Source organism: Artibeus jamaicensis, unplaced genomic scaffold (genome assembly GCF_021234435.1).
Source record: "Artibeus jamaicensis isolate MK-2021 breed Jamaican fruit bat unplaced genomic scaffold, CSHL_Jam_final scaffold_11, whole genome shotgun sequence".
Taxonomy (NCBI): Eukaryota; Metazoa; Chordata; class Mammalia; order Chiroptera; family Phyllostomidae; genus Artibeus; species Artibeus jamaicensis.
In genome coordinates, this window is record NW_026522027.1 from 1,118,016 (window position 1) to 1,262,194 (window position 144,179).

Below are 144,179 nucleotides of genomic sequence, written 5' to 3' on the forward strand. Positions count from 1 at the left end.
CAACAGGAAGATGAACATTCCAACTAATGGGACCAGGATTTTGAGATAAATAATCTTTGGTTCTTAACACTGGCAAGAAGCTTTCAAAAAGCCTTCTGTATGTTTCAAAAGAACAGATAAAGGATCAACAATTATCAGATTACGATTGCATTTTAAATGGAGTAGAATAAAAAGTAAATGTCAGTGGCCTAGATTCAGAAAGAACCTGTGTAAGGGCTCCTGAGTCTGAGGGAATATTAGCCCACTGGAGCATAACAAAAATGCTTTCGTTACGTTGGAGGGACTCACAACTAAACCTCTTTCAGCCAAGTCTAAGTTTGCATCTCCATCAGTTCCTGAATTTTATAAAGAGATGTCAGTTCTGAGCAATGTCAGTTTTGCGCAGGGGCAAAACAGCTGAGAGTCCTTAAACAGAGCCAAGATTTCCTCTCCCAAGAGGCTATGCATTAATACCTCTATGCAGTCACTTTTTCTCATCGTTCAAATGTCATGTCCGATGAAGAGGAATGTTCTTGATCCTTCAACAGGGCTTCTGTAATTTGCTTTGTCCTGATTTAATACTCAAGTGAAGAGGAACTGACATTCACCACACAGTTTGTTTTGATGCAGGTTTTTCTATAGAACATAGAATGAGAGTTTAAAAGTCTCTTGCAGTTAGGAAGCTTAACCCTTTCGCCTCACTTAGAGTGAAGTGACTATTACATTACCTCATATAGAAGCAATGTTGGCTTGGACCTTAGTATTGAGGTTTTATCTACACATTGGAAACAGTTCAGGTGTGCTGCTGGGTTTATATTCCTCTGAGCAAGAGAGGCATCACCAATAATGCCAAGATTTTAGAGCCAAGCATAGAAAAAATAAAGTTGACCTTTACCCTGAAAGGAAAAAGAAAGAGTCTGAGAGGATTAGGTTGACAGTTTTGGAAAATGAAGACCTTGGTTGTGCACATGATACATTAGAGGTGCCCTAATAATGACTAAAATAGATACCCCAAATGGCTTAGCTCATTTTATGTTTAACCTGTTTGAAAAAACACAGGTAACTCAGATGCCGAACATATCTCTGTAAACAAATTAAATGTGACAGTTCTGGAAGATGGAAGCGGTTTTGTGAGATGTGTTCTGTGCCTCTCCCAGCTCTGGGCCAAGTTGCTGTTGGGTCCTCGACTGTGGCTACAGAGGCTGCAGAGGGGCTGTGCCTTGAGATCAGTGCAGTGTGTCCATTTTGTGGGAAGTAGCAGCATGTTTCATTTGTGAGGCAAATTTGCAGTCGGGTTTTGAATATCATTCTGGAGGCTCGAACTTCAATGTGCTTCCAAATATATGAGTAAAATAAATTAATTTAAATAAGCAATGCTATACTAAAAAATGCCAACCATGTATAAACTGGTGTTTATACTGGTTTACAAACTGAGGGTTATGATTTTTAAGTTCTATGCTTCTTATATTTAAAAAAACTAACCCCAAAACATGTCAATTTCTGTCTAATGGCATTTGCACAAAAAGCCACAATGATTAGTTTTCTCAGACAAAACTTAATCACTGTGTAATGCCCAAAGGGGTCATTTTTAATGTGATCACCTGCAACCTAAAGGACATTTTAATTCCCACTGTAGCTGGAACATGAAGTTATTATTCTCAGTCTGATATTCATAGTGTGAGCAAAGCCAGTTCCTCTGCCCCTCCTTTCTTGTATCTGCAACACCTCCGGACTCTACTGTGATAAGCCCTATGTCTCTATCTGTGCTGTTCAACATGATAACAGGAAGGTTCTGGCTTCCCTGTCTGGGCCACGCTCAAGATGTCTGCCCCAAACAAACATGGCTCCCCAAATAGAACCAAGCTATCTGTCAATGACATTCTTTGAGGTTCTGTATTTTTATTAACATTAGTGTGGTTGCAACTTTGCCCACAAGTGCCCCTGTCCCCCATGGATGAAAATAACACTACCATGACATGATTTCTTGGGGAGGAGAAGTGGACAATCTCTCAGAGGAGAAGGGCCAAGAGCCCCTTCCTCAATGGCTTTTATTGGGTTGTAATACACAGGAATACAGGTAGTAATGATCAAACAGTAGATTAACATTTCAAAGAAATCTGAGGGCTTAGTCTGAGTTAGTTTCTGTCAGGAAAGGTAGTTGCAGAAACTTTGGGAGACATACTCATTTCCTACTCGGAACCTTAACATATGAATGAAAGCAATCTTATCTAAGTAGGCTTCACAAGACTTTTAGAAATTCTTTCTTATGCCAGATCACCCTGGATCCTGCTCTAGCCTGGCAAGGGGCTGGACCGCCTCCCCCATCACAGGTTTTCAGGCTTAAGTGGATTAGAGCCAGGAAGCACTTCTCCAAGAGGACATGGGGACTCAGGCTATGTCAGAATAGCTGGGGGGCAAGGGTCCGTGGCTCCCTCTTTGTTGCAGCCTCCCAAGTCCTTCCATGATGACCTCCCAAGTGATGGAGTCTGGCTTAGGTTGCCCCTCCTCTGAGGAGTGGTAAACATCTTTAAGTATCTGACAATGCACTGGGGACAGGAGAGGAAGCAGAGGCAGCATTTTCTACCAGAGACAAGCTTTGTCTTTTTGTGGCTGGCATTCCAGATGTTGCTCAGTCAGCCTTAGCCATGGGGGGTAGTTACAACTCCTGAAAGCAGGCAGAGCATTTCCCAACAATTTAGAAATTATCTAATTTAAGGTCTTCTCTCCTGGAAATGAGGACTCATCTGCTTTTATTGTGATCACCAACACACACACACACACACACACACACACACACACACATTCTTACCACTGTTTCTCTGATATTTTTCTAAAGAGGAATATTTAGTGTAAACTATTATATCTGTTTAATGATAAACTGGTGTATCTGTTTTAATGAGAAACTATTGTATCTGTTTAATGATATCAATATTGAAGGCAATACTATTGCCTTCAGAAACTATTGTAACTGTCATTTTTTAAGGATTTAAAACTCTGAAGTACATCAGAGATGGAGAACCATCCTTCTGTGAGCTATAGATGTGGGGGAAGTGTGGACCTGCTCATTAGACACTAGTAATGGAAATAATGGTGTGAAAAAGCCAAAAGCTCTTCCACTTACCTTAAAGCTCCTCCATGTTCTCTTGTGTTGGTATTGCTCTCTGGCAGTCATGTTACAAATCACATACCCCAGTAGGATACAACAATTTTTTTTTCAAACGGGGGTCAGCCCAAGAAACAGGACCAGAAAAAGAAGTACCAAATGAAAATCCAGGGCTCTGTGTTCGAAATCATTAAGAATTCTATGGCCACAAAAGCAGAGATTAAACCTACCTCAGGCTATTCTGAGTGACTTCATAGATTGCAAGCCCATGAAGCTGGCCATTTGTAGCAATAGAAATGGATGTGTTCAACCACCAAGTTAAGGTCCACCTCAAACTCATCATAAAAAGCCTACAGAGCTACAATTAATGTCATCCTTAATGGTGAAAACTAGAGGCCTTCCTGATAAAGATGTGCTAAATGACAAGTTTTTTTAAATTGTTTAGACATGTGCTCTGAAAGATAAAATTACACACATGCTGATGTTGATGCTCTAAGACGGTGACATCAGTGATGACAGTGACACCAGTGACAGCATCAACTCTAGTGGTCAGAAGTTTAAGCAAAGCTTGGTCTGTGAGGACACCTACTTCTGTGACCATTCAGGGATCTGCTACATATATGAGACTTTCATGGCTCCAGTAGTCTGGAACATGCTGTACTTACCCCTCCAGAGTAACCAACAAGTGGCTGTGCTTAATGACTCCAGCACTGTGACCTGTCAAATGGCTTTTATGTGTTGAATCACACACAGTCCACTCTGACTAGAAGAAAAGGATCTAGTCACTTTCAGTTAATCCTGGCCCACAATCCTACCCCTCACATGCTCACTCCATCAGCCACCTCCTTGGTTGTCTCCAGGCACCTAGTAAGACTTTGTCCTTCACACACAAACTTCCTGGGGCCTGGCTATCTTGTTAATTTAGCTGAGTGAGGTCTTGAGGTACAAGGGTGAAATGTGGCTTTTCACAGCTCTCCCAGGCCATGTAATAACTGCATCCCCAGAACACACTTTGAAAACCAGCTGCACACTTCTCTACTGGGTCAGAAGTAGAATGAACACTTCAGCCTTCCGATTTGATGTCATTACAAAGGCTGCTCTGTATTCTCCACTTAAATTAGCCTCCTGTCACAACCCCTTTTGTAGTCTGACTTCCCCTCCACTTTCCAGACCCCAACCCACAAAATCCCTTCATACATATTCTGGATTTAGTGTATCCTCTTCCTACAACATTTTATTGCTCTGCAGACAACTAGCACTCCACAGAATGCTCATTTTCATGCCTTCTTTTCCCATATTAGTGACCTCTGTCCCACATTTTCTATAAACCTCTACATCCAATGTTTCATCTCGTCCCACTGTCACAGAACTAATCTGAGTCTTCAAGACATATCGTCTCTCCCAACACTGTGTCTCACCCCTCATGCCCATCCAACTCTGAATAAAAGAAACCCTCACTTCACACCATCAGCTCCATGGCTCTTTCCTCTGCAGTCATGTCGGCCCTTCATTCACTTTTTAGCCTTATCCTAACACAACCTGAATCCCTCCTTTATTGCACAATATGCCCTCGAGAACCTATATAATGCTTAACCTTAAACATCTTAAGGTTTACCATTCTCATCCTGACTGTATACATAACCCATCCTTCAACACCCACCCCTATGAATTCCTCTTCTTATCAACAATACCTCTTTTTATTGATACCAACTCTGCTTGTCTTCAATTATTAGAGCTAAATAATCCAAAGTCCACAATATGCAGGAACAAAAATAACCAGAGAAAAGTTATAGTTAACCATACCAGGGTTTCATTCCAAACACTCTAAGGACAGGCATGTGGAATTGTAAAAATGAAAAAGAATCAAAACATTAATGTCTAGCCTTAGCTCCCCATCATGGAAGGTGCAAAATAGGGTCCTTTGTTTATAGGTCTGCACATGGCTGATGTGACAAAGATCAGCTTATTTACTACACTTGTTTAGTTCCACAATAGAATATCTCACATATTTGAGAATTTATTGACAAAAAGCAACTCTTCTAAAAACTTCTACTTCATCCAGAAGTTCATTGTAAAAGTTCAAAAGATGTATTTAGAGTTTAATAAAATAGAGGATGAAGGCCAGGCATATTCCACATCCAGGATGCGGGCACACTTTCAAAAAATCTAACACTGGACCACTAAAGATAAACACAATATCACATTATCTAGATGGCTTAGTAGAACTCACATGCTCCAAAGGTTGGAAGCAAGTGCATCCTCATGTCAATTCACTACGTCTATGACATCAGTGATGACAGTGCCCCCAGTGATAAAGTAAGCTCTAGTGATGAGCAATTTCAGCAAAGCATAAGTTGTGGGGACATCCACATATGTGACCATTCAGGGATCTGCCACCTCTATGAGGCTTTTATGGCTCCAATAGTCTGGGCCATGCTGGTCATATCCTCCAGACTGAAGAACAAGTTGCTGTACTTGTACCTTTATCTCATGAATGATAGGAGGATAAGAAGTATTTTGTGAAGCCTCTGATGAGAACTACTTAGACAATTACATGCTGATGTCCTCAGTTTGCAGCAACACCATGCTGTTGACAAAACTGGAACCGTAGTTGCAGTCTTGCTCTATGCCTCAGAAAACATGGAGAGTCTGAATGGGGGTTGTAATGTGACCAGGTGGCTAGAAGTACACATCATGACCTGGGTGCTATCACCCCCACCAAAATAAGGTCAGGTAAGGAGACCGGCATCCATCACAGCTGGGAGTGACACAACCTGAGTTAGACAAGGACAGGTGGCTGAGATGGTTGGCATCAACCAAACCAGAACAGTGACCTGTTACATAGCTCTTACCTGTGGGGTTACAGAAAGCTCACTTTGAGGTGTCAGCAAAGAAATAAAAGACTCCACCTACCCCAACTTTATTTCACCTTAACCCACAGTCTCTCATACACACACTCTGTCAATCACTCCTTTACCTCTCACCAGATTTCAAGTCATATCTTCTCATTGACAAAAAAGTTGCCTAAACGTGGCTAACTTGTCGACTCAGCTGATGCACACTTTGTACAGGAATTGAATTTGACATCTTACAGCACTCCCAGGCCCTATGGAATCTGTTTCACCAAACCACACTTTGAGAGCCAGCTTCACACATTTCTTCTGTGTCAGAACTGGAAACTGAGCACTCTGGCACTTAATTGGGTTTTTACCCCCATACTGTCCATTATGCTTTACCTTCCATAGGTTTCATCTCAACCTTTTTTCTAGTTTGACTACTCTTCACTCCAACTTTCTTCCTGACATAAATCTCTAAACTAACTCAGCTCATCTTCTACATTTGTGGTGTTTCAATCTTGCACTTTCTCTTCACTGTCAAGACTCGAAACTCAAATCCTGAACACTTTCTTATGCACAGAGAACACATTTTTTGATGTGAGCAACAACAACCCCAAAAGATTTGAACTGCACTCATAGTGGGAACATTAAATTATTATTCTGTGTCTTATATTTGTGCTGTGAGCAATGCCAGTCCCTGGCTCCCTTTGTTGGACATTCTTTCTGGTGCTTGAGACAACACTGCACTTGGCCATAAAACTCACTGGGTTTCTGTGTGTGCTGTTTGAGAGTGATCACAGGAAGGTTCTGGCTTCTCTCAGCCACACTAAGGATATCTGCTCCCAAAAATGGCAGAACCCCCAGTGTAACTGAAGTTATCTCTGAACAACAGGTTTTGAGGTTGCTTACTTAAGCTTACTCAAGTATTGTAGACATACTTAACTCAAGGTTTTCCCTCTTAGAAGATGAAGACTCAGTTGCTTTCTTTCATAGTAATTAACGTATACACACACCTATTTCCATTTTGTTTCTTCAGTATTTTGTAAACACCAAAATGTAGTGTAGATCTTGTGTAAATGTAATGCTATTCATACATGTACCAAATAACTTTGTGAGTTCCTTAAACTGGAATCTCTGATGTACATCATAGATGGAGAATCCTCCTTTTATGAGCAAGGGATGTGTGGGAAATTTGTCCTGCTCATTAGACAAAATTAATGGTTTAAAAAAGAGTAGAAAAAGCCAGAAAACTATCTTTATCCTTTCACGGCTTCTCCAAGATGCCTAGTGTTGGTGCCACCCTCTGGTGGTCCCATTACAAATTTTATGTCCCAATAGTTCAGAAAAATTTTTAACCTAGCATCACTTCTAGGGGAAGAACCAGGAAAAGTAAGTATCAAGTAACAATGCATGTCTCTATTCAAAAAAATTTTTTTAATTTTATTTAGTTATTTTTCAAGTACAGTTTTTTGTCTATTTCTCCCATCCCAGCCTCCCCTGCCCCTTGCTCCCCACCTCCCTCCCATTTCCACCCCCCTTAGTTCTCGTCCCTGTGTCCTTCCTATTTGTTCCTCCAAATCCCTCCCCCTTTTTTCCCCTTAACTTCCCTTCCCTCTCCCCTCTGGTCACTGTCCCCTTGTTCTCTATTTCAGTGTCTTTTTTTCCCTGCTTGCTTGTTTGTTTTGTTGTTTAGCTTCCTGTTAAAGGTGAGATCATATGGTATTTGTCTTTCAGCACCTGGCCTATTTCACTCAGCATAATGCTGTCCAGTTCCATCCATGTTGTTGCAAAAGGTAGTAGCTCCTTCTTTATCGCTGCTGCATAGAATTCCATTCTGTATATGTACCACTATTTCTTGATCCATTCATTTACCGATGGGCACCTAGATTGCTTCCAACTCTTGGCTATTGTAAATTGTGCTGCTATGAACATTGTGGTGCATAGGTTCTTTGAAATTGATGTTTTAGGATTCTTAGGATATAATCCTAGCAGTGGAATTGCTGGGTCAAAAGGCAGGTCGACTTTTATTTTTCTGAGAAAATTCCATACTGTTTTCCATAATGGTTGTACCAGTCTGCAATCCCACCAACAGTGAACAAAGGACCCCTTTTCCCCACAACCTCTCCAACATTTGTTGTTTGTTGCTTTCTTTATGATAGCCATCCTGACTGGTGTAAAGTGGTATCTCATTGTGGTTTTAATATGCATCTCTCTGATAGCTAACAATATTGAGCATCTCTTCATGTATCTCTGGATGTCCTCCTTGGAGAAGTGTCTGTTCAAGTCCTTTTCCCATTTTTTAATTGGGTTAGATGTCTTCTTAGAGTGTGGTCATGTAAGTTCTTTGTATATTTTGGAGATTATACCTTTGTCTGAGGTATCATTGGCAAATATGTTTTCCCATACAATTGGTTGTCTTTTTAATTTAATCCTGTTTTCTTTAGCCCCTCAGAAGCTTTTTCTTTTGCTGAGATCCCATTTGTTTAATCTTTCCTTTATATTCCTTGCTCTAGGGGACATATCAGTAAAGAAGTTGCTGCGTGAAATATCTGAGATTTTCTTGCCAATGTTCTTCTCTAGGACTTTAATGGTGTCACAGATTATATTTAAGTCTTTTATCCATCTTGAATTTATTTTGGTGTATGGTGTAAGTCTGTGCTCAAGTTTCATTTTTTTGCACGTAGCTGTCCAGTTCTCCCAGCACCATTTTTTGAAGAGGCTATCTTTATTCCATTTGATGTTACTGCTCCCTTTGTTAAATATTAATTGACTGTAGAGGGTTGGGCTGATTTCTGGGCTCTCTGTTTGTTCCATTGCTCTGTCTGCTTGTTTTTTATGCCAGTACCAGGCTCTTTTGATTACAGTGGCCTTGTAATACAGTTTGATATGAGGTACTGTGATCCCTCCTACTTTGTTCTTCTTTCTCAAAAGTGCAGCTGCTATTCGGGGTCGCTTATGGTTCCATATAAATTTTTGAAGTGTTTGTTCTATGTCTGTGAAATATTCCATTGGTACTTCTATTCAAAAATTTTTAAGAATTTCAAGAATGTGAAAGCAGAGCATGAAACCTACAATGTATTCTTCCAACTTATTGCTCAGATTTTGAGCCCATGGAGCTGGTCCTCCCTAGTAGGGCAAGTGTATGTGTTCATTCCCCAAGTGAGAATCTCAAGTCATAAATACCTACACACCCGAAGTTAATGTTGTATTTAATGCTGAGCAGCAGAGATGTTCCCACTAGAGACTAGCAAAAGTCAGGTTTTCTAAATGCCTTAGAAGACACGGGCGCTCTGAAGGGTGGAAGTGGGTGACTGCCAATGTTGATGCTCTCAGACAATGACATCAGCGATGACAGTGGCACCAACAACAGAATCCACTACTCCCATTCCTGCCAGATCAAATGTCTTCCTTCAGTGGCCACAGATAGAAGGCAGAGATTTATCCCGGTGTCCCTGTGACATATGCTGCCTGCCCCTTAAAAGCCTGCTGTGTGGTAGCTGTACACTGGTCCTTCTGCAACTATTAGATGCACATGCACCAGATGCCCTCTTGGCTGTAAGGGGAGCTAAGGAGTGTGCAGCTGCACATGGTAGGCTGTGTGGAAAACCGCTTCCCAGGTGATCCTCTGCATCTCTTCTCATTCATGTTCGCTATAAAACATTGTTCATCAAAACTCTCAATATGGAAATCTAGCTGAAGAAGGATTTTTCAGAGCCCTGCCACAGCTGACATCAAGAGGTGCTCATGTTAGTACCTCTTGATGAATCTTCCCTTGATCAGGGGATCTTGTGTATAAAGGCAGTTCTTGTGTTGTGAAAGCATTTAGTGAAACTAATACTTAATGTGAGATTATTGTTTCTTTTGTCATGAGTTTTTTAAATACAATGTCAGGTAAAAATGTAGTAAGTTTTTTATAAGGATGTGCTCCCCACACCCATGAGGAGCTCTTCGAGAGAACAGGGCCACCACCCAGCAAAGCTATGCTTTTCTCAGCAGCCTTGTGTGGGACGCAGTTACCAAGAATGTCTCCAGGCTTAGGAAGGAAATGAACTAGAAATGAGGGTGAGCAGAGAGCTGGGAATCCAACCCTGATTCCAGGTACATCAGCTGGAAATAACAAGACCACTAGGCTCCCCCCCACCACATGTGAAACATGAGCAGCGACATCTGAGTACTTGAGGCTGTGTTGGCTCCTCCAAGTGTGAATGGTATATTTTTTTAAAAAAAGAACTACTGAGACACAGAAAATTAAACTTTTCTTCATATTTCATATTTCATGCTTGTTTTTTATGTGCCTTCTTTTTTTAAGTTCTACATTTTTTCATACATTCCAGACACTGTGCTAAGCTCCTATAAACCCATTGATCTTACTCTTTCAAATACCCCTAACAATTTTTACACTAATATTTACACTTTTGGATGAGGGCTAATTGGATAAAGGACCACACACACAGCAAGTGAGGGGGATGGGGAAACAAAAAATTAGGTGTTCTAGTCTGAGTCCATAAACCCCATAGTTTCCAAAGTTACTGATTTACAGTATGCCTATTTCTCTTGAGTAGATCCTAACTTCCTGAGGGGCAGAGACTCAGTGTCATTTGGGTTTGAATCCCTGGCATGTGGTAAACCAGATGTGATAAGTAAGTTTCAACCTGGCAAACGTAATAAAATTTGAACCCTGAAGAAGAAAAAATCAGTTCTGGCTATGGGAGCAGCATGAGCTAGAGCCTGACATTGGAGTTAGATGTGGTTCTTGGGGTTGGGGAGGTGGGCAGAGAAAAGGACATCCTGGGAGTGGGGCAGCCAATGATTGTAGGGCTGGGGAGGGCATACCCTGAGTTCACTAGGGGTACACCCAGACTCTCTGCACCCTGGGCAGGAACATGTGAGTGTTATCCAGTAGCCATTGGGGACCGGGACATTGATGCCAATAGAGGTGAGACATTAAAAAAGAGAAACTCTTGGGTAATAAAATAGTCACAGGAATGCACTGTACAGCATGGCATGTACAGGCAGTAATACTTGTCAATAATGTGTGCTGAAGCAGGTTTCGACCCTAGACAAGTCAGAAGAACAGTTCATAAGTCTTATCAATGTCTCACAATTACACTGTACACCTAAAACTAATAGAATATTGAATTCCAGTGCAATTTAAATGTTTTTAGAACAATAAGTTCAGCCTCAGTGAAACAACAGGGAAACCAATCTTAGCCCAGCACTTGATTCGCTCTGGTTTTCTTTTGAACTGAGGCTCAGTTATGCCCTGAGTAACATGTCGTTCAAGAGGATCAGGAAGCTTTTCTTGCTTATCTAATTTCACAGAGTGGAGCTTCAATGACAGAATTTGAGGACATCTGCCAGAACACAAAGTGTGTGCCCTCTGAACTGCAGCATGTTGCCTCTACTGGCAGTTAAAGGCCAGGTTTTGGGATCAAAATAAATTTTGGCTAATCCCTGGAGAAATGTAATGTGGCAAAAAAAAAAGAGAAAGTAGCTTTCCATTTAAAAAATAGCCAGCTACAATAATTGAGTTACTAGTAGACCAAGTGCCCAACTACCAGAGATGGGTGGAAGAGATAGGGAGATTGTGGGAGAGATGGTTGATGCTGGTGAGGTTGCTCTTTGCCTGTCTGTAGGTTTTTCTTATTCAGGGAGATCAGCAATGATCCATAGGCTCTAGCCTGCAGGTAATTCTTCTTCCCCTGCTGGACACACAGAAAAATGGGCAGAATGGCCATGTTCATCTTAGGTATTTCTTTGTTTGGTTTTGTTCTTTCCATTCAACTTGTACTTTAGACGATATTTAATTTGTATCATCAATTTTAATATAATTATTGACTTGTACTTGAATATCATAATCTTAACTTATTGAAAGTATGCAATGTATACAGTGTTTTCAGATGCATGCACTGGAGAAGTTGTACTATAAAAATAAAGACCATATTCTTTACTGTTAGTCTCTCATGCCCTCTTGTAATCTCTTTTTTCTTCTCCTCTTCACCTTCTTTTTTTAGTGTTAAGGAAATTTTTATCAGCTGTTTTTTACCTAAAATTTCTCTTTCATTTTCTGTATTTTTCAAATTTTTATTATAATGTGTTGTGGACCACTCTGCTTGGTCCCAGGACAGAAACTCTCTATCCCCTGTGGCTAAGGATGAGTCAGTGACCTCTAGAATGTGAACCTCCAGGAGACACAGCTTGTCTTTGGTAGCAAATGCTGCCTCTGTTTCCTCCCTGCACTCACAGCATGGTCAAGAAGTCCTTGATGAGGACCCCTCCAAGGAGGGGCAACTAGGCCGACACAATCACTTGGGAGGCATGGAAGGACGGGGGGGGGGCTGTGCACCAGCAGCAATGGACTCTCCCTCCCCGGCTATGACAGCCCTAGTCCCCTTGTCCCCTAGGAGAAGCAGCTTCTTGGCCTCCTAATCCCTAAATACCTGATGGGAGGGGGTACAGCTTCTTGCCTTGCTAGAAGTGGGTCCTGGGAAAAATCTGGCATCACAAAAACTTCCTGATAAACCTGTGAAATCTGCTCTGATGAGAGTGCTTTCATTCATATGTTAAGAGTTCAAGCAGGAAATCCTAAAACTCTGTTCCTGACTGAATCGACATCAGGCTAAAAAGCCTTCAGATTTCTTGAGATGTTATCTACTGTTTGATTCTTGCCACCCTGTATTCCTGTGTATTGCAACTCAATAAACATCTTTGGAGGGAAGGGGCTCAATGTCTTTTTCCCCTGAGAAACTGGCCCACAGCTCAATGCCTTTTCCTCTGGGAAACTTTGGCCACCTCTTTTCCCCCAAGAAGATCACATCATGTCTCAGTCATGTTTACTCATCCAGGGCACACAGGGGGATTTGTGAGGAAAGTAGCTCCCACAATAATGTATATAAATTTCGGCTGATGTTGGCACCTTGATGCAACAAAATTATTTTAACATAGCCCTGACCCTTTACTCTCTAGTTATATTTCACTCCAAGTGTACATTAATTTTATCTATTCAACCCTTTATGGAGATTTGTGTTGTTTCCCATTTAGGGCTATTAAATTAAACCTGTCATGAACGTGATTGTAGAACAGTTGTTAATAAAAAGAATCAGTGCTTGCAAAACCATGAATAGCAAAAGGAATAGGAATTAGGAAGCTGACACTTGAAGTCTAGTCTTAAGGTTTCACTGCCAGATCCCCACCCAGAGGTAAACAAATTGCTTCTTCACATAAAGATGTATTGGCCACATCTTTATGTGAAGTCTGTCCATCAGTCACCACAGTAGCAGAAATAATGGTTTTTCTCCCTTCCAACTTCTAAATTATAAACCAGTGTACCTCAGAGGCTGAATTTAATTCACATCTGAATTCTTAATCACTGGAAGTAGAAGGGAGCTTGTGTTTAAAATTTCAGTTCCTCTAATATGAAATAAAAGATTAAAAAGGACTAAGCATTTATATCTAGTGCCAATAGAAAATACACAGAATGTCTGAGTCTACTTGCAGGCTGCACAATTCTGTGAGTGACCCCACACAAAAAGCCTCAACTCTTTCATGTGATATCAGAGAAAAATGCTTGATCTTCTTGCTTGGACTTTAGAAAAGAGCAACTAAATCATTTAAAATGATCTGAGGGATCAGGGTGATAAGAATGTCTTGTATTGTGATGAGGCAACGCTTGGCAAGCCTCTGGAGAGTTGTAGTTAGATTAGGTCACCAGAAAGACTCACATTCTACCAAAAGCTTGGGATTTTCCACTGTCACCATAAGAGAAGTTTCAACCTTAAGAGTGTTTTTATGAGTCTACTTGATCCAAACAGGATGATGGTTGTGGGGAAGAAAAATTTCAATGGATTGAGAAAATGTTCTGAAGAATGGCAATTATTGTCATATCCAGGGGCCTAAGGGGTTACACAAAATCATTGGCAATAGATTAAGGAGTTGGGAGAAAGCAAAATGAAGAAATCTCTGTGATTGGGTAAAAAGTTGAACAAATGGACACACATATTTGTTAAGTTGGTTGGTACAGGAAAGGTAGCAGGTAAGAATTAAAACAATTACAATAGTAATGAGAAGGTGTGTGGTCTCTGCTATGGTGCAGGGAAAGGTCTGAGAAAAATAAAATTACACTGACATTTTAAAAGTAAGTTATGGGAGAGGAAAAAGACAATAAACACCCTCGGTTAAAGTACAGGGTAGGAGACTGTTTTCCATGGTGTGGGCACAGCTCCCACTGGGAGATGCACAGGACCCATGCCCAAAGATAGGTTCTCCTAGGGGAGATCAGGCCTGCTATGTATCTAGGCTGCTTTGAGTCTTGCTTTTGCTAAAAATTTCCTCACCTTGATTTGTGGCAAACATTTACTGCAAAGTAACTTCCTAAAAAGCATGCTTAACCTTCCAAGGACCAGTGTAACCAGTTCAACCACTCTTGCCTTTTAATTTGCAAATACCCTTTTTCTGTGATGTGATTACCAGCGTCCTCTCCTTAGTTTTCTGTAAAAGAAATTTTACCCTTCTGTAAAAGGTAACCACCTAAAGCCAACCTGTGCATAGTAAATGAGGACCATAATGTAATATGGGGAGAAACCCAACAAAGGCGTGTCATGGTGGAATCCATAGCTTTTTTCCCATTGAGAGAAAAGCCATGCCTGCCCTTTTCCTCCACAAGACTCAGTAGTCCATGTGAATGTTTCATTTCATCTATAATGACACAGACACTGAGGGCCAATGTCCCCATTAGTAAAGACTGAACTTTGTCAGGAAAGATATCAGCCTAGGACATGACCACCCACCATGACTCACTTTGGCTAAAAATTTTAAGTTCATGGTCACCTCACATCTCTGAGTTAAGTCCCACCATGTAGTCCTCCTCTGAGCTTGCAGGTTTAGTATGTGGCCCCCACACATACTAAACACTGATCTTTTCCACACTGATCTTTTTGGTTACAAATCAACCTAAAGAAAACATTGGTGACCAATCTTTCGGTTAGATAACATTGTCTCAAATGCTAGGAAGGGATTCTTAGGAAGTCTGAGTAGTAGCGTTTGTCTTGCTGAAGGATAAACCATTGGTGATGCAGCAAGACCTTCACCTTGGATGGAAGTCAAAACTAAATGTTCTCAAAAGACAAAAAGCAGGTAAAGCGAGGCAGTAAGCCTCACAGGCCTTTATTAGAAAAACACTCTGGATAATTTCAAACCTACAAGCTTTCATTATCTGTCTAATTTCTCTGTATTTTGCATCTTGTATTACACTGATTTACAGTTTAATGGCATACTATGCACCAATCCAGTTTTAATCATCTGACCATTAGATGGAGTCTTATTTACTATGACCCACCTGCTATTCATTATTCATTATTTAATCTTAGTCTGAGCTTTGCCAGTTGTATACTTGGGAACTATAACCTTAAGGTTTATTTGGGTACCAGGCTGTAAGAACAGAATGCTGTAAATTCCACTACCACCTAAATTTGCACAGGTGAGGGGGACAGTAAGGGTTTCATAAGAAAGTGTCCTGTATAAGAAAGACAGATACCATATGATTCCCCCCCTCATGTAGAGTCTAATGAACAAACAGAAGTAACAAACCAAATGGACACAAACTCATGGATGTAGAACAGATGACAGGCAGTTGGGTGGGCGACAGTGAGGTTAGGGGATGGAGATATTGAGCAAAAGGAAAAGGTTAACAGAGATTGGCAACAGGGTGGTGATTGCTGGGGTTGGGGGGTATGAGGGGACTAATTAGTAATGAAAAATATAATAAAGTTTGAATAAAAAATAGCAGCCATCCCTTTTTGTTTTTGTCTGAGTTTTCACGTCATTGTTAACCTGGTTTCCCTGTACTCTTAACATGTACGTTCACATGGAAGATTTTGAAAAATAGCTCAAATAAATTCTAGCATTTTACTCTAAAACAGGGAGGTCCAGAATTCTAAGTGAAACTCCCACAAGCTCATTTGTTAGGATTCCAGGAGTTGGTGAGGAACAGTGGGTTCCCTGCTGGTACTTACCAAGGGAGATCCCTGCATGGGCTTCTCTGAAATCTTGCCACACTGTGCCAAGTAAATGTCAAAGTAAGAAACGTTTAAACATGTAGAGAAATTTTAGGAGTTAATGTAAAACAGTAAACAATATCTCAACAAATTGAAAAAAACTCCAGAGAATGGTAGTTTTCCACCTTATTTTATACATTACAATCAAAGGGAAAAAAACATAGGGGTTACAGAAACTTATTGGTGATGCATTCGAGAGTTGGGATAAGAAAAAGAAGTGAAATCTGGGACAGGACAAAAATTACAACAAATAGACACAAGTCTTACATTTGGGTACAAAATAGTAGCAGATGATTAATATGATAAGAATAACAATGAAAAAAGTCTTTTTGTCTCTGCTCTGATGCAGTAAGAGCACTGAAGGAAAGATATAATTCTGACAATTTAGAGTTATATTATCAGAGATGCAAGACACCAGAGAAAATGAAGATTGACATTTTTGAATAACAGAACCCAAACTAAAACATGACTACCTGACTTCAATTCACTTTAAGTTACTGAGTTTTTATTTCAGATCACTCTGTGAGGTTACTTTAGGTCTCTGGGTTCATAAGGTTCACCATACAGGTCTCCACTGAGGTTATCAGGGTTAGTGTGTGTCAATTCTTTTATCCACATATCCCAATCCTCCAAAACCTTTGAAACACAGAGGGCCTAGAAATAATTTAAAATTGGCCAGTTATTTAATTAAACATACCAACATAAGGATTGTTCCCCACCCCCCCAAAAACATACTCTCAACATAAAGATCAGAAGGGGTGGAATACAGGAAAGATATGGAGGTTCCATTACTATCACTGGGTGTCTAGCCCAGTGTGTCTCTCCCATGCAGCTGTTTCCCAATAAAAAGATCAGAATCAACACCCTAAAAGGCACATCTGAGGTGGCAACTCTGCTTCCCTTCACAGTAGAGACACAGCTCTTAACTCTGGCTTAACAAGTCTCAGTGAAAGCTCAGTTCTAGCACACCTAGTTGTTTAATTAAAGTCTCTGAGTCTCTAAATTATTACCAAACAAGATAAAATACTGAAACACTGTTTTGTCAGTCTACGAGTATCAACTTTTGGCTCATTAGTGGAGAGAAAATTTAAAAGGTAAATTTGAATCTTCTAGGAAAAATATTCTCTGCTGTGTTCACAGCTTTCCTTTTGTGAGGATTTTAATTCCTGGAAAGAAATTCAACACGTGTGTCATCATCTTATCCACAGTTTTCAGGAAGACCCAGGAGTCCTGTGACCCAAAGTCATGTCTCAGATTAGTGTTTATGCTATCATTGATTACTGCTTAAACGATTTTTAGTTGTTGTTTTTATATGTTCCCTGATTTTAATTAACATTTGCTGAGTGTGTTGCTGCCTGAAAGACTCCAGTCCCGTTTTCATTGATGAGAAATTGGGACCAGGAAGTCTCCCAGAGCAGTGCCTGCTCAGTTTCAATATCATTCAAGTACTTTTATGTTCAACATAATTCGGTTCCAAAAATACCTACAGCACAAAGGCTCAATAAAGGTCCCAATGTGACTTCCAACAACAAATAGGTTTATAAGGGCCCCTGCACTCATGCTGACTTGGTGGCATTGCTGTATTTTCTAGTCAATAAGAAATGTTGTGTATGAGTGTCCAGGACACATTTTGATTCTTCATTACTTGTTCGTTTGTAGATTCTGTAAATGTATAATAGACTATAAGCTTACCAGGCACTGTCTGAGGCAATGGGAGCATGATAGTGGTTGAAAGAGACAAACTGGATATGATCGCTGATGTCCAAGTATTTATTAGATAGTGAATATTTAAAAGGCACTTCTGGATGCCTTCAGATTTGTAATTCAAAGCAAATAATTGACCTGAATGCACTCCTATAGAATTTTTGTTAATCTCTTTGTATTTTTGCCACTCTTCACTTTTTCGTACACCTCACCTCAAATTCTTCAGAAAATTCTTTGACTCAGTGCTCAAAACTAATCCAGAAACTGATACTTTTTCTTCACACTGCTCCAACTATCCTCACCTGTTACCTTGATGATTATACTCGTCTTTTCACTGAACTCCCTATTTGCAAGCCAGCAGCCTCACAAATCCTGGCTAATGAGGAGGCTAATAAATAGTAATACCATCCCTCCCACATTCTAAATTGTTTTTCAGATGGGCTAATCATCAAATCAACAGAGGCCAATTAGCAGAAGGAAATACAGTTTTTAATATGTAATCATGGAGAATTCACATACCATAAAAATTTCCATGATGATGAGGCAACACTAGGCCATAAAATATTTTGGACAAAGAGAAAAAAGGACATAGAGAAAAAGAGTCTTATATTTCAGAAGATAGAATGAGCACTTTTTATGTAATTGAGAAGGGAAGATCCTACATGGCAAGGTAATTTTTTTCTGGGCAATTCAGAATCAGTGGGACACATGAGGGACCTAACCAACAGGTACTACCTGAAGCAGTTTATTTATCATATGTAATGAATTAGGCTAAAATGAACATCCTGATTTTTCTCCTGAAGCACATTTTCTATCTGGATCTCTTGAGTGGAATGTGGAGAGGGTCAACAGTTTTTTTTTCCCCTGAGTTTGTTTCTTAATAAACAGCTTAAAATCAATATTCTAAAACCAAAATTTCAAGGCAGCAAAATATAGGTTTCCTTCAGTGACCACAAGTTAAACACATCTCTTTTTTTTCTTTCAACCTTCCAGTGGCACCCCACCTTACTCCGAGTAAAGCCAAGGTTCTGGCTCATGGCTTCTTCATTTCTGACTTCATCTGTTCTCATCTTCTGACCTCTCTGCTCCAATAAGTTCACATCCTCTTTGTTTGTAACTGGAAACAACACCAGTGTTTGGGCTGCCTGTTACTACCAAACCCAGTAAGACATGACAGTGATTCACTCCTTTATAGGCACTTTATTCAGATGGCCAGTGATCTGAGAAGATGGTGGGTCCATGTCCTAACAAACCATCTTCTCTTCTCTTTCCTGGCCAGAATTTTTGTGAGGTAGGGGTGAGTGGATAAACAAGGTGTGGTGAAGGCTTTGAAATTCAGGTAGGATTAGATGAGCTAAACTTCAACATTCCCATTCTGGGCAGATAGTTGTTTCCAGGGGAGGGTGGTTGTCTGCTCCCACTGCAACAAAAGAGCCTTATGTCCCCAGGCCATAATCTTCTTTCAGTGCCCCAAGAAGGCCCACTTTTTCCAAGGAGCCAGAATGGGCCTTTTCTGTAGTTTCTGAAACAAAAGCTTTAACATACTCATTATTAGTTAGACTTATATATTTTTTCCTTAAGATAAAATTTTCCAAGTCGTGAGTCCCCTATCATACTTAGCCAACATATTAGAAATCACACAAGTATGCCTTACTTTATTCTAACTTAGTATCATACATTATTTTTGTCACTGTTGTTTGGATTATTGTGTGAGTCCTCTACTGACATAACAGGTCTATGAGGACTGAGATTTTGTCTACTGTTTTCTAACGATTAGAACAGTGTCAGGGTGATGCTGAGCAGAGGGCCAATGTCCTTTGATAAATAAACGAAAAATATTATAATGGTTAAAAGGGTAAAATATGGAGCATTATGACCTGACACCAATGGAATTCTCACCTATAAGAAGAACCAGTTAAAACTTTTTCAAAGGGAAGCATCTGAAAGAGTTTGAGCCGAAGCAAACATAGAGCTCATGAGGGACAGGAATGGGAGGTCCAGGCAAAGTACACAACATGTACAAATGACAGGAAGCAGGGACATTTAGTGAAGTAATGAATTTTACTGACTATTTTGGTGGTTCAGAGAGTTAATACAATTGAGGTACCCTGTACATAGTCAGTGCTGAAAATGGTCATTATTGTTATTATTGCATTCCTCTGTGTACCTAGTTCAGGTCTATCCATGTGAAAATAGCAGTAATAGGAAAACAATACATTATCCTCCTGACCACACAGCAATTCATGACATTAAGCATTGACCACAGATTGACTGATGTATAAGTGACAAGGAATAAACTGCATACACGTAAAGTTTACAGTCTGATGAGTGTTGACATGCCTACACTCTCCAAATGTATCAATTTCACCCAAAAGTTTTCCACATGCCTTTGATATCCCTTCCTCAATTCCCCAAGCAACCCCCAGAGTTTGCAAGCAATTATACATTTTCTTTCTTTCTCAATAGATGAGTTTGCCCTTTCTGAAGTTTTATATAAATAAAATCATGTAGCATGTATTATAATTTATCTGGCTTCTTTAATTCACCATGATTATTTTATGAGGTAAAATTTTCACAATAAATTTAATCATTTCAAAGTGAGCAATTCAGCATCATTAGTGTAGTCACATGTTATGTAGCCATCATGTCTACCCTGTACTGAAATATTTCAATCACATACAATGCTGTGCCAACTGAAAGATTGCTCCCTATTACCTCATACCCTAATTAGAGGAAAGCACCAACCTAAATTCTGTCTTTGTCCCCTCATCTTTCTCTATCCCAACACTGTGTCTCATGACCGCTTCCAGCTTGTACATTGGGTGCTCCCACTTGTTCCAATATCATAAAACTAATCTAAGTTTTCAAACCATTATCCTTTTTTTTTCAACTCTGTCTTACACTCATGCTCAAACTAGTCTTAGAGAATGGCACCCTTACTTCACTGCAGGAGCTCCAGCGGCCCCTCCCTCAAAAGGCAGGTCAGACCCTCACTCATATGGTTCAGCTTCATCCTGAGCCTCCAAAATAAACCTCCCCACATGGGACAATCAGGGCCCCTTGAATTATACAAAACCTAACATCCTCTCACCTCCCATAGTACACAATTTCTCATGTGACTCAGGGCAGACTCTATTCCTCCATGAATTCCCTCTGTGTTCACCTCTGCTTACACACAATCCACCTTGAGACAGGTCCCCAAGGATCTCAGTACAACACATCAGAGGCCACAGAAAGCAGAAAATGAATAGAACCAGAGCAGAGATTTATTTCCCATTTCCTAATTCTGGCTGTGAGATCTTTAAGGACAGGCATGTGGAAATTACCAAAAGAACAAAGAAAACAAAGAATGAGGACAGTGATGTCTGCAATGAGCTGCACGTCAAAGAGGGCTTGAGAGAGGCTCATTCAGTACATTCCTGTGGGTGGCTGACATCATAGAGACCTGCATCTTTACTACAGTTGTTGAGGTTAAATGACAGAATATCTTTTATAATCTCTGTGATCTTGTTTCTTGATGATGCAGGGGAAATGTATGTGGAATGAGTACACTATTGAAGGTCAATGTGCTGTCGAAATGGGCCCTTTCATGCTGCTGTGTCTTCCAGGATTCTGAGCAAAGGCTGCTTTGAGCCAACCTGGGGACCCAGGATGGTCTGGGAAGTCAGGTCATCTCCTGCTGTGAATATCAAGTAAAAGAGAGGCAAGACTATTGGAAACTTTTTTTTAAATTAGCAAAATAAGAAAAAATTAGAATATTAAAAAATATGTGAAGGATAGAGACTTTGTAGAAGACCACATAATTTCTACTTACAGGAAGATTGTGTTAAAGTAAAACATACATTGAATAAGTTTAAAAAGAAAAGAAAGACTTTATTAAAGACCATGAAATAGCACAGGAAAGAAGAACCCAACTCACCTGAGACAAAGGCTAGAGAGATTTTAGAAGAGAAGGGACCATGGGAAGGCGTGTTTTCTAATTGAGTTTACACAAAAGCAAAACAAACTTTTGTTAAAATTCTGATTGGGAAGTACTTTTATGTTTTGGCTGTAAAGGTCCCCGACAGAGGTATGCCTCAACTGAACAGCAGGAAGATGAACATTCCAACTAATGGGACCAGGATTTTGAGATAAATAATCTTTGGTTCTTACCACTGGCAAGAAGCTTTCACAAGGCTTTCTGTATGTTTCAAAAGAACAGATAAAGGATCAGCAATTATCAGATTACAATTGCATTTTAAATGGAGTAGAATAAAAATAAATGTCAGTGGCCTAGATTCAGAAAGAACCCGTGTAAGGGTTCCTGACTCTGAGAAAATATTAGCCCACTGGAGCATAACAAAAATGCTTTCTTTACAGTGGAGGAACTCACAACTAAACCTCTTTCAGCCAAGTCTAAGTTTGCATCTCCATCAGTTCCTGAATTTTATAAAGAGGTGTCAGTTCTGAGCAATGTAGGCACAGGGGCAAAACAGCTGAGAGTCCTTGAACGGACCCAAGATTTCCTCCCCCAAGAGGCTATGCATTAATACCTCTATGCAGTCACCTTTTCTCATCGTTCAAATGTCATGTCCAATGAAGAGGAATGTTCTTGATCCTTCAACAGGGCTTCTGCAATTTGCTTTGTCCTGATTTGATACTGAAGTGAAGAGCGACTGACATTCACCACACAGTTTGTTCTGATGCAGGTTTTTCTATAAAACATAGAATGAGAATTTAAAAGTGTCTTGCAATTAGGAGGCTTAACCCTTTCACCTCACTTAGAGTGCAGTGACTATTACATGACCTCATATAGAAGCAATGTTGTCTTGGACCTTAGTGTTGAGGTATTATCTACATATTGGAAACTGTTCATGTGTGCTGCTGGGTTTATATTCCTCTGAGCAAGAGAGGCATCACCAATAATGCCAAGATTTTAGAGCCAAGCATAGAAAAAATAAAGTTGACCTTTACCCTGAAAGGAAAAAGAGTCTGAGAGGATTAGGTTGACAATTTTGGACAATGAAGACCTTGGTTGTACACATGATATATTAGAGGTGCCCTAATAATGACTAAAATAGATACTCCAAATGGCTTAATTCATTTGATATTTAACCTGTTTGAAAACACACAGATAACTTAGATGCTGAACATATCTCTGTAAACAAATTAAATGCGACAGTTCTGGAAGATGGAAGTGGTTTTGTGAGATGTGTTCTGTGCCTCTCCCAGCTCTCAGGGCCAAGTTGCTGTTGGGTCCTCGACTGTGGCTACAGAGGCTGCAGAGGGGCTGTGCCTTGAAATGAGTGTAGTGTGTCCATTTTGTGGGAAGTAGCAGCATGTTTCATTTGTGAGGCAAATCTGCAGTCCAGTTTTGAATATCATTCTAGAGGCTCGAACTTCAATGTGCTTCCAAATATATGAGTAAAATAAATTAATTTAAATAAGCAATGCTATACTAAAAAATGCCAACCATATATAAACTGGTGTTTATACTGGTTTACAAACTGAGGGTTATGATTTTTAAGTTCTATGCTTCTTATATTTAAAAAAACTAACCCCAAAACATGTCAATTTCTGTCTAATGGCATTTGCACAAAAAGCCACAATGATTAGTTTTCTCAGACAAAACTTAATCACTGTGTAATGCCCAAAGGGGTCATTTTTAATGTGATCACCTGCAACCTAAAGGACATTTTAATTCCCACTGTAGCTGGAACATGAAGTTATTATTCTCAGTCTGATATTCATAGTGTGAGCAAAGCCAGTTCCTCTGCCCCTCCTTTCTTGTATCTGCAACACCTCCGGACTCTACTGTGATAAGCCCTATGTCTCTATCTGTGCTGTTCAACATGATAACAGGAAGGTTCTGGCTTCCCTGTCTGGGCCACGCTCAAGATGTCTGCCCCAAACAAACATGGCTCCCCAAATAGAACCAAAGCTATCTGTCAATAACATTCTTTGAGGTTCCGTATTTTTATTAACATTATTGTGGGTGCAACTTTGCCCACAAGTGCCCCTGTCCCCCATGGATGAAAATAACACTACCATGACATGATTTCTTGGGGAGGAGAAGTGGACAATCTCTCAGAGGAGAAGGGCCAAGAGCCCCTTCCTCAATGGCTTTTATTGGGTTGTAATACACAGGAATACAGGCAGTAATGATCAAACAGTAGATAACATTTCAAAGAAATCTGAGGGCTTAGTCTGAGTTAGTGTCTGTCAGGAAAGGTAGTTGCAGAAACTTTGGGAGACATACTCATTTCCTACTCGGAACCTTAACATATGAATGAAAGCAATCTTACCTAAGAAGGCTTCACAAGACTTTTAGAAATTCTTTCTTATGCCAGATCACCCTGGATCCTGCTCTAGCCTGGCAAGGGGCTGGACCGCCTCCCCCCATCACAGGTTTTCAGGCTTAAGTGGATTAGAGCCAGGAAGCACTTCTCCAAGAGGACATGGGGACTCAGGCTATGTCAGAATAGCTGGGGGACAAGGGTCCGTGGCTCCCTCTTTGTTGCAGCCTCCCAAGTCCTTCCATGATGACCTCCCAAGTGATGGAGTCTGGCTTAGGTTGCCCCTCCTCTGAGGAGTGGTAAACATCTTTAAGTATCTGACAATGCACTGGGGACAGGAGAGGAAGCAGAGGCAGCATTTTCTACCAGAGACAAGCTTTGTCTTTTTGTGGCTGGCATTCCAGATGTTGCTCAGTCAGCCTTAGCCATGGGGGGTAGTTACAACTCCTGAAAGCAGGCAGAGCATTTCCCAACAATTTAGAAATTATCTAATTTAAGGTCTTCTCTCCTGGAAATGAGGACTCATCTGCTTTTATTGTGATCACCAACACACACACACACACACATTCTTACCACTGTTTCTCTGATATTTTTCTAAAGAGGAATATTTAGTGTAAACTATTATATCTGTTTAATGATAAACTGGTGTATCTGTTTTAATGAGAAACTATTGTATCTGTTTAATGATATCAATATTGAAGGCAATACTATTGCCTTCAGAAACTATTGTAACTGTCATTTTTTAAGGATTTAAAACTCTGAAGTACATCAGAGATGGAGAACCATCCTTCTGTGAGCTATAGATGTGGGGGGAAGTGTGGACCTGCTCATTAGACACTAGTAATGGAAATAATGGTGTGAAAAAGCCAAAAGCTCTTCCACTTACCTTAAAGCTCCTCCATGTTCTCTTGTGTTGGTATTGCTCTCTGGCAGTCATGTTACAAATCACATACCCCAGTAGGATACAACAATTTTTTTTTTCAAACGGGGGTCAGCCCAAGAAACAGGACCAGAAAAAGAAGTACCAAATGAAAATCCAGGGCTCTGTGTTCGAAATCATTAAGAATTCTATGGCCACAAAAGCAGAGATTAAACCTACCTCAGGCTATTCTGAGTGACTTCATAGATTGCAAGCCCATGAAGCTGGCCATTTGTAGCAATAGAAATGGATGTGTTCAACCACCAAGTTAAGGTCCACCTCAAACTCATCATAAAAAGCCTACAGAGCTACAATTAATGTCATCCTTAATGGTGAAAACTAGAGGCCTTCCTGATAAAGATGTGCTAAATGACAAGTTTTTTTTAAATTGTTTAGACATGTGCTCTGAAAGATAAAATTACACACATGCTGATGTTGATGCTCTAAGACGGTGACATCAGTGATGACAGTGACACCAGTGACAGCATCAACTCTAGTGGTCAGAAGTTTAAGCAAAGTTTGGTCTGTGAGGACACCTACTTCTGTGACCATTCAGGAATCTGCTACATATATGAGACTTTCATGGCTCCAGTAGTCTGGAACATGCTGTACTTACCCTCCAGAGTAACCAACAAGTGGCTGTGCTTAATGACTCCAGCACTGTGACCTGTCAAATGGCTTTTATGTGTTGAATCACACACAGTCCACTCTGACTAGAAGAAAAGGATCTAGTCACTTTCAGTTAATCCTGGCCCACAATCCTACCCCTCACAGGCACACTCCATCAGCCACCTCCTTGGTTGTCTCCAGGCACCTAGTAAGACTTTGTCCTTCACACACAAACTTCCTGGGGCCTGGCTATCTTGTTAATTTAGCTGAGTGAGGTCTTGAGGTACAAGGGTGAAATGTGGCTTTTCACAGCTCTCCCAGGCCATGTAATAACTGCATCCCCAGAACACACTTTGAAAACCAGCTGCACACTTCTCTACTGGGTCAGAAGTAGAATGAACACTTCAGCCTTCCGATTTGATGTCATTACAAAGGCTGCTCTGTATTCCCCACTTAAATTAGCCTCCTTTCACAACCCCTTTTGTAGTCTGACTTCCCCTCCACTTTCCAGACCCCAACCCACAAAATCCCTTCATACATATTCTGGATTTAGTGTATCCTCTTCCTACAACATTTTATTGCTCTGCAGACAACTAGCACTCCACAGAATGCTCATTTTCATGCCTTCTTTTCCCATATTAGTGACCTCTGTCCCACATTTTCTATAAACCTCTACATCCAATGTTTCATCTCGTCCCACTGTCACAGAACTAATCTGAGTCTTCAAGACATTATCCTCTCTCCCAACACTGTGTCTCACCCCTCATGCCCATCCAACTCTGAATAAAAGAAACCCTCACTTCACACCATCAGCTCCATGGCTCTTTCCTCTGCAGTCATGTCGGCCCTTCATTCACTTTTTAGCCTTATCCTAACACAACCTGAATCCCTCCTTTATTGCACAATATGCCCTCGAGAACCTATATAATGCTTAACCTTAAACATCTTAAGGTTTACCATTCTCATCCTGACTGTATACATAACCCATCCTTCAACACCCACCCCTATGAATTCCTCTTCTTATCAACAATACCTCTTTTTATTGATACCAACTCTGCTTGTCTTCAATTATTAGAGCTAAATAATCCAAAGTCCACAATATGCAGGAACAAAATTAACCAGAGAAAAGTTATAGTTAACCATACCAGGGTTTCATTCCAAACACTCTAAGGACAGGCATGTGGAATTGTAAAAATGAAAAAGAATCAAAACATTAATGTCTAGCCTTAGCTCCCCATCATGGAAGGTGCAATATAGGGTCCTTTGTTTATAGGTCTGCCCATGGCTGATGTGACAAAGATCAGCTTATTTACTACACTTGTTTAGTTCCACAATAGAATATCTCACATATTTGAGAATTTATTGACAAAAAGCAACTCTTCTAAAAACTTCTACTTCATCCAGAAGTTCATTGTAAAAGTTCAAAAGATGTATTTAGAGTTTAATAAAATAGAGGATGAAGGCCAGGCATATTCCACATCCAGGATGCGGGCACACTTTCAAAAAATCTAACACTGGACCACTAAAGATAAACACAATATCACATTATCTAGATGGCTTAGTAGAACTCACATGCTCCAAAGGTTGGAAGCAAGTGCATCCTCATGTCAATTCACTACGTCTATGACATCAGTGATGACAGTGCCCCCAGTGATAAAGTCAGCTCTAGTGATGAGCAATTTCAGCAAAGCATAAGTTGTGGGGACATCCACATATGTGACCATTCAGGGATCTGCCACCTCTATGAGGCTTTTATGGCTCCAATAGTCTGGGCCATGCTGGTCATATCCTCCAGACTGAAGAACAAGTTGCTGTACTTGTACCTTTATCTCATGAATGATAGGAGGATAAGAAGTATTTTGTGAAGCCTCTGATGAGAACTACTTAGAAAATTACATGCTGATGTCCTCAGTTTGCAGCAACACCATGCTGTTGACAAAACTGGAACCATAGTTGCAGTCTTGCTCTATGCCTCAGAAAACATGGAGAGTCTGAATGGGGGTTGTAATGTGACCAGGTGGCTAGAAGTACACATCATGACCTGGGTGCTATCACCCCCACCAAAATAAGGTCAGGTAAGGAGACCGGCATCCATCACAGCTGGGAGTGACACAACCTGAGTTAGACAAGGACAGATGGCTGAGATGGTTGGCATCAACCAAACCAGAACAGTGACCTGTTACATAGCTCTTACCTGTGGGGTTACAGAAAGCTCACTTTGAGGTGTCAGCAAAGAAATAAAAGACTCCACCTACCCCAACTTTATTCCACCTTAACCCACAGTCTCTCATACACACACTCTGTCAATCACTGCTTTACCTCTCACCAGATTTCAAGTCATATCTTCTCATTGACAAAAAAGTTGCCTAAACATGGCTAACTTGTTGACTCAGCTGATGCACACTTTGTACAGGAATTGAATTTGACATCTTACAGCACTCCCAGGCCCTATGGAATCTGTTTCACCAAACCACACTTTGAGAGCCAGCTTCACACATTTCTTCTGTGTCAGAACTGGAAACTGAGCACTCTGGCACTTAATTGGGTTTTTACCCCCATACTGTCCATTATGCTTTACCTTCCATAGGTTTCATCTCAACCTTTTTTCTAGTTTGACTACTCTTCACTCCAACTTTCTTCCTGACATAAATCTCTAAACTAACTCAGCTCATCTTCTACATTTGTGGTGTTTCAATCTTGCACTTTGTCTTCACTGTCAAGACTCCAAACTCAAATCCTGAACACTTTCTTATGCACAGAGAACACATTTTTTGATGTGAGCAACAACAACCCCAAAAGATTTGAACTGCACTCATAGTGGGAACATTAAATTATTATTCTGTGTCTTATATTTGTGCTGTGAGCAATGCCAGTCCCTGGCTCCCTTTGTTGGACATTCTTTCTGGTGCTTGAGACAACACTGCACTTGGCCATAGAACTCACTGGGTTTCTGTGTGTGCTGTTTGAGAGTGATCACAGGAAGGTTCTGGCTTCTCTCAGCCACACTAAGGATATCTGCTCCCAAAAATGGCAGAACCCCCAGTGTAACTGAAGTTATCTCTGAACAACAGGTTTTGAGGTTACTTACTTAAGCTTACTCAAGTATTGTAGACATACTTAACTCAAGGTTTTCCCTCTTAGAAGATGAAGACTCAGTTGCTTTCTTTCATAGTCATTAACGTATACACACACCTATTTCCATTTTGTTTCTTCAGTATTTTGTAAACACCAAAATGTAGTGTAGATCTTGTGTAAATGTAATGCTATTCATACATGTACCAAATAACTTTGTGAGTTCCTTAAACTGGAATCTCTGATGTACATCATAGATGGAGAATCCTCCTTTTATGAGCAAGGGATGTGTGGGAAATTTGTCCTGCTCATTAGACAAAATTAATGGTTTAAAAAAGAGTAGAAAAAGCCACAAAACTATCTTTATCCTTTCACGGCTTCTCCAAGATGCCTAGTGTTGTTGCCACCCTCTGGTGGTCCCATTACAAATTTTATGTCCCAATAGTTCAAAAAAATTTTTAACCTAGCATCACTTCTAGGGGAAGAACCAGGAAAAGTAAGTATCAAGTAACAATGCATGTCTCTATTCAAAAAATTTTTTAAATTTTATTTAGTTATTTTTCAAGTACAGTTTTTTGTCTATTTCTCCCATCCCAGCCTCCCCTGCCCCTTGCTCCCCACCTCCCTCCCATTTCCACCCCCCTTAGTTCTCGTCCCTGTGTCCTTCCTATTTGTTCCTCCAAATCCCTCCCCCTTTTTTCCCCTTAACTTCCCTTCCCTCTCCCCTCTGGTCACTGTCCCCTTGTTCTCTATTTCAGTGTCTTTTTTTCCCTGCTTGCTTGTTTGTTTTGTTGTTTAGCTTCCTGTTAAAGGTGAGATCATATGGTATTTGTCTTTCAGCACCTGGCCTATATCACTCAGCATAATGCTGTCCAGTTCCATCCATGTTGTTGCAAAAGGTAGTAGCTCCTTCTTTATCGCTGCTGCATAGAATTCCATTCTGTATATGTACCACTATTTCTTGATCCATTCATTTACCGATGGGCACCTAGATTGCTTCCAACTCTTGGCTATTGTAAATTGTGCTGCTATGAACATTGTGGTGCATAGGTTCTTTGAAATTGATGTTTTAGGATTCTTAGGATATAATCCTAGCAGTGGAATTGCTGGGTCAAAAGGCAGGTCGACTTTTATTTTTCTGAGAAAATTCCATACTGTTTTCCATAATGGTTGTACCAGTCTGCAATCCCACCAACAGTGAACAAAGGACCCCTTTTCCCCACAACCTCTCCAACATTTGTTGTTTGTTGCTTTGTTTATGACAGCCATCCTGACTGGTGTAAAGTGGTATCTCATTGTGGTTTTAATATGCATCTCTCTGATAGCTAACATTATTGAGCATCTCTTCATGTATCTCTGGATTTCCTCCTTGGAGAAGTGTCTGTTCAAGTCCTTTTCCCATTTTTTAATTGGGTTAGATGTCTTCTTAGAGTGTGGTCATGTAAGTTCTTTGTATATTTTGGAGATTATACCTTTGTCTGAGGTATCATTGGCAAATATGTTTTCCCATACAATTGGTTGTCTTTTTAATTTAATACTGTTTTCTTTACCCCCCCCAGAAGCTTTTTCTTTTGATGAGATCCCATTTGTTTATTCTTTCCTTTATATTACTTGCTCTAGGGGAAATATCAGTAAAAAAAAGTTGCTGCGTGAAATATCTGAGATTTTCTTGCCAATGTTCTTCTCTAGGACTTTAATGGTGTCACAGATTATATTTAAGTCTTTTATCCATCTTGAATTTATTTTGGTGTATGGTGTAAGTCTGTGCTCAAGTTTCATTTTTTTTGCACGTAGCTGTCCAGTTCTCCCAGCACCATTTTTTGAAGAGGCTATCTTTATTCCATTTGATGTTACTGCTCCCTTTGTTAAATATTAATTGACTGTAGAGGGTTGGGCTGATTTCTGGGCTCTCTGTTTGTTCCATTGCTCTGTCTGCTTGTTTTTATGCCAGTACCAGGCTCTTTTGATTACAGTGGCCTTGTAATACAGTTTGATATGAGGTACTGTGATCCCTCCTACTTTGTTCTTCTTTCTCAAAAGTGCAGCTGCTATTCGGGGTCGCTTATGGTTCCATATAAATTTTTGAAGTGTTTGTTCTATGTCTGTGAAATATTCCATTGGTACTTCTATTCAAAAATTTTTAAGAATTTCAAGAATGTGAAAGCAGAGCATGAAACCTACAATGTATTCTTCCAACTTATTGCTCAGATTTTGAGCCCATGGAGCTGGTCCTCCCTAGTAGGGCAAGTGTATGTGTTCATTCCCCAAGTGACTTCCATGAGAATCTCAAGTCATAAATACCTACACACCCAAAGTTAATGTTGTATTTAATGCTGAGCTACAGAGATGTTCCCACTAGAGACTAGCAAAAGTCAGGTTTTCTAAATGCCTTAGAAGACACGGGCGCTCTGAAGGGTGGAAGTGGGTGACTGCCAATGTTGATGCTCTCAGACAATGACATCAGCGATGACAGTGGCACCAACAACAGAATCCACTACTCCCATTCCTGCCAGATCAAATGTCTTCCTTCAGTGGCCACAGATAGAAGGCAGAGATTTATCCCGGTGTCCCTGTGACATATGCTGCCTGCCCCTTAAAAGCCTGCTGTGTGGTAGCTGTACACTGGTCCTTCTGCAACTATTAGATGCACATGCACCAGATGCCCTCTTGGCTGTAAGGGAGCTAAGGAGTGTGCAGCTGCACATGGTAGGCTGTGTGGAAAACCGCTTCCCAGGTGATCCTCTGCATCTCTTCTCATTCATGTTCGCTATAAAACATTGTTCATCAAAACTCTCAATATGGAAATCTAGCTGAAGAAGGGATTTTTCAGAGCCCTGCCACAGCTGACATCAAGAGGTGCTCATGTTAGTACCTCTTGATGAATCTTCCCTTGATCAGGGGATCTTGTGTATAAAGGCAGTTCTTGTGTTGTGAAAGCATTTAGTGAAACTAATACTTAATGTGAGATTATTGTTTCTTTTCTCATGAGTTTTTTAAATAAAATGTCAGGTAAAAATGTAGTAAGTTTTTTATAAGGACGTGCTCCCCACACCCATGTGGAGCTCTTCGAGAGAACAGGGCCACCACCCAGCAAAGCTATGCTTTTCTCAGCAGCCTTGTGTGGGACGCAGTTACCAAGAATGTCTCCAGGCTTAGGAAGGAAATGAACTAGAAATGAGGGTGAGCAGAGAGCTGGGAATCAACCCTGATTCCAGGTACATCAGCTGGAAATAACAAGACCACTAGGCTCCCCCACCACATGTGAAACATGAGCAGCTGACATCTGAGTACTTGAGGCTGTGTTGGCTCCTCCAAGTGTGAATGGTATATTTTTTTAAAAAAAGAACTACTGAGACACAGAAAATTAAACTTTTCTTCATATTTCATATTTCATGCTTGTTTTTTATGTGCCTTCTTTTTTTTAAGTTCCTACATTTTTTCATACATTCCAGACACTGTGCTAAGCTCCTATAAACTTGATCTTACTCTTTCAAATACCCCTAACAATTTTTACTACTAATATTTACACTTTTGGATGAGGGCTAATTGGATAAAGGACCACACACACAGCAAGTGAGGGGGATGGGGAAACAAAAAATTAGCTGTGTTCTAGTCTGAGTCCATAAACCCCATAGTTTCCAAAGTTACTGATTTACAGTATGCCTATTTCTCTTGAGTAGATCCTAACTTCCTGAGGGGCAGAGACTCAGTGTCATTTGGGTTTGAATCCCTGGCATGTGGTAAACCAGATGTGATAAGTAAGTTTCAACCTGGCAAACGTAAAATTTGAACCCTGAAGAAGAAAAAATCAGTTCTGGCTATGGGAGCAGCATGAGCTAGAGCCTGACATTGGAGTTAGATGTGGTTCTTGGGGTTGGGGAGGTGGGCAGAGAAAAGGACATCTAGGAGTGGGGCAGCCAATGATTGTAGGGCTGGGGAGGGCATACCTGAGTTCACTAGGGGTACACCCAGACTCTCTGCACTCCTGGGCAGGACATGTGAGTGTTATCCAGTAGCCATTGGGGACCGGGACATTGATGCCAATAGAGGTGAGACATTAAAAAGAGAAACTCTTGGGTAATAAAATAGTCACAGGAATGCACTGTACAGCATGGCATGTACAGGCAGTAATACTTCAATAACTGTGTGTGCTGGCAGGTTTGACCCTAGACAAGTCAGAAGAACAGTTCATAAGTCTTATCAATGTCTCACAATTACACTGTACACCTAAAACTAATAGAATATTGAATTCCAGTGCAATTTTAAATGTTTTTAGAACAATAAGCTTCAGCCTCAGTGAACAACAGGGAAACCAATCTTAGCCCAGCACTTGATTCGCTCTTGGTTTTCTTTTGAACTGAGGCCCCTCAGTTACAGTGCCCTGAGTAACATGTCAGTTCAAGAGGATCAGGAAGCTTTTCTTGCTTATCTAATTTCACAGAGTGGAGCTTCAATGACAGAATTTGAGGACATCTGCCAGAACACAAAGTGTGTGTTCTCTGAACTGCAGCATGTTGCCTCTACTGGTGCAGTTAAAGGCCAGGTTTTGGGATCAAAATAAATTTTGGCTAATCCCTGGAGAAATGTAATGTGGCAAAAAAAAAAAAAAAGAGAAGTAGCTTTCCATTTAAAAAAATAGCCAGCTACAATAATTGAGTTACTAGTAGACCAAGTGCCCAACTACCAGAGATGGGTTGAAACCAACATCATGTGAGCACATCAGTGGTTCTGATGTGAGTAGTGCACCCAGGTGAACAAGGTGAGCAAGCTCAACTCAGAAGTTCTTTCTCTGGGTGGTGGCAGGAGGGAGACCCATTCCTAACAGGATTTTAAAAAGACTTCTCAGCATATTCAATGCCTTCTTAAAGAAAACCAGGATATAATCACAGCCTGTACTGCCTAATTCTAAACCAACCAAGAGATAAATGGGAGAAGAAAGATTTTCTCCAAGATTTTATTTATTCATTTTTAGAGAGAGAGGGGAAGGGAGAGAGAAAGAGGAGAGACACATTGATATGTGGTTGCCCCTCAAACACCCACTACTAGGAACCTGGAATGTGCCCTGGGTGGGAATGAAACCAGACGCCCTTTGATTCATAGGCCAGCACGAAATCCACTGAGTCACACCAGCCAGGGCACAAAGATTTTTAATAAGAGTGGCTCAGACATTCACTCACCTAAGGGGCAGCCCATCTTCCAGCTCTGTAAAAAAATTATTACCATAGGCAAATACAAATCTTAAGACTGTCCTCTAAATAGTAATAAAACTTTTAGCTATATAAATGAATAAACTCAATTTATTCCAATGGATTTAAAGTAATCCTTTTGGCACTTTTGCACCTGTGTCATGGCTAAAATTTATTTATTTAATTATGTATTTTTAAAAAGAAGTGATTATGGTTTATTTAGTGAAATAATTTCTACAACAGACTATAGCTTAAAAGCTGTTATGTGTATGATTTGAAGAGAATTATGCACAGTAAATAAGACTCCTCTTAAATCTTTATTTCAAAGATTTTGCCCATCTGTCCACTTATCAATAAAAACAAGAAATATTTTTCTATAAAAAAAGCAGACCAATTATAATTTTAACCAAGAGCTGAGACGTATGGTTTTTCTCAAACAAATCTTAACCAGTGTCTAAGGACCAGAGAGGACATATTTCTTTTTGAGTGAACACCTAAACCCTTAAGTACATTTTGACTTCTACTTAATTTGAAACATTAACTCATTTTGTGTTTGATACTTACACTGTGAACAGAGCCAGTTTCCAACTACCTCATGTTAAATGTTTTTTCTTGGATTTCTGACAACACTGGACATTGCTGTGGTAATCCCTGTATCTCAGTGTGTGCTGTTCAAAGTGATCACAGGAAGGCTCTCTCTTCTCTGGGCCACGCTGAGAACATCTGTGCCAAACTAAGAAATCACTCTGGGGAGAACTGAAGTCTCCTCTACATTATATTTTTGAGGGTGCCCACTAATTTTTCCTTCTTTTTTTAAATGTAGTTTATTGATTATTATTTACAGTTGTCCCATTTTCCTCCCTTTTTTCCTCTCCACTCTGCACACATTACCCCCTGTTGTTCAAGTCCATGGGTCAAACATATAAGTTCTTTGGCTTCTACATTTCCTATACTGTTCTTAAACTATCCTTGTCTATTTCATACCTACCATTTATGCTAAGTATTCTCTGTACCTTTTCCCCCTCCATTCCCCTTCCAGTTCTCTGTTGATAACCCTCCATGCAATCTCCATTACTGTGATATTGTTCCTGTTCTACTTGTTTGCTTAGTTTGCTTTTGTTTTTTTTGTTTGTTTGTTTGATTGTTTCTTCAGGTTCAGCTATTAATAACTGTGAGTTTGTTTTTATTTTACTGTTCATATTATTTATCTTCTCTTTCTTTTTAAGTCCCTTTAACATTTGACATAATATGGGCTGGGTGGTGATGAACTTCTTTAACTTGACCTATCTGGGAAGCACTTGATCTGCCCTTCCATTCTAAATAATAGCTTTGCTGGATAGAGTAATCTTGCTTGTAGGTTCTTGCCTTTCATGACTTGGAATACTTTTTACCAGCCCCTTCTTGCCTGTAAGGTCTCTTTTGAGAAATCATCTGACAGTCTGATGGGAAGTCCTTTGTAGGTAACTGTCTTCTTATCTCTTGCTACTTCTAGGATTCTATCCCTATTTCTAATGTTGGGAAATGTAATTATGATATGCCTTGGTGTGTTCCTCACTGGGTCCAACTTCTTTAGGACTCTCTGATCTTCCTGGACTTTCTGAAAGTCTATTTCCTTTGCCAGATTAGGGAAGTTCTCCTTCATTATTTGTTCAGGTAATTGTTCAGTTTCTTGCTTTTCCTTTTCTCCTTCTGGCACCCCTATGATTCAGGAAAATGTTCTGGAGGTCCCTAAGCCTCTCCTCATATTTTTGAATTCCTGTTTTTTTATTCTGTTCTGGTTGAATGTTTCTTTCTTCCTTCTGCTCCAAAGCATTGATTTGAGTCCCATTTATCTTGCTGTCACTGTTGGTTCCCTGTATATTTTGCTTTATTTCACTTTACGTAGCCTTTATTTGTTCCTTCATTTTGTCATTGAGCTCAATGAGTTCTGTGAGCATACTGATTACCAGTTTTTTGAACTGTGCACCTGATAGGTTGGGCATCTCTTTGTCGATTAGTTTTTGTTGTTGTTGTTTTCTGGACCTCTGATTTGTTCTTTCATTTCGGCCATTTTTTCTTATGATAACCCTGTTACTTATAAGCGGTAGAGCCTTTGATGTTCACCAGGAAGATTCATCTAACCTGGCTGCCTCCTGACAGTGTACATGGGGGAGGAGTCTAAGAGAGAACAATGCTGCTTGCTTCACTCTCTGCCAGTTTTCAGCCACTTCTGCTGCTACCCACAATGAAATTGGGCCCTTGTGGTGCTGATTCCCAGGTCAGTGGGATTGTATATGAACATACACGAGGACCCTGTGGGTCTCAACAGCAAACTCTCCTGTGAGGCTGGCAGTTTCTCCTCCTGCTGCCTCAAGCCTCACAGGTGTTTTCGGACAGAGGCTTTGAGACTTTATTTCCCCATTCTGGAGCCCTGGGTTGCGAGGTTTATCTTGTTCCCTAGTCGTTCCTCATGGCTTATCTGTGCACTAATTTGGGGCCACCCAGTCTGCAAGCTGCTGCCTCAATGGGTTCACCAGCTGCCCCTTCTTCTCAGATCCTCCAGCTACTGCCTTGTCCTGAGTCCTCTCAAACTGTTGCCCATCTCCACCCCCTAACTGGTCTGCATGAAACTTTCCACTTTAACTCCTTGTTCGTAGGGCTTCCTTACAGTTTGATTTTTCAGTCAGTTCTGGTTGTTTTTTGTTGTCCTTTTTATTGTACGAGGAGTCACAGTGTGCTGCCTATGCCTTCGTCTTGGTCAGAAACCCCCCCTAATTTTTCACTGTCATTCATTATGTATACAAAACCCTCCTTCTTGAAAGATGAGGATTCAGGTGCTTTTCTTTCCATCACACACACACACACACACACACACACACACACACATGCGCGCACACACAGATGTTCACACTTACATACCAAACCTCTCTTCTTATCTTTTCACTATTTTTTAAAAGAATTATATTTAGTGTAAACTTTATTGTGTCTGTTTAATTCTATTCATTTTGAGCCACTAACAGAGTTTTCGTTAAATTTAAATCTTGAAGTACATCAGACATGAAGGACTTAAGGGCCTTATAGAGGTGAGGGTGAAATAGTTCTGTTCATTCAACACTTCCAGTGACAAAAATAGTGTAGATAAAACCCAAAACTCCCCCAATCCCTTCATAGCCCCTCCTGTTTAGTTTGCATTTGTGCTGCCATCTGGCGATCACATTTCAAATGGCAGCTATAGGGCCAAATGTTCATACCTATAGGGCCAAACTGCTTTTTCTTACCTGAGGTCATGCCTAGGAGATAACCAGAAAAAGTAAGTGTCAAGTAAAAGCAGGGCTCCTCATTGAAAAGTCAGTATGATTTTCAGGATGGTGAATGCAGAGTACTAAACCTAGCAGCAGCTCTTAGTGACTGCACAGAGTATGGGCACATGAAGCTAAACCTCCCCAGCAGGGCAAATGCTCATCCTCCAAGTCAATTTTGCACCAAGCTCAAGTCACAAAATTCATACAGACTTACAGCTAATGCCATTCTTAATGGGTTGAACTATAGGATTTCTTGCTGGAAATGATCAAAAGGGCAAATTTTCTAAATGCCTCAGTAGAAACATGGGCTCTGAAGGGTGGAAGTGCTTGTCTACTAATGTTGATACTTTTCAGACAATGACATTAGTGATACCAGTGACACCAGGGAAAAGATAAGCTGCAAAGATGGGTAGTTTATGCAAAGCATCACGTCCACATCAGTGATCATTCAGGAATCTGCCACACAGTGTGGGCTATGCTGGACATACCCTCCTGAGTAAAAGACATGTTGTTGTGTTTCTATCTCCATTCAGTTAATGTTAGAAAAATGAAAGGTGCTTTGTGAACCCTCTGGTTTGACCTAATGAGAGAATGAGATTCAGAATTCTAGGCTTCAGGGCAAGGCTATGCTTTCTAAAGCAATACTGCAATAGCTCCTGACTGGCTTTTAACTCCCACAGGAGTAATATTATCTAAATATGGGCTGCAATGTGACAAGGTGGCCAGATCTCCTCAGATTTGGGTTCTATTGTATGCACGGATGTTAAGGTCAAGTAGGAAGAATGGCATCCATCACAGGCAGAAGTGATAGATCTGTATCTGGATTAAACAAGGGCAGGTGGCCCAGACCTTTAGCACCTACTGCTTCAGGGAGGGACCTGCCAATTAGCTTTCACCATGGAATCACAGAAAGTTTACTGTCACTTTCAAGAAAGAAGTCAACATCTCAACTCCGAGTTCATTCTGGCCCTCAATGCTCCCTCCCAACTGCACACATCATTTTGCCACTTTTTCCCCTCTCTTCAGGCACCTAGTCAACCTACTAACACACAAATATCCTAAAACATGGTTAACTTGTTCACTCAGCTGAGGCATCTTTCATAATATGGCACTGAGTTTTAGTTACTCTCGTTCTCCAAGGCCATGTGAAGACGGTGGTTCTCAAAGCACACTTTGAGAGCCTGCTGCATAGGTTTCCACTGGGTTGAATAGAAACTGGATACCATTGACCTTCAATCTTTTCCTCATCCTCAAGATGGCCCTGTGTTCCCCACCTATGCCAGGTTTCATTGCAATCCCTCTGCTAGTCTGACTACCACACCCTTCAAATCCCTCCTTGATTCAAGTTTCTGTACTCATGGTGTTCCCAATTATACAAACATTCATCACTCCTCAGAATCCTAGTCCCAAACAGGAAGCTCATCCCATCTCTCTTTTGACTCTTATTCCATGTCTCCTGTTTCATGACATTTGTTGCCTAGTACAGAAGCTTTTTTCTCTTACACTAATCTTAGTAGACAAATCTGAGTCTTCAAAACCTTACCCTTTTTGCCAACCCCGTGTCTCTCCCCACATACCCATTCTTGTCTGGGAGAATGGCTCCTCTCTCTTAACCACAAGAGCTCCAGTGGCCCCTCCTTTGTCACTTAGGTCAGCCCATTACTTATATGCCTCAGACCCATTCTTAGCTTCCTTAACAAAACCCTCCTCCATCACCTTCTTATGTCTTCTTTAATCCATAAAATTCCTAATATTTAAAACACATATGCTTTGTACTTTCCCATCAGGGCTCTGAGCAGACCCTATTTCTTTTTGACTCCCCTGTATGCACACCTCTGCCTACCCACAGTCCACCTCTGACCAGAGGATTCTGTCAAATGTCTCAGAGGACCCAGGTAGGATTATAAAGTAGACCAGAAAAGAGGTATTTCCCATTTATCAAGTTCTGATTGTAGACACTAAAGGTAGAGGTGTGGACTTTGTACACATAACAGAGAAATCAAAGAAAAAGACACTGATTTGTGCCCTGAGTTCCAGGTCACAGGAGACACAAAATAGAGTCTCCCAGTGCAGGCCTGTGAGGGCTGATGTCACAGGGACACGCTTGTTTACTAGACTTTCTAGGGCTCATGACAGAATAGTTTTCAAACATCTGTATGCTATTTCTTGAATGTGAGTGAAAATGTATGTACAATGCAAACACTGCTGATGAGTAGGCCACTTCAGAGGTGCAGAGGTTCTCATCTGCCTTTTCTATCAGATTCTAAGATAAAGGCCACTTCAACAAAAACACATCTTAAGAGAAATCTGAGAAGTCAGGTAGTCTTTGACTGTGGACACCAATACAGAAGAAAGGGAGGACAATTGGAAACAGTTACTTGGAAAATTGCAGCCAGAGTTTTTAAAATTGAAAGATTTGGAAACAAGGAAATGATGGGCACTGTAAGAGAGATGAAAAGATCTGCTAATTACAAGTAGGTGATGTCAGAGGGAAAGATGCATCACAGAAGTTTAAAGGGGCAAGAGAGACTTTATTGAAGACCATGTGTTAGTATAGTGAGGCAGAATGCAACACCCTTGAAAGACAAGGCTGAGAATATTTTAAGAACAAGAGAAAGACTCAAAGTCACCTCTGTTTGCTTTTTGCCTTAACAAGAAAGAAATGTAAAGTAGAGCATTTCATGAAATCTTCTCAGTATGTCTTTCTACCACATGCTGTTAAAGGTCCTTACACAAGTGTGGCATTTGCCCTCCCAGAGAGATGAGACACAGACAACAGGAGGATTAAATGTAAAGTCATGGGCACATGTCCTTGTGACAGATACACTGTGAGTCATAACGCTGGCAAGGAGATTTTAAGGAAACTCAATGTGCAATTCCAATGGGCAATAAAGGGATCTATAGTCACAAATTGCAATTCTATTTCTGAAGAAAATGATCTAAAAGTATGGAGGGAAGAGTCATGCAGTCAAGAAGAAACTGTGTAAAGGTCAGAGACTCTGAGGAACATGAAGGCCTCTGGATCATAACAAAACTGCTTTCTGGACAGTGGAGGGAAAGGCAACTATATCTCTTTCAGCCAAGACCCAGTTTTCATCTCCATCAGCTATTGCAATTTATGAAGAGATGCAAGTAACCAGCTATTTATAAACAGGTGCAAAAAAACTGAGGGCCCCTGAACAGAGCCAGAATATGATCTCCCAGAAGGCTGTGCTTTGGGAGATTTCCACTAAGACATTATTCTTAGTGGAAATATTCTTAGTCAAAAATATGAAGTATTTTCATATTTTTCTCTACAGTAACATTCCTTCTCATCAAACGTTATTCCTAAGGAAGAAATGTGTACTTGATCCAACCAATTAGCTGGAGTCACATGGTTTGACTTGGTTAGTAACCTAAGTGCAGAGGAACTGACTTTTACCCCTTGGTTTGCTCTGATGAAGATTTTTTCTTATAAAACATATGATGGGAGTTTTGTGCACTTGAGGTGAAAAAGCTTGTTCCTCACACTACACCTACAGTCTCTCTAGCTTTGAGTCTTGTACTCTTCTCCAGAAGGTACTAAAGGACCAAGAGATCAAACTTAGCTTCATAAACTATGGGTTCATTCCTAATTCCATGGGCATTCGTCTGAACTAGGAAATTTAAGCTAAAGTTCTGGCTTTATACCAAAGTCTCCAATTACATCTTATTAGCAAAAAGAACTGAAATGTACTAAACTTATTCAAATAGTTCTGCTTCTTGTTGTGTTTTTTCATTGTTGCTCAAGCACAGTTGTCTGCTTCCCCCAAAAAAAACTTCCCCCCCGCACCACCCCAGCCATCCCCACCTCCCTCTGCTCATCCTGTGCCCTCTTGGATTTGTCCATGTGTCCTTTATAATTCTTCCTGAAAGCCCTGTTCTCTTCCTCTCATTATCCCCTCCTGACTTCATTCTTGTTACTGTCAGTTTGATTTTAATTTAAATGTCTTTGTTTATATTTTGCTTGCTTGTTTCTTTTGTTGATTAGGTGCCACTTGAAGGTTAGATCATATAGTATGTCTTTTACTGCCTGGCTTATTTCACTTAGCATAATGTTCTCCAGTTCCATCCATGCTGTTGCAAAGGTAGGAGCTCCATCTTTCTTTCTGCTTCATAGTATTCCATTGTATAAACATACCATGTTTTTTTTACCCATTCACAAATAGAGTTATTGTCATATAAATAACAGTACTGGACACTTGAGAAATCTTTTAAAATATTTCTAAGAGAAAGTTAGGATCAGTGTTGCTTCCCACATGGGTGTCCTCTTTTTCATTCCCATTGTCTGCAACTGTGACCAGGTGCCTCTTCCTGTTTACATGGAGAAGTGACAGAGCTCATATTCTGTGAGTTGATCACCTGCTCCCATTGCTTATCATAGGACCACTGCTTATTCTCTGAGGGACACAAAGTTAACTTCACTGTGGACATGGGACAAATGAGACCAAACCAAGGCAGGTGTGGGTTTGAAATGTGACCTTAAACCAACAACAATGACAATATCAGCTTACATTTTTTCATCCTTATTGCCTTAATGTAAACCTCTTAATAACTATTCATCTGCAGAGACATATAGTATAATAATGCAAATAAATTTAATTTAGAGTTCAATTACACAGATGAAGAAATGAGGGTCCCTAATATAGCACATGCAGTTGAAGGGACTGACTTTCAACCCACATGAGAGGGTTTGATGCTTTGCACTTATACTCTCCTGCATCTTCTCTCTTGACTGGGTTTATGGTGATTCTTCTGCCATCTGCAGTCAGCTTTGTTCTGTCTGTGAACTTTATATACCTGTCATTGAACAGCCACTGGACAATGGGTGCGTTTGTGTAGCAGGTCAATACAACATCATCTTCATTCTCTCTGAGTTCATAGCTGCTAACTAGGAGGACAGGCACTTTCAGAGGCTCTGCAGAGAAACAGAGAATGTGAATCTTTGAGAATATGCTTGAGACATGGAGCCATGCTGTTTCCTCAGAGATCTCCACTACTCACAATCCACAGGGAGCTAAGTAAATGTCACTGGAGTATGGTCCTGACATTTGCAGAAAAAAATTGTCTAAGCTCAGGTGACATTATGTAAAGTGAAAGCTTCACCTCCTCTCTGAGCCCATATTACCTCAGGGGGATTCTATACCTACTCCCTCACTCCTCTCTGTAGTAGCAGCACATAAATCCCCTTCCCAGTGCATATGGCTCATAACCTCATTATCAGGTACAATGTTTCTCTCATGAGCTTTATTGATCCTTTCCTAGAACTTTTTTTTAACTTCACAAAACATCAGGATTCACTCCTTATGTGAACATTCATATACTTAGGAGAAGGCAAGCTTACCACCTTTGTCCATCTCTGGGGCCAAGGGAAGTATACAGCAAGTGTAAAAGCATTCAGCTTTTCTTTAAAAAATTATTAGGCAGCAAGGATGACACAATCCAGTTTTCATGTCTATACACCTTTAGGATTTCTATCTAAAAAATTCTCACTCTGAACACGATTTTATTTCCTTGACAGCTGAATCAATATCATGGTATAATGAATCTCTAGAGAGAAGTAGTTAAGGTTTTAACAAAGGACATTGACTTAGAAATAAAAGAAAACTATTCATATAATGAACACCATACATAAAAGCCCAGAGCTAACTCAATATTCTCCATACTACTTGACCTTGTGGTAGACCAGAAGGCTATCCTCGAAGCTGCAAAGACATCTACAACCCAGCTGAAGTGTGTTTCTATGGAGCATCATTTCCCAATACATGCTAGAGACTGGGGTTTGAATGAAACAACAGAAAAGCCAGAAGCAAGGGAGCTAACAATGGCAATGCAATCATGTGCTCTGACCGTTCAAGTCATACTCTCTCCCCGGAGAGCAGATGGGGACTTGTGCAAATGCAAAATCAGTGTCATATAGCAAGCGTGGAGCATAGACTTGCTGAAATTCTGGACCTTGGGGCAATTTGTGTTAGGTGGCTATGAGATAGAAATGTAGGAAAACCTTAAAATTATTCTGCGTGTGAAAATGATAATTCATACCCCAGGGCCTAAGACTAATGGCAAGAAACACTATTTTCTGAGAAAAAATAAACTAGATGATAGCTATAGTTCCTGGAGGCACAGAAAATCTGTACCTCAGGGCCAGAATTTAAAGGACTTTGTATCCAGGTTCCAGGCTCAGAAGAGATTTTGAATCATTCACTCACTCACTTACTCATTCCTCTCTAATTTCTTCCTAATTCATCAACAGTAACTCGGTGTTAGTTACTTATGTGTCCCTGAGCTGGTTTCAGAGGTAAAGTGGGGAGTGAGAAGACAAAGTTCTTTCATTTACATCTGCCAGGAGAGACTGCACCAAAAAAAAAAAAAACACAAATAAGTGATGTCATATTCAGTGTGGGGAGGTGTAAATAAGCCCTGTGAGGGGGATTCCTGGGTAATCTGTAATCTATACAGTGATTCTGATTGTTACTGCAGGTAGTTTGGTTCTAGAGTAAAAATACACTATGTCTCCATTTTGTCACTCCACAGACCAAATTGTATGCCAATGAGCTGAGGACATTTAATACAAAAAAAGTTTCTGAACCAGTTTCTTTGGTTTAGAATCCAAAAACCCTCTTCTATGGTCCTTAAGGTAGAGAAATTAAGTCTATGGATACAGACAGACCAAGAATTACTCTGATCACCTGCTCATATTCTGTGTGACTCTGCTGTAGTGACTGTATCTCCCTGTTTCTCAGTTTGTTCTCAGTGAAGAAGGTTGTCACTGTGTTAACTATAAAATACTGTCAGTATCTGACCTACATCTTGAAAAAGAAGAGCTGCTCAAAGGAAGCATCTTTTATTGATCAACTCCCAGTTCTCTTATTGGTCTGGGCCGATCCCTGGTAAATGAGGACCTTCCAGGGGCATCTTTTATTCTCAGTTTTTTCCTGGATATGCTGACCTTTTTCTCAACCTTCTTAAGTCTGTCAGGACAGTCAACTATATCCACAGACATTGTCTAACTATGCTCTCCACACACAGACTCAGGTGATACCAAACTCCATTTCTGCCAAGATGTGACTCTTGGGCCTGAGCCAGGATTGGTGACAGGCTCAGGAGCCTTGTGACTCAGGCAACCATTAAAGCATTACACACTCAGCCCCTTTCAGGATGCCAAACTCAACCTGGCACAGGCTGCCTTGTATTTCTGGAGTCAAGTAACCTGGCACAGGGCTCTGGGGAGAAGTTTCTGAGCTGAGCTCTGTATGAATATCAGGAGGTTTCTCAGAAGATCATGCTCTGACCTACTATAGCAGGATCAGCCTCAGGTCAAGTTCATAGGAACATTCTCAGGGGCCTGATCTGATATTGGTCTCCCTCTGCTGAGTTACTCTCATCAGACTGACTCTTCTGTCTGCAGTGACTGTCTGCAGGGCTTCAAGTTGGGAAAAGAACTGAGGTCTTAAGAAGTTTGTCTACACTTTCTGTATCCTGCATTAAATGTCAAAACTGAACCTGAAACAAAATGCAGAGTGGAATGGAGGTAGTGTTCAGGGCTGTCAGCCCTGTGTGTGAAGTAGGGGGCACCCCACCCAACCCCCAGTCATCGGAGAGCAATCACTCACCATATACATCAAGTTGCCCAAATCCTATTTCTGTTTCTGAATCTGGAAAGTGGGCCACTATGGTGTACATTCCTGCGTCCATCATGGTGACCTGCTTCAACAGCAAGGATCCATCTTCAGTTATTATCTGCCGTTTGTTATTTTGAGGACCACTTAAATAGAAACTTGATGTCGGAATAAAAAATGCGATTACATTATTCCTATCCACACCTTCCCCCTTGTACCAAACAAAAGCTACAGCCTCCTGAGGCTTACTGGAGATATGCAGAACTACATCCTCCCCTTTGGCACTAAAGGTCGACACAATATTGAGTTGTTCTGTGGTGGGCAGGCTCCAGATGGTTAAGAGTAAGCCTAGAAAAAAAGAAACAAATGGATCAATATTTTTATTTATGTATTAGTACCTGAATCCTCAGGATGTCTATTCACCTCTCAGCTTTTGTCTAGAGGTATGTGTTGCCTATGGTCAAGTTCAACAGCATGGCCCCTATTACTTCAACACCTCTGAAACTGTTATTTTTTCTGATTTAAACACTACTCTTCAGGTGTTTTGCTTGGCAACCTCATCACTGTTCTTAGATCCCTTCTAAAATTCAGGGGCAGCTTTCAAAAGACATGTTTGCTGACTACCTTCTCTAAAGATTCTCTACCTTCACTTTCTGACCTGTCCTGCTCTATTTTTCATGCCTCTTGTGGGTACCCGACTTCACATCTACATCTTTCCATGTCTCTTTATCCTTCATAGAACTTGGATTTTCTGAGAGCAGGCTGCTCTGATCTAGTACCTCCAGTGACTGCAACAGCCTGGAAATACATGTGGTTGAATGAATGAGTTTTCCCAGAGTCCCAAGGTAAATCATGGGGTGTATTTGCCTATTTTTGAAGTTTTTAATAAAAACAATGCCTAGAACCCCTGGTTAATTTTTTCCTTCTGGCTCCTGACATTAATAATTATTATTAGTATTAGTATTTATAATTCAATACTTAATGATGAATAACCAGAAATAAAAAAGCAATTGAGGGTATTCTGTATGTCATCATTTCTCGATTACAAGATTTTCCTCTTGTAGAGCCCTCTTCCCCATCCTACTATGCTCCTTTCTCCTTCACCATCCGGTCCAAACAGAAGCCTTCCCATCTCTCTCAGATAAATGGTCTCTTCAGCAGATCCCACCAAGTCTCAGTGTCAAATCCTTCATCTACCCCAAGGAATTGTCTCCGACTTACCGGCCAACATGAGCCCTTGCCAGTGGGCAAGTCCTCTGTGGGTAGATACTGAAAGGGACCCCATGTTTTATGTCCTCTGCTCTGTAGCTGCCTCTTAGAGAGAAGCTTGAGGTTTGTTGAGGCTCAAAGGCAACTCTGACAAGAATGGTACAAACTGCGCTGTGTCCTACCTGTGGGCTAGCTTTATTCTGGGACAAGTTAACACTTCTTGTCATGTGGGATGGGGGCAGGGAATATGCACATGACCATCGCACTCCCTGTTCTAGTTTTTGCCACCCTTGGCCTTTCTAAACAGTACTGCCACTTCTATAATTTGGTTCCCTGGGAAACCATGAGGCCCCTCAACACCACATCAAAACACATGCAAACACAGGCATGCATGCATGCATAAAGACACATGCACATACACCCAATTTCATACCATATTTAGAAAAGCACAAGCTTGTGGTTTCTGCAGTCAAGGATTTCTCCACAGCTTCCTGTCAGGTAGCCAGTAGTCTTTCTCACACAGCCTCCCCGCCTCTCACATTTGAGTGTTCCTTCAGAGCAGTAGTTCTTGAGCTAAGTCAGAGAAACCTGTCACAAGGAAGCAATTTCTGCTGTGTATCAGATCACCTGTGTAACATTCTAACATTGCAAAGCCCAGGGGACATCTTAAAAATTCAGTTTAAACAGCTGTCTAGCTAAGACAGGTGCCTATTCAGAATGAGAAACCTTCTTGTGAAAGTAGAAGCAACTCTTCTGCTCTCTTCTGCACAGGGGAAGAGTCCAAATTCTGTTAAATTGCAGATTCTGACTGGGTGCAGTGGGCCAGAGACCATGTATCTGACAGGCTCTAAGGGGGAGGTTGATCTCAATAGCCTGTGGTGCTCACTTGGAATCCCGAGGCTGATTGGGGCACAGGTGTCTCACTAATTCCAGCATCTGCCTCTGTTGTGTCTTTAGCTTGCATCTGTCATCACCAGACACAGAGCCCCAGATATCATCAAAAAAGGGGATTATTTTTTTATGACACAGAAACCCAGCTCGGCCCCAGGTCTTCCCCGTGTTCTCAAAAGCTCTCTGGTTTTAATTTTTCCCACAGGAAGGTAACAAAAATAACACTCCTGATGAGAAGTAGTCAAGCTTGGTGATAATTGAAGAGAGGACCCTTCTATCTCACGTTGTCACCAGACTGTCTCCTGCATCCAGAGGTAAAAACTCAACCAGAATTCTCAGTAGGACATGCAGCTTTAGGTGTAAAGTGGGAGATGTCCTGTGTGTTCAAGGAAGAAGGGACTGTGGTAAAAGGTTGGATTCCTCTGGGTTGCCTGGTTTTCAAGAAACAGTTTCAGGTAGAGCATTCCTGTCCAAGTCTTGTTTTTTTTTTTTTTTTGGATGTGTTCGTCCACTACTCACTGTTGGGAAAACCTCTGAGTTATCCCTGGGAAGATACCTTGCGGTCACCAGACTTGCCTATGGATAATATTAGGCACGGAGTAGAGAACAACACAGAAACCCCTGAGAGAAGAGGTGCTCCTAGGCTCTGTCAAGGTAAAAAACACTCAAGACTTGCACAGCAATGTAATGAGTTTATCTAAGCCAAAGTGACCCCATATGCCCCGCAGAAAGGACTCAAATGCTTTAAACAAAAGCAGTTTTTCAGCTCATTTCATACATTATTATCAAAGTAGAAAATGATAAACTTTGGAAAAATCCAAGAGGAGGTGAAAGAAAACATAGCAGAGAAATCTCCAGAATTGGGGGAAAAAAGCAAAATGGAAAAACATCTATTTTATATGCTCAGTAGAGGATAATTAGCATCTACAGGACACAGACAAGTTGCACAGGGGACCAAGTAACATAAAGGATGCTGTGGTCTCACACACTTGTTCCAGACTCTGTGACGTGAATGCTTCAGCCAAGAAAATCATTTGATGTGTCCAAGTTTTGTTACCCAATATGCACAAAAGTAGGTCAGTGTTCACTTAAATTAAAGACTGAACTTTTTAAGGAAGATATAGCCTGGGTTGTGACAACCTGTCAAGTTAAAAATTTCTGACCAGAATATTTTGTGAGGATCATCAGGCCTGCCATGTGGCCCCCTGAGCTTCTCAGGGTTACTTCCAGCCCGTTTTTGTTAACAGTCTACAAGAAGCATGTGAGACAGAGCAGCCAGGAGAGAGGACTGGATAAAGGCCTGTGAAAACAATGGATGAAATCAGACTACTTTTTAATCTTGGTCAAAGCCCAGTTCTTGTATCTATTTCCTGTGTGTCTCAATTTTTCTGCATAGAGGACAGAATTAGACCTGCGGCCAATGTCAAATGCTACACAAGGTTGCTGACCAGTACAGCGTAAACCCAGTGAAAAGGCAGACATTGTCCAGAATATTATGAGTACAGTGTCAGGAGAACTGTCCTATCAGGGGCATGTGCTGAGTCAGACAGCACTTGCTGCTTTCAAGTATCAAAATGAAGAGCCTAGTGAAGGTTCTCCTGAGGTTGTTGGAAGAGGGAGCTAGCATGCAGGGTTCATTCAAAATATATCCTGTGTGTCTGCCATAACTACATTAGGATGTTGCATACAAGTCATTTCTGTGTCCCTGTCTGCCACAGGGCACAAGGGCAGGAGTATCTTCACCTGAATGAATACTCGACTGGAGGTCGTGAGTTCTTTTGTTAGGAGAAGAGAGATTCTTGTAGAACCTGCAGCCCCTCTGAAATGGAAACAGCCAGATTCTGGGGTCTTCTCTCCCATTCTTCACAGGAAGTTTCCCTTGTTCCCCAGGGCATCATGACCTACACAGATGACTTTAGAAAAAAAAAAAAAAGGCAGGTGTCCCCAGATCAGGAATTGTGGGAATGATAAGTCATCCCAGATTCCTGTAAGGTCAGAGTGTGCTCTTTCCATTCCTGGGAGTAACTATATCAGGGGTTGAGGATTCAGAGTTTCTGTGTGGTCAGCTATCTGTGAGAACAAAAAAAGCACAGGTCTTGGGTGATAAGACATAACCTAGAAGGTGGAACTGTGAAGGGCTGTGACTCTAGAAGAATGAAATTCAGCCCAACCCCCACTGTTAGGAGGTTCCTTTTATTCTTCCTGAATGTATGAGAAATGAAAGCCTGACTGTAGGATGTCCCAAAGGTCATGGTGGCTTCCTGTCATGCTGACACAAAAGCCTTTTTATCTATAAGAGATGTAATTTCACTGCAATTGTCACACAAACTGCAAGGCTTCTACTGGGCAGTGTCCCTTATTCATTTAAAGCCTGTTTACAGAGCTTCTGTCATGTGTCAGGCTCTTGGCCGAGCCCTGGAAACTCCAAACAAGTGTGGGCCCTCTGCTCATTGACTTTACCTTGTAACAGACACAGGCTGTCAGGTAAATCATGGCCCAAGAACTTAATCATAACCTAGTGAAAGATCTCAAAAGAAAACTTCTGGTTCCTCCAGAGTATGTATTGAGTCTCAGCTGGTCTGGGGAACATGAAGAGCACTTCTGAGAAAGGAACCTCTTGGCTGAAACCTGGAGAGTTAGTGGACATTTACTCCATAAAAAGAGATGGTGTTAAAAACAAAATTTTGGAGGACTTCCGCCAAGATGGAGGCATAGATGGATGTACCTTGCCTTCTCACACAACCAAGTTTAGAGATAACTAAATATTAGCAACAGAAAACACAGCCAAAACACGGAAAATTGAACTTTTCGGAAGTCCGTTAACAACAAATTCTTCAGCCTGACCAGTAAGGGGCAAAACCAGTGGCTGGTGAGGGGTTGCACAGGAGGACTCTGTCAGAGGGACTCAGGCACGGAATCCAGACACGCGGAATCCAGGCACAGGGTTGGACCTAGTGAGCGACCAAGCGAGCCACCAGGCGAGAGACCGCGGAGGAGACAGCTGGGAAGCGGTGCTGCGTGTTGACTGTGGTCGCCCATTTGTGCGCGAGCGGACAGGCGAGGGAGTGGGTGGTTGGACTGGGGCCCAGCGGGTCCCCACAGCAAGCGGCAGTAGAGGGCCACCATTTCCCCGCTCTGACCACGCCCCCACATACAGCGTCACCACCCAGCGACCTGGGAGTCTAAGGCACCGCTTCTCACACTTAAAGGGCCAGAACAGACCAAAAATGTCACAAGATCTAAAACCCCACAGCCCATAGATCTAAGTGATGAAGAAATAGCAAAACTCTCAGACGCACAGTTTAAAACACTGGTCATCCGGATCCTCACAGAACTGGTTGATTATAGCCACAAATTACACAAATATATGAAGGCAAAACTAATTGAAATGAATGGAATTACACAGGACACCAATAGCAATGAAGAGGAAACTGGGACTCAAATCAATGGAGTGGACCAGAAGAAAGCAAATAATGGCCAAACAGAAAAGAGTCAGGAAGCAAGAATTCAAAGAAATGAGGAGAGTCTTAGGAACCTCCAGGACATCTTTAAATGCTCCAACATCCGAATTATAGGGGTACCAGAAGGGGGAAAGGCACAGCCACCAGTGGAAAACTTATTTGAACAAATAATAAAGGAGAATTTCCCCAATCTGGCAAAGGAAATAGACTTCCAGGAAATCCAGGAAGCTCAGAGAGTCCCAAAGAAGTTGGACCCAAGAAGGAACACACCAAGGCACATCATCATTACATTAGCCAAGATTAAAATGAAGGAGAGAATCCTAGAAGCAGCAAGAGATAAGGGGACAGTCACCTACAAATGAGTCCCCATCAGACTGTCAGCAGATTTCTCAAAAGAGACCTTACAGGCAAGAAGGGGCTGGAAAGAGGTATTCCAAGTCATGAAATCCAAAGACCTACAACCAAGATTGCTCTATCCAGCAAAACTTTCATTTAGAATGGAAAGACAGATAAGGTGCTTCTCAGATAAGATCAAATTCAAGGAGTTCATCATCACCAAGCCCTTATTATATGAAATGTTAAAGGGACTTTTCGAAGAAAAAGAAGTTAAAGAAACATGAACAGTGAAAGGACAGCAAACTCACAGTTATTAACAACCACACCTAAAACGAAAGCAAACTAAAAGGACAGCTAGAGCAGGAGTAGAAACATAGAAATGAAGATCTCAAGGAGGGTTAGCAACAGGGGAGTGGGAGGAGGAGAAGGGGGGAGAAGGTACAGAAAAAAAGTAGCATAGACAGTAGATAGAAAATAGATGGGGGGGCAAGAATAGTATGGGAAATATAGAATCTAAAGGACTTGAGACACATGGTCATAAACTAAAGGGAGGGTAATGGTGGGGATGGGGGTGTAGGGTGGAGGGGAATGAAGGGGGGAATAGAACAACTGTAACAGCATAATCAATTAAAAAAATTTTAAAAAAACCGAAATTTCCTCAGAAGACTGATTTTTGTAGGGGTGATGCTTGGCTGGATGGAAGAGTAGACAGTCCATTGTGGGATCCTGAAGAGTTAAAAAGACTGTGGAATGAGTGCTGCTGTTGTGGTTGGTCCGCTGCTGCACCATGGGTGCGGCTGAGGTGGAGTCAGTGGTGCCCCAGAAAGGCTCTATCTGCAGAGTAATTCTGCTACCTCCTGTGAACAAGTAGAAACATGGGAAAGAAAATGTCACGTTACAGTTGGATATCTTTTCTTTTTTGATTTTTAGTTTTAAACTTTGTATTCAACTTATACTTTACCATTTTCTAAATGTATATATAATTTTCATATAGTTGTTGAATTGTAGTTGAATGTAATGAGCTTAATATGTTGAATGTATGCAATTTAGAAAATGTTTTCAGATGCATTCACTAGAGAAGTTGTACAGTGAAAATAAAGACCATGTCCCTTACTGTTAAAGTCTTCTCATCCCCTCAAGTAATCTTCTTTTTCTTCACCTTTTCTTTTTCTTTTCTTGTGTTAAGGGAATTCTTTTCAGTTTTTTTTCTTATAAATTCATTGGCATTTTTCTTATAAATTTATTGAATTTTCAAAATTTATATTTTAAATTCTTTAACTTGAGGCTAAATTTGGATATATTGACATAGATCTTTCTTTTTATTCTCTAGTTTTTGGGAACCACTCCACCTAGTTTCAGGAATTGTAACTGCCTCCCATGGCTAAGAATGAGTGAGTGACCTCTGAGTTGCAAGCCACAAAGGAGACAAAGCTTGTCTCTGATAGCAAACACTGCCTCAGCTTCCTCCCCCTGCCCCCAAAAGCACTGTTGATGTTGATGATGGGTAGGACACCTTACACAGAAAGGGGCAAACTCGGCCAGACTCCATCACTTGGAAGGCTATCATGGAAGGACTTGGGGGCTGCGACAAAGAGGAGGCAATGGACCCTTAGCCCCCAGCTATGTGACATAGCCTGAGTCCCTATGTTCTCTGGGAGAAGCACTTTCTGGCTCTAATGCACTTAAGCCCGAAAACCTGTGTGGGGAGGCAGTGCAACTTCTTGCCCTGCTAGAGCAGTATCCAGGGAGAAATGTGGCATAAGAAAGAATTCCTAAGAATCCTGTGAAACCTGCTTTTCCAGAAGTGCTTCCATTCATATATTAAGGGTCCGAGCAGGAAATGAGTATGTCTCCCAAAATTTCTGCAAACCCACTTTCCTGACAGACACTGTCTCAGACTAAACCCTCAGATTTCTTTGAAATGTTATCCACTATTTTATCCTTGCCTCCCTGTATTCCTGTGTATTACAACCCAATAAAAGCCCCTGAAGAAGGGGACTCCTGTCCTTTTTCCTCTGAGAAACTGGCCACCTCTCCTCCCCAAGCAGATCATGTCTTGGTAGTGTTTACTTTCATCCATGGCAGACCGGGTGACTTCCGGGTAAAAGCCGCCCCCACACTAGTTACATCTTATTTCAGGAATTCATTAATTTTGTTTATGTATTGACCCTTTATGGACATTAGTGTTTTTCCCAATTTGCGGATCTTACAAGTAAACCTGCCTTGAACACTTGTGCAGAAAAGTTTTTTAACTCAGAGAATCATCACTTGTAAAACCACTGAGTAGCTATAGAAATAGAAGTTAGGGAGTCACCCCTGGAGTCTGGTTTCAAAGTCAAACTGCCACAGCCCCACCCACAGATACAGAAAGATGTGCTTCTTCACACGAAGCTCTGTCTGCTACCCGTGCCCCCATCAGTCAAGACAACAGCAGAAGTAATGGTTTCATCTCAGTTCCAGCATCTAAATCATGATCCACTGCACCTCAGAAACTGCATTTAATTCACATCTGGATTCTCAATCACTAGCAATAGGGGGAAGTTTGTGTTTAACTTTTCAATCCCTCTGATATTAGGGGAAGGCCCCACAGAAAAAGAAGCCAAATTCCCACTGATAATACAGAGCATGTCTGAGTCCACCTGCAGGCTGGGTGACTCTGGGTGACTGACCCTACCTGCAGAAGTCTCAGATTTCTCATGTAATTTCATGAAAATATGTTTGGTGTTCTTTCTTGGATTTTAGAAAAGAGCAGCTCTTTTGAAATTTTCTAAGGGATGAGGGTGATAAGAGTGTCTTTTTTTGTGATGACGCATCTCTTGGCAGACCTCTGGTTAGTTGCAGAGTGAGGCCAGGTCACCAGAAAAAACAAGTTATTATCAGAAGCTTGGAATTTTCAGCTGACAATGTAATGTTTCAACCTGACAGGAATTTTTAAGACTCTACTTGGGCCAAAGATGATGATAATTGTGGGAAGTAAAACCACAATGGACTGAGAGACTGTTTAGAAACATGGCAGTGTTGCCCCTTATTTTATACAGGAAAGTAAAAGTTGGGGGCCTAGGGGGGTTCAAGAAATCCATGGAGAAGCTAGAGGGCATGGTGTGCAGAAATCTCTGAGACTAAATAAAAAATAAAACAAATAGACACAATTGTCATGAAGGTTGGCACAGAAAAGATAGCAGTGAACAATAAACACAATAACCATAGTAATGAGAAGGTATGTGGTCTCTGCTATGGTGCAGTGAGGGGTCTGGGAAAAAAAGGAAATTACCCTGAAATATTAAAGGTATATTAGGGTAGGTGCTAAAATAAAAATAAATGAAACCCTCTATTTTAAGGTGAAGAGTGACTTTTGTCAGGAAAAATACTGGCCCACGACATGACCAATCCCCAATACTCAGTTTTGGTTAAAATTTTAATTTCAGGCCATCCTATGTAGTTACTTCATGTCTCTGAGTGTCTGAGTCTAACCACACAGGCCTTCCCAGAGCTTATCAGGTTTACTATGTGGTCATTTTTTTGTCTACACTGCCCCTTTTTGTTATAAATCAACCTAAAAGATACAGTGGTGGCCCATCTTATGGTTAGATAAAATTGTCTCAAGTGCTAGGAAGGAATTCTTAAGACATCTTAGGGGCAGCGTTTGTCTTGCTGGATGACAAACCATTGGTGAACAAGTGGGCAAGAACTTCACCTTAGATGGAAGTCAAAGCTGATGTTCTCAAAAGAGAAAAGGAGGTAAATGGGAGTACTCACTCCCACAAGCTTTTATTAGAAAAATTTTCTGGGTCATTTCTAACCTATAATCTATCATGATCTAAGTTGTGCTGTCTCATTTCTTTGTGTTCTGCATCTTATGTTTCATTTACTTATAGTTTAGGGTAGACTATGCACCAATCCAGTTTTACCCATCTGACCATGGGATGGGGTCACATTAACTATGGCTCACCTATTATTCATCATAAAGTATCTATTGTTACTGTGATTTTTGCTCATTGTACACTTGGAAGCTGTCACCTTAAAGTTTATTTGGGGACCAGGCTGTAAAAATACAATGCTGTAAAGTACAACTACCATCTAAAAGTTCCATGGGTAAGGACAGTAGGAGTTTTATAAGTACATTTACTCTGCTTCAGCAGCAGGCATGGAGGGTTGTATTTTATAGCCACTTCAGCCTCTTTTGGAATAATACAGTTTGCAGTCCCTTTTAAGTTAGGGTATGAGGATATTCATTTAATTAGGTTCTAGTATGTATTCATAACATTCCTTTCTCAATATTTTAGTTCCAGTAATATTGTCCAACTTTCTTTGATCTTAGCTATTTTTTGTCACTCAGAATTAACCAACTTAGCAGAACGAATGACTTACTTAAAATTTTATAAATTTATTTTTAGAGAGAATGGAAAGGAGACAAAGAGGGAAACATCAAAGTGTGTTTGTCTCTTATCCACCCCCAGGGTATGTGCCCTAACTGGGAATCTATTGGCGACACTTTGGTTTGGAGGCTCCAAACAATCCACTGAGTCACACCAGTCAGGGATAGACACCTGACTTTTAAACTTTCTTAAAACACACACACATCACTTTTCCTTCTTTTGCAATAGCATTTCTTCAAAATTTCATGATGTTACCAGAATGGGGGCCCTACGAAGAACAGGATTGCCAAATGCTAACCATTAATGCATGGATTCTTGACTTTGTACAAGAATTTCACAAAAAGCAGCCCAGGTAATTTTGAGGGTATATTTATTTTAGCAGGGGAGAGAAGAGAATATAAATAAATCAATAAGCAAATAAATAAAAGAAGAAAGAGGGCCATTCCAGACAAAAATAAAATCTCTCAGAGGGTAAAGTATGTAGTGAAGGAAATGTGGAAAGAGGAGGAATGATGTGCTGGCATTTATTAGCTACAGAAGACATTTTAGTTCATAGAGAGTGCCTAATTTTTTATTATAATTTGAAGAGAGGATTTCTCTGTGCTACTCCTAGAAGTTTCTATTTTCAAAAAAGATATGTTTGCCATTTATTCAGTTAAATTTTTGCACTGTCTTCTTAAAAATGTTGCATCCAACTGTATGGGAAAACATATTTGCCAATGATACCTCAGACAAAGGTTTAATCTCCAAAATATACAAACAACTTACACGACTCCACTCTAGGAAGACATCGAACCCAATTAAAAAATGGAAAAATGACTTGAACAGACACTTCTCCAAAGAGGACATACAGAATATCCAGAGACACATGAAGAAATGCTCAATACCATTAGCTGTCAGAGAGATGCAAATTAAAACCACAATGAGATACCACTTTACACCAGTCAGGATGGCTATCATAAACAAAGCAACAAACAACAAATGTTGGAGAGGTTGTGGGGAAACCGGGTCCTTAGTTCACTTAGTTCACTGGAGAGGTGGGATTACAGACTGGTACAACCATTATGGAAAACAGTATGGAATTTTCTCAGAAAAATAAAAGTCGACCTGCCTTTTGACCCAGCAATTCCACTGCTAGGATTATATCCTAAGAATCCTAAAACATCAATTTCAAAGAACCTATGCACCACAATGTTCATAGCAGCACAATTTACAATAGCCAAGAGTTGGAAGCAACCTAGGTGCCCATCAATAAATGAATGGACCAAAAAATTGTGGTACATATACACAATGGAATTCTATGCAGCAGAGAGAAAGAAGGAGCTACTACCCTTTGCAACAACATGGATGGAACTGGAAAGCATTATGCTGAGTGAAATAGGCCAGGCATTGAAGGACAAGTACCATATGATCTCACCTTTGACAGGAAGCTAAAGAATAAAACAAACAAGCAAACAGAATAAAAACAAAGGCACTGAAATAGAGAACAAGTGGGCAGTGACCAGAGGGGAGAGGGAAGGGAATTTAAGGGGAAAAATGGGGAGGGATTTTGAGGAACAAGTATGAAAGACACAGGGATGAGGACTGGGGGGGGGGGATGGGAGGGAGGTGGGGAGATGGGGCGGGGGGTGCTGGGATGGGAGAAATAGACAAAAAATGTACTTGAAAAATAAAATAAATTTTTTTAAAAAATAAAATAAAATAAAATAAAAATGTTGCATCCAGAAATTAGTCGGCTAAAGAGTTCTATGTTGGCCATAATAAATTCATACCTTCTATATTAAAACCTTTCCATTTCTGAAAGTATTTGTAAGTAAAGGCTTCTCACTTATTGTCTAGCTGCCAAAATAGTAAAAAGGGGGAGGGATTTGGAGGAACAAATAGGAAGGACACAGGGACCAGAACTAAGGGGGGTGGAAATGGGAGGGTGGTGGGGAGCGCGAGGCAGGGGGCTGGGATGGGAGTGAAAAACAGAAAACTGTACTTGAACAACAATTACATAAATAAATTAATAAAATAAAAAATAAAATTAATAAAAAATAGTAATGAGGGGGCTGGGATTGAGAGCTTTTATCCTTAAAATCGTTATTTTTTACATGGACTTTACTCTTCTTCGTATATTTGCAGAGTGTGTGTAAATTTCTAGGGATGTTTCATGGTAGCTTTAAGTTGGCTTCCTATGGGTTGAGTTTTAAGGTGTTGTAACTTCTTGAGTTGCACCAAACTATCATGTGTCTCAGATTTTCTGACAGGTACTAGGCAAGCAACCTTTATGTGAGCATCCTTTCACTCATCAATTATTTCATTACAGTTGAGTTGGAATTCTCTATGAGGTCCTGCACATTTTGAGAAATTTTCTCAGACACCTGCACAGAGATTCTTAGTCACCTAAGAACACCAGAGACTGGACCTTCAGGGAGAAAGTGCCTTTCATCTTCAGAGCTAAGTCCAGTATTTCATTTTAAAACCATAAAAGACACCATCATTCGAGTTGCCTGTCACTATCAAACGCAATAAGCAATGAAAGCAACTGAATCTTTATGGGCACTTTATTTAGATAGCCAGCAATCTGAGAAGATGGCGAGTTCATGACCTAACATACCATCTTGTCTTCTCTTTTTAGGACAGAATTTTTATAATGGTCAACAAACAAAATAGGGTGAGAGCTTTAAGATTCAGAGAGGATTGGGTGAAAGCAGCTGCAACATTCCTAGCCTGGGCAGTTAGCTGTTCCCAGGGGATTGTGGTCAATCTGTCTGTCCCTGGAACAAAAAGGCCTGGATGCCTCCACTCGTCCCCAGACAGAAATCTTTAGCAGTGACCCAGGAGGTCAGCTGTTTTCTCAGGGGCAAGGACAGGTCTTATCTGTATAGTTTCTGAAACAATAGTTTTAACATATACATTATTTTCTTGGCTTATATCTTTTTACTTTAAATTAAAATTTGCCAACTTTTTAGTCCCCTGTGACTATGATATTATCCACAGCTGCTCAGGAAGAACTAGTCCTGTGACCCTGACTCATATCTCAGTTTAGTCTTTATGCTATCACTACTGATCACTGAATAAGATCTTGCAATAAACTACTAATATGTAAATTGTAAAATCTGGTGAATGTTGACATGTGCATACTCCATGTGAATCCCTTCCATGCAAAAGTTTCTCACATGCCTTTGTAATCTCTCCCTCTTCTCCCCACCCAACCCCAAGAGTTTGCACTCAATTATACATTTTCTTTCTTTCTCCATAGATAAGTTTGCATTTTTTAGTATATATTTATATTCATGTATGTAGTATGTTCTCTTTAATCTGGGTTCTTTAGTTCAGCATCATTCTTTTATGAGTAAAATTTACACAATAAATTTAATCATTTAAAAGTGAACAATTCAGTGTCATTTACTGTAGTCACAATGTTGTATAGCCATCTTGTCTACCCATTAATGATTTTAATCACATAAAACACTGTACCCAGTGAGACATTTCTCCCCATTACCCTATATCCTAACTCACAGAAATTATCAACCTTAATTCTGTCTTTGCCCCCTCTTCATTTTCTGTCCCATACACCCCCTTTCATAATCCTTGACAGCTTAAACATCTACTGGTCCTACTTCTCCCAATCTCAGAAATCTAATCTGAGTTTTCAAAACATTATTATTTTCCCCAACTCTGTGTCTTACACTCATGCTCATCCTAGTCTGGGAAAATGGCACCCTCACTTCTCTGCAGGAGCCCCAGTGTCTCTGCTTCAACAGATAGGTCAGACCCTCACTCATATAATTCAGCATCCTCCTGAGCCTCCAAAACAAACCCTCCTGGATGGTACCTTTAGGGCCTCTTGTAAGCTGAAAATGCCTAGCACTCTAATTCATTCCAGACTTCACAATCTTTCATGTGTCTCTGGGCAGAATCCATTCTTTCATGACTTTGATCTGTCTTCACCTCTGTTTACACACAATTCATTTCTGGACAGGTCTCCTAGGATCTCTCAAATATACCAGAGGCAGCTAGGAACAAGAAAAAGAATAGAACCAGAACATGCCTGTGGGTGGCTGATGTAACAAAGACCTGCATGTTCACTAGAGTTGTTGAGGTTGATGGCAGAATATCTGTTAAAATCTCTGTGATCTTGTTTCTTGAAGGTGCAGAAAAATGTATGTGGAATGAGAACACTGTTGATGGTAAGGCAGTTGTGGAATTGTGCCCTTTCACGATGGCACGTCTTCATGGATTCTGAACCAAGTCTGCATTAAGGCAACCTGGGGCCCCACAAGGATCTGGGAAGTCAGGTCATCTCATGCTCTGAGCATCAAGTAGAAGAGAGGGGAATGATGCAAACCTTTTTTATTTCAAAATAAGAAAAATTGCAAGATTATAATATGTCAAAGATCAACACTTCAAATAAAATGACATGATTAACTACTTACTAGGAAGTTATATTAAGTAAAACATGAGTGAAACAAGTTTAAAAATAAAAGTAAGACTGTATTAAAGGCCATGCATTAAGGCACTGAGACAGAACTCAAAACCCCTGATTAAAAATCTGGAGACATTTTAGAACAGAAGGATTCACAGGCATCTTTGTTTGCTAATTGGCTTTATAACAAAGATAAACAAAACTCTGAACACAATCCTAACCAGAGGTCCTTGTTTTTTGTCTGAAAAAGCCCCCAAACAAGGCAGTTTTTACTCTTCCTCAGAGATGGGACAGAGGTACAACAGGAAAATTAAAATTCATAGTAATGGGTCCAGGCATTAGAGACAAATATTCTTTGCTGCTTAACACTGGCAAAAACTGTTCAGATAAACTTGTATATAATTCAAAAAACCATATAATGAATCAGTAATTTCAAATTACAATCACATTTCTAAAGGAATTATCTAAAATAGAGATGTCATTAGACTATAGTCAGAAAAAACCTGTCTGAAGGTTTTTGACTCTGGAAAATTTAAGGACTCTATGTCATACCAAAAAAATCTCTTCTTCACAGTGGAGGAACCACAACAAAATCCCTTTCCATGAAGACCCACGCAGTTTACATCTTTATCAGTTCCTTCAATAATGGAGGGAAAATAGGGAAGTATTTTCAGGAACAAATATAAAGGACACATGGATAAAATCTAAGAAGAAGCATAGGATCCAAGGTGGAAAGTGAAGATGGCTGAAGTGTGGGAGAATAGTGCGGGGGGAGGGGAGGAATGGAGAAATTGTATTTGAAGGACAATAAAAATATGAAAAAAAGAGATATCAGTTCCTAAAAATGTAGGCACAAGTACAAACTTGCTGAGTGTCCTTGAAATGAGCCAGGATTGCATCTCCCAGGAGGCTTTGCTTTTATATCTCTCTGCTCTCACCTTCCATGGTTTACTTGGCTCAAATATCAAATAAAACTAATAAGGGTATTTTATATCCTACGACATGCTTGCTGTAATTTACTTTGTCCTGATTAGTAACTGAACTGAACAGAAACACACCCACCACACAGTTTATTCTGATGTACTTTATAAACATAAAGTTTAATCTGTCTGGTCCTACTCCTTGTTTTCTTTACCATATGTGATGTTACATGACCCCTGTGGACTTGTATATCAGGTGCTCCCATTAGTTCCAGTGTCAGGAAACAAATCTGAGTGTTCAAAACATTATCCTTCATCCCCTCCCTGTGTTTACCCTCATGCCCATCCTAATGTGAATGAATGGTACTCCACTTCACCCAACAAGCTCCAGTTGCCCCTCATGGAACAAGTAGGTCAGCTACTCACTCATATAATTCAGCTTCATTCTGCATCTCCAAACAAACCCTCCTGCATGATACCTTAAGTCCCTTTGAAACATACAATGCCTAACACCCTCACACCTCTCAGTCCTCACAATTTCTCACCTGACACTGGGCAGACCCCATTTCTCCATGACTTTGCTATGCATTCACCTCTGCTTACACACAATCTACCTCTGGACAGGTCCCCAAGATTCTCAGTCCAACACACTAGACAGGGAGCAGAAAATGAATAGAACCAGAGAAGATGTTTATTTCTGATTTCCTAGTTCTGTATGCAGACTCTTTAGATACAGGAATTCCACATGAAATTTGTAAAAACAAAAAAGAAAACAAGGAATGAGGAGAGTGATGTCTTCTCTGAACTCCAGGTCAAATCAGGCTTCAAAGAGTCTTATTCAGTGCAAGCCTGTTGGTGGCTAAAGTAACAGAGACCTGCGTATTTCCTAGGTATTTAAGTTTTATGATAGGATGTCTTTTTTTAATAATCTCTCTGATTTTGTTTCTTCAAGATACAGTGACAATGTATATGGAATGATTATACTGTTGACAGTTAAGGTGTTGCCAAATGTCCCTTCTTACAGGTAGAGATTTGTGGAATCTAAGCCACACTTCTTTTGAGGTCACCTGTGGAATGAAGAGGAATCCTCTATTTGTGTTCCTTTACCTATCCCTCTCCCTTCTTAACCTCACTCCCCCCTCCCCACTCCCCTGTGGTCATCATCATTTTCTACTTTAATTATAAAACTCTAGATTTTCCCCTTATTCATTTGTTTTGTTGATCTCCCTCATTCATACATTACACTTGGAGGTGAGATCATATGGTATTTGTCTTTCAGCACCTGGCTTATCTTACTTAGCATAATGTTCTCCAGCTTCATTCATGCTGTTACCAATGGTAGGATTTCCTTTTGCTGCTGTCTAGTATTTCATTGCTTAAATGTACCATGGATTTTTGATACACTCACTTATTGACGGGCACTTAGGCTGCTTCCAGCACTTGGCTATTGTCAATTACACTGCTACGAACATTGGGGTGCATAGGTTCTTTGGAATTGGTGATTCAGGATTCTTAGGGTCTAGTCCCAGCAGTGGGATTACTAAATTGCAAGGTAGTTAGTTCTGTTTTCACATTTCTGAATAAATTTCATACTGTTTTCTACAGTGACCACACTAGTTTGTATTCCCACCTATATTCTATTAGGGTACTCTTTTCTCCACCACCTCGCCAGCATTTGTTGTTTGTTGATGTATTAATGATGGGCATCCTGACTGGTGTGCAGTGGTATCTCATTTTTGTGTTTTTTAAACTTTTAAATTGCTGTTCAGTACGTTTCTTTCCATTTCTCCCCACCACTTTGTCCACCCTAGCAATCCACACTCTCCCCCTCCCTTGATCCTATGCCCCTTTGGTTTTGTCGATTTATCCTTTCTAGATATTCCTGAAAATGTTTCACACTGTTTCCTCCCAGTATGCCCTCCCATCTCCTCTTTGGTTAGTGTCAGTTTGCTCTTAATTTCAATATCTCTCTAATGTCTTGTCATGCTGAGCCTCCTCTTATGTCTCTGGTCCCTTTATATGTTTTTTTTTTTTTTGGAGAAGTGTCTGTTCAGATCCTTTGCCCATTTTCTAATTGGATTGCTTTTCTTTTTAGTGTGGAGTTGTGTTAGTTCTTTATATATTTTGGAGATTAAGTCCTTGTCTGAGATATCATTGGCAAAAACATTTTCCCACACACTTTGTTCCCTTTCAATTTTGTCGTTTTCTTTAGGAATGCAAAAGCTCTATAGTTTGATATAGCCCCATTTGTTCATTTTTTTTTCCTTTCAATCCCTTGCCATAGGGGATGTATCAATGAAACTATAGCTGGCTAGTATATGTGAAATTTTCATGCCTAGATTTTCCTCTAGGACTTTAATAATGTCATGACTTACATTTAAGACTTTTATCTATCTTGACTTTATTTTGGTGTATGCTGTAATTTGGTGGTCTAGTTTCATTTTTTTCCCTGCATGTACTTATTCAGATCTCCCAACATCATTTACTGAAGAGGTTATTTTTATTCCTTGTTATGTTCCTGCTTCCTGGGTCAAATATTAATTCAGCATGTAGGCACAGATTTACTTCTGGCCTTTCTATTCTGTTCCCCTACTCATTGTGTCTATTCTTATGCCAGTACCAGACTGTTTTGATTACAATGGCCTTGTAATATAGTTAAATATCAGGCATTACGATTTCTCCTTCTTTATTTATTTTTATTTTTGAGCTCATAATTGCTGAAGCCATTCAGAGCTGTTTATAGTTCCATGTAAATTTTTGAAATGTTTGTTCTATATCTGTGAATTATATCATTGGTGTTTTCATATAAATTCCATTGAATCTTTTGATCACCTTGGGTAGTATAAACATTTTAATGATGATAATTCTTGCAGTCCATGACCAAGGTATATGATTCCAGTTATTGGTGTCTTCCTTAATTCCTTTCTTCAGTGTTGTATAGATCTCTGAGTACAGGGTTTTACTTCTGTGGTCAAATTTATTCCTTAGTATTTTTTTTTTTGCTATAGTAAATAAAATATTTTTTCTAATTTCTATTTCTGATATTTCATTGTTGGTGTACAAAAAATGCCTTTGATTTCTGAATGTTGACTTTTCATCCTGATATTTTGACAAATTCATTTATTAGATCCAGCAGTTTACTGGTAGAGTTCATAGGGTTTCTATGTGCACTATCATGTCATCTGCAAACCTGGACAGATTTACTTCCTCTTTTCTAATTTGGATCCTTTTTTCCTTCTTTTTGTATGAACACCATGGCTAGAATTCCAACACTACGTTGGATAGAAATTGTTAAAACATACAGCCTTGTCCCTGATCTTAGTGGAAAAGCTTTTGTCCATCATATTTTTCTATGATCCCCTGTATATCTATGTTGGTTATAATTTCACCCGTTTCATTTTTTGGCTTTATTTATTTGGATCATATATCCTTTTTTGCTGATGAACCTTGAAGGACACCATTCTGTGTGGCATGGGCCCAGCTTTCAATGGAAAAAAAGGTCTGATGCACAGGACCCAAGCTCATGGATAGGTTCTCCCATGGGGAATCAGGCCTGCAATGCACCTAGGCTGTTTTGAGACTTCCTTTTAAATCCCCTTCCTGCTAAAATCCCCTCACCCTGAATTGCAATAGCAAACATTTACTGCACAGTAACTTCCTAAAATCCATACTAAACCTTCCAATAATAGTGTAACTAGTTCAACCACTTTTCCCTTTTCATTTGCAAATATCCCTCTTCTGTGATATGATTACCAGCATCCTCTCCTTTGTTTTCTGTAAAAGGTAACCACCTAAAGCAAATCTGTCCATAGTTAATGAATACCTTCCTGTAATTTGCCCAGAAAGACAATAAAAGCTCATGGAATCAAAAGGCAAGGCTTAGGGACTTCCGCTAAAATGGAGGCATAGGTGAAGATGCTGTGCTTTCTCACACAACCAAGTTTAGAGATAATAAAATCTTAGCAACAGAAAACACAGCCAGAACACAGAAAATTGAACTTTTTGGAAGTCTGATAACAATGAATGCTTCAGCCTGACTGGTAAGAGGGGCAAAACCAGCAGCTGGCAGAGCGGGGTTGCACAGAAAAACTGGGTAAGAGGGACTCAGACTCACAGATTCCAGGCTTGGGGTTGCAAAAGGTGGACCCAGCGAGTGACCCAGTGAGCCACCGGTGGATCCAGCGAGGGCGCCGGGCAGCAGGTCAACTGTGGTGGCGCATTCCTGTGCAGATAGACCAGTGAGGGAGTGGGCAGTGAGATGGGACCAAGCAGGTCCCAGCCACCTGAGGCAGCAGAGAGGGCTGCCATTTCCCTGCTCTGATCCCGCCCCCACATACAGCATCACAACCCAGCGACCCTGCCCAGCTCCTCATACTTAATGGACATGAACAAACCAAAAATGGCTCCAGAAGATCTCAAAGCCCCAGAGCCTGTAACTCTAAGCGACCAAGAAGTAGCCAAACATTCAGATGCACAGTTCAAAACACTGTTGATCAAGATGCTCACAGAACTGGTTGATTTTAGTCACAAATTAGAGGAACATATGAAGGCTAAACTAATGGAAATGAAGGGAATTGCACACGAAACCAATAGCAATGAAAAGGAAACTGAGATTAAAATGAACTAAGTGAACCAGAAGGAAGAAAAAAATGACCACACAGGAAAATATGAAGAAACAAGAATTCAAAAAAATGAGGAGAGAATTAGGAACCTCCAGGACATCTTTAAATGCTCCAACATCCAAATTAAAGGGGTATCAGAAGGAAGAAAGGAACAGCCACTAGTGGAAAACTTATTTGAACAAATAATAAAGAAGAATTGCCCCAATCTGGCAAAGGAAATAGACTTCCAGGAAATCCAGGAAGCTGAGAGAGTCCCAAAGAATTTGGACCCAAGAAGAAAAACACCAAGGCACATCATAATTGCATTATCCAAGATTAAAATGAAGGAGAGAATCCTAGAAGCATCAAGAGATAAGGGGACATTCACCTACAAAGGAGTTCCCATCAGACTGTCAGAGGATTTCTTAAAAGAGACTTTCCAGGTAAGAAGGGGCTGGAAAGAAGTATTCCAAGTCATGAAATCCAAAGACCTACAACCAAGATTGTTCTATCCAGCAAAATTTTGATTTAGAATGGAAGGACAGATAAAGTGCTTCTCAGATAAGATCAAATTCAAGGAGTTCATCATCACCAAGCCCTTATTATATGAAATGTTAAAGGGACTTATCGAAGAAAAAGAAGATAAAAGAGATGAACAGTGAAAGGACAACATACTCACAGTTATTAACAATGACATCGAAAACAAAAGCAAACTAAAAGGACAGCTAGATCAAGAGCAGAACCATAGAAATGAAGATCTCATGCAGGGTTAGCAACAGGGGAGTGGGAGGAGAGGGGGGAGAAGGTAGAGAAAATAAGTAGCATAGACGGAGGGCAAGAATAGTATGGGAAATATAGAATGCAAGGAACTTGAGACGCATGGTCATAAACTAAAGGGGGGGAATGCTAGGGGCAAGGGGGTGCAGGGTGGAGGGGAATGAAGGGTGATAGAACAACTGTAATGGCATAATCAATAAAATAAAAATTTTTTAAAAAGGCAAGGCTTTTGCTCCCCTTGAGAGAGCAGCCGCTTGCCATTTTTCTCTACATGATTAGGTTGTCTGTGTGAATTTCTTTTGTTTCAGCTACAACACTGTGGACCCCAGGAACTGGGGTCTGTGACAGATCCTGGTTAAAGTCTTGTTGAAATTGCTTGTCTTTTGAAAGAATCAGCTCCTGGATTTATTGATGCTTTGCATTGGTCTTTTAGTTTCTATGTCATTTCATTTTGCCCTGATCTTGATTATTTCCTTTCTTCTACTTGCTTTGGGACAAGATGGGAGTTTTAACACCCACTCAATGTTAGGAAGCTTCACCATAATACCACACCTGTATTCACCCTAGTTTTCCATGGTTCTCTATTCTCATTGGTTGTTGGACTACCAGAGACTCTGATTTTCTGGCAGTTCTTGTTATTTTTTGCTTTAAGATTGCTTGTCACCTTTCTTATGGTTGTGTGAGCAGACAATGTGAATCTATCTACAAGTCTTTTTTGGCCAGAAGCCCAAAAGGAAGCTTTTTAATCAAAAAAAATGAAAGCATTATTTTTTAATTAAAAAAAATGAAAGCATCATTCTGTCAGTGGCTAAAAGCATCACTGACAGAAGGAGCACCTGCTCTTCCATCTCCTTTTTAAAATTTACTTAATTATTTTTCAAGTACAGTTTTCTGTTTTTTACTCCCATCCCAGCCCCCCCACGCTCCCTCCCTCCCTCCCATTACCACCCCCCTTAGATGTAGTCCATGTTTCCTTTATACTAGTTTGCATCTCTTTTAAAACTATTTTGCCCTCGAAAATCTAAACTTTAAAATTTTTCTCTAAATATTAATGGAAAATTTAGTATCATGAATTAATGAATTCAACTTATTACAACAATTATATTAATGTGTTTTTTGCATTTTTATACCTGTGTCATGGCAGAATTTATTTATTATTATTTATTTATTTATTTAATAAAATATATTATTATCGTTTATTTAATAAAGTGTCTTCTGCATCAGGCTGTAGTTTAAAAGCAGTTACATTTATGTGATTTGAGAAGAATGATGTACAATCAATAAGACTTCCCTGAAATCTTTCTTTCATGGACTTTCCCTGTCTTTCTGCTTAGCAATACAAGACAGTTCTCAGTTTACACAAACAGCATCCTTAAAACTGCGAACACGGAAAATTAGTATATAAAGAGTGCCAGGCATTTACTAAATAAGTCACAGGCCAACAAGTTCAATTGTGCAGCTGTGAAATATATTGTGAAAGAGGTTTTAAAAGACTGGGTAATCTGCTGTGTTTCCAACGTGTCTTCTACTATCTGAAGAGAGTATTTGGTTTTCTTCTTACCTGAAGAATGATAAGCTCTGATTATATGACTAGCTGCCCAATTAGCATATTTTCTGTTATTCTATTGGTTTTTGCACTGGCTTTTGAATTAGAAGCAATATGGCTTGCCCATATGTGAAGTCCAATGAACCACAAAACTCTCAGCTTATTGTGGTTCAATTTCAATGTTTGTGCAAAAAAACGTTCTTAAAAGCTCAATGTTTCCACGTCCACTTGGGTGTGTTTAACCTCATTACACTGCTAACAGTATTAGTGGCTGTGCCCAAAAGTCATCATAATCTTCTCCGAACAAAAGGTTGCTTTAAGAGAGTCACATTCAGTTGATATAAAGCCCTGCAAGTTCATGCCAGGTTTCTTGTTCTCCAATAAATTGTCCCAGAATTATTCAGTTCCAGACTGGTCTCCAATCTTTTTCCCTGAGCACTTTAAATATCAATTTAAGGTCTTTCTTTTTCAGCCATGTTCATTTGATTTTCATGAACAATTTCATTCTACAACTGTACAGTTTCATCTTATATTTTCATGGCCTCAAACTCATGCCACTTGGTTAGTTGACTCTGGGACTGCCAGAGAACTCTATTCTCAACTCCAGCTGACAAAATAAGGCCAAGTCATTCAGCCAAAGATTGGGTCTATAATCATCACTTATTCATATGTGATCCAAACATATTTGCAAGCTTAGTAGCATATTCCTGAATTGATTTCTTGATGGGTTTCACAATTTGCTCAGTATTTCATAATATTTCTTTTCTCTATATTTTAACTTTTTATGATTTTTTTTCGTGAGGTACTGGATAACCCTGGGACCTTGCCAGTATTCTCAGAAATACTGATTAGTTTTAAAATTAAATGATCATGCCATTGGTTGTGTCTCTGTGTATTGATGTGTCTGTGTCCATGTCTTCTGAAAATAATTAAAAGTGGTTTATAATAATTCCTCAAGTTAATTAGCTTACACAAATTAAAATAAAACATAAACTAACACAATTTTAGTTTATTAATGACCAATGTTTTTCATAAATAAAATAAATTTATTTTTCCTAAATCTATTAATAACATAGCTAAAGAATGAGTCAAAAACATAATATTGATGTGTACACATACCACTGAAATAATTTCATGTTTCTAATGACACTAAATGTGGCTTCCATAGAATAGACTTTATTGTTCACACAGTAAAAAAATATCAAATGAGTCTTTAAGAAGAACTGTTGTGAACAATGTGTGCATATGTTGTTCAAAAAAACTAAATATGTATAAAAATGAATTGATTGCCTTTCTTCATACTAATTAATGGAAATATCCTTATACATTGAAAATATTTGTAATTCAGAAATAACTTCTTCAACAAACTATTTACATAGCATCCAAATGCAGTAGATAAAACAATAACTAAGAACATAAGAATTAAAGAAATATCTTTAAACCCAAAGCATACTATTCTTCATTTCTGTGGAGTGGTCTTTGTGATATCTTGCCCAGGGTCTATTCTCTGGGCCCTAGAGGACAGCTAGGGTGGTTGAAGAAAAACCACCAAACGAAGTGGATATGGAAAGAGCATCTCCCTTGCAATAGAATAGCTAGCTGCCCAGGCACTAGAGTCTGGATTGATATTGAAGTAGGGGATAAGGACAAGTGAAAGTGAATTTCAAAGGCTAAAATTATAAAATTAAGAGTCTGAGTGGCTTTGCCAACCACTTGCCATGATAAGATAAACTCCAGGGAGGTCAAGTCCACACTGTGAATGGTTTGAGGGGACAATGCCTCACTTGAGGGAGGGACATGTAAAGAAATCAGAGTAGAAATGAGAGTGTAGTGGGCAAAGCAGTTGAATGACTAAATCCAAGAGAGACTTCCCAAAGCTTTCCTGATGTGGACAAGTGCTCTAAAGAGGAATCAGTTGGGATTCAGTAGAGAGAGTGGGTGGATTGAGGGGGTTTACTTTATTATGTAAGATGGTCAGGAAAACCTCCATGTTTTTGTGACATTTGAGTGAGACCTAGAAAGGAGCAAATGGGGTTTATGGAGGACTTGGCTGGTGACACCTGATTTGGCCTGATTAGTTACCTAAATGCAGAGGAACTGACTTTCACCACATATTTGTCTCTGATGAAGGTTTTCTTTTTTCCTAAATAAAACATACAATGAAAGTTTTAACAGTCACCTAAGGTTAGAAAGCTTCACCCTGAGAAATTCTCTCTAGCTCTGAGTGGTGTCCTCTTTTCTGACAGATACCACAGACCAAGGAGGTCAAACTGGATATTACTGGTGTGAAGTAATATCACTTAAGAAATGTATTACTAGTCAAACATAGCTTCATAAAGCATGAGGACATTTTAAATTTTATGGTAATTTATCTGAACTAAAAAACATAAGCTAAAGTGTTTATTTTATTTCAAAAGCTTACAATTAGATATTACTAACAAAAGGAACAAAGTGTATTGGAGTGACGGAAATAATTTTATGGACATATACATAAGAATTCTCAAGGCTTTAAAAATCTTTTGAAAGAAAGAGAAAGACTCAAATCAGTGTTGCTACTCATACCAGTGTCCTCTTGTCCATTCCCAATGCAAACAATAGTGTCCTGGTACCCTCCACAAATTTACATGAAGAAGGACAGAGCACAAATCTGTGAGCTCATCACCTGTTCCCACTGGTTATCACAGGACCACTGCTGGCTCTCTGTGGACATGGTACAAATGAGACCAACCAGAGATGACAGTTGTCTGAAATATGACCATAATTCAACAATAATTACAATGTGTGGTCACATTTTTAGTGTTTATTGATGCACTGCAAATCTTTTAAGAAATAGTCATCTTCAAAAAATCTATTATAATGCTGCAAAACTTTTTATTTAGAATTTAATAACATATGGCAAGAAAGGAGGGTCACTCAAATTTCACATCCAACATAACAGGCCAACTCTCAGTAGACTCCATGGGGTTGGAAACTTCACACCAGTAATATCCAGCATCTTCCCTCTTCACAGGGCTTATGGTGAGGCTTCGATGATCTTCAGATACCTTCATGCGCTCATTGAGCTTCAGATCCATGCCCTTGAACAACCAATGGATGAAGAGTGCATTTGTGTTGCAGGTCAAGACGGCAGTATCCTCATTCTCTCTGACTGTGGTGTTACTGGCTACCAGAGAGACCACTAGTTTAGGCTCTGTAGAGAAACAGAGATTGTCACTGTTTAAAAATAAGCTTAATACATGGACCCATGCTACTTACTCAGATCTTAGCAACTCACAAGCCACAGTGAGCTATGCAACAGCCACCAGAGTATGTTCGCAACATTTACAGAAGGACAGTTGTCTAAGTTCAGGTGAAATTATGTAAGGAGAGATCTGCAGCTAGTCTCTGGTCACATGTAACCCCAGTACGATTCCATTGATATTTCCTCAGTCATCTGTGTTAGCAATTCCCAAAACCCCTTCCCAGCTTATACACCCAATACCCTCAGAATCAGATAGAATTTTTTCACTCATGAGCTTTTATTGATCTTTCCCTAGGACTTCTTCCCCCCACCCCAAGAAACATCAGGTCCCATTTCTTAGTTAAATTTATATCCATGTTGTGGAAGGCAGGCTTATCACTTTGTCCATCTCTTGAGCCAAGGAAGTTTACAGTAAGTGAAAAAGTATTTAGCTTTTGTGAAGTAATTTATAAGGTAGTAAACACTGCTCAATGGAGAAAAGTCACTCTTTTTAACAAATGGGTTGCACAGCAATATCTGCAAAAAGAAGACAAGTGACATGGGTCATTGTCTGACACCACACACAAAAATTCAAAGAGATCAAATTTTAAAGTTTACACCTAAAACTATAAAATGCTTAGACAAAAGGATAGGGAGAAGCATTATGACATCGATTTGGCAATGATTTTTATCAATATGACAGTAAGAACAAAGGTAAAAAAATAGACAACTTGGAATTTGTCAAAATGAAAAATTTGTTCTTCATCAAAACGACAAGTCGAAAGGTGACCTATGAAATGTGAGAAAATACTTGGCAAATCATATGGCAAATAAAAGGTTAATATCTAGAATATGCAAAAAGTCTTCTACAACTCAACAGTCACCATAAAACCACATACAAACTGACTTAGAAATGAACAAAACACTTCAATAGACATTTCTCCAGAGAATATATTCAAGAGGCCAAAAGTCACAGAAAAAATGCTCAACACCACCATTATTTACAAAAATGAAAGTCAAAACCCTCCAAGTTGACTTAGTTGCTTGTGATGTTGGGTGTGGTTAACTTTGCTCTGCAGGTAAGAAAGTAAAACTTGTCCTGTGTAGTACCTTTCCTTTCTCCAAAAGCTTTTTCAAACAGAGTTGGCTCCTCTCACATCTCAGTCAACTTGAGTCTTTGAAAAAACCCAAAAGGTCTGTGCATCACTAGAAAATGCTTGGGAATCTGGGTGCTCAGAGAACATATGGCCTCTAGCTCTGTGTGTAGTGGAACCTACAGACTTTCCCAGGTGTCATTTAAGTATCAGTGTTAGGTTATGAAAAGACAAGACTTTGCATCAGTTGCACCCTTGTAATTCTGATTCTTCATGGACCCTGACTGCCTGGTTGAAAATAAGTGTTTCCTTGCAGCTGTACAGACTTCTATCACCCAGCTGAAATGTGTTTCTATGAGGCACCATTTCCCAGGACATCCCAGAGGCAGGGGTTTGTGCAGAAATAACATACCACCCAGGAGCAAGCTGGTGGTAAGTTGACTGCTTAGGCCTCTGGGCCAAAATGTATGTCAAATCTTTCAAGGTGAGTGTGACCCAAATGATTCAGAATAGGCCACCTGAGCAAGAGAACTATGCAGTAACCCTGATTGTTACTTCAGGTAATTTGGTTCTAAAGAAAAAATACATTATTTTTCTTTTTCTCTTTTTTGTCCACTACACAGAACAAAGTGTACTCCTATTAGCTGATGATACCTAACACAAAAGAATCCACACCACTTCGTGGAGAGAGAATCTCCTGGGCTGATCCCTGGTGAATGAGGACCTTCCAGGAGCATCGTTTTTCTGTTTCTTTCTGGGGATGCTGACCTTTTCTTGAACCTTCCTAAGTCACACAGGACAATCAGGAATATCCAAGAACATCATCTAATGGTGCACTCCACACCCAGACAAAGATGATACTGAGTTCTAATTTTGCCAAGATATGGCTCTTGATCCTACGCCCTAGCTGGTGACAAGCACCAGAGCCTTGTGACTTAGGAAATGGTTAAAACATTACACACCCAGCCTTTCCCAGGAAGCTAAACCTGAGCTAACACAGGCACACGATTCCCCACAGTCAATATTTCTTGGACAGTATTCTGGAGAGTAGTTTCTGAACTGAGCTTGGGAAGAATTTCTGGAGGCCTCTCAGACCATGCTCTGACCTAGTACATCAAGGTCATTCTCAGGGTCAAGTTCTTAGGCAGGTGCTCAGGATGCTTAACTGAGACAAATCCCACTTTTCTGAGTTACTTCCATCTTAGACATACTCTTGTCTGCTTTAACTATCTGCAGGGCTTGAATTTGGGAAGGAAACTGAAATCTTAGGAAGTTTGTCTATACTCTGGGTATCCCTGCATTGAATGTCAAATCCCAAACTGAAACAAAATGCAGAGGGGGGGATGCAGGCAGGATTATCAGTCCTGTGTGTGAAGCAGAAGTCACCCCATCCAATACCAAGAGGTCAGAGAGCAATCACTCACCGTATACAGTAAGCCTTCCAAATCCTATTTCTTTTCTTTGATTTGTAAGGTGGACTACTATAGTGTACATTCCTGCATCAGCTTTGGTGACCCTCTTTATCAGCAAGGACCAATCTCGTTTTACTACCACTCGTCCAAATGCAGGACCTAATATAATCGTTCCTTCCTTTTCTGAAAGAAATGCTATTATATTCTTTTTGTTCGCGCCTTCACCCTTGTACCACACGAGGCCTGAATGATTAGGAGGCTTATTGTGGACACGTAGAAGCACATCCTTCCCTTCAGCAGCATAGGTAGACAGAATAGCAAGTTGAGCTGTAGTGGGCTGGCACCAGAAGTTGAAGAGTGAGACTAGAAAATAAGAAAAAAAATCTATGTTTGTATGCAAGTGTTGTGAAGAAAAGACGAGACCCTGAATCCTGAGCAGGTCTCTTTATCTCTCAGCCTTTGGGTGTGTGTGTGTGTGTGTGTGTGTGTGTGTGTGTGTGTGTGTTCCATGGTCAAGGTCAACAGCATGACCCCCATTACTTGAGCACCTCTGAAACTGTTATCTTATCTCTTTCAGACACTTGTTTCCAGGTGTCTTCCTGTTTTCCCCCTCACTGTGCTCAGACTCCTTCCGACACTCAGGGGCATTTTTGAAAACACCTTTCCTGACTTATTTCTCTAAAGGTGTTCTGTCTTCACTTTTTGATCAGAGTCTGCTCTGCCTTTTTTCATGGATTTTCTGGGTACCTGACATCATATCTAGATTCTTCATTTTCCCTCTCTTCTCCATAGAACATGGGGCCAATGAAAGCAGGACCACATTGGATCTTGTACCTTCAGTAAATTCAACAGGCTGCAAGTACTTGGAATTGAGTAAATAAGCAATTCAAGCTTCTACCTTCTGGGGTATATTGGACCATTTCTGAGGTTGGTGGTAAAGAAGATATCTAGCACCCCTGGATAAGTTTTTTCTAGTGTTTCATGATATAAATCAGTATTATTATTAACAGTTTTCATAATTCAATACGCAATGATGAATAATAGAAAATAATTAGCAATTGAGATTTTTCTGCCTCCCACCACTTCCAGATTATGAGATTTTCCTCTTGCTCAGCCCTTTTCCTCATCCTACTCTGCTCCTTTATCTTTCACCTTCATTTCCAAAAAGAAGCCTTCCTTTTTTTCTAGAGTACTGGCCTCTTCAGAAGATTATAGCTAGTCTCTGTGTCAGATCCTTAGTATATCCCAAGGAATTGTCTCCTACTTACCGGCCACCAGGAGCCCTTGCCAGTGGACATGTCCTTTGTGGGTAGAGACTGGCAGAGACCCCATGGTGTCTGCTGTCTCCTCTGTGACTATGTCTTTGAGAGAAGCTTGAGGTTCAGTGAGGCTCACAGACACCTTTGTCCAGAATGGTACAACCTTCTGTGTGTCCTAACTGTGAGCTGAGCTTTATTCTGGGGCGTGTTTACTATGCTTGTCATATGAGCTGGGGGCAGAGTCTGTGCAGAGGACACTCCCACTCCATGCCTTCATTCTGCCACCCTTGTACCTTGTAACCAATACTGCCCTTCTATAACTTGGTTCCCTGGAAACTCCTAAGGTCTCTCAACATCACACAGATGTACACATGCATATAAACACTCACAATTATTCACTCTCATGCTGAGTTTGGAAAAGCAGAAGCCAGGGTTGTCAGGATTTGGGGCATTTTCCACAGTTCCCTGTAAGGTGCATATTGGCCTTTTCCACAGTTTCTTTCTATCACATTTAACTTTTCCCTTCAAAGTAGCAGTTCTAGAGCTAAGACAGAGAAACATCGCCATGGTTGGTGTAGCTCAGTGGATTCAGCAGGGGCTGTGAACCAAAGGGTTACCAGTTAAATTCCCAGTCAGGGCACATGCCTGGGCAGCAGGCAACATCCCCAGTGGGGGCCACATGAGAGGCAACAACACACTGATGTTTTCCTCTTCTTCCCTCTTTCTTTCTCTCTCTCTGAAAATAAATAAATAAAATATTTATTAAAAAAAACTATCATAGACATTGTCACCACTGAAACCTTTACTAGGCATCAGACCACCTGTGAAACTTTGGAAACATCACAATGCCCAAGTGACACCTTAAACACACAGCTTCAGCAGCTGTCCCACTAATTTGAGTGCCCATGCAAAATGGAATCTTTTGACATAAAGACAGGACCACTTCTCCTGCTCCGCTATGCACAGGGGAAGACTCCAGATTTTATTAAACTGCAGATTCTGAAATGACAGGGATGCAGTGGATCAGAGATGCTACATCTAACAAGCTCTCAAGAGAGGTTGCTCTTACTGACATGTAGGGTGTGCTTGCACTGGCAAGGCTTATAGGGGCCCATTTATCCCTGAGAGGATGAGCCACTTATGCCCCCATTAGCCTTTGGTGACTTGGTCTTGGATCTGTTCTCACCTCAGAAACATACCCAGATGTCATCAAAACTGAGGCTTATGTCTACTTGTAACACATAAACCCAGCTGGAATCCAGTCTTCTTCATGTTCTCGAATGCTCTGTTTAGGTTTTGGTTTCTCCCAGCAGGAAGGTCACAGACATGAATTTGAGAATGAGAAGAGGTCAAGCATGGAGATAATGGTATAGGAGGCCTGCCTTCTATCTCAGGCTGTCAGCAGACTGGATTTTGCTTCCAGGGAGAAAGACTCAAGAGTAGATTTCTCAGCAGGATGTGCAGTTTGGGATGTGAAGTGGGGGAAGTCCTGAGTGTCCCAGGAAGAAAAGACTGTGGTGAAAAGTCAGGTGCCTCTGTGCTTACTGTTCCTCACAGAGCAATTTCAAATAGATCGTTCCTCTCCACGTCCATTTGTTTGACCTGTCCTTGTGCTGCTGCTGACTGTTGGGACAATCTTTGATTTCTGCCTGAGAGGCTTTCTGGTGGCCAACTCACCTTGCCATGGATGATGCTATTGATAGGGTACAGAGCAACACAGAAACCTCTGAGGGACAAGGTGCTCCCTGTCCGTGTCAAAGTCAGAAACATCCCAAACTTGAAGCAATGTACTGAATTTATCTGAGCAAAACTGACCTCATATGCCTGGGAGAAAGGACTCAAGTTCTTTGAAGAAAGGCAGTTTTGCGGATTATTTTGTACATGATAATCAACGTACAAAGTGAAAATGCTGCCTAGAATCCATTAGGAGGTGTGAAATAACATAGCAGGGAAATCTCCATAAATAAAAAAAATAACACAAAAGGGAGAAACATGTATTTTACATTGATGAGTACAAGATAATGAACTTTTACAAGACACAGATGAGGTACAGAAGACCAGATAACATTAACGGTCTGTGGTCTCATACACTTAGTCCAGACCCTAGGCCTTCAAATTGTCCAGCAAAGGAAATCACTCAAATATGTCAAAGTTACTCTATCCAAGATGTAACCCCATCACACCCCACCCAAAAAAAAAGATCAGAGCTCACTCAAGCTAAAGACTGACATTTCCTAAGAAAATATAGGCCTGGGATGTAACAACCTGCCATCATGTGCCCAGCTAGAAATTTCTGATCAGACTATCCTGTGAGCTTGTCAGACCTTCCATGAGGCCCTCTGCACTTGTCAGGGTTGCTGCACAGCTCCTTGTTATTAACAGTCTCTAGATATAGCTGGTAGGACAGAGCAGTAAAGAGGGAAGGCCCAAGAAAAGCCTGTTGAAACAGGGGTTGAAAATTCGCCTCTTCCATCTTCTTAGCCAGGTTCCAGTGTCCATTTCCTGTGTGACTCAATGTTTCCCCCCCTAGAGGACAGAAGTAGAACTCCAGACAGTGTCAGGGGATTTACAGGGACGCTGATCAGTGCAGGGTGAGCCCAGTGAAAAGGCAGGCATTATTGCGAGTACTCTGGGTCAGGAGAACTATCCCACCAGGAGAATGTGCTGTTTCACACAGAGCTCTCTGTTTTCAAATGTTAAACAGAAGGGTCTGGTGAAGGTTCTGCTGTGGCTTAGAGAAGATGCTGACCTGGAGGTTTGATCCCCAAAGTGTCCTGTGTATCCTCCATCACTACATTGAGATTTTGCATATGAGTCATTTCTGTGTCCCTGTCTTCCCACAGTGGCTAGGAGCTGGAGCATCTCCATGCGCATACTCAACCAGGGCCCTGTGTTTTGTTTTGTTTTGTTTTTTTATTAGGAGATCAGAGGTTTTATTAGAAACCTCATGACCTCTGAGATGAAAGCCACCACAGATTCTGGCTTCTTCTGCCCCATTCAGCACAGGAAGTTTCCCTTGTTCTCCAGGATATTATGGACTAGAGACATGTTTTCAGAGACAACAGGCAGGTGTTCCACAAATTAAGAATTCTGAGAATGAAGTCTTCCCTGATTCCTATAAGATAGGGTGTGCTCTTTCCTCTCCTGGTAGGGGTTTGCTCTTTCAACTTTTCCAGGGTCTGCTCTTTCAACTCTATCAGATGTTGAGGATCTTGAGTTTCTGTCAGGTCAGGTTTCTGTGAGAACAGGAAAAACAGGCCCTGGGTGGTGAGACATAACCCACAAAGTGGGCCTGTGGAAGACTGTAATTTTGGAGGAATAATATACATACCAGCCTGTCACTATTAGGAGGATTCTTTCATTCTTTCTGACTGTATGAGAAGTAAAAGCCTGACCTGAGGTTGTCCCCAAGGAGGCGGTGGCCTCCTCTCAAGCTGACACCAAGTATTTCAGTTTTTCAGAATATAATGTGACTACAAGTGTCACACACAGTGACAGGCATACATTGTACAGTTTCCCTTAATGATGTAATGAGTGTTTACAGGGCATCTGACAAGTTTCAGGCTCTTCACTGGACCCTGGAAACTCCAAAGAGAATAAGACATATGTGGGCCCTGTGCTCATTGACTTTACCTTGTAACAGTAACCAGCTCTCATATAAATCATGGCTCTAAAGAATTATCCATAAACAAGTGAAGGGTCATAAAGGGAAACTTCTGGAGCATTAACAAATGTACTTGAGTTTTAGCTGGTCTGAGGATCACAGAAAGCACTCTGAGAAAGGACTCTTAGATAAGACCTGGAGAGTTAGTGGCCATTTTCTCCTTGATAAACAAAGTGTATTTAAAAATAGTTGCCTGCACAGGACTGATCTTTGGTGGGCTCACCCTTGCCTGGATGGTAGAGTAGACACAGTCTATGTGGAAAGGTGGAAGAGATAGGGAGATTGTGGAATGATTGATGCTAGTGAGGTTTCTCCTTGCCTGTCTGTGGGTGCTGCTGATTCAGGGAGATCAGCAATGCTCCATAAGGCTCCAGCCTGCAGAGTAATTCTTCTTCCCCTGCTGGACACACAGAAAAATGGGCAAGAATGGCCATGTTCATCTTAGGTATTTCTTTGTTTGGTTTTGTTCTTTCCATTCAACTTGTACTTTAGGCGATATTTAATTTATGTATCACCAATTTTAATATAATTATTGACTTCTACTTGAATATTATAATCTTAACTTATTGAAAGTATGCAATGTATACAGTGTTTTCAGATGCATGCACTGGAGAAGTTGTACTATGAAAATAAAGACCATATTCCTTACTGTTAGTCTCTCATGCCCTCTTGTAGTCTCTTTTCTTCTTCTCCTCTTCACCTTCTTTTTTAGTGTTAAAGAAATTTTCATCAACTGTTTTTTATTATAAATTTTCTTGCATTTTCTGTATTTTTCAAATTTTTATTATAATGTGTTGTGGACCACTCTGCTTGGTCCCAGGAATTGAAACTCTCTATCCCCTGTGGCTAAGGATGAGTCAGTGACCTCTAGAATGTGAACCTCAGGAGACAAAGCTTGTCTTTGGTAGCAAATGCTGCCTCTGTTTCCTCCCTGCACTCACAGCATGGTCAGAAGTCCTTGATGAGTAAGACCCCTCCAAGGAGGGGCAACTTAGGCCAGACACAATCACTTGGGAGGCCAGCATGGAAGGACTGGGGGGGGGGCTGCAACAAAGAGCAATGGACTCTCCCTCCCCGGCTATGACAAAGCCCTAGTCCCCTTGTCCCCTAGGAGAAGCGCTTCTTGGCTCTAATCCCCTTAAGCCTGAATACCTGATGGGGAGGGGTGCAGCTTCTTGCCTTGCTAGAATGGGTCCTGGGGAAAAATCTGGCATCACAAAGACTTCCTGATAAACCTGTGAAATCTGCTCTGATGAGAGTGCTTTCATTCATATGTTAAGAGTTCAAGCAGGAAATCCTAAAACTTTGTTTCTGACAGACTCTGACTCAGGCTAAGCCCTCAGATTTCTTTGAGATGTTATCTACTATTTGATCCTTGCCACCCTTTCCTGAGTATTACAACCCAATAAAAATCTTTGGAGGAAGGGGCTCAAGTCTTTTTCCCCTGAGAAACCGGCCACTGCTCAAGGCATTTTTCCTCTGGGAAACTGGCCACCTCTTTTCCCCAAGAAGATCACATCATGTCTCAGTCCTGTTTACTCTCATCCAGGGCACACAGGGGGACTTGTGAGAAAAGCCACTCCCACAATAATGTATATAAATTTCAGCTGATGTTGGCACCTTGATGCAACAAAATTATTTTAACATAGCCCTTACTCTTTATTCTCTAGTTATATTTCACTCCAAGGACACATTAATTTTATCTATTCAACCCTTTATGGAGATTTGTGTTGTTTCCCATTTAGGGCTATTAAATTAAATCTGTCATGAACATGATTGTAGAACAGTTGTTAATAAAAAGAATCAGTGCTTGTAAAACCATGAATAGCAAAAGGAACAGAAGTTAGGAAGCTGACACTTGAAGTCTAGTCTCTAGGTTTCACTGCCACAGCTCCACCCAGAGGTAAACAAACTGCTTCTTCACATAAAGCTGTGTTGGCCACAGCCTGCCCATCAGTCACCACAGTAGCAGAAATAATGGTCCTTCTCCCTTCCAACTTCTAAATTATGAACCAGTGTACCTCAGAGGCTGAATTTAATTCACATCTGGATTCTTTTTTTTAATAGTTGCAGCTATTTTTTAAATATGTTATTTATTTATCTTCGGAAGGAGAGAGGGAGAGAAACATCAATGTATGGTTGCCTTTTGTACGTCCCCTGCTGGGAACTGGCCTGCAGGGAACTGGTCTGCAACCCAGGCATGTGCCCTGACTGGGAATCGAACCGCGATTGTCTGGTTCGCACATCTGGATTCTTAATCATTGAAAGTAGAAGGGAGCTCGTGTTTAAAATTTCAGTTCCTCTAATATAAAAGAAAAGATTAAAAAAGATGGAGCATTTATGCCTAGTGCCAATAGAAAATACACAGAATGTCTGAGTCTACGTGCAGGCTGCACAATTCTGTGAGTGACCCCACACAAAAAGCCTCAACTCTTTCATGTTATATCAGAGAAAAATGCTTGATCTTCTTGCTTGGACTTTAGAAAAGAGCAACTAAATCATTTAAAATGATCTGAGGGATCGGGGTGATAAGAATGTCTTGTATTGTGATGAGGCAACGCTTGGCAAGCCTCTGGAGAGTTGTAGTTAGATTAGGTCACCAGAAAGACTCACATTCTACCAAAAGCTTGGGATTTTCCACTGTCACCATAAGAGAAGTTTCAACCTTAAGCGTGTTTTTATGAGTCTACTTGATCCAAACAGGATGATGGTTGTGAGGAAGAAAAATTTCAATGGATTGAGAAAATGTTCTGAAGAACGGCAATTATTGTCATATCCAGGGGCCTAAGGGGTTACACAAAATCCATTGGCAATAGATTAAGGAGTTGGGAGAAAGCAAAATGAAGAAATCTCTGTGATTGGGTAAAAAGTTGAACAAATGGACACACATATTTGTTAAGTTGGTTGGTACAGGAAAGGTAGCAGGTAAGAATTAAAACAATTACAATAGTAATGAGAAGTTGTGTGGTCTCTGCTATGGTGCAGGGAGGGGTCTGAGAAAAATAAAATTACACTGACATTTTAAAAGTAAGTTATGGGAGAGTAAAAAGACAATAACCACCCTCGGTTAAAGTACAGTGTAGGAGACTGTTTCCCATGGTGTGGGCACAGCTCCCACTGGGAGATGCACAGGACCCATGCCCAAAGACAGGTTCTCCTAGGGTGGATCAGGCCTGCTATGTACCTAGGCTGCTTTGAGTCTTGCTTTTTGCTAAAAATTTCCTCACCTTGATTTGTGGCAAACATTTACTGCAAAGTAACTTCCTAGAAAGCATGCTTAACCTTCCAAGGACCAGTGTAACCAGTTCAACCACTCTTGCCTTTTAATTTGCAAATACCCTTTTTCTGTGATGTGATTACCAGCATCCTCTCCTTAGTTTTCTGTAAAAGAAATTTTACCTTTCTGTAAAAGGTAACCACCTAAAGCCAACCTGTGCATAGTAAATGAGGACCATAATGTAATATGGGGAGAAACCCAACAAAGGCATGTCATGGTGGAAGCCACAGCTTTTTCTCCCATTGAAAGAAAAGCCATGCCAGCCCTTTTCCTCCACAAGACTCAGTAGTCCATGTGAATGTTTCATTTCATCTATAATGACACAGACACTGAGGGCCAATGTCCCCATTAGTAAAGACTGAACTTTGTCAGGAAAGATATCAGCCTAGGACATGACCACCCACCATGACTCACTTTGGCTACAAATTTTAAGTTCATGGTCACCTCACATCTCTGAGTTAAGTCCCACCATGTAGTCCTCCTCTGAGCTTGTGAGGTTTAGTATGTGGCCCCCACACATACTAAACACTGATCTTTTCCACACTGATCTTTTTGGTTACAAATCAACCTAAAGAAAACATTGGCGACCAATCTTTCGGTTAGATAACATTGTCTCAAGTGCTAGGAAGGGATTCTTAGGAAGTCTGAGTAGTAGTGTTTGTCTTGCTGAAGGATAAACCATGAGTGATGCAGCAAGACCTTCACCTTGGATGGAAGTCAAAACTAAATGTTCTCAAAAGAAAAAAGCAGGTAAAAGTGAGGCAGTCGGCCTCACAGGCCTTTATTAGAAAAACACTCTGGATAATTTCAAACCTACAAGCTTTCATTATCTGTCTAATTTCTCTGTATTTTGCATCTTGTATTACATTTATTTACAGTTTAATGGCATACTATGCAACAATCCAGTTTTAATCATCTGACCATTAGATGGAGTCTTATTTACTATTACCCACCTGCTATTCATTATTCATTATTTAATCTTAGTCTGAGCTTTGCCAGTTGTATACTTGGAAACTATAACCTTAAGGCTTATTTGGGTACCAGGCTGTAAGAACAGAATGCTGTAAATTCCACTACCACCTAAATTTGCACAGGTTAGGGGGACAGTAAGGGTTTCATAAGAAAGTGTCCTATATAAGAAAGACAGATACCATATGACTCCCTCCTCATGTGGAATCTAATGAACAAACAGAAGTAACAAACCAAACAGACACAAACTCATGGATGGAGAACAGATGACAGGCAGTTGGGTGGGTGACAGTGAGGTTAGGGGATGGAGATATTGAGCAAAAGGAAAAGGTTAACAGAGATTGGCAATAGGGTGGTGATTGCTAGGGTTGGGGGGTATGAGGGGACTAATTGGTAATGAAAAAATATAATAAAGTTTGAATAAAAAACAGCAGCCATCCCTTTTTGTTTTTGTCTGAGTTTTCACGTCATTGTTAACCTGGTTTCCCTGAACTCTTAACATGTACGTTCACATGGAAGATTTTGAAAAATAGCTCAAATAAATTCTAGCATTTTACTTTAAAACAGGGAGGTTCAGAATTCTAAGAAAAACTCCCACAAGCTCATTTGTTAGGATTCCAGGAGTTGGTGAGGAACAGTGTGTTCCCTGCTGGTACTTACCAAGGAGATCCCTGCATGGGCTTCTCTGAAATCTTGCCACACTGTGCCAAGTAAATGTCAAAGTAAGAAACGTTTAAACATGTAGAGAAATTTTAGGAGTTAATGTAAAACAGTAAACAATATCTCAACAAATTGAAAAAAACTCCAGAGAATGGTAGTTTTCCACCTTATTTTATACATTACAATCAAAGGGGAAAAAACATAGGGGTTACAGAAACTTATTGGTGATGCATTCGAGAGTTGGGATAAGAAAAAGAAGTGAAATCTGGGACAGGACAAAAATTACAACAAATAGACACAAGTCTTACATTTGGGTACAAAATAGTAGCAGATGATTAATATGATAAGAATAACAATGAAAAAAGTCTTTTTGTCTCTGCCCTGATGCAGTAAGAGCACAGAAGGAAAGATATAATTCTGGCAATTTAGAGTTATATTATCAGAGATGCAAGACACCAGAGAAAATGAAGATTGACATTTTTGAATAACAGAACCCAGGCTAAAACATGACTACCTGACTTGAATTCACTTTAAGTTACTGAGTTTTTATTTCAGATCACTCTGTGAGGTTACTTTAGGTCTCTGGGTTCATAAGGTTCACCATACAGGTCTCCACTGAGGTTATCAGGGTTAGTGTGTGTCAATTCTTTTATCCACATATCCCAATCCTCCAAAACCTTTGAAACACAGAGGGCCTAGAAATAATTTAAAATCGGCCAGTTGTTTAATTAAACATACCAACATAAGGATTGCCCCCCACCCCCCAAAAAACGTACTCTCAACATAAAGATCAGAAGGGGTGGAATACAGGAAAGATATGGAGGTTCCATTACTATCACTGGGTGTCTAGCCCAGTGTGTCTCTCCCATGCAGCTGTTTCCCAATAAAAAGATCAGAATCAACACCCTAAAAGGCACATCTGAGGTGGCAACTCTGCTTCCCTTCACAGTAGAGACACAGCTCTTAACGCTGGCTTAACAAGTCTCACTGAAAGCTCAGTTCTAGCACACCTAGCTGTTTAATTAAAGTCTCTGAGTCTCTAAATTATTACCAAACAAGATAAAATACTGAAACACTGTTTTGTCAGTCTACGTGTATCAACTTTTGGCTCATTAGTGGAGAGAAAATTTAAAAGATAAATTTGAATCTTCTAGGAAAAATATTCTCTGCTGTGTTCACAGCTTTCCTTTTGTGAGGATTTAAATTCCTGGAGAGAAATTCAACACATGTGTCATCATCTTATCCACAGTTTTCAGGAAGACCCAGGAGTCCTGTGACCCAAAGTCATGTCTCAGATTAGTGTTTATGCTATCATTGATTACTGCTTAAACGATTTTTAGTTGTTGTTTTTATATGTTCCCTGATTTTAATTAACATTTGCTGAGTGTGTTGCTGCCTGAAAGACTCCAGTCCCGTTTTCACTGATGAGAAATTGGGACCAGGAAGTCTCCCAGAGCAGTGCCTGCTCAGTTTCAATATCATTCAAGTACTTTTATGTTCAACATAATTCGGTTCCAAAAATACCTACAGCACAAAGGCTCAATAAAGGTCCCGATGTGACTTCCAACAACAAATAGGTTTATAAGGGCCCCTGCACTCATGGTGACTTGGTGGCATTGCTGTATTTTCTAGTCAATAAGAAATGTTGTGTATGAGTGTCCAGGACACATTTTGATTCTTCATTACTTGTTCGTTTGTAGATTCTGTAAATGTATAATAGACTATAAGCTTACCAGGCACTGTCTGAGGCAATGGGAGCATGATAGTGGTTGAAAGAGACAAACTGGATATGATCGCTGATGTCCAAGTATTTATTAGATAATGAATATTTAAAAGGCACTTCTGGATGCCTTCAGATTTGTAATTCAAAGCAAATAATTGACCTGAATGCACTCCTATAGAATTTTTGTTAATCTCTTTGTATTTTTGCCACTCTTCACTTTTTCTTACACCTCACCTCAAATTCTTCAGAAAATTCTTTGACTCAGTGTTCAAAACTAGTCCAGAAACTGACACTTTTTCTTCACACTGCTCCAACTATCCTCACCTGTTACCTTGATGATTATACTCGTCTTTTCACTGAACTCCCTATTTGCAAGCCAGCAGCCTCACAAATGCTGGCTAATGAGGAGGCTAATAAATAGTAATACCGTCCCTCCCACCTTCGAAATTGTTTTTCAGATGGGCTAATCATCAAATTAACAGAGGCCAATTAGCAGAAGGAAATACAGTTTTTAATATGTAATCATGGGGAATTCACATACCATAAAAATTTCCATGATGATGAGGCAACACTAGGCCATAAAATATTTTGGACAAAGAGAAAAAAGGACAAAGAGAAAAAGAGTCTTATATTTCAGAAGATAGAATGAGCACTTTTTATGTAATTGAGAAGGGAAGATCCTACATGGCAAGGTAATTTTTTTTCTGGGCAACTCAGAATCAGTGGGACACATGAGGGACCTAACCAACAGGTACTACCTGAAGCAGTTTATTTATCATATGTAATGAATTAGGCTAAAATGAACATCCTGATTTTTCTCCTGAAGCACATTTTCTATCTGGATCTCTTGAGTGGAATGTGGAGAGGGTCAACAGTTTTTATCCCCTGAGTTTGTTTCTTAATAAACAGCTTAAAATCAATATTCTAAAACCAAAATTTCAAGGCAGCAAAATATTGGTTTCCTTCAGTGACCACAAGTTAAACACATCTCTTTTTTTTTCTTTCAACCTTCCAGTGGCACCCCACCTTACTCCGAGTAAAGCCAAGGTTCTGGCTCATGGCTTCTTCATTTCTGACTTCATCTGTTCTCATCTTCTGACCTCTCTGCTCCAATAAGTTCACATCCTCTTTGTTTGTAACTGGAAACAACACCAGTGTTTGGGCTGCCTGTTACTACCAAACCCAGTAAGACATGACAGTGATTCACTCCTTTATAGGCACTTTATTCAGATGGCCAGTGATCTGAGAAGATGGTGGGTCCATGTCCTAACAAACCATCTTCTCTTCTCTTTCCTGGCCAGAATTTTTGTGAGGTAGGGGTGAGTGGATAAACAAGGTGTGGTGAAGGCTTTGAAATTCAGGTAGGATTAGATGAGCTAAACTTCAACATTCCCATTCTGGGCAGATAGTTGTTTCCAGGGGAGGGTGGTTGTCTGCTCCCCCTGCAACAAAAGAGCCTTATGTCCCCAGGCCATAATCTTCTTTCAGTGCCCCAAGAAGGCCCACTTCTTCCCAGGAGCCAGAATGGGCCTTTTCTGTAGGTTCTGAAACAAAAGCTTTAACATACTCATTACTAGTTAGACTTATATATTTTTTCCTTAAGATAAAATTTTCCAAGTCGTGAGTCCCCTATCATACTTAGCCAACATATTAGAAATCACCCAAGTGTGCCTTACTTTATTCCAACATAGTATCATACATTATTGTTGTCACTGTTGTTTGGATTATTGTGTGAGTCCTCTACTGACATAACAGGTCTATGAGGACTGAGATTTTGTCTACTGTTTTCTAATGATTAGAACAGTGTCAGGGTGATGCTGAGCAGAGGGCCAATGTCCTTTGATAAATAAGTGAAAAAAAGAAAAATATTATAATGGTTAAAAGGGTAAAATATGGAGCATTATGACCTGACACCAATGGAATTCTCACCTATAAGAAGAACCAGTTAAAACTTTTTCAAAGGGAAACATCTGAAAGACTTTGAGCCCAAGCAAACATAGAGCTCATGAGGGACAGGAATGGGAGGTCCAGGCAAAGTACACAACATGTACAAATGACAGGAAGTAGGGAAATTTAGTGAAGTAATTAATTTTACTGACTATTTTGGTGGTTCAGAGAGTTAATACAATTGAGGTACCCTGTACATAGTCAGTGCTGAAAATGGTCATTATTGTTATTATTGCATTCCTCTGTGTACCTAGTTCAGGTCTATCCATGTGAAAATAGCAGTAATAGGAAAACAATACATTATCCTCCTGACCACACAGCAATTCCTGACATTAAGCATTGACCACAGATTGACTGATGTATAAGTGACAAGGAATAAACTGCATACACATAAAGTTTACAGTCTGATGAGTGTTGACATGCCTACACTCTCCAAATGTATCAATTTCACCCAAAAGTTTTCCACATGCCTTTGATATCCCTCCCTCAATTCCCCAAGCAACCCCCAGAGTTTACAGGCAATTATACATTTTCTTTCTTTCTCAATAGATGAGTTTGCCTTTTCTGAAATTTTATATAAATAAAATCATGTAGCATGTATTATAATTTATCTGGCTTCTTCAATTCACCATAATTATTTTATGAGGTAAAATTTTCACAATAAATTTAATCACTACAAAGTGAGCAATTCAGCATAATTAGTGTAGTCACATGTTATGTAGCCATCATGTCTACCCTGTACTGAAATATTTCAATCACATACAATGTTGTACCCATTGAAAGATTGCTCCCCATTACCTCATACCCTAATTAGAGGAAAGTACCAACCTAAATTCTGTCTTTGCCCCCTCATCATTCTCTGTCCCAACACTGTGTCTCATGACCCCTGCCAGCTTGTACATTGGGTGCTCCCACTTGTTCCAATGTCATGAAGCTAATCTGAGTTCTCAAACCATTATCCTTTTTTTTCAACTCTGTCTTACACTCATGCTAAACTAGTCTGAGAGAATGGCACCCTCACTTCACTGCAGGAACTCCAGTGGCTCCTCCCTGAAAGGGCAGGTCAGACCCTCACTCATATGGTTCAACTTCATCCTGAGCCTCCAAAATAAACCTCCCCCCATGGGACCATCAGGGCCCCTTGAATTATACAAAACCTATCATCCTCTCACCTCCCATAGTACACAATTTCTCATGTGACTCAGGGCAGACTCTATTCCTTCATGACTTCCCTCTGTGCTCACCACTGCTTACACACAATCCACCTCGGGACAGGTGCCCAAGGATCTCAGTCCAACACACCAGAGGTCACAGAGAGAAGAAAATGAATAGAACCAGAGCAGAGATTTATTTCCCATTTCCTAATTCTGGCTGTGAGATCTTTAAGGACAGGCATATGGAAATTACCAAAAGAACAAAGAAAACAAAGAATGAGGACAGTGATGTCTGCAATGAGCTGCATGTCAAAGAGGGCTTGAGAGAGGCTCATTCAGTACATTCCTGTGGGTGGCTGACATCATAGAGACCTGCATCTTTACTACAGTTGTTGAGGTTAAATGACAGAATATCTTTTATAATCTCTGTGATCTTGTTTCTTGATGATGCAGGGGAAATGTATGTGGAATGAGTACACTATTGAAGGTCAATGTGCTGTCGAAATGGGCCCTTTCATGCTGCTGTGTCTTCCAGGATTCTGAGCAAAGGTTGCTTTGAGCCAACCTGGAGACCCAGGATGGTCTGGGAAGTCAGGTCATCTCCTGCTGTGAATATCAAGTAAAAGAGAGGCAAGACTATTGGAAACTTTTTTTAAATTAGCAAAATAAGAAAAAATTAGAATATTAAAAAATATGTGAAGGATAGAGACTTTGTAGAAGACCACATAATTTCTACTTACAGGAAGATTGTGTTAAAGTAAAACATACATTGAATAATTTTAAAAAGAAAAGAAAGACTTTATTAAAGACCATGAAACAGCACAGGAAAGAAGAACCCAACTCACCTGAGACAAAGGCTAGAGAGATTTTAGAAGAGAAGGGACCATGGGAAGGTGTGTTTTCTAATTGAGTTTACACAAAAGCAAAACAAACTTTTGTTAAAATTCTGATTGGGAAGTCCTTTTATGTTTTGGCTGTAAAGGTCCCCGACAGAGGTATGCCTCAACTGAACAACAGGAAGATGAACATTCCAACTAATGGGACCAGGATATTGAGATAAATAATCTTTGGTTCTTAACACTGGCAAGAATCTTTCAAAGGCTTTCTGTATGTTTCAAAAGAACAGATAAAGGATCAGCAATTATCAGATTACAATTGCATTTTAAATGGAGTAGAATAAAAAATAAATGTCAGTGGCCTAGATTCAAAAAGAACCCTTGTAAGGGTTCCTGACTCTGAGGGAATATTAGCCCACTGGAGCATAACAAAATGCTTTCTTTACAATGGAGGAACTCACAACTAAACCTCTTTCAGCCAAGTCTAAGTTTGCATCTCCATCAGTTCCTGAATTTTATAAAGAGGTGTCAGTTCTGAGCAATGTAGGCACAGGGGCAAAACAGCTGAGAGTCCTTGAACGGACCCAAGATTTCCTCCCCCAAGAGGCTATGCATTAATACCTCTATGCAGTCACCTTTTCTCATCGTTCAAATGTCATGTCCAATGAAGAGCAATGTTCTTGATCCTTCAACAGGGCTTCTGCAATTTGCTTTGTCCTGATTTGATACTGAAGTGAAGAGCGACTGACATTCACCACACAGTTTGTTCTGATGCAGGTTTTTCTATAGAACATAGAATGAGAATTTAAAAGTCTCTTGCAATTAGGAAGCTTAACCCTTTCACCTCACTTAGAGTGAAGTGACTATTACATGACCTCATATAGAAGCAATGTTGTCTTGGACCTTAGTGTTGAGGTTTTATCTACATATTGGAAACTGTTCAGGTGTGCTGCTGGGTTTATATTCCTCTGAGCAAGAGAGGCATCACCAATAATGCCAAGATTTTAGAGCCAAGCATAGAAAAAATAAAGTTGACCTTTACCCTGAAAGGAAAAAGAAAGAGTCTGAGAGGATTAGGTTGACAATTTTGGACAATGAAGACCTTGGTTGTACACATGATATATTAGAGGTGCCCTAATAATGACTAAAATAGATACTCCAAATGGCTTAATTCATTTGACGTTTAACCTGTTTGAAAACACACAGATAACTTAGATGCTGAACGTATCTCTGTAAACAAATTAAATGCGACAGTTCTGGAAGATGGAAGTGGTTTTGTGAGATGTGTTCTGTGCCTCTCCCAGCTCTCAGGGCCAAGTTGCTGTATGGTCCTCGACTGTGGCTACAGAGGCTGCAGAGGGGCTGTGCCTTGAGATCAGTGTAGTGTGTGCATTTTGTGGGAAGTAGCAGCATGTTTCATTTGTGAGGCAAATCTACAGTCCAGTTTTGAAAATCATTCTGGAGGCTCGAACTTCAATGTGCTTCCAAATATATGAGTAAAATAATTTAAATAAGCAATGCTGTACTAAAAAATGCCAACCATGTATAAAATGGTGTTTATACTGGTTTACAAACTGAGGGTTATGATTTTTAAGTTCTATGCTTCTTATATTTAAAAAAATAACCCTAAAACATGTCAATTTCTGTCTAATGGCATTTACACAAAAAGCCACAATGATTAGTTTTTCTCAGACAAAACTTAATCACTGTGTAATGCCCAAAGGGGTCATTTTTAATGTGATCACCTGCAACCTAAAGGACATGTTAATTCCCACTGTAGCTGGAACATGAAGTTACTATTCTCAGTCTGATATTCATAGTGTGAGCAAAGCCAGTTCCTCTGCCTCTCCTTTCTTGTATCTGCAACACCTCCGGACTCTACTGTGATAAGCCCTATGTCTCTATCTGTGCTGTTCAACATGATAACAGGAAGGTTCTGGCTTCCCTGTCTGGGCCACGCTCAAGATGTCTGCCCCAAACAAACATGGCTCCCCAAATAGAACCAAAGCTATCTGTCAATAACATTCTTTGAGGTTCCTTATTTTTATTAACATTAGTGTGGGTGCAACTTTGCCCACAAGTTCCCCTGTCCCCCATGGATGAAAATAACACTACCATGACATGATTTCTTGGGGAGGAGAGGTGGACAATCTCTCAGAGGAGAAGGGCCAAGAGCCCCTTCCTCAATGGCTTTTATTAGGTTGTAATACACAGGAATACAGGCAGTATTGATCAAACAGTAGATAACATTTCAAAGAAATCTGAGGGCTTAGTCTGAGTAAGTGTCTGTCAGGAAAGGTAGTTGCAGAAACTTTGGGAGACATACTCATTTCCTACTTGGAACTTTAACATATGAATGAAAGCAATCTTACCTAAGAAGGCTTCACAAGACTTTTAGAAATTCTTTCTTATGCCAGATCACCCTGGATCCTGCTCTAGCCTGGCAAGGGGCTGCACCACCTCCCCATCACAGATTTTCAGGCTTAAGTGGATTAGAGCCAGGAAGCACTTCTCCAAGAGGACATGGGGACTCAGGCTATGTCAGAATAGCTGGGGGGCAATGGTCCATCACTCCTTTGTTGCAGCCATCCAAGTCCTTCCATGATGACCTCCCAAGTGATCAGGTCTGGCTTAGGTTGACCCTCTTCTGAGGAGTGGTAACCATCTTTAAGTATCTGATAATGCACTGGGGACAGGAGAGGAAGCAGAGGAAGCATTTTCTACCAGAGACAAGCTTTGTCTTTTTGTGGCTTGCATTCCAGATGTTGCTCAGTCAGCCTTAGCCATGGGGGGTAGTTACAACTCCTGAAAGCAGGCAAGCATTTCCCAACAATTTAGAAATTATCTAATTTAAGGTCTTCTCTCCTGGAAATGAGGACTCATCTGCTTTTTTGTGATCACCAACACACACACACACACACACACACACACACACACACACACACACATTCCTACCACTGTCTTTCTCTGATATTTTTCTAAAGAGGAATATTTAGTGTAAACTATTGTATCTGTTTAATGATATTGATATTGAAGCCAACTAACTGTCATTTTTTTAAGAATTTAAGACTCTGAAGTACATCAGAGATGGAGAACCGTCCTTCTGTGAGCTATAGATGTGGGGGAAGTGTGGACCTGCTCATTAGGCACTAGTAATGGAAACAATGGAGTGAAAAATCCAAAAGCTCCTCCATTTACCTTAAAGCTCCTCCATGTTCTCTTGTGTTGGTATTTCTCTCTAGCAGTGATGTTACAAATCACATACCCATACCCCAGTAGGATACAACAATTTTTTTTTCAAACTGGGGTCAGTCCAAGAAACAGTACCAGAAAAAGAAGTACCAAATGAAAATCCAGGGCTCTGTGTTCAAAATCATTAAGAATTCTATGACCACAAAAGTAGAGATTAAACCTACCACAGGCTATTCTGAGTGACTTCATAGATTGCAAGCCCATAAAACTGGCCATTTGTAGCAATAGAAATGGATGTGTTCAACCACCAAGTTAAGGTCCACCTCAAACTCATCATAAAAAGCCTACAGAGCTACAATTAATGTCATCCTTAATGGTGAAAACTAGAGGCCTTCCTGATAAAGATGTGCTAAATGACAAGTTTTTTAAAATTGTTTAGACATGTGCTCTGAAGGATAAAATTACTGATATATTGCTCTAAGACGGTGACATCAGTGATGACAGTGACACCAGTGACAGGATCAACTCTAGTGATCAGAAGTTTAGGCAAAGCTTGGTCTGTGAGGACAACTACTTCTGTGACCATTCAGGGACATGCTACATATATGAGACTTCCATGGCTCCAGTAGTCTGGAACATGCTGTACTTACCCTCATGAGTAACCAACAAGTGGCTGTGCTTGACCACTCCAGCACTGTGACCTGTCAAGTGGCTTTTCTGTGTTGAATCACACACAGTCCACTCTAACTAGAAGAAAAAGGATCTAGTCACTTTCAGTTAATCCTGGCCCACAATCCTACCCCTCACATGCTCACTCCATCAGCCACCTCCTTGGTTGTCTCCAGGCACCTAGTAAGACTTTGTCCTTCACACACAAACTTCCTGGGGCCTGGCTATCTTGTTAATTCAGCTGATTGAGGTCTTGAGGTACAAGGGTGAAATGTGGCTTTTCACAGCTCTCCCAGGCCATGTAATAACTGCATCCCCAGAACACACTTTGAAAACCAGCTGCACACTTCTCTACTGGGTCAGAAGTAGAATGAACACTTCAGCCTTCCGATTTGATGTCATTACAAAGGCTGCTCTGTATTCCCCACTTAAATTAGCCTCCTTTCACAACCCCTTTTGTAGTCTGACTTCCCCTCCACTTTCCAGACCCCAACCCACAAAATCCCTTCATACATATTTTGGATTTAGTGTTTCCTCTTCCTACAACATTTTATTGCTCTGCAGACAACTAGCACTCCACAGAATGCTCATTTTCATGCCTTCTTTTCCCATATTAGTGACCCTTGTCCCAGATTTTCTATAAACCTCTACATCCAATGTCCCACTGTCACAGAACTAATCTGAGTCTTCAAGACATTATCCTCTCTCCCAACACTGTGTCTCACCCCTCATGCCCATCCAAATCTGAATAAAAGAAACCCTCACTTCACACCATTAGCTCCATGGCTCTTTCCTCTGCAGTCCTGTCAGCCCTTCATTCACTTTTTAGCCTTATCCTAAGACAACCTGAAGCCCTCCTTTATTGCACAATATGCCCTCAAGAACCTATATAATGCTTAACCTTAAACATCTCAGTGTTTACCATTCTCATCCTGACTGTATACATACCCATCCTTCAACACCCACTCCTATGAATACCTCTTCTTATCAACAATATCTCTTTTTATGGATACAAATTCTGCTTGAGTCTTCAATTATTAGAGCAAAATAATCCAGAGGCCACAATAGGTAGGAACAAAAATAACCAGAGAAAAATTATAGTTAACCTTACCAGGGTTTCATTCCAAACACTCTAAGGACAGGTATGTGGAATTGTAAAAATGAAAAAGAATCAAAACATTAATGTCTAGCCTTAGTTCCCCATCATGGAGGGTGCAAAATAGGGTTCTTTGTTTATAGGTCTGCACATGGCTGATGCGACAGAAATCAGCTTATTTACTACACTTGTTTAGTTCCACAGTAGAATATCTCACATATTTGAGAATTTATTGACAAAAATTAAGTCTTCTAAAAACTTCTACTTTATCCCGAAGTTCATTGTAAAAGTTCAAAAGATGTATTTAGAGTTTAATAAAATAGAGGATGAAGGCCAGGCATATTCCACATCCAGGATGAGGGACACACTTTCAAAAAATCTAACACTGGACCACTAAAGATAAACACAATGTCACAATATAGAGATGGCTTAGTAGAACTCACATGCTCCAAAGGTTGGAAGCAAGTGCATCCTCATGTCAATTCACTATGTCTATGACATCAGTGATGACAGTGCCACCAGTGATAAAGTCAGCTCTAGTGATGAGCAATTTCTCTAAAGCATAAGTTTTGGGGACATACACATCTGTGACTGACCATTTGGGGATCTGCCTCCTCTATGAGGCTTTTATGGCTCCAATAGTCTGGACCATGCTGGTCATATCCCCCTGACTGAAGAACAAGTTGCTGTACTTGTACCTTTATCTCATGAATGATAAGAGGATAAAAAGTATTTTGTGTAGCCTCTGGTGAAAATTACTTAGACAATTATATTTTGATGTCCTCATTTTGCAGCAAGACCAGGCCTTTTGTAAAAATGGAACCACAGTTGCAGACTGGCTCTATTCATCAGGAAACATGGAGAGTCTGAATGGGGGCTGTCACATGACCAAGTGGCAAGAACTATGCATTATGAACTGGGTGCGATTACACTCACCAACATAAGGTCAGGTTTGGAGAGCAGCATCCTTCACCGCTGGGAATGAAAAATCATGGGTTAGACAAGGACAAGTGGCTGAGAATATTGGCATTAACTAGTCCAGTACAGTGACCTCTTACAGAGCCCTTACCTGTGGAATCACAGAAAGCTCACTTTGAGGAGTCAGTAAAGAAATAAAAGATTCCACTCACTCCACGTTCATTGGAGACCTGAACCCCCAGTCTCTCATACACACACTCTTTTAGTCACTCCCTTACCTGTTACCAGATTTCTAGTCATATTTACTCATTGAGACAAAAATTCCCCAAATGTGACTAACTTGTTGACTCAGTTGATGCACATCTTTACAGCAATTCAATTTTACATTTTAAAGCACTCCCAGGCCCAAGGAAATCTGTTACCACAGGATGTACCAGACCCTGGCCAGCAGAGTCAGCCTGTTGTGGCTGAAGACAGGAATCAATGCACAGGCGACAACAATCCTGTGTGGAAAATGGAACAGGCATGACTACTCTCTCAAGGGGAGAGTGCCTATGGTGCCTCAGCCACTCCCTCAAGACAGGAGTGCTCCGACCCTTGCCCAGACAGGCTTTTATTATTTTCCTAGGGTCTTACATCAAATAAAGATTAATTATCTATCACACAGAATATTATTGTCTACATTCTAGGTACAATCAAGAAAATAAAAATAACATGCAGAGGGGGGTGGCAATGAGCTGATTAGCTCTGTCCTTGGGAGAGCTCACACAGGCTTTGGAAATTACCTTGAAGATAGACAATATACATCTGTTGCTTTAGACCAGAGTGAGGGAGTTTTACCAAGAGCAAGCTATAACAATCTGTAATCATTTTATTGGCCTGATTCCCATGGGAAAATTCGGTTTGAAGATCTGGCTCCTGCCCACCACTTTGCATCTGTAGGTTTTCCATACAGAGCTGAGTCACATTTGTGAGGCCAAGACAAACCGGTCCCCTACAATCCCGCCTCCTTTTTTTTGTTTGTTTGTTTGTTAAGGCCGTTGTTGTGATACAGCCTATAAGACTTGCTACTTGCTGGTCTCTTTTGCCACTCTGGGCAAATAATTTGTAAATGCATCATGATATACAAAACATTATTAAAATCAGTAAACAACTAGCTGCCCCAGTGACCCACAATCTTAGGTCGAGTCCATCAAACCAGTGTTTTGGGTTTAATGAACCAAGATTATCACTAAGGGTTTGAATAATCTCCTGTTTAGTTAAGCATTGAATGTCCTGCAACTGCTTGTGTAACCCAAGTTGCAATTTATTGATTTGTCCCTTTAAATTAGTAGAAAAAGCTCCTCTTAGGTGATGTTGAATATCACTCCAGGAGTATTGGCTGGAGTTCCATTGTAGTGGGGTGACACACAGTTTGGAGAAACCAGGATCACAGGTCAGCTGCTGACGGATCACTAGTGCATCCTGGCGTTCACTGATCCAGTTGTGTGCTGATTCAATTGCAGAAAGTTGAGTCAGGATTTCTTGATCAATCTGGGCCTGTTGAAGAATTTCTAAGGTGGAATTGGTTAAGAGAATATCAACAGTATGAGCAGTTTGAACTGACCCAGTGAGAGCAGCAGTTGCCATGGCCATAGTAGCTGTGACAACTATAGCAGAAACAATAAATGCAAAGTACCAACAAACTGTCGGACTCTTTACGAGGCCAGTGCATTGTTAAGTGCTATTATGGCATGGGGATCTTCCCATTCTCTGGCTACACCAACTGCCATCCATATCTGAGTTTGTCTTCTAAATATATAAACTGTAGTGAGATTTAACTGAGTAATATGAAGATTAATAAGACAGCTGGCATATATGGAACCTGCAGGAACAGGCAAAAAATAAATTTTCGCTGATTCGTTATAAAAGACTCGAGCTGTCCCTGAAGTTGCCTAAAACAAGTAAGGGTGAGAGATACAAACTGTGACCCAGTCTTGTTTTAGAGGGTCAATTTGATAAAAACATCCTTGGATACCTTTAGGGTCATATACAATTCTTATATACAGATGCATTCTAGTAACAAAAGGCAAGCCCATTTTTCATGAGTTGTAATGCCAAGGGCTAGTGTGGTTGGGAGAAACAATTCTGATTATAAGTGCCCCATTACCAGGAACCTCCCACCACATATTAGTTTATGGAATTTCAGGCAGAGCCAAAACTATTGTTTTGTCAGACTTAGCCAGTACTTTCCAATTAGCTCCACAGTTCTCCACTACAGAAGGGCTTCTGGGGAGAAAAGCAATAGTAGCATTCAGTCCTCCACACAAAAACCAAGAGACTGAGTTTCTGCGGCTCTTGTCTAAAGTACAAGGAGGAATTGGAGAGGGATTGAGTATGATAAATCCTCTCCTGGGAATGCAGGCCAATTATAGTTACTATGGAAAACTGATAGTAACTACTGTATTGCTCTTTGCTTGCAGCATAAAGTCACTCCTATAAAGAAAAACACAAAGTGTCAATAAGAACGGAAAAAATAAATTAGTAAATACTTAGCAACATAAACTGCCTTTTTTGGCACCAAAATCCAGTGCTTGTTTTCTTCTAGTTGGCCACTCTCAGCTGAGCCACCTGATCTCAGCCAGCTGATCAGTTTTCATCTCCAGGTAATGGAGATTGATGTCTTTTGTGTTATAAAGCTTCAGCCTTTTAGCTGGAAGCCAGACAGGACCTTTAGGGATGGAAACACATGCATACCCACTTCCCCATGTTAAGAGATCTACAGGACTCTGCCAAGAACTATCTCCCAGCATATTTCTGTATAAAACTTGAGGATAAGATGACTTTGGTTCTTTCTTCTGAAAATGTTTCTCAATTGAAGTACAGAGTGATCCATCACAGTTTAGAAAATTATAATTGTAGGGCACCGGTTTGTCTTGGCAAACAGATGCTACTCATTACTCTCCCTTTGGAAAATTCAAATACATGCACATTTCTATTGATACTTACTCTGGCACCCAGGAACAGGGACTCAAAGGGCTTGATATCTCAAGCCAGAGGGAGGAAATGCCTCTTATCTTCAGTGTCTGATATACTCATAAACAACCCTGTTAATTAGCTCTGAGTTCTCAAAGCAATCTTCAGAGTCTGGTTGAAACCAAAACACTCATTTACTATCTGCTTTTCTGTTTACAAGCAGGTGGAAGGAAAAGGCAGAATCAAAAGGGCTGCAAAAAGCAGCTTTTAAAGAAAGAATACATGGAGGTGCCTGTAAAAAAAAAAAAAGCTAATTGAAAGGGAAGTTCATTGCTCTCTCCCCCAAGCCTAAAACCTGATTGGGGATTGTGCCGAAGGGATGGGCTTGTGAGTGTTTTTTACAGTGTATCTTTCTCATTGCATGGGCTTTTGCTTGCAGATGGCAGAAAACCTAGTGTTCTTTCCTGGCCCACATCCAACTCATACCTGTCACAAGTGTCTTTGTTGCAGAGAGCACCCTTGAGGCTCTTAAATGCTGGACCTGCGCCCATGGGGTGTGGCAATTGCCAGAGAGAGAGAGCAAGGTTTCTGCTTACAAAAGAAAGTGTGGTCGCAGAGAGAGTGACCTTGGAAAAAATACCCTTTTTTCCCTAAAATACAATACACCCTACACCCTCCGAAGAGCACTCGGGGTCCTCGCCCCTTACCTGGGCTGTTGCACGCGTTCCACCAAGTTGGTGTGTTGACCACAACTGGATAGCCTTGGCTGATAGCTTTGGAGTCCCTGTTAGGGCACCAAATGTAGCAGACCCTGGCCAGCAGAGTTCACCTGTTGTGGCTGAAGATGAGAATCAATGCACAGGTGACAACAATTCTGTGTGGAAAAAGGGAACAGATACAACTACTCTCTCAAGGGGAGAGTACCTATGGGTGCCTCGGCCACTCCCTCAAAAGGGGAGTGCCTGGACCCTTGCCTAGACAGGCTTTTATTATTTTCCTGGGGTCTTACATCAAAGAAAGATTAATTATCTATCACATAGAATATTATTGTCTACATTCTAGGTACAATCAAAGAAATGAAAATAACATGCGGAGAGGAGTGGCAATGAGCTGATTAGCTCTCTCTTTGGGAGAGCTCACACAGGCTTTGGAAGTTACCTTGAAGATAGACAATACACATTTGTTGCTTTAGACCAGGGTGATGGAGTTTTAGCAAGAGCAAGCCATAATGGTCCATATGCATTTTTTAAAATTTTTTATTGATTATGCTGTTACAGTTGTTCTATTCCCCCTTTCATTCCCCTCCACCCTACCCCCCCCATCCCAACCATTACCCCCCCTTTAGTTTACGACCATGTGTCTCAAGTCCTTTAGATTCTATATTTCCCATATTATTCTTGGCCCCCCCTTCTATTTTCTATCTACTGTCTATGCTACTTATTTTCTGTACCTTCTCCCCCCTTCCCCTCCTCCCACTACCCAGTTGCTAACCCTCCTTGAGATCTTCATTTCTATGTTTCCACTCCTGATCTAGCTGTCCTTTTAGTTTGCTTTTGTTTTAGGTGTGGTTGTTAATAACTGTGAGTTTGCTGTTCTTTCACTGTTCATGTCTCTTTAACTTCTTTTTCTTCGATAAGTCCCTTTAACATTTCATATAATAAGGGCTTGGTGATGATGAACTCCTTGAATTTGATCTTATCTGAGAAGCATTTTATCTGTCCTTCCATTCTAAATGAAAGTTTTGCTGTATAGAACAATCTTGGTTGTAGGTCTTTGGATTTCATGACTTGGAATACCTCTTTCCAGCCCCTTCTTGCCTATAAGGTCTCTTTTGAAAAATCCACTGACAGTCTGATGGGGACTCATTTGTAGGTGACTGTCCCCTTAGCTCTTGCAGCTTCTAGGATTCTCTCTTTCATTTTCATCTTGGCTAATGTAATGATGATATGCCTTGGTGTGTTCCTTCTTGGGTCCAAATTCTTTGGGACTCTCTGAGCTTCCTGGATTTCCTGGAAGTGTATTTCCTTTGCCAGATTGGGGAAATTCTCCTTTCTTATTTGTTCAAATAAGTTTTCCACTGGTGGCTGTGCCTTTCCCCCTTCTGGTACCCCTATAATTCAGATGTTGGAGCGTTTAAAGATGTCCTGGATGTTCCTAAGACTCTCCTCATTTCTTTGAATTCTTGCTTCTTGACTCTTTTCTGTTTGGCCATTATTTGCTTTCTTCTGGTCCACTCCATTGATTTGAGTCCCAGGTTCCTTTTCATTGCTATTGGTGTCCTGTGCAACTCCATTCATTTCAATTAGTTTCACCTTCATATATTTGTGTAATTTGTCGGTATAATCAACCAGTTCTGTGAGGATCCTGATGACCAGTGTTTTAAACTGTGCATCTGAGAGTTTTGCTATTTCTTCATCACTTAGATCTATGGGCTCTGGGGCTTTGAGATCTTCTTGTGACATTTTTGGTCTGTTCTGGCCCTTTAAGTAGGAGAAGCTGCGCCTTGGACTCCCAGGTCGCTAGGTTGTGACGCTATATGTGGGGGCGTGGTCAGAGCGGGGAAATGGGGGCCCCCTCTGCTGTTTCTCACAGCTGGGTGAGGATCAGCGCCTTAGGTGGTTCACCTGGGCCGGGCCACTCAGAGTGGCTGGGTTATGACGCTGTATGTGGAGGTGGGGTCAGAGCCGGGAAATGGCGGCGCCCTCCACTGCCGCTTGCCGCGGGGACCCACCAGGCCCCGGTCCAACAGCCCACTCCCTCGCCTGTCCACCTGCGGACAAATGCACAACCACAGTCAACACGCAGCACCTCTCCCCCGCTGTCTCCCCTGTGGTCGTTCGCCTGGTCGCTTGCTCGGTCGTTCAACCTAAAGGATACATTGGTGACCCATCTTATGGGTCAGTGTGTTAGATAATAATGTCTCAAGTGCTAGGAAGGGATTAAGGGAAGTCTTAGGGGCAGCTTTTGTCTTGGTGAATGAGAAACCATTCGTGATGCAGCAAAACCTTAACCTTTGATGGAAGTCAAAGCCAAATGTTCTCAAAAGAGAAAAGGAGATAAATGGGAATAATCAGTACCACGGGCTTTTATTAGAAAAAACTTTCTGAGTCATTTCTAAAGTATAATTTGTCATGATATAAGTGGTGCTGTCTCATTTCCCTGTGCTTTACAACTTGTATGACATGTACTTACAGTTTGAGGGCAGACTCTGCACCGATCTAGTTTTACCCATGTTACCATGGTATGGGTCATATTTACTATGGCCCACCTATTATTATGAATTATTCATTATTACTCTGATTTCTGCTAGTTGTACACTTGGAAGCTGTCACCTTAGAGTTTATTTGGGCATCAGCCCAAAGATAATTGGGCTGTAACTGTAAGATAATTAACAGTCCCTACTGAGTTATGGTATGAGGATATTCACATAATTAGGTTCTAGCATTTATTCATAAAATTCCCTTCTTGATATTTTTATTCCAGTAATATTCTACAACTTCCTTTGATCTTAGTTATTTTCCTGTCACTCAGAATTAACCAATTTAGCACAACAAATGAATTACATTTTTTTAAGATACTATAAATTTATTTTTAGAACGAAAGCAGAAGAGACAAAAAGAGAAACATTAAAGTGTGTTTGTCTCTCATGAACCCCCTACGGGGCATGTGCCCTAACTGGGAATTGAACTGGCGACCCTTTGGTTTACAGGCTCCGCTCAATCTACTGAGCCACACCAGCCAGGGATAAACACCTGACTTTTAAACTCTCTTAAAACACAAACACCCACGACATTTCCTCCTTTTGCAATAGTGTTTCTTTAAAATTTCAAGATGTTTCCAGAATGGGTGCCCTGCCCAGGGTAGGATTGCTTAAGGTTAACCATTAATGCATGGATTCTTAACTTTGTGCAGGAAGAATTTCACAAAAGAAGCCCAGGTGGTTTTGAAGGTATAATTCTTTAAGCAAGGGACAGTGACACAGAATGGGCCTAGAATAAAAAGAGAATCAGAAAAGAGACTGGGTGGGGCTGCTTTGATTTTCTTAAAACGTTATGGGAAACATGTGAGACTGGGAGGGACTGCTCTCAGCTTATTGCAGAGTCACAGAAAAGGGCCCACGTGGAAAGGTTTAGAGGGTTTGCTTGGGACAAGCTGCTGCTGCCATGCCCCCCATATTGACAAGTTTGGTGGGAACCCCTCAGAGATGACAAGAAAGGAAATTTACCCTCCACTAAATAAAGAAAAGCAATTCACTAGTTGTGCTTCAAGGAGTTTGCAGACAACCCTGGCTGGTTAGCTCAGTGAACTGAGCATGGACCTGTAAATTGACAAGTCACTAGTTTGATTCCTAGTGAGAGCACATGCCTGGGTTGTGAGCCATGTCCCCTGTTGATGGTGTGCAAGAGGCAACCTATCAATCTTTTTCCTCATTCATCGATGTTTCTCTCTCTCATTCTATCTCCATTCACTCTCTTAAAAAATGAATAAATAAAATCTTTTAAAAATGAAAACAAGAGTACACACAGTGTAATCTGTGTTGAGTTTTATTGCTTTCAAAAAGTGAAAATTTGAGGTGAGGTCTAAGGGAAGATCTCAAGATAATATTTATCAGTGTTTTCAGGTGTGCCCTTTCAGGGTGTGGTCTCCACTAGTTGGTCAGTACCAGGTCAGAAGGTCTAAATTGCATGAGCAGCTATATGTCAGAAGAGGAAAGGCCACCCTGAAAGCAAGGTCCAGTGCATTTCATTTATTGCTATGAACCTGGGTCTTTTCACCTGGGTAAACTTTTGTACCCAGATATAAATTGCTCAACCACTTTGTTCAGCCACCTTTCTTAATTTCCCCATTTCACTTGCAAAGGAATATTTCTAGCTTCTTGCTAACCTGCCTCAAAAGAAAAACAAAAAAGAGTATTTTCGGTAAAACAAAAGTTATCACATACACATTTAAAAATTAACAGTTGTGCTATATAAACACTTTTTGAGAAAAGCCTGATGAGCAGCTATAATTATTATTATGACTAATTTTAGCAGACAGGTAAATACATTCAAGCTTATAACGTTCTACTTCAATTTGTAGTTATAAAGCATTTGTTAATGTCTTGCAGTAGCCATCTCTCTCTGATACCAGCAACTTCTCATTCCTGTAATATGTTTGATTGAGATAAGTAGAGGCAAGCATTAGAGACAGGAACAGGTGTTCTTTGACTCTTGGGCCCCTAATAAGTTTATTTCCAGCGATGGTGGGGAGTGTCTTTAACTGATGTCTCTCCTCCATCAGACAAAATTTATCATTGTTTGAATTAATCATCACAGGTGCCTAGCAGTGCACCTGTGAAATGGATAGCACTAATGTACCAGGCATTATAAGTTGATTAATAAATTTTGATAATAATGCAGAATGTCTCATTTTAGTAAGGTTGATCTATGTGTCCTTCTGTTTAGATGTATAGGGTGACCAGTGACTATTGAATGAGGAGAGGAGCTATGTGTTTATTAAGAGGAGTCAATTTTAGGTTAAAAGGCTTTTTGGCAATTGGGTTTGAAATATTCTAAATTTTTTTAGATAAGTTTTAATTACACATTTGGTACCTTTCAACAATCCAGAAAATTATGGTGATAGACACAGTGAGAATATTATAAACAGGCCATATAATACAAGTGCATTACATTATTTGCCCACTGAAATTAAAACCAGAGAAGACACTGGCATTCAGGTTTCCTGTCACTACCAAACCCAATAAGCAATGACAGCAACAGAAACAAAAGCTTTAATGTATATTTCCCTTGCTGGGATTATAACTTTTGCCTTAAACTATAATTTTCCAACTCTTGAGCCCCTATGATTCCCCACTGTTAGTATTAAACAGTTTTATTTCTAGGAGATCAGGTTCATATGGAAGTATTCATTTTCTTGTTGAGCATGTAACTTGGCATTGAACTGTCTGGTGGAGGGTCTAGAGAAACACATGATTGCAGACCTACATAAGGAGGCACGTTGTATGCAACAACAAGCTATGATACTGAAGAAAATGACAAGTATAAAAAACAATAAATGCCTCTTGAAGACCAGGTATCCTAGGTATTCAGGAGGTTAGTTTAGAGAAGCCAATACAACAGAATCCCTCTCTCTGTTTTATATTGGACACCACATCATTTATTTGCTTTACTTTATGCTCTGTGAGCTATGAAATATCAGTTAGGGTAAAAGAGCAGAGTCCTCTAAATTCTTCACATTCATGATTATGCCTTAAAAGAAGGTAGCCTATAGCTGCATGATTTCCCAGTACTGCTTCTCTGACTGTTCCTAGTTCTTAACTAATGGCACTAATGGCTCATGAGGTGGTATTCAAAGGTTTTGCCATAGTGCAAGCTAATGTGCTTATTTCTTCATTCAAATAGGTTACCATAGCTGGCATTACAAATAGAGTTAAAGACACATATTCAGCAGGACTAAAAAGGTGTAAGTCACTGATATGATCGGATATAAAGAAGAGATCCCATCAAACCCGGGGCAAGTGGGGCTTCTGAGGCATAAACACTGTCAGTTTTCTGAGATGGCATGGTCCCCCAGAACTCTTTGCTGGAACATAAGAATAGACAGTCATTCCACATATCGGAAACCATCCTGTGGGCAATAAGCCAACATGAGCACAAGAATAAGATACATCAGTGGTGGTGGTGTAGTTCATCTTCACACATGCTGAGAGCACAAGACAGTTTTAGTGTAGTTGACAAAAGTTGCACACACTCTAGCTAAAGTACATTAGTGACCTTTATGGAAAACATTTCCCTGTTCTTTATAGTTACCCCTGTTCCACGATTATAAATATCAAAGTAAGTCATATTATTTTTGATATGCTCAAACACAGTATAATTTCTAAGGTTTTCCAAAGCAGTACAGACATCCGTAAGACATTAAGTGAAAGTTTGTTAAACATAAGTTCCTCCTGCAAAGCAAAAGTCAGAAATATTCAGAACAATTTTTTGCTAAATATACCCAAATACTTTCAACTTGTTTGAAAGGAATAAGTTGTCTGTAAAAAGGGGTTAAACAAGAGATAATGAAGAGAACATAAGTCATTGTTTCTTAAAGGTGACTTTCAGATCTTCCTCCAGTGCTTTCTTTATTCTGGTGTGATGAGTCCAAGGTTTTATTTCCATCAGCTTCATCATGCTGGGGGTGGTGAGGAGTATGTCTCAAGGTCCAGTCCACTTTCCTCCTAGTTTTCTTCTGTAGAAGTTGTCACCCAAATCTTGAGTAGCACCTTGTCTGTGGCTGAAAGGAATGCAGCAAACCTGTGGGAGAGAAATCTCTAATACAATCAAGGTCATTCATCACAGCTAAGGTCTGGCTTAAATGTTGTCCGTTTTCTTTACCTTATGTTTTTTATCTATATGCATATGCCCCACACCAATTGTGACCTGAAATGGAAACCTGGACACAATTTCATAGGGACACAACTAAATCCCATTTCAAGAAGCCACCCTTATCCTGAGCAGGACAAAAGGCAAAAATTTATTCCAATGAAAATTAGTTTCTTGACAGAGCTTGGCTATATTTTTCTTCAAGGTGTGATTCATCTTCTCTGCTTCCCAGAAGCCTGAGGTGTCCATGCCCTGTGGAATCTACACTTGATTCCTAAAATTTACTAACCTCCTGTGTAATTTCTGAAACAAAAGCACGCCCATTATCACTCTGGATGCTGCAGGAAGGCCAAATTGAGGGATTATTTTCTTCAGTTCAGCTTTCACTGCCTCCAAGAATTTCTCCATTCTAGTAGGATATGCTTCTACCCATCCTGAAAAAGGTCTCAACAAAGGCCAATAAATATTTCCACTCTCAGACCCATGGCATCTGAGTAAAGTTAGTTGCCAGTCCTCAAGCAAACACTTTCCTTAGTATTGCTTTCTTTCTCTCCTTTGATGGGGACCTGTCTTTGGGTTGTTCTTCCAGCACATGACACATCTAGCAATTACTTTTCTTATGGCTCTAGAAATTCCAGGACCTGTGAGCCACAGTTTGAAGTAGGGGGTTAATGAGTCTCTTCCCCTGTGTGGCATCATGCAAATGTTTCATGACTGGCTCTACTAAATGTTCAGGAAAACAGTATAGCTCCTTTCTTACTCTCTATATCTACTATCAGATCCTTCTTCATCAAAACCTTAGCTATGACCAACATGTGCAGTCAAATATTCAGGGTCAAATTGTGACAAGTCCAGAACAGGTACCAGGGGCATTATAAACATTCCTTTAGCAGCCTCTTTTGTTGCCCATTCAGCCAGATCGCTTCTTCTAGCCACTTTAGTGTCTTCTCCCTGATGCCCCAGGCAGTGCATAACTGTCACCTGTAAAGGTACCTGAACAGCCTCTAATAATTTTAAAATTTCTGCTAATTTTCTAATCTCCTTTTTATTGGAGGTTAATAGTCCTCTATCCTTCCAGATTGATCCATGTACATGCAAAATCAAGAAAGCATACCTTGAATCAGTGTTCACATCCAGTCTCTTTCTTACAACAATCCCAGTGCCCTCATCAGTGTGATCAGTTCAGCTTTCTCAGCAGAGGTTCCCAGCACCAAGGCCTTGCCCTCCACTACTCCTTCAAGAGTCGCAACTGCATATCCAGCCTTTCTGCTTCCTTTGCCCATAGAACTGCTTCCATCTGTATAGAGAGTCCAGTCTGCTTCTTCTAGAGGATGGTCCCATACATCAGTTCTGCTAGAATACACTTCATCACTTATCCCAGCACAGTCATGGATTAGCACAGCTGAGTCAGACTCTGGGAGAAGAGAGGCAGAGTTTAACTTACTTATAGTTTTGAGGGAGAATTGAGATTGTCGGGAAGAATGTCTTGGTACCCGCCCATTCTTCCAGCAGTGAGCCACATATTTCCCTTTTGCTCCAGCAGGCTCAACACTGGCTGGGACACATAACTGGTATAGACTGTCCCAAGGAAAATATTTTTCCATTTCCTGAAAGAGCTTGGAGGTGGCTGCCACTCCTGAGCAGGCTGACCACCCATGGTCAGTGTGGTCTAATTTCCTTGAATAGTATGTGATGGGCTGCAAATGTCACTAAGCATTTGGGTGAGGAATCCTAGGACAACACCCTGTCTCTCACCACATATTATTGAAAGGTCTTCAGTAGGTTTGGAAGCCCCAAGGCCTGTGCAGAAGTCAGGTGAGCCTTCAGGGACTCAAAACTTGATTTCACTCCTTTGTCCACCACTCTAAATGGCTGAATCTTGGTCCTTTCAGAGCTTCATACAGTGCTTTAGCAATGAGCCCAAAGATTAGAACCCAAATGCAGCAGTCACTTGCCATCCCCAAGAATCTCCTTAACTGTTTCCTGGTGTTGAAAGGGGTTCTCTGTGGAATTTATTGCATGGCCTGCACCATAATCAGACTTCTGCTCAGGGATGCCTTTCCTCATTCCCTCAAGGAGGCATCTCTTATACTGCTCTAAGAAAGGAAGGGCATCCTCATTAGGGTCCCAGTTGGGTACAATCAGAGGTATTACCCAGGGAGGGCCCAGAGTCCCATCTGAATTTTTATGTGCAACCTCCGAGCCTCTTCATTTGCCTTATCAAACATTAGCCTCTGCTCATTCCACTGTAAGCAAAGCATTTTTTAAAATTAATTTTATTTAGTTATTTTTCAAGTACAGTTTTTTGTCTATTTTTCCCTTCCCAGCCTCCCCCGCCCCTTGCTCCCCACCTCCCTCTCATTTCCACCCCCCTTAGTTCTCGTCCCTGTGTCCTTCCTATTTGTTCCTCCAAATCCCTCCCCCTTTTTCCCGTTAACTTCCCTTCCTTCTCCCCTCTGGTCACTATCCCCTTGTTCTCTATTTCAGTGTCTTTGTTTTTTTTTTCTTCTGCTTAAGCAAAGCATTTAATAAGGCTCATATGTCTGCCCAATTGGGATGATGGGTGACAAAACCGGTGCAACCAAATCAGTTGTTTTAGCAGGATCATGTCTATAACAAGGGTTTGAGCTTTTCCAGTTTGACAGATCTGATGTAGAAAACAGAGTATGTGCCCAGTAATATCCAGCAGGCTGGCCTTCTGGCCCTACTCCCACTGGAAGTCTCTAAAAAGGATATTGCCCTGCCCCAGTAGGGGCTTTTCCTCCACCAAATTTATTTCCTTGACTGATTTGAGATGGTGATGCCAGTTCAGTTGCACTTTCTTTAGTTCCATCATTGGAGTAGATCCCCTGGGGTTGTGGAAATTCTGACCAGCTTGTAGAGGTTGTAATATCTACATCTTCCTGGTCCCTCTCCCAAATCTAAGCTTCTATCTTTCACATGAAAATTTCTTCTCTGAATGATTAACTAATTTTCTTTGAATTCTGCCTCTTTATTATGTAAACTAAAAAAAAAACCTTCTAGGTAAGGTGTCTTGTCCCACTTCCCTGATATTTGAAAAAACAACTCTAGTTACAATATAACACAGTAACTTAAAGACCCACTCAGTGACCAGCACTCTCCTGAGTCTAAATTATACAGGACAGGAGCAGAACAGTATTACAATAAAACCACATATGTTCTGGATATATGCTCATAAGTCAGCGATTTAGCCAGAACTCACCCCAAAGTGCTATACCAGATGGAGCCCCAAACAGAGGGTATCCAAACCAAACTGGACTCCAACTTTTCAGATCGAGCTCTGCAAACCTAAGTCGTGATCCGAGATTTTAACTTGATTGAGGGTTAAAAACACAAAGGTTCAAGCAAATATGATAAAAGACAAAAAGTTCAGGCAGTGAGGGGGAGAATTCCCAAGTGAAATCACATGGCAGCTGCTTGGGATTCTATGAATCCAAACTCCCAAGGCCTCCCAACCTAGGCAGTCCAGGGAATCTATGGGACTCCCTGCCAAATACTCAGACTTACCAGAGAGTGCCAAAGTCTGTCCTGGAACAAAGTCACCAAAATATGTAACTAGACAAGACACAGGCATTCATGCTGCCTGTCACTACCAAACCCGATAAGCAATGACAGCAATTGAATCTTTATGGGCACTTTACTCAGATGGGCAGTGATCTGAGAAGATGGTGGGTTCATAACTTAACACACTATCTTGTCTTCTCTTTCTAGGCCAGACATTTTATAATAAGGAATAGGGGAATAAACAAGGTGCAGTGAGACACCTGAGATTCAGGGAGGATTAGGTGAAAGCAGCTGCAACATCCATGTGGTGGGCAGTTAGCTACTCCCAGTAGAGGGTGGTCATCTGTCACTCCCTGGAACACAAAGGCCCAGATGCCTGCACTAGTCCCCAGCTGGTAATCTTTAATAGTGCCCCAGGATGTGGGCTGTTTTCCCAGGAGCCAGGATGGGTCTTATCTATCTCTATTTTCTGAAACAAAAGCTTTAACATATACATTACTTGCTAGGCTTACAACTTTTTACCTTAAACTAAATTTTTTCAACTCTGCATTCCCCTTATTACTATGATATTATCCACAGCTGTTCAGGAAGAATTAGTCCTGTGACCCTGACTCATGACCCTGACTCAGTTTAGTCTTTATGCTATCAGTACTTATTACTGAATAAGATCTTTTGTTCTGTTTCAGTATCATTCAAGCACTTTTATGTATAATTTAATTAAGTTCCTAAATTGCCTACAGCAGGAATGCTCCAGAGAGGTCCGGATGTGATTACAACAACACTGGGCTTACGAGGACCTCTGCAGTCATGGTAACTTTGTGGAATTGCTGTATTCCACAGCACTTAGGGACCAGCACTTAGTCAGTCAATATGAAATATTATGTATGACTGTTCAGGAGACATTTTGATTGTTCATTACTTGTTAATTTGTAGATTTTATAAATGTGTAATAAATTCATACCTAAACTGACTGAATGAGGTATTGAGCTACAGGTGCCCCCAAATGGAAATGTTTCCTACAAACCTGGCTTGGTGGACACAAAACTGACCAAACATGAGTGAGAAGCAGAAAGAACCAGGAGAGGGTGGAGGCTCTGTGAGAGATAGTGAAACCAGAAAAAACAGCTTTCATGTGGCCTGTCAGTTGCTGAACCCAATCAACAGAGACAGGGATTGAATCTCTATGGGCCCTTTATTCAGATGGCCTATGATCTGAGAGGAAAGTGGGCTCATAACCTAACATACCCTCTTACATTTCTTTCAGAGCCAGCCTTTTTATAACAGACAACAAAGTGCAATTAGAGATTTTGAAATTCAGGGAAAATTAAATTTAAAAAATCTGCACTATTCCTGCCCAGGGCAGTTAGCTCTTCCCAGGGGCTGGTGTTCCTTAGTCTCTCCTTGGAACACAATGGCTGGAACGCCTCCACCTGTTCCCCAAGCAGTAATCTTTAGCAGTGCCCCAAGAGGTCAGCTGTCTCTCCCAGGAACCAGGATGGGCCTTATCTGTAGTTTCTGAAACAAAACAATAGCTTTCACATGTGGATTACTTACTACCCTTATAACTATTTACATTAAACTAAAATTTTCCACTTCTTGAGTCCCCTCTCACTATCACACATTATTAGTGTTGTTGTTGTTTGTATTACAGTATGAGCCACCCACCAGCAAGTCAGGTCTATGAGGACCAAAATTATGTCTGTTTTCCTTCTAGTGATTAGAAGAGAGTCAAATAGATTGTGAACACAGGGCTGATGTTCTTTGATGAATGAGTAAAAAAAAAAAAACCTAGAAATGTGATCATGGTTAAAAGGGTAAAATGTGGAGCATTATGACGACAAATAACTAGAATTCTGACCGAGATGAAGGACCAGTTAAAGTTTTTTTTAAGAGAAATATCAAATAAGGAATGAGCCCAGGCTAACATAGAGCTCATGAGGGGCAGGAATGAGAGGTCCAGGCAGAGAACACAGTATGTGCAAAGAACAGGAAGCAGGAACATTTAGCGAAGTAGTGAATTTTACTGACTCATTTAGGTAATGAAGTGAGCTAATATTCTTGAGATACCCAAAATACAGTCAGCACTAAGTAGTGGCCAATATTGTCATTATTGAATTCCTCTGGGTATCCATTTCAGCTCTACTCACTTGGAAACATTAGTAATAGGAAAACAATATTTTCTCACTCTGACCACACAAGCAATTCATGACATTAAGCATAGATTACAGCTTGATTAATGTGTTAGTGATAAGCAATGAACCAAAAATTTGTAAAGTGTACAATCTGATGACTGTTGGCATGAGTGCACACTTGATGTGAATCCATTCCATCCAAAAGTTTCTCATATGCCTTTGTAATCTCTTGCTCTTCTCCCCACCCAAACCCCAAAGTTTGTAGGCAATTACTCCTTTTCTTTCTTTCTTGATACATAAGTTTTTATTTTCCGAAGTGTCATATAAATAAATCATGTAATATGTTCTTTTTTTAATATGGCTTCTTTAATTCAGCATAATTATTTTATGAAGTAAAATTTACAGAATAAATTTAATCATTTTAAAGTGAACAATTCAGTGGCATTTAATGTATTCAAAATGTTGTGTAGCCATCCTGTCTACCCAGTACTGATTTTAATCACATAAAATACTTTACCCATTTAGAGATTTTTCCCAGTTATCCCATATTCTAACTCATGAAAACTACCAACATTATTTCTGTTTTTGTCCCCTCTTTGTTTTCTGTCTTATACACCCTGTGTCAGGACTCTGCCAGCTTGTACATCTGGTGCTCCCACTCATCCCAACGTCAGAAAAATAATCTGAGTCTTCAGAATATAATCCTTTCTCCCAACTCTGTGTCTTACAGCCATGCTCATCCTACCCTTGGAGAATGACACCCTCACTTCACTGCATGAACTCCTGTGGCTCTCCCTCAACAGGTAGGTCAGACCTTCACTTATATTATTCAACTTCATTCTGAACCTCCAAAACAAACTTTCCTAAATGGCACCTTTAGGGCCCCTTTTAAGCTTAAAATGCCCAACACCCTAACTCATCCCTGCCTTCACAATTTCTCATGTGTCTCTGGGCACACTCTATTTCTCCATGACTTTACTCTGTCTTCACCACTGCTTATACACAATTCACTTCTGGACAGGTCCCCAAGGATCTCTCAAATATACCAGAGGCCACCAGAAGCAAGAAGGGAAATAGAGCCAGAAAAGAGATTTATTTCCCAGTTCCCAATTGTAGTTGCAGGATCTTTAAGGACAGAAATGTGGTATTTGTAAAAGCAACAAAGAAAACAAAGAATGAGAACAGTGATGTCTTCTCTGTGCTGCACATCAAAGTGGGCTTGAGAGAAGCTCATTCAGTACATACCTGTGGGTGGCTGACGTCACAGAGACCTGCATGTTCATTAGAGTAGTTGAGGTTAATGGCAGGATATCTGATAAAATCTCTGTGATCTTGTTTCTTGATGATGCAGAAAAAATGTATGTGGAATGAGAACACTGTTGATGGTAAGGGTTTTGTGGAATTGTGCCCTTTCATGCTGGCAGGGCTTCATGGGTTCTGAGGCAAGGCTGCATTGAGGAAATGAGTCCCCACAAGGATCTGGGAAGTGAGGTTATCTCCTGTTGTGAACACCAAGTAGAAGAGAGTGGGGTAATGCAAACTTTTTTTCCTAAATTACATAATAAAAATAATTGGAAGATTTAAAATATGTGAAGGGTCAACACTTCAAGTAAAATGACATGATTAGCTACTTACTGGGAAGTTATATTAAAATGAAACATTCATCAAACAAGTTTAAAAATAAAAGTAAGACTTTATTGAAGACCATGCATTAAGGCAGTGAGTTCAGGGCTGAGACAAAACTCAACACCCCTGATTAAAAGACTGAAGAGATTTTAGAACAGAAGGATTCACAGGCATCTTTATTTGCTAACTGACTTTATACAAAATAAAAACAAAACCTTGAATACAATCCTGACTGGAGTTCCTTACATTTTGTATGCAAAGGTCCCCAGCAAATGTAGGTTTCTACTCTTCCTCAGAGACATGGTAGAGGGAAACCAGGAAGATTAAATTTCAAAGTAATGGGTCCAGGTATTTGAGACAGATATTTTTTGCTGCTTAACACTGGCAAAAAGTGTTCAGAAAGACTTGTATATGTTTCAAAAGACAAGATAAAAAATCAGGAATTGCAAGTTGTAATCAGATTTCTATAGGGATTATCTGAAAAATAGATATCAGAGCATTATAGTCAGAAAGAACCTGTCTAAAGGTATCTGACTCTGGAAACTTGAAGGCCTCTAAGTCATATTAAAAAAAGTGCCTTCTTCACAGTGGAGTGAACAACAACTAAATCCCTTTCAGTGAAGACCCAGTGTGCATCTCCATCAGTTCCTGAAATAATGGAAGAAAAAGAGGGAAGGGTTTTCAGGAACAAATATATCAGACATATGGAAAAAATCAAAGAGAGGTGGGATCAGGGGTGGGAAGTGGAGATAGCTTGAGTGACGGGGAGTACATGGAGAAATTGTCCTTGAAAAATAATAAAAACATGTAAAAAAAAGAGTTGTCAGTTTCTAGCACTGGAGGTACAAATGTAAACTTGCTGAGGGTCCTTGAACTGAGCCAGGATTCCATCCCCCAAGAGGCTGTGCTTTTATCTCTCTCTGCAGTCACCTTTCATTTTTTCACTCAAACATTCTATCAACCAAACAAGGGCATTCTATATCCTATGACATGGCTGCTGTAATTTGCATTGCCCTGGTCAGTTACTGAAGTGAACAGAAACTGACCTTCACCACACAGTTTGCTCTGAGGCCCTTTAAAAAAAAATAAAACCTAAGATGAGAATTTTAACAGCCTCTTGAAGTTAGTAGGCTTCACCTTCACACTTTGCAAACAGTCTTTCTAGATTTGAATGACGCCCTCTTCATCAAGAAATACCAAAAAAAACATCTGGTAAAATTTAGCTTCATAATAACTGTGGTTATTTCTAATTATATAGGCACCAGTCTGAACAGGAACATTTGATACAAAAAAAGTGTTTATATTACTGATAATTCTAATTATAAAAAAGACAGAGCCATGCTAAACTTATGCAATTGAGACTACTTCCATGAAACAAAGATACTGAAGAAGACATTCAAATTTATGGAAAGAGGTCAAACAGAGGGAAAGAGATCAGCATTACTGCCCCCATAGGTGTCTTTTAGCTTCTTCTTATTGTCCACAACAGTGTCCAGGTGCTCTCCACATGACCCCTGGAACAAGGACAAAAATTAAATTTTTACAAATCTATCACTTGCTTCCAGTGGTAAGCACATGAAAACTATCCATACTCCCAGGACACTCTGTCAACCTCACTGTAGAGATAGTGCATCTGAGACCAACTAATGGTGGGATTTGGTGTAAAATACAACCTTCCGTCAACAACAAAGACAATGGCAGCTTTTATATTGAGCATTTATGACTCAATGCAAGTTCTCTCTCGATTTTCCACTTTAACAGTGCATCTACTTGAAACATGCAAAAAAATTATTTGAAGTTTAATAACACGGGAGAAAAAGGGTCTCTCACATTTTACACCCATATTGAACATTTCATACTTTCAAAGAAACTATGGTTTTGGTGTCATCACACTAATAATTCCCACATCCATTATCCTGACAAAGTCCATGGTGAAAGTTCTGTAGCCACAAGAGAGCTGCATCTTCTAAAAGAGCTTCAAGCTCTCCCTGTTGTACAACAACTGAGTGGAGGTCATACTTGTATAGAAGCCAGCACCACAGTGTTCTCATGCTGTGTGACTCATGCTGCTGACTGGAAATTTAGCACACTCACAAGTTTTGTGGGGAACAGAGGATGTGGCTGATAGAGAGTGCACTTGGGACCTGGGGCCACTATGTCCCTCCAGAAATATCAGCCACCCGGTATCCATATTTAAGTTTGTAGAGGTCACCTCAGGATGGTCCTGATCTCTGCAGGAAAAGGATTGCCTTTGTTGAGATGACAATGGCAAAGAGAGGCCTGGGCATCTTCTCTGACCCCAGATTACCCCAAAGTGAGCCCTGAAATATTCTCATGTATATCTCAGTACTATCAGCACAGAGAATCCCTTCTCAGCTCCACGGAGGATGGTCTGAAATTAAAACTCTTAACCAAAGTGAGTCATGGTGAGTGGTCATATCCTAGGCTGGTGTCTTTCCTGACAAAAGTCAATCTTTACCTTAACTGAGGGTGTTTATTGTCTTTTTCCTCTACCATAGATCACATTTAACATATCAGAGTAATTTTATTTTTCTCAGACCTCTCCCTGCACCAAAGCAGAGATCAGGGACCACATAACTTTTCATTACTATTGTTATTGAGTTATTTTTTTCCTAAGATTTTATTTCTTTATCTTTAGTTACAGGGGAAAGGATGGAGAAAGAGAGGGAGAGAAACATCAATATGTTGTTGCCTCTCACTGGGTCCCAGGCCTGCAACTCAGACAGACGTATGACCTGACTGGGAATCTAGCTGGCAACCCTTGGGTTCCTAGGCTGGAGCTGGATCCACAGAGCTTCATCAGCCAGGGCTGTTATTGTATTAATTCTTAACTGCTGACTTCCCTATACCAACCAAGTTAACAAATGTGTCTATGTTTTCTACTTTTTACCGAATCACACAGATTTCTGCATTTTGCTTTCTCCCACCTCCCTGATTTATTGTCAATAAATATTATGTAACCCCTAAGGCCCCTGGATGTGTCAGCACTGTATAAAACATGGTGCAGAACTGTCATTCTTCAGGACATTATCTTAATCCATTGAAATTTATCTTCCCTGAAATCATCATCATATTTGGTTTAAGTAGGGTCACAAAAATATTTGTCAGGTTGAAACATCTCTTACATTGACAGCAGAAAATTCCAAGCTTTTTGTTAGAACTTGGTCTTTCTGGTGACCTGCCCTCACTCTGCAACTATCCAGAGGCCTGTCAAGAGTTGCCTCATCACAACAAAAGACACTCTTATCACCCTCATCATTTAGAAAATTTCAAATGTTTTAGATGCTCTTTCTAAAATCCAAGAAAGAAGATCAAGCATTTTTCCCTGATATCACATGAGAGAATTGAGGCTTCTTGGGTGAAGTCACTCCCAGAATTGCACAGTCTGCTAGTAGACTGAGACATTCTGTGTATTTTCTATTGGCACTAGGCATGTATGAGTAACTTTTTGTTGTTGTTGTTCAAGTGTACCTGTCTTTTCACACCCCCTCAAACCCCAGCCATCCCCAAATCCTACCCTTTATTGTAACCCCCTTTGATTTTACCCAAGCACCTTTTATAGATGTTCCTGAAAACCCTTTCTTCTCCCCCCCTAATATTATCCCCTTCTGCCTCTCGTCTTGTCACTGTCAGTTTGTTCTTAATTTCAATATCTCTGGTTATATTTTTCTTGCCTGTTTGTTTTGTTGATTAGGTTTTACTTATAGATGAGGTCATATGGTATTTGTTTTTCATAGCAGCAAAACTTACAATATGCTTAATTTTTTTAGGTTTCCTTTTATATTAGAGGATTTGAAAGTTTAAACAGAACCTCTCCCCTATTCCTAGTGATTAACAATTCAGATGTGAATTAAATTCAGCCTCTGAGATGCACTTGTGTGTCAACTGGAAGATGGAATGTAGATGAAGTCATTAATTCTGTTACTGTGTTGACTAATGGTGGACTGTGGCAGACACAGCTCTATTTGAAGAAGCAGGTGTTTCTGTACCTCTAGATGGCGCTGTGGCCATGTGACCTTGAGACCAGACTTCCTGTGGCAATTCCCTAAATCCCACTCCTTTAGCTAGTCATGGTTTTAAAAACACTGCTCTAGGTGTTAAAAGTTGTTCTACATTCATGTTCATGGTAGGTTTAATTTAACAGTCCCAAATTGGAAAAAACACAAATGTCTATAAAGGGGTGAATAGATAAAGCTAATGCATCCCAGGAATGAGAGACAATTAGAGAATAAAAGAAAAGGACTATATCAAAATAATTGTGTTGCATCAAGAAGACAACCTCAGACTAAATTTATATACTTTATGATAAAAATCTTAAAATTCCAGAAAATGAAAAAGAACTTACAATAAAAAACAGCCTTTCAGAATTTCCTGAACACTAAAAGAGGTGGTGCAGAGGTGAAGAAAAAGGAGATTGCAAGAGGACATGAGAAGACTCTACTAGTAAGAGAAGTTGTCCAATATTTTCATTGTACAACTTCTCTAGTGCATGCATCTGAAAACATTTCATAAATTGCATACTTTCAATAAGTTAAGCTTATGATATTCAACTACAAGTCAATAAATATATTAAAATTATTCATGCATAAATTAAACATAGCCTAAAGCATAAGTTGAATGGGAAATACAAAACCAAACACAGAAATACCAAAAAATAACATATTTTCTTGCCCATTTGTCTGTGTGTCCAGTAGGGGACAACAGAATTACTCTGCAGGCTGGATACTTTCTGGGCATTGCTGATCTCCCCACATCACCAGCACCCATAGCCCAGCAGTCACCAACCTCACCAGTATCAATCATTCCACAGTCTCCCTGATTCTTCAAGCTCCCCACATGGACTGCGTCCACTCCTGCAACCAGGCTAGGGTCAGCCCACCAAAGGTTAGTCCTGTGAAGACAATTTTTTAACACCCTCAGACAGAGCAGAGAGCTCTGTCTGAAACAGCACATTCCCCTGGTGGGACAGTTCTCCTGACCCTGGACTCACAGTGCTCTCAATAATGCCTGCCTTTTCACTGTACTCACCCTGCACTGATCAGGGTTCCCTTTCAGCATCTGACATTGGTAGCAGTTCTACTCCCGTCCTCTAGAGGGCAACATTGAGACACACAGGAAATAAACACAGGAACCTGGCTTTGGTCAGGAAGAAGGAAAAGGAGCTTTAGGGACACATGGACAAAAACTAGGAATGGTGGAAATGGGAGGGAGATGGGGAGGACTCAGGGGGGTAGGCTGGGATGGGAGTAAACGAAAACTGTACTTGAACAACAATTAAAATAATTTTTTAAAAAGGAGCTTTATTTGTATCCACTGTGTTAATGGGCTTTTCTTGGGCCCTCTCTCTTGTCTGCTCTGTGTCACATGCTACTTCTAGAGACTGTTAAGAAAAAGGGGCTGTGCAGCGACCCTGAAAAGCTTAGGGGGCCACATGGCAGGCCTGACAAGCTTCTTAGGATATTCTGACCAGAAATGTCTAGCTAGGCAGGTGATGGCAGGTTGCCACATCCCGCACCTATATTTTCCTTAGAAAATTTCCATCTTCTGCTTGAGTGAGAACTTATCCTTTTTTTCTGCATCTTGGACAGAATAACTTTGACAGATCAGATTTTTTTTTTGCTGGACCAATTAAACCCACAGAATCTGGAGCAAGTGTATGATAACACAGAACCCTTTATGTTATCTGGTCTTCTGAACACCTTCTCTCTATCTTGTAAATTTGAGTAATCCTGTACCCATCAATGTAAAAAATATGTTTGTCCCTTTTGCCTTTTTTCCAATTCTGGAAATTTCCCTTCTATGTTATCTCTCACCTGCTAATGGATTTTATGCAATATTTTCACTTTGCACTTTGATTATAATGTACAAACAAGCTGCAGAACTGCCTTTCTTCAAAGTAATTGAGTTCTTTCTCCCAGGCATATGGGTTCAGTTTTTCTCAGGTAAACTCATTAGATTGCTTTCAGGTTTGAACGTTTCTTACTTTGACAGGGCCTGGGAGCACCTCCTCCCTCACGGGTTTCTGTGCTGCTATCTACCCTATGCCTGGCATCATCCAAAGCATAAGTTGTGGGGACATACGCATATGTGACCATTCAGGGATCTGCCACCTCTATGAGGCTTTTATGACTCCAATAGTCTGGGCCATGCTGGTCATATCCTCCAGACTGAAGAACAAGTTGCTGTACTTGTACCTTTATCTCATGAATGATAGGAGGATAAGAAGTATTTTGTGAAGCCTCTGATGAGAACTACTTAGACAATTACATGCTGATGTCCTCAGTTTGCAGCAACACCATGCTGTTGACAAAACTGGAACCGCAGTTGCAGTCTTGCTCTATGCCTCAGAAAACATGGAGAGTCTGAATGGGGGCTGTAATGTGACCAGGTGGCTAGAAGTACTCATCATGACCTGGGTGCTATCACACCCACCAAAATAAGGTCAGGTGAGGAGACCAGCATCATTCACACCTGGGAGTGACACAACCTGAGTTAGACAAGGACAGGTGGCTGAAATCGTTGGCATCAACCAAACCAGAACAGTGACCTGTTACATAGCTCTTACCTGTGGGGTTACAGAAAGCTCACTTTGAGGTATCAGCAAAGAAATAAAAGACTCCACCTACCCCAACTTTATTCCACCTTAACCCACAGTCTCTCATACACACACTCTGTTAATCACTCCTTTACCTCTCACCAGATTTCAGGTTACATTTTCTCATTGACACAAAAGTTGCCTAAATGTGGCTAACTTGTCGACTCAGCTGATGCACACTTTGTACAGGAATTGAATTTGACATCTTACAGCACTCCCAGGCCCTATGGAATCTGTTTCACCAAACCACACTTTGAGAGCCAGCTTCACACATTTCTTCTGTGTCAGAACTGGAAACTGAGCATTCTGGCACTTAATTGGGTTTTTACCCCTAAGACTGGCCTTCATCCTTTACCATCCATAGGTTTCATCTCAACCTTTTTTCTAGTTTGACTACTCTTCACTCCAACTTTCTTCCTGACATAAATCTCTAAACTAACTCAGCTCATCTTCCGCATTCATGGTGTTTCAATCTTGCACTTTCTCTTCACTGTCAAGACTCCAAACTCAAATCCTGAACACTTTCTTATGCACAGAGAACACATTTTTTGATGTGAGCAACAACAACCCCAAAAGATTTGAACTGCACTCATAGTGGGAACATTAAATTATTATTCTGTGTCTTATATTTGTGCTGTGAGCAATGCCAGTCCCTGGCTCCCTTTGTTGGACATTCTTTCTGGTGCTTGAGACAACACTGCACTTGGCCATAGAACTCACTGGGTTTCTGTGTGTGCTGTTTGAGAGTGATCACAGGAAGGTTCTGGCTTCTCTCAGCCACACTAAGGATATCTGCTCAAAAAAATGGCAGAACCCCCAGTGTAACTGAAGTTATCTCTGAACAACAGGTTTTGAGGTTGCTTACTTAAGCTTACTCAAGTATTGTAGACATACTTAACTCAAGGTTTTCCCTCTTAGAAGATGAAGACTCAGTTGCTTTCTTTCATAGTAATTAATGTACACACACACACCTATTTCCATTTTGTTTCTTCAGTATTTGGTAAACACCAAAATGTAGTGTAGATCTTATTGTGTAAATGTAATGCTATTCATATTTGTATCAAATAACTTTGTGAGTTCCTTAAACTGGAATCTCTGATGTACATCATAGATGAAGAATCCTCCTTCTATGAGCAATGGATGTGTGGGAAATTTGTCCTGCTCAGTAGACAAAAGTAATGGTTTAAAAAAGAGTAGAAAAAGCCCCAAAACTATCTTTATCCTTTCACGGCTTCTCCAAGATGCCTAGTGTTGGTGCCACCCTCTGGTGGTCCCATTACAAATTTTATGTCCCAATAGTTCAAAATTTTTTTTTCTTTCATACATTTGTTTTTAATTTTTTAATATATTTTAAAATTAATTTTATTTAGTTATTTTTCAAGTACAGTTTTTTGTCTATTTCACCCATCCCAGCCTCCTCCGCCCCTTGCTCCCCACCTCCCTCCCATTTCCACCCCCCTTAGTTTTCATCCCTGTGTCCTTCCTATTTGTTCCTCCAACTCCCTCCCCCTTTTTCCCCTTAACTTACCTTCCCTCTCCCCTCTGGTTGCTGTCCCCTTGTTCTCTATTTCAGTGTCTTTTTTTTCTGCTTGTTTGTTTGTTTTGTTGCTTAACTTCCTGTTAAAGGTGAGATCATATGGTATTTGTCTTTCAATGCCTAGCCTATTTCACTCAGCATAATGCATTCCAGTTCCATCCATGTTGTTGCAAAGGGTAGTAGCTCCTTTCTCTCTGCTGCATAGAATTCCATTGTGTATATGTACCACATTTTTTTTTGATCCATTCATTTACTGATGGTCCATTCATTTACTGATGGGCAGCTAGGTTGCTTCCAACTCTTGGATATTTTATTTTTTAAAAGATTTTATTTATTTATCTTTAGAGGGCAAGGGAAGGAGAGAGGGAGAGAAATATCAATGTATGGTTGCCTCTCGTGTGTCCCCTGCCGGGAACTGGCCTGCAACCCAGGCATGTGCCCTGACTGGGAATCGAACCGCGATACTCTGGTTCGCAGGCCCGAGCTCAATCCACTGAGCTACACCAGCCAGGCTCTTGGCTATTATAAATTGTGCTCCTATGAACATTGTGGTGCATAGGTTCTTTGAAATTGATGTTTTAGGATTCTTAGGATATAATCCTAGCAGTGGAATTGCTGGGTCAAAAGGCAGGTCGACTTTTATTTTTCTGAGAAAATTCCATACTGTTTTCAATAATGGTTGTACCAGTCTGCAAACCCACCAACAGTGAACTAAGGACCCCTTTTCCCCACAACCTCTCCAACATTTGTTGTTTGTTGCTTTGTTTATGATAGCCATCCTGACTGTTGTAAAGTGGTATCTCATTGTGGTTTTAATATGCATCTCTCTGATAGCTAACAATATTGAGCATCTCTTCATGTGTCTCTGGATGTTCTGTATGTCCTCCTTGGAGAAGTGTCTGTTCAAGTCCTTTTCCCATTTTTTAATTGGGTTGGGTGTCTTCTTAGAGTGGAGCCATGTAAGTTCTTTGTATATTTTGGAGATTAAACCTTTGTCTGGGGTATCATTGGCAAATATGTTTTCCCATACAGTTGGTTGTCTTGCTAATTTAATACTGTTTTCTTTAGCCATGCAGAAGCTTTTTCTTTTGATGAGATCCCATTTGTTTATTCTTTCCTTTATATTCCTTGCTCTAGGGGACATATCGGTAAAAATGTTGCTGCCTGAAATATCTGAGATTTTCTTGCCGATGTTCTCTTCTAGGACTTTAATGGTGTCACTGTTTATATTTAAGTCTTTTGTCCACCTTGAATTTATTTTGGTATATGGTGTAAGTTCATGCTCAAGTTCCATTTTTCTGCACGTAGCTGTCCAGTTCTCCCAGCACCATTTGTTGAAGAGGCTATCTTTACTCCATTTTATGTTGCTATCCCCTTTGTCAAATATTAATTGACTGTAGAGCATTGGGTTGATTTCTGGGCTCTCTGTTCTGTTCCATTGGTCTATGTGCCTGTTTTTATGCCAGTACCAGGCTCTTTTGATTACAGTGGCCTTGTAATACAGTTTGATATGAGATACTGTGATCCCTCCTACTTTGTTCTTCTTTCTCAAAATAGCAGCTGCTATTCAGGGTTGTTTATGGCTCCATATAAATTTTCAAATTCTTTGTTCCATGTCTGTGAAATATGCCATTGGTACTTCTATTCAAAAATTTTTAAGAATTTCAAGATTGTGAAAGCTGAGCATGAAACCTAAAACATATTCTTCCAACTTATTGCTCAGATTTTGAGCCCATGGAGCTGGTCCTCCCTAGCAGGGCAAGTGTATGTGTTCATTCCCCAAGTGACTTCCATGAGAATCTCAAGTCATAAATACCTGCACACCTGAAGTTAATGTTGTATTTAATGCTGAGCAGCAGAGACGTCCCCACTAGAGACTAGCAAAAGTCAGGTTTTCTAAATGCCTTTGAAAACAGGGGCACTCTAAAGGGTGGAAGTGAGTGACTGCCAATGTTAATGCTCTCAGACAGTGACATCAGTGATGACAGTGGCACCAACAACAGAATCAGCTACTCCTATTCCTGCCAGATTAAATGTCTTCCTTCAGTGGCCACAGATAGAAGGCAGAGATTTATCCAGGTGTCCCTGTGACATATGCTGCCTGCCCCTTAAAAGCCTGCTATGTGGTAGCTGTACACTGGTCCTTCTGCAACTATCAGATGCACATGCACCAGATGCCCTCTTGGTTGTAAGGGAGCCAAGGAGTGTGCAGCCGCACGTGGTAGAGTGTGTGGAAAGCCGCTTCCCAGGTGATCCTCTACATCTCTTCTCATTCCTGTTGGCTATGAAAGATTGTTCATCAAAACTCTCAATATGGAAATCTAGCTGAAGAAGGGATTTTTCAGAGCCCTGCCACAGCTGACATCAAGAGGTGCTCATGTTAGTACCTCTTGATGAATCTTCCCTTGATCAGGGGATCTTGTGTATAAAGGCAGTTCTTGTGTTGTGAAAGCATTTAGTGAAACTAATACTTAATGTGAGATTATTGTTCCCTTTCTCATGAGTTTTTAAAATAAAATGTCAGGTAAAAAACGTAGTAAGTTTTTTATAAGAACGTGCTCCCCACACCCATGTGGAGCTCTTCGAGAGAACAGGGCCACCACCCAGCAAAGCTATGCTTTTCTCAGCAGCCTTGTGTGGGACACAGTGACCAAGAATGTCACCAGGCTGAGTGAGGAAATGGAACCAGAGATAAGGGTGAACAGAGAGCTGGGAATCAACCCTGATTCCAGGTACATCAGCTGGAAATAACAAGACCACTAGACTCCCCCAACCACATGTGAAACATAAGCAGCTGACATCTGGGTACTTGAGGCTGTGTTGCCTCCCCCAAGTGTGAATGGTATACTTTTTTAAAAAGAACAACTGAGACACAGAAAATTAAACTTTTCTTCATATTTCATATTTCATGCTTGTTTTTTATGTGCCATCGTTTTTTGGTTACCTACATTTTTTATGTATTGCAGACACTGTGCTAAGCCCCTATAAACTTGATCTTAGTCTTTGAAATACCCCTAACAATTTTTACTACTAATATTTCCATTTTTGGATGAGGGCTAATTGGACAAAGGACCACACACGCAGCAAGTGAGGGGGATGGGGAGATGAAAAGTTAGCTGTGTTCTAGTCTGAGTCCATAAAACCCATAGTTCCCAAAGTTATTGACTTACAGTATAGTTTTCTATATTTTTTACTTTGAGAGGAAAAAGGGAAAACACTCAGCCATATCTGTTTCTCTTGAGTAAATCCTAACTCCCTGGGGGGCAGAGACTCAGCGTTATTTGGGTTTGAATCCCTGGCATGTGGTAAACCAGATATAATAAATGAGTTTCAACCTGGCAAACATGCAGGATTTGAACCCTGCAGAAGAAAAAATCAGTTCTGGTTATGAGAGCAGCATGAGCTAGAGCCTGGCATTGGGGTTAGATGAGGTTCTAAATGGGGTTGGGGATGTGGGCAGTGCAAAAGACATCTAGGAGTGGGGCAGCCAATGATTGTAGGGCTGGGGGGGCACACCTGAATTCACTAGGGGTACACCAGGGAGTGGTCTGCACTCCTGGGCAGGACATGTGAGTGTTGTGCAGTAGCCAGTGGGGACAAAGACATTGATGCCAATGGAGGTGAGACATTAAAAAGAAAAACTATTGGATAGTAAAATAGTCACAGGAATGCACTGTACAGCATGGCATGTACAGGCAGTACTACTGCAATAACTGTGTGTGCTGACAGGTTTGACCCTAGACACGTCAGAGGATCAGTTCATAAGTCTTATCAATGTCTCACAATTACACTGTACACCTAAAACTAATAGAATATTGAATGTCCAGTGCAAGTTTAAAAGTTTTAAGAAAAGTAAGCTTCAGCCTCAGTGAATAATAGGAAAACCAATCTTAGCCCAGCACTTGTTTCGCTCTTGGTTTTCTTTTACACAGAGGCCCCTCAATTACAGATCCCTGAGAAATATGATAGCTTAAGAGGGTTGGGAAGCTTTTCTTGCTTGTCTTATTTCACAGAGTGGAGCATCAATCACAGAATTTGACGACATCTGCCTGAACGCCAGTGTGCTTTCTCTGAACTGCAGCATGTTGCCTCTGCTGGTGCAGTTAAAGGCCAGGCTTTTGAAAACAAAATGAAATTTGCTAATCCCTGGAGGAATGTGATGTGGCAAAAAAAGAGAATTAGCTTTTCTTTCTTTAAAAGAAAAAACCAGCCTGTTATAGTAATTGACTTTCTAATAGACTAAATGTCCAACTACCAGAGATGGGTTGAAACCAGCATCATGTGAGCACATCAGTGGGTCTGATGTGAGCAGTGCACCCAGGTGTAGGAGGTGAGCAAGCTCAACTCAGCAGTTCTTTCTCTGGGTGGTTGCAGGAGGGAGACCCATTCCTAATAGGATTTTTAAAAGACTTCTCAGCATATTCAATGCCTACCTAAAGAAAACAAGGATATAAAGACAGTGTGTATTGCCTAATTCTAAACATACCAAAAGAGAAATGGGAGGAGAAATATTTTGTTCAAGATTTTATTTATTCATTTTTTTAGAGAGAGAGGGGAAGGGAAGGAGAAAGAGGAGATACACATTAATGTGTGGTTGCCTCTCAAACACCCACTAATGGGAACCTGGCATGTGCCCTGGCTGGGAATGAAACCAGCCACCTTTGGTTCAGAGGCCAGCACTCAATCCACTGAGCCACACCAGCCACAGCACAAAGATTTTTTATAAGAATGGCTCAAACATTCACTTACCTAAGGAGCACATTGTCTTCCAGTTCTTTAACAAAATCATTACCATAGGCAGATACAAATCTTAAAACTGTCCTCTAAACAGTAATACAAGTTTTAGCTATATGAATGAATAAATTCAATGTATTCCAATGGTTATAAATTCAAGCTCTTTGCACTTTTGTGCCTGTGTCATGGATGAAAATTATTTACTAACTTATGTATTTTTTAAAAAGGAATGACTATGGTTTATTTAGTGAAGTAATTTCTACAACAGAGTATAGTTTAAAAGCTGTTATTTGAATGCTTTGAAGAGAATGATGCAAGGTAAATAAGACTCCTCTTTAATCTTTATTTTGAGTATTTGGCCCATCTTTCCCCTTAGCAATAAAATACATTTCATATTTTTGTAGAAAAAAATAAGGAATATTTTCTACAAAAAGAAGGCAGACCATTTATAATTTGGACCAAGAGCTGAGATGGTTGGTTTTTCTCAAACAAATCTTAACCAGTGTGTAAGGACCTCAAAGGACATATATTTTTTGAGTGAACACCTAAACCCTTAACTACATTTTGAGTTAATCTGAAACATTAACTCAATTTGTGTTTGATATTCACACTATGAACAGAGACAGTTTCCAACTACCTCATGTTAAATGTCCTTCCTTGCATTTCTGACAACACTGGACATTGCTGTGGTAATCCCTGTATCTCAGTGTGTGCTGTTCAAAGTGATCACAGGAAGGCTCTGTCTTCTGTGGGCCACACTGAGAACATCTGCCCCAAACTAAGAAATTACTCTGGGGAGAACTAAAGTCTTGTCTACATTACATTCTTTCAGGGTGCCCACTAATTTTTCCTCTTTTAAAAAATATATTTTACTGATTAATTTATTACAGTTGTCCCATTTCCCCTTCCTCTATCTCCTTCCACTCTGTACACTTCCTCCCACCTGCATTCAACCCCTTTAGTTGAAGTCCATGGGTCATACATATAAGTTCTTTGGCTTCTGTATTTCCTATACAATTCTTAGCCTCCCCTTGTCTATTTTATAGCTACTATTTATGCTACTTATTCTCTCTATCTTCCCCCCTCTATGCCCCTCCCACTTCCCTGCTGATAACCCTTCATGTGATCTCCATTTCTGTGATTCTATTTGTGTTATAGTTGTTTGCTCAATTTGCTTTTGTTTGTATGTTTCTTCAGGTTTAGTTGTTAATAGCTAGGAGTTTGCTTTCATTTTACTGTTTGCTTTTTTTTTTCTTCTTTTTCTTAGGTAAGTCCCTTTAACAGTTCATATAATATGGGCTGGGTCATGATGAACTCCTTTAAGTTTACTTTATCTGGGAATCACTTATCTGCCTTTCCATTCCAAATGAAAGTTTTGCTGGATAGAGTAATCTTGGATGTAGGTCCTCGCCTTTCATGACTTTTTTTACCTTTTAAAAAATTTTTATTAAGTTATTTTTCAACTACAGTTTTTTGTCTTTTTATCCCATCCCAGCCTCCCCTGCCCCATGCTCCCCACCTCTCTCCCATTTCCACCCCCCCCTTAGTTCTTGTCCCTGCTTTCATGACTTTCAATACTTCTTTCCAGCCCTTTCTTACCTGTAATGTTTCTTTGGAGAATTCAGCTGCAAGTCTTATAGGAACTCCTTTGTAGGTAACTCTTTCTTTTTCTCTTGCTGCTTTTAAGATTTTCTCCTTATTATCTTGGGTAATGGAATTATGATGTGCTTTAGTGTGTTCCTCCTTGTGTTAAACTTCTTTGGGACTCTCTGAACTTCCTGGACTTCCCAAATGTCTATTTTCTTTGTCGGATTGGGGAAGCTCTCCTTCGTTATTTGTTCAAATAATTGTACAGTTTCTTGCTCCTTCTTTTCTCCTTCTGGCACCTGTATGATTCAGATGTTGGAACATTTAAAGATGTATTGGAGGTTCCTGAGACTCTTCCTATATTTTTGAATTCTTGTTACTTCTTTCCGTTCTCATTGAATGTTTCTTCCTTCTGCTCCAAAGCATTGTTTTGAGTCCCAGTTTCCTTCCTGTCACTGTTGGTTCCCTGTATATTCTGCTTTATTTCACTTTGGGTAGCATTTATCTGTTCCTTCATTTTGCAAAGGAGCTCGATGAGTTCTATGAGCACCCTGATTACCAGTGTTTTGAACTGTGCATCTTATAGGTTGTCTATCTCTTTGTCGCTTACTTGTATTTTTTCTGCAGCTTTGATTTTTTCTTTCATCTGGGCCATTTATTTTCTTTTGGAAAGCCTGTTACATATAAGGGGTGGAGCCTTAGGTGCTCACCAGGAAGGGGCAACTCACATGGCTGCTTGTGACACTGTATGTGGGGGAGGAGTCCAAAAGGGAATAATACTGCTGGTTTCACTCTCTGCCGGTTCGCACTCACTTCTGCTGCTACCAACAATCAAATTGGTTTCTTCTGGGGCTGATTCCCAGGTGGGTGGGTTTGTGTATGAACATATACTAGAACCCCGTGTGTCTCTCCAACAAACTCTCCTGTGAGGCTGGCAGTTTCTTTCATTGCTGCCTGAACACCCATAGTTGTTTTCAGTCAGAGGCTTTGAGGCTTTATTTCCCGGTACTGGAACCCTGGGTTGCGTGGTCTATCTTGCTCCCCAGTTGTTCCTCCGGCTTATCAGCACACAAATGTGGAGACATCCAGTCTGCAAGCTGCTGCCTCACTGAGTCCACAAGCTGCCACTCCTACCCAGGTACTCTAACTTCTGCCATGTCCTGAGTTTTCTCTGCCTAGCTGTCTGTCTCTGCCCCCTTACCAGTCTCCATGAAAGTTTCTTCTTTAACTCCTTGGTTGTGGGAATTCCATACAGTTTGATTTTTCTTTCAGTTTTGGTTGTTTTTTTGTTTTCATATTTTTTGATGTCCTTCTCGTCCTTGTGTGAGGAGGAACAGTGTCTCTACCTACTCCTCTGTCTTCACCATAAGCGCCCCTAATTTTTCACTCTTATGCATTATGTATACAAAATCCTCCTTCTTGGAAGATGAGGACTCAGCTGCTTTTCTTTCCATCACCAACACACACACACACACACACACACACACACACACACAGATATGCACACTTACACACCAAAACTCCCTTCCTATCTTTCCAATATGTTTCAAAAGAATGATATTTAGTGTAAGCTTTACTGTGTCTGTTTAATTCTATTCACATTTGAGCCACCAACACAGTTTTCTTTAAATTTGAATTTTGGAGTACATCAGAGATGAAAAATTACCTTCTGTGAACTGGAGTGGTGAAAGTGAAATAGGTCTGCTCAATAGACACTTGTAGTGACACAAATAGTGTAGATAAAACCCCAAACTCCTCCAATCCCTTCATAACCCCTCCTGGTTACTTTGCATTTGTGCTGCCATCTGGTGATCTCATTTCAAATGGCAGCTAGCTATAGGGCTAAACTGTTTTCTCTTACCCAAGGTCATGCCTAGGAGATAACCAGAAAAAGTAAGTGTCAAGTGAAAATAGGGCTCCTCATTGAAAAGTCCATATGATTTTCAGGATAGTGAGGGCAGATTATAAAACCTACCAGCACCTCCTAATGACTGCACAGAGTGTGAATACATGAAGCTCCTCAGCAGGACAAATGTTCATTCTCCAAGTCAATTTCACACCAAACTCAAGTCACAAAAGCCATATGGACTTACTGCTAATTGTTGAAACTAGAAAAATAGAGAATAAAATAGGGACTGCCTTAAAGAGATTTGGCCTGGAGGCAGAATCCACAAGGAAATTAAGAAAGAACATAGGGAGTGGAGAAGGCAGAACTACAAAACCAATGGGGCTGAACAAGTAGAGGACCACCTGTTCAAGTGTCTAGATTAAAATTTTTCCATTACTCAAAACCCAGAAAGCTTAGGTCATGCTCGCACCACCCGAGTAGCCAGTAGCTAACAGCCACATTTGCTTCTATACAATGCTTGCTTGCTCCCATGTACAAAAAGACTTAGCTGTAAGTGCTTAGGGCGGCTCTCATTTGCAGCTCTTATGAGCACCCATGTCTCCGGACACTCTGAGGGTCCGCCCCAGTGCAGGTTAAAACTTTGGCCAATAAAATAACATCTCTGAATCCTGAAAGTTTCTGACAATTTGTCTCTCGCGTTGGTGGATGCAACATTTGGAGGCCCCAGCGAGATCTCCCCCGGTGGAGTTTCGGTTCAGAAACTAGACGGACGGCTCGGGCTGAGTCAGTAACTGGGAGGATCCTCTTTTGGTTCTAGGGCTCCGGAGCAGACAACCCTGAGGTGGTAGGCGGGACGCTGCGGGTAGCCCACCCAGGGGCTCCCAGGGATGGGACGCCGCCCTCAGGACTTGGTTTTAGTTTCATAAGATTGTGACCGGTCACGTTAGGTTTCGTTTCTCTTTGCGCTGTGCTGCAAAGCGAACGAGAATCAGGATTTATGTCTAGGGACTGTGCATTGTCTGTATTATTTTTTGTTTTTGTGTCTACGCTTGTTGCCACCATTCTTGTTTCTGAACTTCCCAAGGTCCTTGGGCGCATGCAAATGGGCCAGCAGGAGTCTGTACCTAGCTCTCCACTACATTAGGAAGTGTATGCAGGAGAACCAAAGGAGTAGGAGAGCAATTTGCCAGGGAGACGTCAGCAAAAAGGGGAAGGGGGACCGTGCAGTGACCCGGTCCCAAACCCAAGCTCTATCCAGTCCTGCCAGGAACGCCCCTCCCCTGTACCACCGCAGGGAGGAACCTGACTCATCAAGGCAGGATGGTGGTGGACCCATCAGCCCGCCACACACTCGGAGTGGAGTGCCTTATAGGGAGAGGGAGGCAGTGCCGGTGCGAGCAGCCGCCAATTTTCCTCCCAAGGGCGATGCCGTCATTTTACCGCTCCAGGAGGCGCCGCTGGCACCCCACCGCGGGCGCCTCCCTGCCTAATTTATGTTCCTTTCTCCACAAGTGATTTATACAATTGGAAACATCAGAACCCCCCGTTTTCAGAGAAACCTCAAGGATTAATCTCCCTCCTTGAGACCATATTCAGAACCCATCAGCCCACCTGGGATGATTGCCAGCAGATTCTGCAGACCCTTTTCACTTCGGAAGAGAGGGATAGGATTATTAGGGAAGCTGCCAAGGCAGTCTTAGGAGAGGAAGGGGATACCTTAGCGGGAAGGAGGGAAGCAGAGGATATCCTCCCAACTCAGCCCCCAGCTTGGGACCCTAACACCACAGGGGGAAGGGACGCGCTCCTCCAGTACCGCCGGGCTCTACTTAGAGGACTAAAGGCAGCGGCTAGGAAGCCAACCAATTTCAGTAAAGTTAGTGAAGTCATTCAGGAGAGAGAGGAACCCCCAGCAGCCTTCCTAGAAAGACTCATGGAGGCTTACAGAGTATATACTCCCTTAGATCCCGAAGCAGAAGAGAACAGGAGACTAGTTAACATACCTTCGTGACTCAGGCAGCTTCAGATATCAGGGAAAAACTTCAGAAAATAGAGGGATTTGAAGGAGAAAACAGGAGCAAGTTATTAGAAACAGCTCAGAAGGTATATGTCAATAGGGATGATCCGGAGGTTGGCAGAGCGAAAGAGGTTGCCAAGATCCTGATTGCCGCCCAGAAGCCTCTCTCCGAAGGGAAAGGAGGACAGCGAAAGGGCAAGGGACGGCAAATAGACAAAGATCAATGTGCCTTTTGCAAGGAGAGAGGGCACTGGGAGTGCAACTGCCCAAAGTTGAAGGCCGCCAGTCAAGGGCAGAAACAAGGCCCTGAAGTCCTGCTCCAAACCTTAGACTGACGGGGTCAGGGCTGGATTCCCATGGGCTCCCAGGAGCCCATGGTCACCCTAACAGTCGAAGGTAAGCCAATAGACTTCCTGGTCGACACGGGAGCCACCTTCTCAGTCCTGAAACAACCACAGGGGCAAATTCAAAAGGCAACCACCAAAATAATTAGGGCAAGGGGCAAAGCAGAGGCCTATCCATGGGCTACCGCAAGAATAACTAACCTAGGCCGGGGCACCATTACCCACTCTTTCCTAGTCATTCCAGCCTGCCCTTACCCACTGCTTGGCAGAGACTTGTTGCAGAAGCTCCAAGCCACCATCGCCTTCAGACGTGAGGAGAGCCCCTCAAAGAACAGGAAGGAGGAGGCGAAGGTCAGCTTGGAAATAACCGTCCCACTGTCTGAGGAGTACTTGCTTGCCACTTTCCAAGGAGGTAAGGAGGAAGAGGTGGGGGTTCCAGATGCCCTGCTGGCCAGGGTACCTGGAGTCTGGGCAGAAACTAATTAACCAGGATTGGCCACCCACCACTGTTCAGTTCCTTAAGACAACAGCCTTGAACCCAGGGACCCTACCGCCAGTACCCGATTCCACCCTAGTCCACAGCTGCAAACATATACTAGACACAGTGACTGGCTCCTGCCCAGATCTGAGAGACCAGGCATATGAGAAGGCTGACCTGACCCTGTTTACAGACGGCAGCAGTTTTCTCAAATATGGACAGCAGTATGCAGAGGCAGCAGTAACCACAAAGGATGAAGTCCTGTGGCAAGGGGCGTTGCCAGCAGGGACCTCTGCACAGAGGGCCGAGTTGACTGGACTAACTAAGGCCTTGCAAATTGCGGAGGGGAAGATAGCTAATATCTACACTGACAGCCGCTATGCATTTGCTACCGCCCACATCCATGGGGCCATATATAAGGAGAGAGGCCTTCTAATGGCAGAGGGAAAAGACATTAAGAATCGTAGTGAGATTCTTGCCCTCCTGGATGCCATTTGGTTGCCCACCAAAGTTGCCATCATACATTGCAAAGGACACCAGAAAGGGGATTCCCCTATTATAAAAGGAAACTGCCTAGCAGACTTGGCTGCCAAGGAGGTGGCTACAAGGAAACAAGAAAACCTCCTTCCCTCGTTACCTCAGCCAACACTGCCTCTGGATCCTAGGTACTCCCCAGAGGAAGAACAGGAAGGAATACAGCTAAAGGGGCAGAAAAGTCAGCAGGGATGGATAGAGCTTCCTGACTCCAGGCTTTACCTACTCCAGGGGATAGCAAGAGAAATAGTCAAAGATATACATGCCAGCACTCATGTCAGGCAAAATAAGTTACGACAACTAAAGAAAGTTTCTTAAAGAAACTATAATAAAGCTAAAAGAAGAGACCAGCGAAAACTGGGTAGAGCTACTCCCTTTTGCCCTATTTACAGTAAGATGTACCCCCTACCTGAACAGGTGGACGCCCTATGAGATTCTATTTGGGCAGCCGGTACCCCTACTTCCTCGCCTGGCCAGAGAAGAAATAGAGATTTCTAATCATAACTTCCCGAAGTCCTTACAGGCCCTGCAGCAAATCCAAAATGAAGTGCGAGGCCTTCGAGACCAGACTTCACCGGACCCAACCTCTAACGCCCGATAGCCTGAGCCACCTGACCCAGGACAGTGGGTGTACATTCTCAACCATAGATGGAGTAACCTAGAGTTTCGGTGGATAAAACCATTCCAGGTACTGCTGAGCACCACAACAGCTGTCCGAGTAGCAGAGAAACGGTATTGGGTACATCTCTCCCACGTAAAGCCAGCACAAGCACAGGGTGAGGTATCTAAAAGATGACGAGTCAAGAGGGATCCCGACAAGCCACTAAAGCTCACTTTTTCAAATATCTAGGACTGTTAATCCTCTATTGGGTACCAAGTAATAGCCTAGACCCACAGGAGTGGGTGTTAATAAGGACGACTAATGGCACCGTAATTGCCACCAACTATACTTGGACTGAGACTAACCCTGTAACTCTAAAAGCAGACTTCTCCAAACTATTTGGAGATGAAATATGTAATACCTCCCTAGGATACAGACATAATAATAGACATCAAGGCCCCCTAGGGGGAACTGTGGCACTAAAAGGAAATCTAAAATATGACGCCTCTCTGAAAATATTATTCAGGAGCATATGAGTGCCCAGAACCACCCGGGAAGTGGACACAAATGTGTAGGGAGACTAGTGACTACTGCCTAAACCAGAGAATCTTGCCTGAAAACGGTAGCCATCTTACCCTTACTAAAGCACCAGAAGGCTTGTGGTTTATATGTACTCAGGGTATTTTTAAATGTATCATCCCTACCTCTCCCAAATTATGTATAAGTGCCTATATTATACCACAAGTATACTTATATGGAAAGAACCCAGACTTTTTGCTAGCACCACCAAAACATGCTAGAAGAGCCCCGCTACTAATTCCCATAATAGCCACCATTGGGATATTAGGATCTACTGCGGTAGGGGCAGGGGCATTCACCCACAGAGAGAACAGTCTTAGACAACTTTCACAGACTTTCTCCAAAGATATCTCCTTACTCCAAGACCAAGTAATATATTTAGAGTGCCAAATAGACTCCCTTGCTGAAGTAGACCTGCAAAATAGAAGGGGGCTCGACCTTTTTTCCCTTCAGCAAGGTAGGCTGTGCGCCACATTAGGAGAAGAGTGTTGTTTTTGTGCTAATCATTCAGGAATAAATAGAGAGAATATCAAAATACTCACCAAAAGATTGAAGGAAAGAGAACAAGCCGAAGAAAACTCTAGTTGGTATGCTTCAATGTTTAAGACTTCCTCTTGGCCAACCACACTGATATCTGCTATTACTGGACCCCTGTTAATCCTCATACTAGCATTAACTGTAGGACCCATAGTGTTTAATAAAATCCTTGCCTTTATCAAAGAAAGAGTAGAAATAGTTAAACTAATGATACTCTCCCAACCCTATACAATTCTTTCCAAAGATGAGGAAGAGTCAAGGATTTGACTCACTCACAAGGAAATGGGGGAATGTTGAAACCAGAAAAATAGAGAATAAAATAGGGACTGCCTTAAAGAGATTTGGCCTAGAGGCAGAAACCACAAGGAAATTAAGAAAGAACATAGGGAGTGGAGAAGGCAGAACTACAAAACCAATGGGGCTGAACAAGTAGAGGACCACCGGTTCAAGTGTCTAGATTAAAATTTTTCCATTACTCAAAACCCAGAAAGCTTAGGTCATGCTCACACCACCTGAGTAGCCAGTAGCTAACAGCCACATTTGCTTCTATACAATGCTTGCTTACTCCCATCTACAAAAAGACTTAGCTGTAAGTGCTTAGGGCGGCTCTCATTTGCAGCTCTTATGAGCACCGTGTCTCCAGACACTCTGAGGGTCCGCCCCAGTGCAGGTTAAAACTTTGGCCAATAAAATAACATCTCTGAATCCTGAAAGTTTCTGACAATTTGTCTCTCGCATTGGTGGATGCAACACTAATGTCATCCTTAATGGTTTGAACTATAGGATTTCCTGCTAGAAATGATCAAAAGGGCAAATTTTCTAAATGCCTCAGTAGACACATGGGCTCTGAAGGGTAGAAGTGCATGCCTACTAATGTTGATACTTTTCAGACAATGGCATTAGTGATACCAGTGACACCAGGGAAAAGATAAGCTGCAAATATGGGCAGTTTATGCAAAGCATCACATCCACATCTGTGATCATTCAGGAATCTGTCACACAGTGTGGGCTATGCTGGACATACCCCCCTGAGTAAAAGACATGTTGTTGTGTTTCTATCTCCATTCAGTTAATGTTAGAAGAATGAAAGTTGCTCTATGAACCATCTTGTTTGACCTAATGAGAGAATGACATTCAGAATTCTAGGCTTCAGGGCAAGGCTATGCTTTCTAAAGCAATACTGCAATAGCTCCTGCCTGGCTTCTAACTCCCATAGGAGTAATATTGTCTAAATATGGGCTGCAATGTGACAAGGTGGCAAGACCTCCTCAGATTTGGGTTCTATTGCATGCACGGATGTTAAGCTCAAGTAGGAAGAACAGCGTCCATCACAAACAGAAGTGATAGATGTGCATTAGACAAAGGCAGATGGGTTAGAACTTTAGCACCTACTGTTTCAGCAAGGGGCCTGTCACATAGCTTTCACCACCGAATCACAGGGAGTTCACTGTCACTTTCAACAAAGAAGTAAAAGTCTCCCCTGCAAGTTCATTCTGGCCCTAAATGCCCCCTCCCAACTGCACACACCATTTGCCAAACTTTTTGCCTCTCTTTAGGCACCTAGTCAACCTACTAACACACAAATCCCCTAAAACATGGCTAACTTGTTCACTCAGCTGAGGCATCTTTCATAATATGGGATTGAGTTTTAGTTAATCAAAGCTCTCCAGGGCCATGTGTAAACAGTAGTCCTCGGACCAGACTTTGAGAGCCTGCTCCACATGTTTCCAGTGGGCTAAAACAGACTGAACATCGCTGATCTTCAATCATGTCCTTATTTTCAAGCCTTGCCTGCATTTCCCACGTTTGTACCAGACTTTATTGCAAACACTCTATTAGTCTGACTACCACACCCTCAAACCCCCTTCCCGATTAAAATTTTTGAACTCATGTTGTCTCCAATCTTACAAACCTTCATCATTCTTCAGAATCCTAGCCCCCATTAGGATGCTAATCTCATCTCTCCCTTGACTGGTATCCTATGTCTCCTGTTTCATGACATTTGTTGCCTAGTACATAAGGTTTTTTCTCTTACACTAATCTTAGTACACAAATCTGAGTCTTCAAAACCTTACCCTTTTTGCCAACTCTGTGTCTCTCCCCACATACCTATTCTAGTCTGGGAGAACGGCCCCCCTCTCTTAACCACAAGAGCTCCAGTGGCCCCTCCTTCATCACTTAGGTCAGCCCATTACTTATATGCCTCAGACCCATTCTGAGCTTCCTTAACAAAACCCTCCTCCATCACCTTCTTATGTCTTCTTTAATCCATACAATTCCTAATATTTAAAACACATATGCTTTATACTTTCCCATCAAGGCACTGAGCAGGTCCTATTTCTTTTTGATTCTTCTGTATGCACAACTCTGCCTACCAACAGTCCACCTATGACCAGAGGATTCAGTCAAATGTCTCAGAGAACCCATGTAGGATTACAAAGTAGACCAGAAAAGAGGTTTATTTCCCATTTATCAAGTTCTGATTGTAGACACTAAAGGTAGAGGTATGGACTTTGTACACGTAACAGAGAAATCAAAGAAAAAGGCACTGATTTGTGCCCTGAGTTCCAGGTCACAGGAGACACAAAATAGAGTCTCCCAGTGCAGGCCTGTGAGGGCTGATGTCACAGGGACATGCTTGTTTACAAGACTTTCTAGGGTTCATGACAGAATAGTTTTCAAACATCCGTATGCTATTTCTTGAATGTGAGTGAAAATGTATGTACAATGCAAACACTGCTGATGAGTAGGCCACTTCAGAGGTGCAGAGGTTCTCATCTGCCTTTTCTATCAAATTCTAAGATAAGGCCACTTCAAGAAAAACACATCTTAAGAGAAATCTTAGAAGTCAGGTAATCTTTGGCTGTGGACACCAATACAGAAGGAAGGGAGGACAATTGGAAAGAGTTACTTGGAAAATTGCAGCCAGAGTTTTTAAAATTGAGATTTGGAAACAAGAAAATGATGGGCACTGTAAGAGAGATGAAAAGATCTGCTAATTACAAGTAGGTGATGTCAGAGGGAAAGATGCATCACAGAAGTTTAAAGGGGTAAGAGAGACTTTATTGAAGACCATGTGTTAGTATAGTGAGGCAGAATGCAACACCCTTGAAAGAGAAGGCTGAGAATATTTTAAGAACAAGAGAAAGACTCAAAGTCACCTCTGTTTGCTTTTTGGCTTAACAAGAAAGAAATGTAAAGTAGAGCATTTCATGAAATCTTCTCAGTATGTCTTTCTACCACATGCTGTTAAAGGTCCTCACACAAGTAAGTTTCTACCCTCCCAGAGAGATGAGACACAGACACCAGGAGGATTAAATGTAAAGTCATGGGCACATGTCCTTGTGACAGATACACTGTGAGTCATAACACTGGCAAAGAGATTTTAAGGAGGCTCATGTGCACTTCAAATGGGCAAAAAAGGAATCTATAGTTACAAATTGCAATTCTTATTTATTTATTTTAATTTTTAATTTTTATTTAGTTATTTTTTTTATTTAGTTATTTTTTAAGTACAGTTTTCTGTTTATTTCTTCCATCCCAGCCCACCCCTCCCCCATGAACCCACCTCCCTCCCATTTCCATCCCCCTTACTTTTTGTCCCTGTGTCCTTTATACTTGTTTCTCTAAATCCCTCCCATTTTCCCCCTAAATTCCCTCCCCTCTCCCCTCTGGTCGCTGTCCCCCTGTCCTCTATTTCAGTGTCTTTGTTTTTATTTTGCTTGCTTGTCTGTTTTGTTGTTTCACTTCCTGTTAAAGGTGAGATCATATGGTATTTGTCTTTCAACCCCTGGTTTATTTCACTCAGCATAATGCTCTCCAGTTCCATCCATGTTGTTGCAAAGGGTAGTAGTTCCTTTTTTCTCTCTGCTGCATAGAATTCCATTGTATATATGTACCACAATTTACAAATTGCAATTCTATTTCTGAAGAAAATGCTCTAAAATATAGAGGTCAGAGTCATGCATTCAAGAAGAAACTGTGTAAAGGTCAGTGACTCCAAGGAAAATGAATGCCTCTGGATCATAATAAAACTGCTTTCTGGACAGTGGAGGGAAAGGCAACTATATCTCTTTCAGCCAAGACTCAGTTTTCATCTCCATCAGTTATTGCAATTTAAAAAAAGATGCAAGTTACCAGCTATTTATAAACAGGTGCAAAAAAAGCTGAGGGTCTCTGAACAGAGCCAGAATATGATCTCCCAGAAGGCTGTGCTTTGGGAGACTTCCATTTAGACATTATATTTTTCTCTACAGTAACATTCCATCTCATCAAAAATAATCTCTAAGGAATAAGTGTGTACTTGAACCTACAAATTAGCAGGAGTCACATGGTTTGACTTGATTAGTTACTTAAGTGCAGAGGAACTGACTTTTACCCCTTGGTTTTCTCTGATGAAGGTTTTTTCTTATAAAACATATGATGGGAGTTTTGTGCACTTGAGGTGAAAAAAGCTTCCTCCTAACAATACACCTGCAGTCTCTCTAGCTTTGAGTCTTGTACTCTTCTCCAGAAGGTACCAAACTACCAAGAGATCAAACTTAGCTTCATAAACTATGGGTTCATTTCTAATTCCATGAGCATTCATCTGAACTAGGAAATTTGAGCTAAAGTCCTGGCTTTATTACCAAAGTTTCCAATTACATCTTATTAACAAAAAGAACTGAAATGCACTAAACTTATTCAAATAGTTTTTCTTGTTGTTGTTGGTTTTTCATTGTTGCTCAAGTACAGTTGTCTGCTTCCCCCCCAAAAAAAATTCTTCCCCTGCCCCACCCCAACCATCCTCACCTCCCTCTGCTGATCCGGTGCCCTCTTGGATTTGTCCATGTGTCCTTTATTATTCTTCCTGAAAGCCCTGTTCTCTTCCTCTCATTATCCCCTCCTGACTTCATTCTTGTTACTGTCAGTTTGATTTTAATTTAAAGGTCTTTGTTTATATTTTGCTTGCTTGTTTGTTTTGTTGGTTAAGCACCACTTAAGGGTTAGATCATATAGTATGTCTTCCACTGCCTGGCTCATTTCACTTAGCATAATGCTCTCCAGTTCCATCTATGCTATTGTAAAGGTAGATGCTTTGTCTTTCTTTCTGCTTCATAGTATTCCATTGTATAAATGCACCATAGTTCTTTTACCCATTCACAAGTAATGTAATTGACATATAAATAACAGTACTGGACACTTGAGAAATATTTTAAAATATTTCTAAGAGAAAGTTAGGATCAGTGTTGCTTCCTCATGGGTGTCCTCTTTTTCATTCCCATTGTCTGCAACCATGACCAGGTGTCTCTTCATGTTTGCATGGAGAAGTGACAGAGCTCACATTCTGTGAGTTCATCACATGCTCCCATTAGTTATCACAGGACCATTGCTTATTCTCTGAGGGACACAATGTTAACTTCACTGTGGACATGGTACATATGAGACCAAACCAAGTCAGGTGTTGCTTTGAAATGTGACCTTAAACCAACAATAATGACAATATCAACTCATATTTTTAATCCTTATTGCCTTAATGTAAATATCTTAATAAATATTAACCTGCAGAGACACAAAAATACAAAGAAATTTAATTTAGAGTTCAATTACACAGATGAAGAAATGAGGGTCCCTAATATAGCACATGCAGTTGAAGGGACTGACTTTCAACCCACATGAGAGGGTTTGATGCTTTGCACTTATACTCTCCTGCATCTTCTCTCTTGACTGGGTCTATGGTGATTCTTCTGCCATCTGCAGTCAGCTTTGTTCTGTCTGTGAACTTTATATACCTGTCATTGAATAGCCACTGGACAATGGGTGCGTTTGTGTAGCAGGTCAATACAACATCATCTTCATTCTCTCTGAGTCCATAGCTGCTAGCTAGGAGGATAGGCACTTTCAGTGGCTCTGCAGAGAAACAGAGAATGTGAATCTTTGAGAATATGCTTGAGACATGGAGCCATGCTGTTTCCTCAGAGATCTCCACTACTCACAGTCCACAGGGAGCTGAGAAAATGTCACTAGAGTATGGTCCTGACATTTGCAGAAAGAAAATTGTCTAAGCTCAGGTGACATTATGTAAAGTGAAAGCTTCACCTTCTCTCTGAGCCTACATAACCTCAGGGGGATCCTGTACCTGTTCCATCATTCATTTCTGTATTAGTAGCACACAAAACCCCATTCACAGTGCTTATGGCTCATAATCTCATCATCAGGTACAATTTTTCTCTCATGAGCTTTATTGATCCTTTCCTAGAACTTTTTTCAACTTCACAAAACATCAGGGCTCACTTTTTATGTTAACATTTATATACTTTGCCGAGGGCAAGATTACCACCTTTGTCCATCTCTGGGGCCAAGGGAAGTATACAGCAAGTTTAAAAAGCATTCAGCTTTACTTTAAAAATTATTAGGCAGTAAGGACGGCCCAATCCAGTTTTCATGTCTATACACCTTGAGGATTTATATCTAAAAAGCTTCTCACTCTGAACAAGACTTTATTTCCTTGACAGCTGATTCAATATTGTGATATAATTAATCTCTAGAGAGAAGTAGTTAAGGTTTTAACAAAGGACGTTGACTGTAGGAATAGAAGAAAACTATTCATATAATGAACATCATACATAACAGCCTAGAGCTAACACAATATTCTCCACAGCATCTCACTTTGTGGTATACCAAAAGCCTATCCTTGAAGCTGCAAAGACTTCTACAACCCAGCTGAAGTGTGTTTCTATGGAGCACCATTTCCCAAGACATGCTAGAGACGGGGGTTTGAGTGAAACAACAGAAAAGTCCAGAAGCAGGGAGCTGATAATGGCAATGGAATCATGAGCTCTGACCGTTCAAGTCATACTCTCTCCCAGGAGAGCAGATGGGGACTTGTGCAAATGCAAAATCAGTGTCATATCGCAAAGCGTGGAACATGGACTTGCTGAAATTCTGGTCCTTGCAGCAATCTGTGTTAGGTAGCTATGAGATAGAAATGTAGAAAGCCTTAAAATTATTCTGTGTGTGAAAATGATAATTCATACCCCAGGGCTTAAGACTAATGGCAAGAAAGACTATTTTCTGAGAAAAAAAATGAGCTAGATGATGGTCATAGTTCCTGGAGGCCCAGAAAATCTGTACCTCAGGGCCAGATTTAAAGAACTTTGTACCCAGGTTCCAGACTCAGAAGTGATTTTGGATCATTCACTCACTCATTTACTCATTCCTCTCTTATTTCTTCCTAATTCATCAGTAGCAACTCAGGATTAGTTATTTATTTGTCCCTGAGCTGGTTTCAGGGGTAAAGTGGGGAGTGAGAAGACAAAGTTCCTTCATTTACATAGGCTGTGAGATACAGCACCAAAAAAAACAAAACAAAACAAATAAGTGATGCCAAATCCAGTGGGGGGAGGTGTGAATAGGCCACCTGAGGGGAATACCCCGGTAATCTATACAGTGATTTGGATTGTTATTGGAGATTCTTTGGTTCTAGAGTAAAAATAGACTATGTCTCCATTTTTTGACTCCAAGACCAAATTGAATTCCTATGAGCTGAGGACACTTAATAAAAAATAAGTTTTTGAACCAGTTTTTTTTTTTTGGTTTAGAATCCATAGACCCTCTTCTATGGTTCCCAAGATGGAGGAGTTAAGTCTATGACTACATACAACCTCAAAGTGACTGACGAGCTACTTATATTCTGTGTGAATCTGCTGTAGTAACTGTATCTCCCTGTTCCTGAGTTTATTCTCAATGAAGAAGGTTATCACTGTGTTAACTATAAAATACTGTCAGTACCTGACCTACATCTTGAAAAAGAAAAGCTGCTCAAAGGAAGCATCTTTTATTGATCAACTCCCAGTTCTCTTATTGGTCTGGGCTGATCCCTGGTAAATGAGGACCTTCCAGGGGCATCTTTTATTCTCAGTTTTTTCCTGGATATGCTGACCTTTTTCTCAACCTTCTGAAGTCTGTCAGGACAGTCAACTATATCCACAGACATTGTCTAACTGTGCTCTCCACACACAGACTCAGGTGATACCAAACTCCATTTCTGCCAGGATGTGACTCTTGGGCCTGAGCCAGGACTGGTGACAGGCTCAGGAGCCTTGTGACTCAGGCAACCATTAAAGCATTACACACTCAGCCCCTTTCAGGATGCCAAACTCAACCTGGCACAGGCTGCCTTGTATTTCTGGAGTCAAGTAACCTGGCACAGGGCTCTGGGGAGAAGTTTCTGAGCTGAGCTCTGTATGAATATCAGGAGTATTCTCAGAAGATCATGCTCTGGCCTACTATAGCAGGATCAGCCTCAGGTCAAGTTCATAGGGACATTCTCAGGGGCCTGATCTGATATTGGTCTCCCTCTGCTGAGTTACTCTCATCAGACTGACTCTTCTGTCTGCAGTGACTGTCTGCAGGGCTTCAAGTTGGGAAAAGAACTGAGGTCTTAAGAAGTTTGTCTACACTTTCTGTATCCTGCATTAAATGTCAAAACTGAACCTGAAACAAAATACAGAGTGGAATGGAGGTAGTGTTCAGGGATGTCAGCCCTGTGTGTGAAGTAGGGGGCACCCCACCCAACCCCCAGTCATTGGAGAGCAATCACTCACCATATACATCAAGTTGCCCAAATCCTATTTCTGTTTCTGAATCTGGAAAGTGGGCCACTATGGTGTACATTCCTGCGTCCATCATGGTGACCTTCTTCAACAGCAAGGATCCATCTTCAGTTATTATCTGCCTTCTGTCGTATTCAGGACCACGTAAAAGGAAACTTGATGTCGGCATAAAAAATGTGATTACATTATTTCTATTGACACCTTTCCCCTTGTACCACACAAAAGCTACAGCCTCCTGAGGCTTACTGCAGATACGCAGAACCACATCTTCCCCTGTGGCACAAAAGGTGGACACAATACTGAGTTGTTCTGTGGTGGGCAGGCTCCAGATGGTTAAGAGTGAGACTAGAAAAAAAAGAAACAAATGGATTAATATTTTTATGTATGTATTAGTACCTGAATCCTCAGGAGGTCTCTTTACCTCTCAGCTTTTGACTACAGGTGAGCGCGTGTATCCCATGGTCAAGTTCAACAGCATGGCCCTATTACTTCAACACCTCTAAAGCTGTTATTTTTTTCCTCTTCAAATACTATTCTCAAGGTTTTTTTCTTGGTAACTTCATCACTGTTCTTAGATCTTTTCTGAAATTCAGGGGCAGCTTTTGAAAGACATATTTGCTGACTACCTTCTCTAAAGATTCTCTACCTTCACTTTCTGACCTGTCCTGCTCTATTTTTCATGCCTCTTGTGGGTACCAGACTTCACATCTACATCTTTCCATGTCTCTTTATCCTTCATAGAACTTGGATTTTCTGAGAGCAGACTGCTCTGATCTAGTACCTCCAGTGACTGCAACAGCCTGGAAATACATGTGGTTGAATGAATGAGTTTTCCCAGGGTCTCAAGGCAAATCATGGGGTGTATTTGCCTATTTTTGAAGTTTATAATAAAGACAATGTCTAGAACCCCTGGTTAATTTTTTCCTGCTGGTTCTTGACAATAATGATTATTATATTAGTATTTATAATTCAATACTCAATGATGAATAACCAGAAATAAAAAAGCAATTGAGGGTTTCCTGCATGTCATCATTTCTAGATTACAAGATTTTTGTCTTGTAAAGCCCTCTTCCCCATCCTACTGTGCTCCTTTCTCCATCATCAGGTCTGAACAGAAGCCTTCCCACTTTTCTCAGAGCATTGGTCTCTTCAGCATATCCCACCAAGTCTGTGTCAGATCCTTCGTCTACCCCAAGGAATTGTCTCCTACTCACCGGCCAACATGAGCCCTTGCCAGTGGGCAAGTCCTCTGTGGGTAGATACTGAAAGGGACCCCATGTTGTATGCTGCTCTGCAGCTGCCTCTTTGAGAGAAGCTTGACATTTGTTGAGGCTCACAGGCAACTCTGACAAGAATGGTACAAACTGCTCTGTGTCCTACCTGTGAGCTATCTTTATTCTGGGGCAAGTTTACATTTCGTCTCATGTGGGCTGGGGGCAGGGAGTATGCACATAACCATCCCACTCCCTTTTCTGCTTTTTTCCACCCTTGGCCTTTCTAAACAGTATTTCCACTCCTATAATTTGGTTCCCTGGGAACTCCTGAGGCCCCTCAACACCACATAAAAACACATGCAAACACATGCATGCATGCATGCATAAAGACACACACACACATACACCCAATTTCATGCCATATTTGGAAAAGCACAAGCCTGTGGTTTCTGCAGTCAAGGATTTCTCCACAGCTTCCTGTCAGGTAGCCAGTAGTCTTTCTCACACGACCCTCCCCTCTTTCTCACACTTGAGTGTTTCTTTCAGAGCAGTAGTTCTTGAGCTAAGTCACAGAAACCTGCCACAAGAAAGTCATTCCTGCTGTGTATCAGATCACCTGTGAAACATTGTAATATTGCAAAGCCCAGGGGACATCTTAAAAATTCAGTTTAAACAGCTGTCTAGCTAAAACAGGTGCCTATTCAGAATGAGAAACCTTCTTGTGAAAGTAGAAGCAACTCTTCTGCTCTCTTCTGCACAGGGGAAGACTTCAAATTCTGTTAAATTACAGATTTTGACTGGGTGCAGTGGGCCAGAGACCATGTATCTGACAAGCTCTAAGGGGAGGTTGATCTTAATGGCCTGCAGTGCTCACTTGGAATCCCAAGGCTGATTGGGGAACAGGTGATTGGGGAACAGGCTAATTCCAGCATTAGCGTCTGCTGTGTCTTTAGCTTGGATCTGTCATCAGACAGAGAGCCCCAGATATTAAAAAAGGGGATTATTTGTGTGTGTGACACAGAAACCCAGCTGGGCATGATGTCTTCCCCATGTTCTCAAAAGCTCTCTGGTTTTATTTTTC

At 40.8% G+C, this 144,179-nt stretch overlaps 2 protein-coding genes across 2 annotated transcripts; both read right to left on the reverse strand.

Annotated features, from left to right (window-relative positions):
- Window positions 1-22,227: 22,227 nt before the first annotated feature.
- LOC128625918 (carcinoembryonic antigen-related cell adhesion molecule 21-like) lies at window positions 22,228-45,939 on the reverse strand. Its single transcript, XM_053655738.1, has 4 exons — window positions 45,876-45,939; window positions 44,649-45,002; window positions 41,836-41,953; window positions 22,228-22,369 (listed from the first exon to the last, which is right to left on the reverse strand). The coding sequence occupies exons 1-4, from the start codon at window positions 45,937-45,939 to the stop codon at window positions 22,228-22,230; spliced, it is 678 nt and encodes a 225-aa protein (XP_053511713.1).
- Window positions 45,940-70,034: 24,095 nt separating this feature from the next.
- LOC128625924 (carcinoembryonic antigen-related cell adhesion molecule 1-like) lies at window positions 70,035-74,316 on the reverse strand. The gene is made up of 3 exons (XM_053655749.1): window positions 74,180-74,316; window positions 72,924-73,274; window positions 70,035-70,375 (listed from the first exon to the last, which is right to left on the reverse strand). Exons 1-3 carry the CDS (start codon window positions 74,241-74,243, stop codon window positions 70,095-70,097), a joined length of 696 nt encoding a protein of 231 aa, XP_053511724.1. The 5' UTR covers window positions 74,244-74,316; the 3' UTR covers window positions 70,035-70,094.
- Window positions 74,317-144,179: the final 69,863 nt, after the last annotated feature.

Bases quoted from the DNA above. Each gene is read 5' to 3' on its own strand.
- LOC128625924 (XM_053655749.1), bottom strand. From the start codon at position 74,243: ATGGGGTCTCTGCCAGTCTCTACCCACAAAGGACATGTCCACTGGCAA. The intron at 73,275-74,179 runs GTAAGTAGGAGA...CTTATTTTCTAG, and splicing joins GCAAGGGCTCCTGGTGGCCG to TCTCACTCTTCAACTTCTGG. The intron at 70,376-72,923 runs GTGAGTGATTGC...GTTTCTCTACAG, and splicing joins TGGAAGGCTTACTGTATACG to AGCCTAAACTAGTGGTCTCT.
- LOC128625918 (XM_053655738.1), bottom strand. From the start codon at position 45,939: ATGGGGTCCCTTTCAGTATCTACCCACAGAGGACTTGCCCACTGGCAA. The intron at 41,954-44,648 runs GTGAGTGATTGC...GTTTCTCTGCAG, and splicing joins TGGGCAACTTGATGTATATG to AGCCTCTGAAAGTGCCTGTC. The intron at 22,370-41,835 runs GTATATAAAGTT...TATGTTTTATAG, and splicing joins CAGTGGCTGTTCAATGACAG to AAAAACCTGCATCAGAACAA.